The following is a 144179-nucleotide window of genomic DNA, read 5'->3' as shown; positions in this document are numbered from 1 at the left end:
AGGGTAGGTCCTAACAGGCCTTACATTGTAAATCTCTTAACCAGGTAGCTCAACATCTGAGTGTTGAATCCTCTTGTGAGGTTGATCCTAATAGGTCAAAGCTCCTAACAAGGCTCATCATGTAATTCCCTTAACCAGGTGACTCCTAACAGGGTCTGCTCCTAATCAGGCTAGGCTTCTAACAAGGCGCATTCCGAAAGAGTGCACAATTTTTGTGGGTACCAATTCCCACCATGGTTTTTCCCTATTTGGGTTTCCATGTGAAAAAAATGGTGTTTAGGTGGTGAATGTTTTTATGTGATGTTATGTTTTATTTTCAGTTAATGCATGGTTTATGAACACTTAGTGTGCAGACTTGATAAATCAGATTAGCAGATGATTATCAGCAGATACTGGTACTGGTAAATGGTTTTGTTGTTAGATATTGTTTGATTTGGTGACATTTTTATAAGGTTGAGTTTCAAATTTGAATTTGTTGTCAATACTAATTCACCCCCCCCCTCTCAGTATTAACCGGATCCTCTAAGATTAACAATTGGTATCAAAGCATTGGTCCTTAGTGTGAAGAAAGCTTAACAGCTTGAGGGAAAGATCCTAAAGAAAGATGATGAAGAAGGAGGGTCCCAAGTTTACCAAGGACAACTACCGGATATGGAAAGTGTTAGGGTTTCAAGAAGATCTGAAGCAAATATGAACTAACAATTATATGCAGATGTAAATACAAAAGATAAAGAAATAAAATAGGACACAGATAACACAAAGATTTAACGTGGTTCACCCATAATGGGTTACGTCCACCATACACAGTTGTCCAATCTTTCTTATTTTCTAGCAAAAACAGTACATCAACCTTACAATGCCTTAAGCATCCTAGCCACTTATAACATGCGTTTTTAAGGCAAAAACAAAGTTGGCCTTTTTAGGGTTTTATTACAATGTCGGTTTTCATCAAAAAAATGCCAAAAAAAAAATTTCTCGGGGGCTCCTGCACCCGAACCCTCGCTTTTCTCAGGGGCTGCCGCCCCCGAACCCCGACAAGGATACGTGCTGAGTGTACAGTACTTTGTTGATCAGTCGCCACATTTCAACAGAAAGACTGGATGAAGATATATATCAATGGATTGGGTTCTCAGTATTGGAATCATGTGGTAAACAAGTATGTTGCTCCTACTACCAGCCCCTTGACATTGGATGAGCTTAAAGAACAACAAGAAAACATTCAATCCTTGGAAGCAATTATAAGTACTTTATTTGATTCTGAGTATATATATGTTCATGTATTAGAAACTGCATTTGAGGTATGCGAGAAATTAGACTTGATTTATGGAGGAGATGAACATGTACAAAGATAAAAAGAAGAAAGTTTAAGAGGCAAATTTGATGACATGAAAAATGGTTGATTGTGAGAACATTGCACAATATGGTCAAAGGATTAAAGAAGTTGTAGCTGGTATTAAGAGTGTTGGAGGTAAGATTGATGATGATGTTGTTGTTAGTAAAATGCTTAGAACTCTCCTACCACAATATGCTATTAGAGTTTCTGCAATTCAAGAACTGAGATCTATTTCTAAAGATAAAGTCACTGTTGATTCTCTTATTGGAAAGTTTGATTGCATTTGAGTTAAACAACTTTGATAATAGTGTTTCAAAACTGTCTGAATCTACTTTTAAAGCTTTTGTAATTGGTACATCTATGAAGAAAGGAAATGATATTTGTCATAATCATGACTGTAGGTCTAGTCATGGCGATAGCAAAGGTGAGGAAGATAATGAAGACCATCTGATCGAACTTGAGGCACTATTGGCTAAAATATTTCCAAGAGGCACTAGTAAGTATAAAGGTAAATTACCCTTTAAGTTTTTTTCCTGCAATAAGATTGGGCACATTGCTGCAAATTGTCCTAACGGTGATAAAAAGATAAAGTTCAATAAATTTAAAGGAAAAATACAGAAACATTGCTATGTTGCATTTGATGAAGGAGTAACTGATGAAGAATCAGAAGAAGATGACAATGAGGAGATAGTGTTTGTTGTTGTGAAGGAAGATCTGACTGATGTAAAGGCATCGGTGTCTCACATGGATAGTAGTGATGACTGGATAATAGATAGTGATTGCTCACACCACATGACTGTTGATAGAAACAAGTTCTTATCTCTTGAAGAATTTGATGGCAGTGTGGTAAGGTTTGGTTACAACTCACCCTACATGGTTAAAGGTAAAGGAACTATTTCATTGAATGGAAAAAGTAATGCAGATGATGTCTTTTGGGTTGATGGATTAAAACATAACCTTTTGAGTGTTGGTCAATTAAATGATAAGGGATATATTCTAGAATTTAAAAGTGGAGTGTGCAGGATTCTTGGAAGTAATAGAGAATTGATTGCTACTCGAAAGTAGACAAGAGGTAATATTTTTCATTTGAATAGTAATGTGAATAGTTGTTTGGTGGCAAAGATTTAAGACAACTAGTTATGGCACAAGAGGTTTTTTCATGTGAATTTTGACAATTTGATAAAGGTTAATAAACTAAGTATTGTGAGAGGTTTGCCCCAACTTGCTAAACTGGATAATGTGTTATGTAAGGACTGTCAGATGGGTAAGATGAATTTTGTATCTTGTAAGAGTAAGTCTTTCTCTTTAGAAAATATTCTAGATTTGGTTCATATTGATCTTTGTGGTCCTATGCTGACTGAGAGCTATTATAGTGATAGATATTTCATGATTTTCACTGACGATTTTTCCAACACTAGTACATTCGGGGATAATTTCTGATGGCCCTTCGTCGGAAGTCCGACTACAACACGTTGGTTTTCTAACAAATGTAACCGTTGAAAACTCATTGTCGGGCTTCCCAACGATGCCATTGAGCGTCAGAATTTCAATGACACCATAAACTCTTCCAACGGCTGCTATGTTTTCTCTTCCGGCCAAAAATGTCGTCGGATTATGATCAGAATTTTGACGCTCCCCCACTACCATGCATCAATGACCGTCCGACAAGGAAGTGACATCAGACATACAACATCCTTGTTGGATGTTTCTTTAGTTGTCGTCGGAATTCCGATGGGATTAGATGTTATGGGTCCAATGGCTTGGCCGTCGATGCATGAAAGCATTGAACAAGTTCTACTTTTAAAAATTACATAAAATATTTTTAATTTATTTGATTGAGTCTTATTTGAAAAAAATATTATCAATGATGTTTCCTTTCTCTAAGAATTGGATCTAGGATCTTTTTGTCAGATAATATGTAACATCCAATGACTAAATCTTTTCTTTACAGATGCTTATTTTATTTAATCATCTAAGTTTGAATTATAATTTATATCTACGTGGAAGCAAAAGATATAAGCTGAAGAGTTGTGTGCAAGTAAATTTCGTAAAAGAAAGCAAGCAGACATTATCTTGAATGACATGGAAACAAGCTCATCAGCTGCCCATAAGAGAGCAATTGGAGAAAAGCAAAGGAAAGTGTTAAAGGGTGATAAATACATAGAGAGTATGCAATACAAACAAACAATGTCTGGAGTGTGTGATGTGACATCTCTAATTTATGTCCAGAGGGGCTAACTAGTTTTGGAGTTCTTGGGAAACCTATTGGGACACGCTTAGAGGAAATCAATGTGTTCATGCAAGGGCCACCTTTTTTCTATTATGAGAATGATGTTTTTGCACCAAAGGATATTTGAAAGACAATATCTAAAAAATTTTTATAGTGATGGAACCAGAGTTGGTGGACTCGAAGTACTTTTCAGCTTCCAGAAGACCAAGAGGTTATGTACACAATCTCCCAATAGAAGGGTGATTTCAAGCATTACCTCTCCCCCCCCGTGACTATTCAGAAAGAACTTCCTCAGACAAAGGACTATTGGCCTCCGTGGGATCAAAGAAAAAAATTGAATTGCATAGACTCTAGACGATGTGGCAGTGTCCTTCGTGAAGAACTTTGTACTATAATTGAAAATTCACAAGGGAAGAATGAAACTTGGTTTGAGTGGGGCCAGGTCAGGTGGCTCCTCTAGAGGTTGACGAGATAGAAATTATATTAAGATTTAAAAAAGATCACACTCATGGAACTTCTTGTGTGACTGATCGATTGCACTGTTTGGGTAATGCATTCCAAACAGATACAGTTGCATACCATGTATTTGTCTTGAAAGCATTTTATCCTAATGGCATTAAATTTATTTCTCTATTTTCTGGTATTGGTGGAGCAGAGGTTGCTTTGCATCGACCTGGGAGACATTTAAGCTGTCTTGTATCTGCAGAAATATGTGAAAAGAACATGCTTGTCCTTAATAGTTGGTGGACAAAAACCTAATAGACAGGTAGGTTGATTCAAAGGGAAGATGTCCAAGATTTGAATACAAAAGTATTGGAGTTTTTCATTAGAGTTTTTGAAGTCATCTTGAACTAGAGTTGCCATTGTTGCATTTGAACTCTTTTAACACTTCAAACTTTTCCTTATGTGATTTACCTACTTACTCTATTGTAGAGGATGCCAATCTCAATCCCTTAATGTCATTATCTTCTCTTCAGTGTTGCTGACTAGAAGACTGCCACGGACTGAATGAGAGAAAGAGGACAATTTTTCTTTACTAGATTTTTAATGCATGTCAAATTCCTTCCTTCCTAAGGAAAATGGTTTACCAAAGCTTAGGTTTGGAATCTGGTTTGGGGTTCTTACCTAAATGCCTTTGATCTGATTTTTTTTAATCTAATGTACGGTTATGACCCTTTTTCCTATCAATTTGATGCTCCAATCAAAAGCATCTCTTTCAAAAAAGGGTATTCTCTTTTTTAGTTTTGGTTTTCTCACTGCTTGTGAGATCCTCTTTTTACTTAGTTGGTTGTTATATAAGGGTTTGGACCCTGTCCCAAATACCTAGTCTTTAGACTAATTCAAAACATTCTAGTGTGACCTTTTTGAATTGGAACTAGTTAAGTCACATTATCGATATGTTACAATGATGAATTATTTTATATATTTTTTTAAAAACTATCATAAAGTGTGATAGAAAATAAAATTTTACTTGATCATAAATCCTTTATTAGTTTCTTCGTATAGTGATGGGTTTGAAGAGAAGGGCCTTCTAATTAGAACGTTTATTCAAGATCTCTAACTAATTTACTTGTTATTTCCTATCATTAATGTATCCTACATTGCATGATAGAATATTATTTCTTAATTCTCCCTAATTGGTCTTTTATCTCAATTTTTTTAATTAAAAAGAAGGGTGATGATTAGATTTCCTTCTTTAGTGTTATCTTTCTCTAGATTAATTAATTACAGATTCTATTAGGAACATTTCCCATGAAATGAATATAATATAAATATTACATCCATAATAGAACAAATCACCATAATAGGCTATTATAAAGTATCTATACAAAAATATGAAAGCACATTAAATTACCATTACAAACCCATAAACCATAAAATAGTGAAAATAGATATAAATTTGTAAATGTCTCCCTACAAACACCACAACCATAACCAAAAAAATCATAAATAGCAAGGGATAAATAAAAACTCAATAATTCCAAAATCTTGAATTCACTATACCACATTACAATCCACTAGGTATTCAACCTCTATTGCATTGGGGTTCTACATTAAATTTGTCAAGACACTACCAACTATGGGATCAAGTAATGGAACCTATTTCATGAAATAAATCCTTCCTATGCCAAGCTCTATGCCACTATGGATCTTATATCTAAAAAATAATAGAATTGTGGAGATGCTAGAGACATCCACTTACCACTTATTATGAATCACCATGAAAATAGTCAACACCTACCATACAATTACATTAAAATTATGAAGAAATAGCAACTTACAATGCACTAGTTTCAATTATTCATTGTTTATAGTTAAAAATCCTAAAGGATTTGAATGGCTCTTAACATCAGACGTCAATAATAATTTTCTTCCATATTTATCACCACTTCTTCCTTAAACTTCAATATATTCATATCTTTAAATGTGTAGGATATAGAAAACATATAATCTCTACACTCTAAGCTACAATGGGGATAAATACTGCCAATCAATATGAAAGCCTCCCATATGCAAGCCTTCTAATGTAGGGGACATGATTAACAAAATTACTATCACCCAAAACTAACTTAAGGAACCTTGAGGCAACTATTTCATTAGAAGTGAAGGTTTAAATCAATCTTGTATCCGTGAGTAGATTTGTTCTTAAGAGATCCCTTCTAATAATGATGCTTGATTTTCATGGTAATTATTACACTATATACCACCCAAAGAATGAAAATATAAATTGCACCTAAATACCACATCACTGATTATTACCAATAATAAGGTAGAATAGTTAAAAACCACCACATTATGTGAATTCAACAATGTTCCATGCATACTTCATAAATGTAGAAAGATGCTTTAATATGTAATAGATTATTACAATACTATTTTACCAGACCAAGATTAATTAACTATTTCTAATACCTTAACTAAAAAATATTTTGAGTTTTCTTTGCAACCCATGTGAAAGTACCGTCTTCAAATACGATGGCATTAGGATTCTTGAAAGTTGCTCTCTTATTCATTTTTGGAGCATAAAGATGAAAGCTTCCTTGATTTCATATATATGGAGGGAAAATCCTATTTCTCTTCCATTATTGGTAGATAACAAGAGTTAGAAGTTGGATTTTTGCGCTTAAGAGCATCAAGAGGCAATAAAGAGGGTTTCATTTGCTCCTTTTTTAATTTGTTTATTAATTTTTTATTGGTTCTTTGCCATTTATTATTTTGATTTAATTATTAAATTCAATATCTATGTCCATAAGAAACACATATTTAATACAATATAATTAAAGCTACAAGCATAGTATCCATTCTTTTCTTAAGCTAATCAAACTAATTCATTAGTGTATTGAAGGTTTGGATGTGGTATGAGAAACATGGGAAGAATAGAGGATGTCTAAAGAGGGTGAGAAGTAAGAGGGAATAGAATGGAATGGTAGTGGAAGGAAAAATCACACTAAAAAGGAAGAGTTGTCTTATGATGACAAGAGAAATGATATAAGAAATCATTATAAACATACTTAAATGAATAAAAATTGTCTAACTTTAGAATGATAACTTTAGCTTGAACATAGATGATTACAATTTAATAACATGACAAATGTCACACATAATAAACATTGACAAAATAAAAATTTCATCAATTTCAACCTAAGCATTTCATCATTTATGATAAACCTTCTTAATCTCAGATATTCTTCAATAGTTGGCACATTGAATTTTAACTACAATTATCTATGATATAAAACATCTTTAAAATATGTACCCTGGTAATTGCAGCTACAACATGTGACAAAATTCCTCTATTATTTATCCTATGATAGATGTTCATACCGTGTTCCAAAACTTCCAATTTAGCACAAGCTGGGAGGATACTAGCAAAGCTTTATACCTGACAATCACATTTAATTGAAAGTCTCTAAAGCCTTTCCCACAAACCCATTTTGTTCATATCCTGTAATCAGGTGTTCTGTGGGAGCAATTTCTCTGAGGCATTCTGTCAAACAGTCGATGTGCCTTATCTCATCTCACATATTTTGCATACATGACTGCCAGGGCAATTGCAGCTACACCAACTAATACAATTCCTCTACTGTTTATCTTTTGATGGACATCCACACCCTATTCGAAAGCTCCCATTTTCACACAAGCTGGGGTATGTTGATAGAGCTTTACACCTGCTAATTTCACACCCTATTCCATGAGCCGACATTACTCCCATTTTTGCAAACCCTATTCCATGAGCCGACATTGCTTGGAGGCATTAATCGGTCAAACGATTCACGTGCCTCATCGATGGTTCCTACCATTGCTCCTCCAACTGTGGCCCCATAGAATTGTAGGGCTTTGTTCGCCAATAGAAAATAAAATGGATGGAATTACCCGGTTGAGGGCAAGAAATAAATAAAATGAAAGAGGCTCCAATCGACGTTTACTTACAGTTGAACCCGGACAAGATAGCTATTATTTCCATTCACACATTATTTATTAGAGCATTTCCAAATGCAACATAAAATTTCCCAAAGCAGCTTTGACGGTAATAAGCCCTTCTGATATGGTTTGATGGATGTCTACCTGTCCAAAAGCTCCCATATTGGCACATGCAGGGAGTACGCTATAAATGTATGTTTAAGCCAAACCCGCCCATTATTACGCTGCTGGGGGCGACAAAGTGAGAATGGGAAGAGGCAAGAATAATGTTTGAAATGTCTTGGTCTTTTCTTTTTTTTTTAAGTAATGCCCGCGGTCGTCAAAATTTCGACGAACGCAAACACTTTTTGTTAAAAAACACAAATTTCATTGCCAATTCCTTGTCTGTCGAAACTAGATGCTGAATTATCGTCGGAATTCCGACGAATGCAGGCAAATTTTTTTTAAAAAAATTAAATTTGGTCACAATATACCTTCTCCGTCGGAAACCTCTGTCAGAATTTTAGGCCAAATATATTAGTCCAAGATGATGTGGGTAACTTTTCTAAGAGAAAAGTCTGAGGCATTTAGTAAATTCAAAACATTCAAAGCTTTAGTTGAGAAAGAAACCAGGAAGAATTTGAAATGTTTGAGATCTGACCAGGGAGGAGAATTTACTTCTGATGAGTTTGTGAAGTTTTGTGATGAACGGGGAATAAAGAGGCAGATGTCAGCTCCTAGAACTCCACAACAGAATGGGATAGGAGAGAGAATGAATAGAATAATTGTTGAAGCTGCTAGAACCATGTTGATTCAAGGTGAAGTACCAAAAATGTTTTGGAGAGAAGCAGTTAGCACTATTGTGTACACTTTGAACCGGGTACTTGTCAAGAGAGGTAACAATAAAACACTTTATGAATTATGGCATGGCAAGACTCCTAATGTAAGTTACTTAAAAAATTTGGGAGTAAATGTTTCATTAAATGTGATGATTTCACTTGAAAGTTTGATGCAAAGTGTGATGAAGGTATTTTTCTTGGTTACTCTACAAAGAGGAAGGCTTTCAAATGTTATAACAAGAGAACAAAAAGGATCATTGAGAGTGCAAATGTGAAGGTATATGAAGTCTTTGAGAAATGTGATGAGACCAGCAGATCTGAACCTGAGAAAGATGAAGAAAAACTTGTGTTTATTGAACTGGAAGTACAAAAGAATGATGGGCAAGAAGATGCAGAAATAGGTGCTCAACCGATAAATGATGAAAGCGATGAAGAACATGAAGCAGAAGGCACAACACCAGAACCGGTAATACCAAGATATGTCAAACTGAATCATTCAAAAGACCAAATTATTGGAGATAAAAATGTTGGTGTACAAACAAGAAGGAAAATCAAAGAAAACTCTTGTCTGATTTCTACTATTAAGCCTAAAATAGTAAGAGAGGCATTGAAGGATGATGATTGGATTAATGCTATGAATGAGGAATTGGATCAGATAGAGAAGAACAAGACATGGACACTTGTTGTTAGACCGGAAGACAAGAATGTGATTGGCACTAAATGGGTCTTTAGAAACAAGTTGAATGAAGAAGGCACGGTTGTGAGGAATAAAGCAAGGTTGGTATGCAAAGGCTATGCACAAGAAGAAGGAGAATATTATGGAGAAACCTTTACACCAGTGGCAATATTGGAAGGAGTAAGAATGTTACTTGTTTATGCTGCATTTAAGGCTTTAAGGTCTACCAGATGGATGTTAAATATGCTTTTCTTAATGGCATCCTTCAGGAAGAAGTGTACATAAAACAACTGGACGGATTTGTTTTGTTTGAGGATAAAGATATGGTTTGCATGTTACATAAGGCACTGTATGGATTAAAGCAGGCACCGAGAGCATGGTATGAAAGATTGCATGCACACCTAATCAAGATAGGATTCCAACATATGAGTGAGGACAATAACATATATCTTAAGACTGATGGAGATAGAGTGTTGATAGCTAAAGTATTTGTAGATGATATAATTTTTGGAGGTGATAATGATTTATGTATGCCTTTTGTTGAGGAGATGAAGAAAGAATTTGAGATGTCTCTTATTGGTGAGATTAAGTTTTTCATTGGATTGCAGGTCTAACAATTAGATATTGGAATATTTATCTGTCAGAGTAAGTATGTAAAGGAAGTGTTGAAAATATTTGGCATGGAGGATTGTAAATTTGTTGGTACTCTGATGGTGACAAGTTGTAAATTGTCTAAATAGGATGATTCACCCTTTGTTGATGAAAAAGAATACAGGTCCATGATTGGTAAGTTACGTTATGTTGTTCACAGTAGGCCTGATATTGCACATGTTGTTGGTTTGGTTGCTAGATTTCAGAAGGATCCCAAGGAGACTCACTTGGTAGCGGTGAAAAGGATTTTTAGATATCTGAAAGGCACAATGGATTATGGTATCCTTATAAAAATGATTTTTCTTTGGAAGTGTTTACTGATGCAGATTGGGCAGGCAACGTTGATGATCGGAAAAACACTATCGATGGAGCTTTTCTTCTTAGAGGTAGATTGGTTGCTTGGACAAGTAAGAAGAAAAAATGTGTATCACAGTCAATAGCTGAAGTAGAATATGTTGCAACATCGATGAATTGCACGCAGGCAATCTAGATGAGACATGTTGGAAGGTTTTAAGCAAGATATGTCTGAACTGGTAACTATTTATTGTGATGATACAAGTGCAATTAATATTTCAAAAAATATTGTATTACATGCAAGAACTAAACACATAGAATTGAAATATCACTTTCTGAGGGAGAGAGTACAGGAAAAGAAAGTCAGAATGGAGTATGTGACAAGAAAAGAGCAACTAGCAGACATTTTCACAAAACCATTTCTGAAGACTACCTTTGAGTACCTCAGAGGTAGATTAGGGGTCAGACCCCTATACAAGAAAAACTAGGATGCAGGAGATGCATCAATCCAATATGCTTATTGAACACTTTTCACTATGGATTGACGAAATGATGGCTACTCCACAGGGGGGGCATCTTAGATGAGATTTGCAAAGATGTTGAAGACAATAGTAGAAGATTTGATGACCAACGATGCATATGCACCTTTGGCATTGTTGTCAAAGGGGGAAAATAAGAAATATGATTGGGGACAAGAAATGAAGATTTAGTTCCAGGTGGAGAAGAGAAGAACTGACAGAAGGGTGAAGTGCAACAGAGAAGTTCCAGAACTGAGCAACATGATTTTAGTTGAATATGTTGGTGTTTATGTTGGTGTTGCCATCAATGCCAAAGGGGGAGAATGTTGGCATGATTGGCATGACTGATGCAGATGAAGAAAGATGACTGAACTGGTAAAGGACTGTTTGTGATGACATTGTGATGAAGAGATTGAGATTGCATGATTGGATGACTTTGATCAGTTATTTGTGTTGTCATTGATGGCAACTGATGTTTACTATGTTGTATTTTGTCATCCTAGTCTTTTTTGGTCTACTCGAAAGAGCTTACCGGGTAAAGAAACAAGAAACTGGGAATTAGGACCTTAACTGGTAATGAGGAAATATTTTGATTAGGTCCGACGATTGGTGATGATTGAAGTGTTGTTGTTTGGAATGTGAGTTTGTATCATTGTAATATGTATATGATCGGAACCACATCATGTTTTGGTTACTAGAAGTCATGTTTATGATTTTTGTTATATTTTCTGTAGGGTTTAAGAAGCGTTTAAGGACCAGTAAAGAATTCTCTTAAGTGGTAATGATTTTTGGTTTGGCGGTGATCTACATCAAGTTCAAATGTTGGAGGTGACGTGGCATAACCTGCATAGATGGATGAATTGTTGTTTTGGTGCGTTTGAAGGTGGAGTTTCTTGGGAAACATTGAAGCACTTAGAAGAGTGTTCTAAGGGTTTGCCTTTGTATCAGATCGAGTTACTATGATGAGTTACAATCACTCAACGATTGATATTATCTTGTAAAATGTTGTAATTATATGTATGATGATCTGATATGATCTAAGATGATTTGTATTATAAATTATTGATGTATCTAGGGTTTAGTAGCCAACCTAGTTGTAAAGGTTATTCATGTTAGTTTAGTTGATGTTTTTTGTGTCGATGGTTTTGAGAAGAGTGTGAAGTCGAACCAGAGTGTGAGAGATCTGCCAGAGTGTAGCAGAATTGGATCTGATCAAGCAAGCCGTTAAGTGTTATACCTAGATCATTCACTGTTGTTCCCTCATAGTTGCAACAGGCAAAATCCCTTAACCAGGTAGGTCCTAACAAGCCTTACATTGTAAATCCCTTAACCAGGTAGCTCAACATATGAGTGTTAAATTCTCTTGCGAGGTTGATCCTAATAGGTCAAAGCTTCTAACAAGGCTCATCATCTAAATCCCTTAACTGGGTGACTCCTAATAGGGTCTGCTCCTAACAAGGCATCTTTGTAAGCTCCTAACCAGGCTAGGCTCCTAACAAGGCACATTTCAAAAGAGTGCATAATTTTTGTGGGTACCAATTCCCACCATGGTTTTTCCCTATTTGGGTTTCCATGTGAAAACCGTGGTGTTCATGTGGTGAATGTTTTTATGTGTTGTTATATTTTATTTTTTAGTTAATGCATGGTTTATGAACACTTAATGTGCAGACTTGATAAATCAGATTAGCAAACGATTATCAGCAGATACTAGTACTGGTAAATGGTTTTGTTGTTGGATATTGTTTGATTTGGTTAAAGTTTTATAAGGTTGAGTTTCAGATTTGAATTTGTTGTTAATACTGATTCACCCCCCCTCTCAATATTAACTAGATCCTCTAAGATTAGCATACTTTTACAACCTTACTCCCATGATCTCCTGTGTCTGTGGTCAAACTATCTCTTTGCTGCTTATGAAATATCCTTCACTCCTTGTTTAATGATTTTCCTCTATCAATATTGTAGGTGAGAAAATCTAATCTGAAATCTTATGAGAAAATATTCAAATAGATCAATCACCCAACAATGAAGTACCCGTAGGAAAATAATACATGCAAAGCAAAACAAACAATGTGCACACACATGCATTTAACATGAGTTTGTCTCCATTGCACTCCTATCTATCAATGTCTTGTGTTTGAAATGGATGCTCTCAGAAGAACTACACAAGATGCTATGATTGAATGGAGTTTTGAAGAATGATTTGAAGCTATAAAAGATGAATGCAAGATAAGCAAAGATGCAAGAATGATTAAGAAAAGCAAGAATGTGAGAAAGAGAGATGAAAAATATAGGATTCGATATGCAAAATGTTGATTAGTTTTCTAGGCTTACAAATGAGGAGGAACAAGGTATTTATAGATGTCCCTAGGGGTGGATCCAATATCAAAGTGAATGTGGGATAAAATATTAGCTTGGAGGTGTTTATCCCACATGCATTAAGTGAATGTAATTGATAAAGGCAAAATAAGATAAATAGGGGATGAAATAGATATGAGAGAGATTTAGGAAATTGATAAAAAAAAAATGGATTTAATAAGGAATAATGTTATTAATGGATTATATAATTAAATGGAATTAATGGAATAATGAAAATATTATTGATTTAATGGAATAATGATATGGACATGAATATTAATATAATGAATAGTATAATGGAGAATAATGAAATAATGAGAAATAAATATTAATTAATGGATCCATTTGATGATGTTGGAAAAATTAAAATTAATTAAGAAAACATTTTAATGAATTTTTTTTATGTGTCTACAACTATTAAGCATCTTATGTATGGTGTGACTATCATACCTTTCTTTTGCTTTGTGGATGATCTATTTCTATGACTGCCCTCTACTTTCACATGCTGCAATAGATTCTTTAATAAGAACTTGTTCTCAGTCACATGGTTGTCTTCATGACTTGAGTTGTTCTCTAATCACTTGAATTCATTATTGTCCCTAGTCATTGACAAAGAGACCAAAGAGACCAAAGAGACCTTTGGGTTTGCATTCTCAGTTTTAAGCCTTGGCTGTCTTTTATGGCTATCAATACAACCCTCTTTATGACTGGCAACACTGTCTCTTTGTCCACCCATTGCTAGAGGTAGCCATACCCTCTCTTTCATATTGATATATGGTGCATGGTGTCTTTGCCTTTGCAATATTATAGCTGTTTGTAATATAACAGTCTATGCTATGTTTTTCATTGATTTGTAGACCTTAAGCTCGTATATCTTCATGATGATTTATATGCCAACAATAGTCAAGTTGACTGCTCTCTTATGCACTATCTTGATAGATCATTTGACTTATAAGAATCCCTGCTCCTTGTAGGACTACCACTTGCCTCTATCAAAACCTTACTTGGAGGCCAAAAATGGCTTCTCAATGTCACTGCAACTTGCATTTCATTTATGTTTTCTGAAGATTAATGCCTAAGATGATATGGCCATGAGAAGATTATCCACGAATTAAGTGCATCATCATAATATGGTCTCAATTATAGATACAAATTTGACAAGTTACTCCAATTATATGATCTAGAAATCTGATGGAATGAGATCCACCATGATATGGATCAAGGCATGTATATTTGCCACTATTAGATAAGGAGAATTCAATAACATTAACAACAATGAATCATTGTAATATAACCATTGCTTATTCTCCACCAACATATCAGATATTTTGATGTAGCATAAATATTCCTTCTTATTAGATTGATAAGGGACATCTACTATAAATACAAATATCGGATCCATTATATTAGAACAATAGTTGCAGATTCTTATTATTTGAAGTATCAATTTGTATAGTAGATCATATCTAGCATATCATTATAAGCAACATCTTCTATCATCTTTCTTGGTTTCAAGTCATTTGCTTAGAAAGAAGACTATTAATTAAAGTATTAGTTGATTGTTCCAAGTTCACAAGTTGTCCTAAAATGAGACATTACAGTGGGAACTTGCATTGTTGTTGTTGTCATATAAAAGAGGTCAGATCGCATATTTTGGGAAATAGGTGGTTCTTTCTCTGCACTATATGTATGTTCATTTATATGTCTTCAAATATCTTTGTTATATCAATTGCATTAAACAAGCAAAACTACCATATATGCAAATCTGGAACATACTGAACAACAATATTAATTGTGTGAAAATTTGGTGTATTGGGAAAGGGGATGTTCCCTTTTTTTTTTCCATCAAAAGGGGACGACCTGGGAATGCCTGAAAAAATCCTAGGGACGCATCCCCAAGCAACCTTGGTTAAAATAGATTTTACAAAATGTGAGAGCTTTCTGAGTATCTTCATCTTTCTTGTTAAAGTTCTCAATTTCCTTCCTTGATTCCCATGCTCCATCTTTTCTTCTTTTATCCATATCACCTCTCAAATGAACTCTTCTTCCTTTTATATCTCATGTTTGAGAGAGTCACAACTCTTCATTTCATGCCTTTGCCCTTTCATTAAACTTAATTAAATTTATTATTTTATTTTTTAATTTTATTATTATTATTTATTATTCAATCATATTTCAAAAAGGGGACATTACAGATGTTATGCACTTTTTGGTAATTAAAGTCATTAATCTTCTCAGGAATAGTTTGAATGTTTGTACGTTATTTATTGTCACTCATTGGCCCGTTGCTTCCCCAACCTGAACTTCTTAGATTGAAATTTTTGAAGATCGTAAATTGATTTTCATTTTCACAAATTTCTTTATAGATTTCATATGTTCCATGGGTTTTGTCACTGGCTATATTAATTGTTAATTTCCTCAAAAAATTCATGTATGCTTTTCTAATATTGGCATTATTTCTTCTCGTAAGCTTGCACAAATATCATCTTGACATGGTTGTTGTAATGCCCCGCCAGGAACCTTAAAGGATAGCAACACAACAAGGCAACAAAAAGGCGCAATTTTTTTTTTTTTTTAAAGATTAAAGGAAAAAATCATAACTTTGCTCAATAATTAACATAAGCGGAAGACTAACATTACATCCTAAAGGGTTACCAACGAAGATTACTTCTAAATAAAACCACATCACAATATTAATCCAATCATCCATCTAAAATTAGAGAAAGCCAATAACGATTAAATAGCTCATATTCATAAGTTGATCTCCAAAAGATAGGCTTAAAGAATTACAACATCTATACTTCCAATGATTCATTTACACATAATAGGAAAGATAATTGAAACAATATATATCCCACGAACTTAAATTACAATATTCCATAAATTACATGACTTCCATAGAACAATAAAATACAAAGGTTACAAGCTGTTGATACAATGACCACACGGGCCTCAAGGTACAAAATCAAGAACATGAGTGCTACACGAAGCATGAACCAAGATGCACCGGCGAAGCCAATCCTCGCGTGAAGGTAGGAACAAGATATCCGATGGGAAGTGGCACTACCACCCGACCATGTGATCCCATAATGGAACCACCCCACCATGCTAGGAGATAGCAGAAGACCCTCAAGCAAGCAAGAAAAGTACAACAGTACACATGACTCCGCAGTACACAAGTGACTCGACTCACAAAACACTAGCGACCCTAGAGAGAGAGTGTCATCACATGGCTTAAGATGGTTACCCTAGGTAGGTCTCCATAGGTCTCGGCCCCCATCTTGGGTTATCCTGGTAACCTCTCCCAAACCCCCGGCTCCATCTAAGCATCATGCGGACCCTACCAACCTTTCGTGAGGACAAGGTGATAGGTTTGCCATTCCAGGCCTTCCCAAACACCTTGAGCCTATACAAGCACTCAACCGTGTACGAGGTACATTATCTTAATTAAATTAATAACTACCCACCCCCTAAACAAATTATTAGGTTATCACTTAATAGCTGACTTTCGAGGGGTTATCCTGCCATCCACTTCGGGTGCGGTCCCCGCTCGAAAGCCACTCTCTCTACTAGGTCACTAACAGGATAAGACTATCTATGAGAACTCTATGGTGGACTAACAACCATAAATTATCCAAACATAACACAGGTGGAGGACTCACAGTCACAAACCCAGGGTTGACCATTAGGGACATAACACATAATAGCCCACTTCCTCAAGGTTTGAACATCGACACCTGACCAAGGGTAAACATCGACAACATAATGACAATTTTAAACATAATGCGACGACATTAAAACAACTAGTCTACAATTATTAAAAACACCAGATCCTACACAAGCAATCTTTCTTTAAGCAGTCAACATTTAAATCAATTTAAACAAATGTATATCTCAGCTAATATAAAATAATTCCAAATAACAACTATTTGTCGAATACAATCATCATACGATTATTTTTCAATACTTGGATAACAACACTAATATCAAATTTAACCTAAACTTTCCTTAATTCCAACATTAATACTAACCTCTAAATCATTTTATTTAATTTTCACAATACCAAGCAATTAATCCTCATCACTAAATCGAAAAATTACTAATTAATCTTAACATCATTATAAACTACAATTAACACATTATTATTATTTAATATTAAATAATAACATATTGTTATTATTGTATAAATAACAATATATTATCACTTAATATTAAACATGCAAATAACACTATTGAATTCATTTAAAACATTTAACAAAATTATAATATTATTACCTTGTTTTAAAAATAAAAAAAAATATTAAAAAAAAACAACTTTTAAACCCCAACGTGGGGCCCCCAAACACCCACGGCAGCTTGCTGCTATTCCCAGACTGGGGAATGCAGCGCTTGCTGCATCCTCAGTCATGGGGAAAGCAGCGAGGCTGCAGGGAGAGGGGGGTGCGTGGCTGGGTCGAGCCCAGCTCCCCGCCACCGCCCCCAATGAATTTGCTTTCAAACTTAATTAATTTTTTTTGTGTAAATAAACAATTTTAAAACTCGTTTTTAAATAAAAACGACTGAGACCATAAAAAAACAAAAAACTAAAAACAGAGACAGAGGTGAAAACCTCTGTTAACACAAAGTAAAAATTAATTTCCCAGCCACATCATTTTTATCAAACATACAAACAAAAAGATAAATGAAGAAGTCACTGGTAATGCCAAATTTTACCAGCAAACAAACAAAATCTTCTGAGACAAAACAGGGGCAATAAAATTTCATTCAAATCAGCCCAGTTCACTCTAAAATTCAAATTAAATGGGAATAGAATTAATCTCTAACCTCCAATTGAATTTCTTGGCTCCCAACAAGCATGGACAAGAGAAAAATTAACTCATAACCACCATTTTAAACTGGAAATTACCAGGGAGAGGTATTTTATGAATGCTTGGCAAAATTTTGCCAGCATAACACTACTAAAACCCAACAAAATTTCCAATTACAAACAACATAATAAACCAAGAAATTTCTTGCACAAACAAAGATGAAACAACACAAATTAAGTTAAGAAACTACATGGAGAAAGTTTGAGTTTGGAATTTTGATAACAAATTGATAGAATCCTTCTTCCACAAACCCATGACAAACAAACACTCAACACCCAAAATTCACAATTCAAGCTTTTAAACAAATAACAGAAAATGGGAAGAAAGCAAGGATTTTTTTGTTGAAATAAACAAGGATTCAACCAACCTCTATGATTTCCAAGCAGGAATGGTATGCTTCAGCAGGAATCCCAGCTAGTTCAGACCCAAATCCACCCTTCAAGCAATTTTTCCAGAATTTCTTTCTCCTCCTCCAAAATAAGCATAACCCCCAAAATCTCCTCCAAGGTAATTTAGTAAGACAATCTCTTTAACCTAATTTTCTAGGTTGCAATATTTCTATTTTAAAAAAAAAACATTAAAATTTCACAATTGACTTTCTTTTCTTTTCTTTTTTCTTTTTCATATTCCTCAAAACAAATAAATGAAAATTCCCTCTTTTTGAAAATTACATTTTTCATAAATAGCAATTAAATCAACTTTTCTACTAAATAGGAAAACAATGAGTTAGCTTTATTTGCATAAATTAAAAGCAATTAACTAATTTATTCTACTTCTTCCGTTGGATCTAAACACGATTACTTTGCCAAAATAAGCAACTAAAAGTTAAAATCTAATAAACTAATCAATTAAGCTTGATTCAAGACATAAGGCATAATAAGGAATAAATCGCTCAAGCCAACAAATAATGACAACTTAAACTTTAAATAAATAACCGAACCACTATGGCACGCAAATCGAGGAAAAGTAAAAAGACTCCAAATTCGAACAAAAGGGATGAACGACCGACTGACAGCACTCACAAAATAAAAACTGAGGTAAGGACTAGGGTCAAAATCTATCTCCTCCACTCCCATCGGACATATAAGGCACGCTCAGACCTGTGAAGCCAGGTGGAGACGATACCCCGTACCTACCCGGTACTTGTACCTGCAATATTCTGCATCATCGAAGCACACATACATGCATATAAATATAGAATACACAGAACGCACACCGATGAAGGAGAATCGTGACGTTCCCTGTCTCATCGAAACAAGTGAAGGAAAATCGTCCCCTTGCATCCAATACAATAGCAAACACACAACATATATATGACACATCGCCTAGATAAAGTAAGATGTCAGTACAAGCAATAATCCATGAAATACTAGAAATCACCAATATTGAAATACTGAAAATAACTCATGCATCCAATATCCAGATAAACATGAAATAATATCAAATACGTCTGCAAAAATGACGAGCAATAAAGTGTCACTGAATAGTAAACTGCAACACAAAATCAGTCTAATAAGTCCGATCGAGAAGGGGTACTACAGTTGTACATTGTTGTAAAAAACAACATGTGATGATGTGTTTTCACTTTGAAACAGGGATTGTTGATTACTCTTCAGAGTCCACTCATAGGAGAACAAGGGTAAATGTTGTTTTATGTTTGCTTGATTTTTTCTCAAACTATGTTATAACATGGTTTGATTCCAATGAAAAGAAGGAAATGTACTTGTGGTATGAATGAATTTATGCAATTCATTTATACCTTAGTGTTTATCAGATAATAATACATATGAAAGTAACAATATTTATATTATTTTTTCTTTGAATGTTGTGAAATTGACAGTGGTAATCATTATGTTTGAACTTTCCTCCTTATTTTTTCTAAGTAATATAAAATTGGTATACAAGGTTCAAGACAACTAATTTCTATTGTGATATTCAATTTATAAATTTGAGGACTTGCTTCAAAATGAGTTCAATATTTATGGTCTCTTTAGGAATAATAAGAAGTAATTATTATAAAATAGTAACTGTTCACTTATGAAACTCATTTGTTGCAATATGTGGTTTTCCTACAAGGAATACAAGCTATCGAGTGTGCCTTGAAACATTACTCTTTCAAGGGGATCCAACTTATTAATGCTTGATACAATAGTAGAGACTGAAAACATATTGTTTACCTAGTAGCATGCAAATAAAATTTGTTTATTTTTTACAGGCTAGGGGATAAGGTTTCAACACAACTCTTTGTTGTTTGACTCTATACTTTCATCTGTGAAGAGTGTAAGTGAATTCCTGTAAACTAAACCTTGCAAGTATTTTGACTTTACATTTCTCAATAATTGCATTAAGGATTACTTTATTTAGGCACAACATCAACTTTCTTGCTATAAACTAGAATAATAAATGGAGAAGTAAAAGTGACCTTACAATAATGGCTTACAGATCCAAGTACTAAAAATGGAAAAGTGAACAAATGGTATAACATGTTTTAAACTTGGGACACCATTATAAAATAAAAGTTTGATAATTTTCAAGTGGATAGAATACGTATTTAAAGAGAAATTAGAAAAGAGATCATGCGTGATCATAACCTAAAATTGATAGATTGTAGATATGTCAGTATAGAGCATAGTTGTGAGTCGATTCAGCATGTGTTGAGGAGCAATCACGAAGTCATTCTCCAAATCAAGCTTAGCGTGTCAAAAAAAAGCATAGACAATTTGAAAACCCTATTGAATGTAGTTTAATATACACAATATTTTAAAAAATTGCTAAGATTTTCCCAAGCTTTTTCACTAAGTCCATGTTCCAGTCTGAAAAATTGTCAAGTGGTCACTAAGTTCAAGTCATAATTATGGTATAGACAAATCCATATAATACATTTTACAAATAACTGTGGAAATGAGAGGTTTCTATATGAAAGGAACTTACAATAAAGGAAAGATATGTGGGGCTATGGAGACTAAGACTCCTTCCTAATAACAAAAGAACATAAATAAAGAAAGAAATTATATTATATCTCACAGAGTTTTCATTGACAATTTTCAGGAATGATTTGTGAGGGAGCATCCATACACCTCACGAAGTTATTTTACTGAGAAATGTAAAAGAAGATAAGAAGCATCTAAAATCTAGGCTTGATTGATAATAGACAAACCTTAGACACGCCATAGAATCAACAGTGCATATTGAGGCATGGAGTATAAGGTCTATCCATTGCTGATTTGCGACTGGATTTGTCCACAATTCATGGAATTAATAATAATAGATATCAGGTAAGTGTTCCCTTCTAGGAATTACGAGTGGAAACTCATTCTGCATGGTCTATAAGGGGAAGGAGATTTGAGAAAGGAGTGTCTACAGCTATGTGAGGATAAAAACATAATGTTTAGAATCCTACTATTGGCATCACCACCTAGTATTGATAAAAACACTTTGTGGTAGTCCTTGACAATGTAGACTTTTATATGTTAGGTCTTGAGTAGAATAATGTGCATTGAAATGAAAGAAGTTCTTGCTCTTCATCTTATGTACTTGGCAAGCATGCTTCTTATATTGTTTAGTACTTGCTTCCTGCTATTCACTTTTCATATAACTAATGTCTGTATTTGAGATTTTTACTCTAAAAATATGCGTTGTGATCTAAAAATGGTACCTCAAGAGTTTCCTACCCAATATCTATTACTGAGTAGTTAAATTAGTTTTGTAATTTGTTATTCACTTTGCAAAATTTACATGGTGCCTGAAACATTGCAGAACATCGTACAATGGTTAAGGACTTATCCAAAACATATCTTTGGTGGGTGGTTTGTGAAGGGTATTAAAAAATAAATCTCTAATAGGTTTTTGAATTCCTATTTGACAGCTCTTCTATGATTTCATCCTTGGACTATAATTTATTTGCAAGACAAATATGATTTCATGAGTAGGATGATTTATTTTGTTTGGTAAATTATTTAATTCCTTTTCAGGAAGGATGCATTGGGTGTAAGGGCAGAAATATCTCATGATATTGCTTCAACAGTAGAGGTTAGATCACTTCAAAAATCCATAAATTTACACCCTCTAGTGTTTTTGCATTGAATGTACCTTATTATATCATACAGGGGATTTCAATCAGGTATATAGATATCAAGACTCTCTCTCACACACACACACATGCCTGCGCACATACCATGCACATGTGCACACACATACACAAATCCTAACGTAAAGTTGACTAGGAAATTTTACATTCATGCACATTGCGTCATAAATATCACAACCTAAATATAATGCAATATCATATGAATGAAATTTAATGAGAGCAACAAAATTCTGGTTGAAAAAGTGGGTGCTAGAAGTTTCTTGAAGTTTGTGCAATATCTCCATGAAGCATGTAGAATTCTTGGTTCTAAAGCAACATAATCCACTATCTCTTCCAGCTATGATTGCTCCAAAGCTTTTTACTAAGGTTCTTTTGGCTGCAAATTAGTAGCATTTCATGTGAGATGCTATTAAGAACTAACATATTGTGATGTCATGATCACTACCAAATGGATATGACTACAAAGAAAGAGAAGGTCTCTTGAGTGTTGTCTAATTTGTGTCTTGTGATGGCCTTCATGGTTTACCCCTATTCACCTTGAATGTTAGATTCCTGAGGCTACAAACAATCTATGTTTCTACCTTTAAGCTCTGGCTTTTCCTTTTTTTGGATTGTAGCTATCCTCTATAGGTCTGTTCCTTGTTTTACTCTTGTTTAATGTACAAAACATTATGTCTTTTCACAAAGAACCTTCTTTATAGTTTTTTGTTCACTGTTATGACAAACCTTGCCATCTTTCCCTTGCATTTATGAAATTATGGCATTCTTTATCTCGACCTCCATTGTATGGTTGCAAACCATTTATGCATGTGATGGTCTTCTTCCCACTATTAGGATAGTCTAGAGATGGGACAAGTGATCAGTGATTGTATTATTTACTTTCAATGGTAAGTTTTTAACAATGTCTTTTCATTCACTACCTTTCCTTGACTTAAGTTTTGTTCTTTGCTTTGCACATGGACTTGTCTTCATCATTGATCTTTGTTGTCCTTTAAGTCTCATATTCATGCTTTTCTCTAACATTGTGATGGTCTACTATGATTGGTTTAGGTTTGATTCACACTATTGATTGCTCTTGGTAGATATTAGACATTTCTATTAATGCTTTGTGGATTGTATTTTTTTTATGACAATCCTCTCTCTTGACTTTATTTTGGTTGCTGACTCTTTTGATCATACTATTATCTTCATATGGACTTCTCTATCCTTGACGATGGCCCTATTTCTACTCACCTTTGCTATTATATAATGACCCTTTGTTTGAACCTCCGCCACTAATCAATTCTTGAATGTAATCTTTTGTCGAATAGCTTTTGTAGACCTTTGAAGATTCTATTTCAATCTTGTTCTCTAGCCTGTTTGAGTGTAACCTCATTGTTCTTGGGTGCTCATAATCTTTATGTATTAACAATGGTCTCATGATGAAGTTTGATGCTATCATGGCACATGTATTTGCTATCTCAGTCTGTTTTGATTATTTTAATCAATGACTTTAAATTTGCCCTCTTGCTATCCTTAATTCATAGGAAATCTTGTTTATTACTATAAATTTCCATAGCATAAATAATTATTTTGTTGAAAACCCTTGATTAGGAGTATGTGCATGATATTCATAGTAGTAGCGTTGCTGAACTTGAAGTGAGTGCTATGAAACTTTACTTTTCCTTGATTCTAAAACGCTTCATGTATTAATGACTGTTATATCCCAAACAATGAACAAGCTCATAAAATAGTGAATAGACAACTAAAACATTGAATGTAACCCGTAGAACAATCAACAATGTGTTTTAATGTTGTTATTCTACCATTTGTTGCTGCTGCTATAATGACCTCCTCTAAACTGTAGTAACCAATGGGAGTTAGTTTGCATAGGTCATTTTAATAGCTTCATAGCCTCATGGACTGTCAATACAAGTATCTTCTTTAAGTCTCTTCAATGTCTTATTTTCTCTTTTTTTATATGGTTGTCAGATGTTACCATTTGTTGTCCAAGTATTTTGTCTTGATCTATTTGTCTATAAAGTTGCTCCATACTTAGTCACAATTTACTATTGGTTGTCACTATGACCTCTACTTGTTGTCATGAATGTTAAGGACAACCATTTCTCATAGCTGAAAACTTATTTGTTGCATCTCATAATATTTTATGTACTGACACTTTCTATTGAGGTTACTGCTGTTGTTAACTTCATTAAAAATTTGAAAAGTATTTTTTATGATGACATTATGTAGTTGAACCTTATCACTATCAAGTCTTAGCTTTCTATTTCACTATCCATTATGTTAGGCATGCTCTTTCATTTCACTATTGACAATCAAATATTGCATGAAGTTTTTGCAACATTTCTCGATAGCTTTTGTGTAAATGCTTCAACATCTTTCTATAACACTCATGGAGTTGTTGCAATGTCTTTTGTTTCAGCTATATAATCATTGCAATTATTTTTGAAAACTTCCTTTTGCAATTATTTTAACACACACATGCAAGTACTATTTAAGCAATGGTTGTTTTGTTATGCAAACAAGGGTAATCATTACCTATGTAATATAACGTGTTATTTTTTTTCCTTTTATAGAAATGTATTGATAAACTCAAAGAAAAGTTAGAGTGTTGGATCCGTTTGATGGTGTTGTGGGCATTGGGTGGATTCACTCCCTATCTATTGTACATGGAATCAACTTGAGAGGAACATGAGATGCAAATGTAAATATTTTAAAGGTCACAAGTAACATACCCCTTTCTTATGAAGACAAAATAGTTGGAGCTATCCATCTGAAAGAGAAAGAGGGAACCTTCACACGGTGGCCACTAAAATATTTGCAAAAAATTACACAATTGATCATGTTTATCATGTACTAGTTGTTAGACATATTGGCTCACTACTTTATGCAGTATTTTGAATGTGTTGTTCATGGGTCTTAATTATCATGGTGTATATGAAAGAGTTGGAAACTCTTAGACAACTTTGACATTTTTTATTATATTTACATATATACTCTTAGACAACTTTGACATTTTATTTGCATATATTTACATTATATTTTTTTTAATTGCAGATTACCTTTATTTATCATGATGTTGAAGCAATCTTTTAATTCTAGCATGTTGTGGCTTGGTCACATATGTAATTTTTTTATTTGCTTTTATGTTCTAGTTCAAGTTTAATATTATGTTATATTTGCATTATAAAATTTATGGTATTTAATAAATTATTCATATCATGACTATATTTACTACCAATTAGTGGAAACCAATAAATAAAAATGACTAAATATACTACCAATGGATGAAAATCAGTGAATAAAAATGACTAAATTGATGACTAAATATGACTAAAGTAATGACTAAATATATAACTAAATAAATGACTACCATGACTAAATAAATGATTGGTTAACAACAATCAATGACTAAATTAATGACTAAATATATGACTAGATATATGACTAAATATATGACTAAATAAATCATTGCCATGACTAAAAAAATGACTAGTTAACAACAATCAATCACTAAATTAATGACTAAATCAATGACTAAATTCACAACTAAATCAATGACTAAATCAATGACCAAATTGATCAATCAAAACAACCAATAAATGACTAAAATAGTTTAGTTATAAATTACCCGCAATAAACTACTAATGGCAACACGACCAAGATTAGTCATTTATATGCAATTTTTAGTAGTTTTTTTAGTCATGTATATTGTTTATTTTGTACTAGTGATCACATTAAATGTAATAAATGACAAAATACCAAAAGACACCTTTTGCCTCTTCCAAGCCCCCACTTAGGGAAGCCCTAAGGTCACTCATTTGTCCACTTTTAAGTAATTAATTATCTTATTTTAGGCATCCACATGTGGGGAAAGCAATATTAAATAATTGTGTTCACAACTCACCTTCACCGCTACTAGTGGATGTCATCTCCTCTTATGAAGTGTATTACAAACATTAGTGAGAATGAATATTATAAAATATTTTTCCAATACACTATAAGTGCCTTAAGATGCTTTCCAAGGATGTCCACATGTGGGGAAATCAATATTAAATAATTATATTCACAACCCACCATTACTGCTACTAGTGGATCCCATCACCTCTTATGAAATGTATTACAAACATTAGTGAGAATAAATATTAAAAAATATTTTTCCGATACACTATAAGTGCCTTAAGACACTTTCCAAGGATGTTGGAACCATGTCATAGGATTTACAAGGTAGATGCCACCTTAATCCTAACAAATGCAATAAGTCAATCCTAATCCTAGCACTTGAGACATCAAGCCTAACTAATTATTTCTAATCTTAGACATTTTTTCATCTCAAGCTTAACAGTTAAGAGGTAAGTGACCTTACATGGTTATATGTGGAAGAGTGTTGCATGAGAAATTAGGGAAGTTTGAACTTACATGCATTAAGGATTTCTAGTAGTCACGTTTTGATGGGTTTAGTGCTCAATTATTGAGTCCCCTTCTTAATTAATTTTTTGTTGACTATTTAAAAGCACCACTTAATGATACATATTCACAAAAATTACCATTCTACATCTCTATTGGCCTAGTGGTGGAGAACTTGTGCTCTTGAAATATAGGTCACACGTACAAATCCCACAGGGGGTAAGCTATGTACGCCTCTTTTGTAGTGTAGTTAGGTGCCTCCAACAAGGAGTACAGGGTAGTCCCATATTAGATATGTATACCTCTTTTGTAGCGTAGTTAGGTGCCTTCGACAAGGAGTATGAGGTAGTCCCACATTATATATGTATGTCTCTTTTGTAGCGTAGTTAGGTGCCTCCAACAAGGAGTACGGGGTAGTCCCATATCACATATGTATGCCTCTTTTGTAGCGTAGTTAGGTGCCTTTGGCAAGGAGTATGGTGCATAAAAAGGAGGAAACCCACAAACAATCACAATTCAAACACCTTTGAATGATTCTTTCACCTTTATGGCTCTGACTCAGTATCTTTTCATAATTCTTCAATCTTTGCCTTGTAGCCCTCCATAACTGATTTTATAATCATAATTAACTGTATGGGTGGAATCTGACCAAAGTAAAGACATTTTAGGATACCCATTTGGCTCTTCTACTACATATATGGAAATGTGTATGGGTTACTTTGGAACATATGGATAGAAAATTGACTGGTACTAATGCTGCTACAAGGGCTTAAACTCAAAATTTTCACTATGAAATGAAACCAAATTTCATTCATAACTTTCACACCACACAACTTGAGGTCAATCACTCTAGTGATATTGTAGATAACCTAGGTACAAAACTTTTCCCAAATTTATATAAAGATCCAATAGTTAAAAATTAAGTTATGGTGTTTTCCCTAAAACTGGGAACTCTTATAGACAGGGTTCAGACCTGCACTCAGAAAAAATGCAATACCTCCCTTAATACTTAATGGATTGACCTCAAACCATCGCCAAATTAAAGCTAACTCACTCCTCTATCCAAAAATATGGGCTTCAGATCAGGGATCATCCACACAAAATCATACAAGATGCTGCTACGAGAATGTTACAGAGAAATCTGGAAAGTTGTAGTCAACAAAACAATCATAACTCTCAAAATACTTAATGAAAATGCATGAGACCAATGCCAAATTGAAGTATATTCATAACACTACTCATCCCAATTGATCACACATCATTACACAACAATTAAAAGGCCATACATGTCCTTAGAGAAGCAAAAATACAGTAAAAACATAAAAAACCATTGAGTTTTTCATTCATTTTTTCTCTCCATCCTTCTAACCCCCAATAGGTTGATGCAATATAAGTATTTAAAGGAGTTTTTAACTGCCAAACACCTATAACCAACCCATAAACTTCCTTACTCAAAATGACTCTTCATCTCCCTAATTGCAACTTTACAACTTTGACAACTTTGTAATGACAACTTTTTACATTTTTGACAATTTGTGCAATATTTGCAATGTAACCCCTAAATGACCTTACACACCTTCTAAATGGTTCATAACAACCTTATTACACACCAAATGACTCAAACCACCTAAATTCTACCACTAGACCTCCATATTTACTTTATCCATCTAACAGGACCTAAAGGCAATATCATGCCTTCTTTGATACAATATTGGCAATCAATACAACGTTCCTTCATTTTACAAATGAGGACTTTTAGATGACTTCCAATGGCTTCATAGAGCCTCAAAGCATATAAGAACATGACTTGAACATTGACCATAATCAAAAGATCCTGATTGTTTGTTGAGGCTAGGTGCTCCTGCACCAGAGTATAAGGTAGTCCCATATTACTGTAAGTCATCTATAGACCTATAAACATATTGCTAGCATTGTGGACTATAAAAGATCCTTTCCTTTCATCAATAACCAAAATTCAAATAATAAATCTAAATAATTTAAATCACCAACAAAATCAGAATAAAATTTTAAAGATAATTCTATTTACCACTTTTAAGTTCAAAATGTGAAATAAACCATTAACCTAATACCTCTCGCTATTAGTTGTGGCCTTCTATCCCATTGAACTTAGGAGGCAAAATTACCACTCTCCACTTAAATGACTTAAAAAAAACAGCAGGGTCGTGTTCGCTATGAACTGCATTTTGGTCACATGGTTACGTAGTTGCACTGACGGCTCACACGACCGTCAGCGATTTTGAAAGAGACACAAAGGATAAACAAGAACACAAAAGAGAATCATAGATTAATTTCTTCCCTACTGGTTCGTTGTCTTCTGCTTTTTTTCAACAGAAATAAAATACAACGGTAATGGCAACGGCCCATTTCCTTCGGTCCAATATTTTCGTATCATCTATAACATATTCTCATTCACAAATCAGCACACCGCGACTTGGTCATGTCGCCCTCAAATTTAATGCGTGCCCAACTGGAATATCAACAACAAAGGAAAAAAAGCCTCTAGCTACAAGGCACACATCGGCAGTTCAAGGAAAAAGCAATTCGTTTCAATGTTATGCTAGTTATGCCAGCAATGGAGGTAAGTTCCAAATATTGATTCTAAATTTTCGCAATTTTGATTTTGTGGGCTCTTTCAGTTTCTCTATATTTTGTGATGGGTATGCAACATATTCTTTTTTACAAGATTTGCACTACTGTTTCGCAAATAAATTTTTTTTCATGCATGGTAGGATTTGGTGTTTAGGTATGCAGATATTTTTCTCTATATTTTTAGGTTGCTTTAAGTACAGTTTATTATATAACCTGGACAGAGAATTTAATGTGGTTAACCTGGAGCCCTGGATTAAGTAGGAATTACAAACGTTTTCCCTTGTTTATATTAGAACATAGCAACAGAAAAACTACTTGTCTTTTATCTTTTATTGCCATTGTTCATAATCTAGAGAACAGTTTTGCTGATTCACTGCAATATTCACATAAAACATATCGAATAGAATGATATATTTTTAATTTTTTGATCGGTAATTGGCTGAAGCCTGAATAGCTTTTGACTGGAGCTATGAACCAGTGGGGACACAGTAGGGGGCCCCATCCCCATTACATATCTTTGAATTATTATTATTATTATTATTATGTTTGATTAGATTGACCCCAAGACCTTACCCATCCTATGGAAGGCCAAGAGTCACAACTTAGAATTCCACTTCAGATGTCCCTATTGGGAGTTGAACTTGGGTCTCCACAGTGAGAACCCAATGTTTTAACTAGTTAAGCTCAACCCCTTGGACGAATAGAATGATATTTTTAGTTTTAGTATGGTTACCTTTTACTTTTTCCTTTATTTTATCTTTAGTTATTTTTAATTATTTTTAATTTTGAGTTGGTGAGGCTTAGGTCTCAAACCCAGCTCAGCTGGTGGATTTCTCCAACATGGGATACACATCGGTTGCCATTGTAGGTTATACCGGCAAGCCTGAGGCTGCAACTCATCGCGGTATGATTCTCTTCATAACTGTAAACAGTGAAATTCCAATGGTCTAATATGCACCTAATCTGCTTTCTCCCAAGAGGATTTACCTTACTCAAGACTTTGTTGATCTTGAAGTCGCAAAGCACTATGCACAACCACTAACTTTTCCAATCATTGAGAGGTAAGCCTATTCCTCTTGATTGATTATATAGTTGTAAGTGGGGTCAAGGGGCAGGGCCTCTCATCGGGCGCATCCCCAATGAGGTCAAGGGGAACATCCCTCATGGGGGTCTAGAGGTAGTGGCATTCTTTCACCTTCTTTTCACTGCCATTCTCTCCTTACAAATGTTCTCTTGCTTTGTCTTTTTCACAATATGAAAAATGGAAAATTGAGTTTGATGCTCTTTTGCCTCCTTCTCATTGCCATTCATTTCTTTTCTCACAACTTTTCTCCTTTTCGTTTTCTTATTCACAATATGGGAAATGGTAAAATGAGTTTGTTTTTGGTTTTTTAGTGTCACTTTTTTTAGGTTTAGGGTTGGTATGAAGGGGTGTGGGGGTACTTGTGGCTCTCCATCCCTTTTCTTAAGTTTTTTTTTTTCAAATTGCATTTATGTTGACTGGTCTATAGTCGTCCCCAATACAATGAGGGGATGTCTAGGTTGTCCTCAGGATTGATAGCTATCCCTTGTCATTCCTTGGCTTTTCTTGTCGAACAATTGTGGTCCTTGAAATGTTTTTGATTTTTTTAAATTGGGTATGGGGTGGGGATGTTTCCCACAAATCCTTGCATCCCTGAAATGCCCCCTATGGGGGATGTGGTCAAATTTTCGAAGGGACTCATCCCTTGGTAACCTAGTCTAGTCTCCTCCTTGGTGCACACTGATGTATACCATTGCAGACTTAATGTATTATTGAAAATGTGTTTCTAATTCTGACAATATGGTGCAATCTTGTTAATGGGCCTATGTATGCTGATCGGAACCTTTACCTTTTTGAAAACATGTTTAACTTCATATAGATCTGCCTGCAAATCTTTAACTTAAGACAAAAAATGGCTCCCTCTCTATATGGCGCGTGCCAATGTATAGGACTTCACTGACCTTCAACAGAAACTTGTCCTTCCCTTATGTAGTGTGTGCCATTACCATACTTGGCATATTTTTCAAATACTTTTAGTCTGCCCTCTATCTTATGTGGCATATTCTGATGTATTGCCTCTGCAGATTTCAGAAAGCTTAAACTTGTTGCAGTTCATAATGGTGCGCTCCACTTCATTGAGAAACACATTTTCATCCCTTGACAAATCTTTGCAATGTTTTCCTTGTTCAAACTCCATATTTTGCCTTGGCAAATGCATTTGAAAGTTATTTTTATTGACCTCACAAAGACATGGACTAGAGATGACAAAAATAACATGGACAACCATGACTAAGCTTTGAAAGAAGACTCTTGATTGAACAAACAACAAGATTTTAGCTTTAAATGCGACTCAATGTGAAAAATTTCTTATGAGAAGAACAAAATTCAAGAACAAAGATTTTTCAAGGGTGATGATTTATGAGGTTGATTCCATAATATTTTCTGGATGATTATAAATACCAGCTAACTCTCTCTGCTTATTCTATAGAGTTATCGTTGAAATCTAGACTAAAGCGAAGATTTCATTCCCAAGGTAATATCCAAAGAGAGCAATCATTTTGTTTGGGAGGAAAGAGGCTATAATGTCCTCACTTTGAAATATAATATAGTAATAAATAATAATAGCAAAATTAAAATACAAAAGAATAAAAATAAAAACTAAATTAAATGATAAAAAAATATAATTAAAATTGATTAAAGTTAATGAATGGTCAAAAGGCATGAAATGATAAGTTGCGACTCCCCCAAATATGAGGTATAAAAGGGAGAAGAGAACTCATTTGAAGGGGGGGATAACTTGAGAATGAGAAGTGCAGATCTGATTTAAATAAGAAGTGCAGATCTGATTGTGAAAGGTTGTGTCCCTTTCAAAGGGCAGAAATAATGAAGAGTTGCACTCTTTCAAAGGATGCTAATGGTGAAAGGGTGTGTCTCTTGCCAAAGGGCATACATGATGAAGAGGTGTGACCTCTCCCTCACATTGAGAGATATAAAGGAAAGGAATGAAAAGCATCCAGGGAGATAACTATCGATCAGATAAGATAGAAGAGCACTTAATAAGAATTGGCTCTCAAGCATCGATCAAGTTTAAATTGCAATCTGCCATCAGACCATAGCCTGGTATGCTGAATCTTTTTTATAATTAGAACAATTAATTATTATAATTTCATAAAGTTAATAATTAAAGATGAAAGGCCAATCTATGACACACAATATGAGCAAAATGATGTATATCTTTTGTTGAGACATGGAACAGCTAGGACTTTGTTGGTGTTTGTTTTATCATCTACCAAACATTAGATTAAGATACCCGAAGGTATTCTATCCTCTCCTGAAAAATCACTACTGATTTCAAGGTCTATATGTGTGAACAAGCAACTTTAGTGAAATAGCTTCTTGGGTAGTGTATGCTGAAAATCTCAAGGGGGACTTACGTTAACAATTGTCTTTGAAGCTGCTGGACTTAGACGGATTTAGCAATTCTAGGCTCTCTTCTTTTTTAGATTTTCCGGGATTTAGACTTTCAAAAAGGAGAAACGAGATAGGGTTTAGGAAAGTTGATCTAATCCTACGAACTCCGGAGATGGTATCAATTGGGTGCTCTCGGGACACCAAACTTTGCTTCGCCACACTAAGGACAACTACACAAAGCCGGTGTAATCTTCAATGGGTTGTGCTTATGATCGAGATCTTGGGATGCACAGAGGATAGGCTTAGACTAACTTTGCACAGTGAGATGGAAATCATCCATTCACCAAAAGTATGAGCGGAGATACACTGTCAATTAACACTTATCAAATCCTTCATTCAACGCTAATAACATGAAAACAAATCTAAATTAATTTTAACTAAGTGTTGAGGAAATTGAAACCATGCTAATCATTCAAACAATAGAGATTACAAAGCCTTAAGAGAAAGTACACATGCAATATATTATTCGAAAATGACCTTCATGCAACAATATGTCAAAAACCTCACACTCTCCAAATGAGAGGAGGTAGCCTTATATAGTTTTTCAAAAATAAATGAACGACCGAGATCAAACAGTGATCAAGGAATTAATCTAGGAGAAAATTAGATGATATACGAGGTACCGGACCGTTTGAAGTGCTCTGCTAGTGTTTGGTCGCTCGTGCGACTGTAAGATTGTGGGCAAGTTGTGCCCCTGCGGCATGAAGTCGTCTGCAGGGGATCCGGGGGGAGGATCTTCCCGTCCTGACAAAGTTCCAGTGCCCTCCACCTGTCCTCCCTCGACGGATCCGACTGTGGACGAGGTGATGGAGGAAACAAATGGAAATGAATGCGAGAAGGTAGGTAAAACTACTGGCGGCTCCTCAAATGACCCCAAGCCTAGGTCATTTGCGGATGCTGTGAGTCAATCTGCAGGTTGCAACCCACAAGCCAGGTTTGATGCTGTTAACCCTAGGCCGAATGAGGAGATCGCAGGATATGGTAAGAACTCTTCGGCTCCCCTTGCATCCTTTTCTGTTGCTCCAAATCTTGAGATGCTGAATGAAATTGTTAATGAGAAGGCTAGATTGTGTGATACAGCTATTTTCTTTTCTGCTACGGAGGTGGAAAAGTGCCCTCCGAGAAAGTTTATGGATGACTGGTTTCAGAAATTTTGGAATCATAAGTTAGGGTTTCGCATTTCTTTCTGTAGACAATTGCAGAGAGGGTTATTTGTGGTTTTCTTTGCTAGCCCAGAAGCCCAAAAGGAAGTGGTTAAGAGGCAATATTGGCTCGTGGGTTCTACCTCCTTCAGGGCGTTAGCCTGGTCTCCGGAGGTTACTCATGAGGAGGTGCTTGCTCTTGCAGCGCCTAGATGGATTTTAGTCAAAAATGTGCCCCCCTTCCTGTGGAAATTTTTGCCCCAACTATTGGAGCCCCTCGGCAGGACCATAAGAATGGACGATTCGGTGAAGTTAGTCCCGCACATGGATGCTCGCATGCTTGTTTCATTTCTTCCTGGTTGTGAGGTGCCTGATTGTATCTCTGTTGATTTGGTTGAAGAAACTGTTGTTTGCCCCCTAGAGGTTCTGGGTGGGCTCAATGCTTGTTTCCTGTGTCGTAAGGAAGGGCATCGCAGGAAGGACTGCCCTATTATCAAAAAAAATCCTCTAAATAAGCAGAAAGTTGTTAATGAAGCCTCGGCTCCCAAACCCTCGCAGCCGCAAAATGGTGTCTCCTCGTCGGTCTCTGCTACACCCACTAACCCTAAGGATGTTGTCGAGAACCCTAATCTCCCGAACCCTCCTGCTATGCCTAGGGTTTCGTCAAAAGTTGCTAGTGAGAAAATTAATAGTGACGATTCCACCATTATAGGTCAGCTCATTTCTCATGATTCTAGTGCTGCTTTTGACCCTATTTCGGGTGATGGTTTTGTTGTAGTCCACTCCAAGAAGAAACGCAAAGGTATGCACCTCTCTCAGCAAGATAAGACTCCACAAGCCCGTGTTTCACCTTCTAAGCCCTCTTCTCCCCCAGTGCTTAATTCTATTAGTCTCAATCATGATAAATCGAGAGGTAATGTTGATTCAAGTTCGTCCTCGCGTGCTGGTTATGACTGTGTTCGGCCGGCCCACAATGGTGTTGGTAAGATAAGATCGCAGAAGGTCTTCAAGGAAATTGAGGACGACTGTGTTCTTGAGGTCATCCCTGCCGAGGGGCTCCAACAGTGCTTGCCTTCCTTCTCAGTGTTTGAAAATGATCCTGTCGAGGGGCTCCAACAGTTGGGGCACTGCAAGGAAGTTGATGCGTTTGCTATTTCAGCTAAGGTTTCTCAATGATTTGTTTATCTTGGAATGTGAGGGGGCTTGAATCTCCCGACAGGAAATTCGTGGTTAAAAGACTTTTGTCTTCTGTTCAGCATGTTGATTTTTTGATGCTTCAAGAAGTTAAGGCCACTGATTTCATGTTAGACACTAGTCTTAATTTTATTTGGAAAGATGCTGTGAAGTTTACCTCGAACCATGTCAGAGGTAAAGGGGGAGTTGCTCTCCTTATTGATCAAAAGTGGAAAAAGTTTATTGTCAGTCATGGATGCTCTCCTTGTCAGAGAGCTGTGTGGTGCACTGTTGAATGTGATAACTGCTCTTTTGGCATTTGTACTATATATGCCCCTAATGACTCCCGTGATAGAAGTAATTTGTGGAGTTGGCTGAACTCTCTTCCGGACATCCCCTGGCTTTTTGGGGGGGATTTCAACATGATTGAGACTCAGGAGGATAAAATTGGAGGTCACCCTATGAAATGGAATGAGAATGAGTATGTTTTATGGAATAGGTTAGTTTATAACAAGAACCTGTTTGACCCGTTAGCTGGGAATAAAGCTGTCCACCGTGGTCTCTGGCATACTTGGTGTAATTTTCAACAGGGGCATGCTAGAATCTACTCCAGGTTGGACCGTTTCTATGCCAATAAGCATTTCTTTTCCTTCATTCCCTTTGGTGAAGATAACATTATTAGAACCATTGCTACCTCCCTTTCTGATCATCATCCTATTGTGGCCAATGTCAACTATATCTCTGCTCCTAGGCATACCAGGAATAGAAATTATAAGTTTATTTTGAATTCTAGCTTGCTCTCTGATGAAGATGTGCTTAATGCCCTCCTTATTATTAGGGGCATTAATAAACTTAGTATGCAGCATTTATCTCATTTGGATAGATGGCTGCGTAACATGTCTACCTGGAAGAAATTTCTTCAAACTATTGACCAGAAAAAAGCTAAAGATTACCGTTATGTTGAGAAGTTGTTATGTTCCAATCTTCAGGAGGCTGAGAATAATATTCAAAACAATAGGTCTGACCCTGATCGGCTAACCCAACTTATGGCTGCTAAAGACGCTCTCAGTTCTCATCAGCAGTTTAGGATCAAGGGCGTGAGACTTCGTGCCAGAGCTAATTGGCTTCATGCTGGTGATAGAGGAACTAAATTTTTCTTCAATCTGCTTAGAAATAAACATTGTAAAGAGTCGGTTGATAAACTTATGGTTGACAATCAGGATATTTCTGACCCAATCAACATTGCCAAGGCCTTTGCTGAGTTTTACAGAGCTCTGTTCTCTTCCGAAGACTCTCAGGAAGCTGAAGCTGCTAGGAATAAGTGTAAACCACTTATTCCTAGGAAGCTTGATCCTAGTGACATTCTTAAACTTTCTAAGTCTATTACTATTGAAGAAATTGAGAATGCAATTAAAAATCTCTGCAATGAAAAGGCTCCGGGCCCTGATGGTTTCCCGGTTGAATTTTACAAGGCTAACTCTAGTTGGATTTGCAAGGATCTTCTTGACCTGTTCAATGAAGCCATAGAGAACGGATCTTTAGGTCTGGAGATTAATAAAGGCATTATCAGACTTCTTCCTAAGGAAGGGAACAAGGCTCTCATTAAGAACTGGAGGCCTATCACTCTGCTCAATGTCTCCTACAAAATATTAGCGAAGGTCTTGGCCCTGAGACTGGTGGATATCCTCCCTAAGTTTATTTGTCCGACTCAAACTGGCTTTATTAAGGGGAGGTATATTTTGGAGAATTTGATCACTAGTTGGGAGGCTATGGAGTGGGCTAAGTGCTCCAATCAGAATTCGGCCATGCTGCTTCTTGACTTTGAAAAGGCTTATGATAGGATTGAATGGAAGTTTATTCTTATGATGTTGGAGGCTTTTGGTTTTCCTTCATTTTTTTGTAGTGCTGTTCAGACCTTGCTCAAGGATGCCTCGGCTCAAGTTGAAATAAATGGTATTCTTTCGCCCTCATTTCCGCTCAGTAGGTCTATAAGGCAGGGTTGTCCGCTTGCCCCTGCTCTCTTTGTTATTTCTTCTGAGGCTCTGTTTTACATTCTCCGGGATGCCTCTCTTTCTCCTGTGGTCAAAGGTATTAGTCTCCCCAACAATGATATGCTTATTAACTGTCAGTTCGCCGATGATACTGCTCTGTTTTTTGAGCTCTCCGAAGAGAATTTTAGTGTCCTTAAAGGGAAACTTGATCTTTTTTGTTCTGCCTCTGGTGCTCGCATATCCCCTGCCAAGTCGATCTGTTTGGGTTGGGAAGATCAACCTCCTGAGTGGTTTTCTTGTTCTGGTCTTCAGTGGGGTGGTCCTAAGAAAATTGTTAAATATCTCGGTATTCCTTTTTTTGTAGATCCTGGTCTTAGAAGCATGTGGCTGTGGGTTAGAGATAAAATTCTTAACAAGCTTAATAAATGGCATAATAGAACTTTGTCTCTGGCCGGTCGTATTCAAGTGTGTCAGAAAATTTTGTCCTCTTATAGTATCTACTATTCTTCAGCTTGGTTATTCAGTAACTACCAGATCCAAGACATTCAGAGCGCCATCAGATCTTTCCTCTAGTCCGATGGTAAAGGTAATAAGAAGTGTCATGCTGTCAGGTGGGCTTGGTGTCATGTGGACAAGTCCTTTGGTGGTTTAGGGCTTAAGGACCTGAAACTCCAAGGGATTGCCCTCTCCGCCAAGTGGATATTTCTCTCTTTGAATGGTGACTGCCCGTGGAAAGTGCTTGTTAGGCACAACATAGAGAGAGGTTATCCCAAGAAAGCTAAGTCTTGGAAGAATCTCCCTTTTGGTGATCTTCTGTTGGGGGAATTCCCGGTTGCGGTTCAAGGTTCTATGGTTTTTAAGGCCATTTGGAAGGCCTGGGAACAGGTCAGGGACCACATTATGAATAAGAGTTGGTACCACCAAGGCTCTCTCCACGGTGAGAGATCCATTTGGTGGAATCTTGTCATTAATGGGAAACCCCTTGCCTTAATGCAGGGCTGCTCTGCTAGATCTTGGGCTAAAAAAGGTATCAAGCAGTTTGTAGACCTGTTCGAGGGTGATCTTCTCCCGTCTTTGGACGCTATCAAATCTAAATTTGATATTCCTGACTCTCAGAGAAGAACGTACAATATGGTGAGACAAGCCTCCAGACACCTCCCCTCTGTTTGCAACGTGGACTCCCTTAGACATCTTCATTGCTTGTGGCCCGGAGGTGTGGCTATGGACTGCCTTAAAGCCAAACACATTCATTCTGTTATTAATCAGAATAAAGACATTTTCAGTCATGTGAACTCTACGTGGCATCTATCCCTTGATGACAAGATGTGGAGTAAAGTTTTTCAGCGGCTCTGGAAAAGTCCTGTTGAGCCGAAAATCAATTGTTTTAGATGGCTTGTTTTACTTGACAGACTTCCTATCAAGAGGTTTAGTAGTGATTCTGATTCTCATTTTGATCTGTGCAATCTGTGTAAGGTTCCAGAAACTGGTAAACATATCCTTTTTGATTGTCTCTTTGCTAAGGAAATTTGGAATAGATTTGGCATTATTTATCCGTTCAATATGAGCATTCTTAATATCATTTCTGGTTATGTGCCTGGCTTGCATAAGGATTCGAATTTATTTTGGAATATGCTGTCTTCTAACATTCTTTGGCAGATCTGGAAATGCAGGAACGAAGAAAAGTTTCAAGGTAAGCCGAGAGTTCTTACTGAGTTTTTCAGGAAACTCACACATTTCAAAATTTTTCTGCAGGTTCATGTTACGATGATGGTGGAAAGGAAGAAGTTAAAGAGGTTCATTCAATGCGGTGCATCCTTTTATTTTCACGAGTTGAAGAATGGCCCCCTTTGGCGGAGAACCCTGGATGACCTACATGCGTTCGAGGTTGCCTGCGAGAAAATTAAAGATGAAATCAGGAAGAATGGGAACCCCAGATTAGATGAGCTTTCCTTGCTGGCTCAGGTGCAAGCTCACAAAGACTTGGTCTGGATGGATGGTCCTCTTGGCTGGGTGGCTTGGGTTGATCGCTCATTGGACATTCTATCTTAGTCATGTTGCAGATCTTGGTTGTAATTATATTTTTTGATCAGTGTCGTCCTCTGTAAACTGTATATGTTTTTGATCGAGTGAGGCTAGGCCTCTGGTTGATGTAATCTTGAACTCTTATGTAATTTTGAACTCATTATCTTTAATAAAAAAAAAAACAGTGATCAAGGGCCCAGATTGAAAGCTACAAACCCTAATTAGGGTTTCCCAAAACTCTATTTGTTCGAAAGAATAAGAAAGTGACATGTGGCACAACTGCTATTGTCACTGAGGTGAGTGTCTAGTTTCCCCTTTTGCAGTTTCGATGTATCTGGACACAATGAGTCTGACCTCCATAGTGACACTTGGCAAGTTGCCAATTTGGAAGTCGATGATGTCCACATCATCAGTACATGTGGCGAGGATGCCTTCCCACTCAACTGCTTGGGCAAGAAAGTTCTCATTAATGAAGAGAAAATTTGCAATCCTTGTAAGATTGCCCTTGTCAATCATCCCCGAGTCCTTGAAGAAGCTCGACTGAATCCTGACTCTCAGGTTCTCTGCCTGCAAGTGCTTCTCCCTTATACTCTCTTTCTTCCAAATCTCTGATGCTACACGGAACACCTTGCTCAAAATTTCTCTAACACTTTCCTCTGTCTCAAAGCACTTAGTCTTGGATTTCTTCAAAACTTCAATCCTGGTGACTAGAGCATAATACTAGGTGTTAAAGTCATACCTATCCCCAGCCTGTATGACACCTGCATCCACCAAACTTCTCTTTGACAAGCCTCGGATAACCTTCAGAACTTCAATCCTGGTGACTAGAGCATAATACCAGGTGTTAAAGTTATACCTATCCCTAGCCTGTATGACACTGCATCCACCAAACTTCTCTTCGACAAGCCTCGGATAACTTTCAGATGCGAAAGTATTTCATCTTGAATTTCTTCCACATCTTCCCAATTTACAGTTAGGTCTTGGATACGACTGACCAATGAAGAAGCCGACTCATGTGCTGATACTAAATTTTCCACAAGTATATCAGCACGTGCTGCAGCATCTGAAATCCACTCCTTGGCCTGTGTGAATGTGCCCTTCATATCTTCGTAATCCTTCATCGACTCTTGTTGAAGAGGCTGTGGAGGGGTGACCGGTATTTCATGGTTGAGTGGCCTGGTAAGATGGAGAACATATTTTCTCCATTGCTGGTTTTCTTCCTCAACCTTCTTTCTCTTCTCTCTCTCCTGAGCTAAACTCGCCTTGAGGTCGTTACAAGAGTCGTCAAAGTACTGGACTTCTTGGTCCTGGGTAGGCTTACCCAACTCTATAGTGGTGATCTTATAATCCTCTGGGGCAATATTGTCTCGAGTTTTCCCTTCCTTTGGCACAACTATTTGAATTGTCCTGAATCCTGCACTATCCCTCTGAATCAAGGAGAACTTTCTGGCTAGCTTGGGTGGTTTGGCTATGACTGGCTCATTCACCTTCTCCAGAAATGTTGCTGTGTTCTCTTCAGAATGGGCTTCCTTGGGGACCTTAGCCCTTATCCTTTCCCTCGGCCAATTAGGGATGGTTGATTGCTCTATAGTATTCTGATCAAACCCATCATCTGTCCCTCCTGGTCTAGTACCTATACCATCCAAGAAGACTACTGGGGATGCAGACGTTTCGACTTCTGTAGCTGCATTTAAAACTTGCTCTTTGTTCGGACTTTGGACAACTGCTTTCATTATTTCCTCGATTGAAGGAGAAGGCACTCTCACTTCATTATTTACCATATATATGTCCGTCTCCTGCTCTTCAACTGCATTCTGATCAGGCACGACAGATGTGGCACTCAGGGTGGAATGACCTTCGTTGGACTCCCGTCTCTCCCCTACAACCTTCTTTCCTCTGGCCTTTCCAGAGCTTCCAACTAACTCCTTCCTCTTCCGGGACCCAACACTCTTTGGATTTCGAGCATTGCCTGCAAAGATACAGGGGTTGGAGGACAAAGAGTCATCTACTCACATTAAGTCATAGGTCAGGGCCACACCTTTATACTTCAATTGTTTCGCCCTTTCAGATGTCAACCACTTAGAATATTAGACCATCAACCTCATGAGGTCTGCCAGATCTGATTTCTCTTCCTCTGACCAATCTATCAAGGCTAGTGGCTCATTCTTCATCTTTTCAAAGCCTGGCTGCTGAAGCTCAAGGCTGTCTTCTACTTGATCAACAACTCTAAACACCTCCGTTGCTCTTACCATGCTCAAGGGAATCCTCGACCAAAATCTCTTCCTGATCTCGAAACTATCAGCTGCGTTAGCCCAATAATCTTCTAAATCAGCTCTATGCTCAAATGTCATGCCTTCGACCCTTTATATTTTGTGGAACGGATCAAAATTGTTTCTCCCCTTGTATTGATAAAAAGGGTACCAAGCCAACTCCTTCTCAGCAGTGGCAGCGGCTTGTGATGACGGACACGTTTCCAGTCCATTCCCAATCGTGAGACTTTGCTTATCTCTTTGAATTGCCATATATCCCTCCAATTGCCTCACAACCTCGAGTAGCACGACTCGGTTGGTAGGGTAAGCTGGAAGCTTATAGGGAGATCCGGTAAACCCTTGAATTCTAATGTAAGTGAACTTCGGGTATTGGATATACCAATATCCGAATCTACCGATAAAGTCCATAGACTCTTGAGAGAGTCTTTGATGTAGTCCACCCTGCAACGTCCGTGTGATGTACATGAGAAATGTGTCATTCACCCTTTTGAAATGGAACTTTTCTTCCATATGAAGCTGGGGAAAACAGTCATAGACTAGAAACTGATTTTCTTTGTTTCCCACTTCTCCTCTGCAGGTGAGGCCTCTGTACCCGTAAGTTCTAGCCAAAGAATAGAACAAGTACAAGCTCATGAAGAAGGTCCTATTTGCTTCCAGATTCTTCAGTTGGCTGTCCAAGTTATCACTTATCATTCGAGCCCAGTCTATCATCTTAACTCCATTCATTATTTCATTTATAAAATAATACATCTAAGGCTCAAATGGAGCACCTTGAGGATTCCCCATTATTCTGTTCAACAGGACGATCATATTTCCAATATCTTCCTTGAAGTATGCTCTCACCAAGCTCTTCCTCTGTAGTTTGGAGGCACCTTTCCTTGGCTTGTCCAGCCAGGAATGATTGATGATGGCGTCTTACTCCTCCAAGTGGTCCTGATACATGCGATCAACTTCATCCTTGGTCACGTACACAACATTATGATACTCTGGAATTCTGAAGGCTTCCTTGATGGCCTCATCGCTGATGTTTGCCAATACTCTCCCATCTGGTGCGACAATATCTCTACTAGCGGGGTTGTAATGCCTAGCACATTCAGCTACTAACTCAGTGCGCTGCATGGTAGGGATGAAACCGGCATCATGCACGATGCCACTCTTCATCATCTTTCGCGGTGATGGTAGGCATGAGGTTGTCCAAACCAAACATCCGCTTCTTGAACTCCCTCAGATTGATATGTCCGAGGTTAGTGTCGCTAACATTCTTCCACTTCGAGGTCATCCTTGACTCGGGAGGAGCATCCTTGTCCACTTGAAATTTCATCGTGCTTAAAATCTGCAAGTAAACATGAAGCTTAAGTTAGCAATTGGTTCGCGAATTGAAGAAAATCGAGGTTGTGAATGGCTAAGTGTTTGGAGATTTTATTTCATTTTCATACTTAGCCACAAAAATGGATTTTCACATGTAAACTCTTTAATCCTAAGGATAATTATGATTGCAATCCGACACCAAGTGTTATAACTTCAAAACTTTCCTTCTACTTGGTCAATAAAATGATTTTTCTTCGTTAAAACTTTGAATAGATCTACCAAAAACCACTTTCAATGACTCTGAAAAACTCAGAAAATGCAATAAATCTGCATTTTAAATTCAACTTCACCTTCGAATGAATGAGAATAAGGCTAGGAGTTTTTAAGAAAACTCAGAAAAATTAACAATTCTGCCTTCTACTAGTTGATTCCACTCCAAAATCTGCGGATTCTTTAACAAGAAGCTCACCCAACTGCAAGCAATATCAAGATTTTTCTCCAAATGAACTTCAATCTGCAAAAATACTTCTCAACGTTTTCCTCAGCTTGCTAAGGAAATTCAAACTTCTTGGTGTAAGAATGAAGAAACAAACGATGCATTTGTCATGAAGTTGATTTCATAATTAGGAACACGTAAAAACCATCCAACTCATGTTTCTAAATTCAACTTAAATCTTGGGAAAGTTTCTCATCCAATTTCGAGTTGTGTTGTCATCTCTTTTAGTTCTATAATCTTCTACTTGTGCAAGTTTCTAAATTGAATTTAGTCCATAAATTCGAACTAGGCTTATAAATTAGCATCTTCCAAAAGGTTTCTAATTTGGAACTCAGTCTGAAAATCACCTCAATCTGCAAATATCTTCTTTCTAATTTCAATTTCAAGTTTCCATTTTGATTTCCCAGCTCGTTGATATTTGAAAATCTCTTTTTTCAAGTTTCTAAATTGATTAGAAGTTCAAATTTTCTTAAGATTTGATGACATCACTTAGCTTCTTGTTGACTTTGTTTGACTTCCAAGAGTAGGGTGGAGTTTTAAGCCTTCAACTTTATGCTTGCTTCCTTCACTTTTTTTTTTGTTATCCCATTCATGGGGCGGAGTTTTAAGTGACCTCAACACATGGCGGAATTTTGAGACTTTCTCCATGGGCGGACTTCCTTCCTCTTACCATGCATGGCGGACTTTTGATGACCTCACCATCTTTACCATCAAGTTTGGGCGGACTTTTGGCTACCCTCTAGGCAGGGCGGAGTTTTGGAAGGTCTCCTCAAGGTGGACTTTGGAGAGGCCTTAAGAGGCTTACACACCATCAGGAGCGGACTTTTGATATCCCTCTATATGGTGGACTTTAGGCACTTTCTATCATGGGGCAGAATTTGAAGTCTTCACCAAGGCGGACTTTGGAGAGCTCTCAAGGCATGGCGGAGTTTTATGACATCTCCACACATGGTGGAGTTTGAAGGCATCACCTTGAGGGCGAACTTCTAGGTGACCTCAACCAATGCGGACTTTGGACACCTTTCAACACATGGCGGAGTTTGAAGAGGCTTTAACTTGGGTGAACTTTGATGCATCTCCTAGGGTGGACTTTGGAGCTCTCTCCTTGATCATGCTTGGGCGGACTTTCTCCACTTCACAATTCATGGCGGACTTAAGGAGCTCTCTCCTTGATCATGCCTGGGCGGACTTTCTCCATTTCACAATGCATGGTGGACTTAAGGAGCTCTCTCCTTGATATGCTTGGGCGGACTTTCTCCACTTCACAATGCATGGCGGACTTAAGGAGAGCGGAGTTTTATGCTCCCTCTTCAAGGCGGACTTTAGACACCTTTCAAGGCATGGCGGAGTTTTGATGACCTCTCCACCAAGCATGGCGGACTTTGGAAGGCCTTCATCCTATCCTCTTCAAGGCGGACTTTTGATGCACCCCATGGCGGACTTTTGAATGACCTCCAACATGGCGGACTTTTGATCATCCCCATCATAAGGCGGAGTTTGAAACCTTTAACTTCAAGCATGGCGGACTTTGAAGGCACCTCCATTGCTAACATCTTGGGCGAAGTTTCTATCACCTGCCATAACACACAACATCATCCATTAGCCAGATTTAGGAAATTTTTTGGAAAATTTCAAAATTTCACAATTTAACCAATTTTAACCAGATTGACTTGAAATTTGAAATCCACACTCAGGCAAACCATCTGAAGCATCATGACCCCTAAAATGTAGGAAACTAGCTTTTTAGGTCAAAACTTGGAAATTTTGGGTTGCGATGGAAGCAGGTCAGTGGTATCAGTGCAAACCCTAGGTCCCACTCTGAAAAAGCAAAAACCAGACACCCCTAAAAAATAGGGAAAACTTCCTAAAAATAGCCATACCGGGGATTGGGCTAAAAATGCCAAAAACTAAACTTCCTAAAAAATAGGAAAAAGCAAAAAAGCAAACTTTCTAAAAATAGAAGGTTGTTCAAATTCGTTCAAATCAATTGCGATCTTCGTCCTTTGGCCTTTCTAGGCACTTTGATGGTATCCTGGCTCTTGTATCACTCGGCTTGCAAAAACTAGCTTTCAATCTCTAGGACTCGAACTGTTCAAAATTGAGCAAGACTTGGCAAAACTGAAGCGGAAGGCCACAAGACACTAACAAAAAACCTAGAAAGTAGGAAAAGAGAGGGTCCCCATTTGCAATGGGGCGATGTGTGAAAAAGGTCACAATAGACTCGAACCTAGGACCTTCCATATGCTGCTGGAGTGCTCTACCACTGAGCTACTGGCCCCTCTTGGACCAGTCCATTGTCGGTTCGGGTGTGGCTTATTTCCAACACCAACACCCCCCCTTAAGCCACACCTCTTGTGTGCTTGGGGCTCCTAGCCTGGACTTGGCTCTGATACCATGTTGAGACATGGACCAGCTAGGACTCGAACCTAGGACTTTCCATATGCTCCTTGAGTGCTCTACCATTGAGCTACTGGCCCCTCTTGGACCAGTCCATCGTCGGTCCGAGTGTGGCTTATTTCCAACACCAACATCTTTTATATTCATATGTTATAATCAGTAATAATGAGAATAATATAGCAAACTGCATTCATTAATGAATTCATTCTAAATAGAAGAATGAATATATATATATATATATATAATGGATATATGCAAATGGACTAAGATAGTAAATTCATATAAATAAATGATTAGAATATGTTCATAACATTTACATTCTTAATACGTTAAGAATTGTTATATGGTAGCCTAATCTTTAATCTTTCCTATTGCCCCTAAGAAGGATTGAATATGCGAATGTTAGGGAGAGGCAGTATTAATACCTTGCAAGATAGGTAAGTCTTGCGGTGGAATGGACCATGCTACATCATACAAGGGCAATAGAGAAGACCTACAGTGGAATGGGCATGTGTTAGTTACATCATACAAAGGCACTATTTGTGAAGGATAATTTCTAGCACCCTAACATGGTTATCCCCCATCCTTCGTAGGGTTGAGGATTAGGTTAGAGGTAGGTATTGGGGCTTGAATATAATAGTTATCAAATGTGTTATGAAAGCTAAATGTTCATTAGTTGCAATAATTGAATCTAAGCATAATAGTTATGTTGAAATATGTTGGTTTTCCTAGTAAGACGTATCGTAAACCTTAGTAGTTAAGAGTAACCCTAACACTAAATTGATATAATTATAATTCTAGGACAAAAATTGGAAGGGGGCATTACAGAGGCCAACATCTCTAGGTGTTTGTCTGTTGGAACTATGTTTGAGGTGCCTCCTATATAAATCTCTGTTGAAAATTAAGACAAGTTAGGAATTGAACTTAGGGTCAAGCCTTGATTGATAAGTAGATTGATAGTGAGCTACTTGCCCCATGTTACAATGGGATTTTGAGTTCTCTCTAAGAACATGGAGTGCCATTACCAACACTCCCGAAACCACTTGTTTCTTTAGGTGCAACCTTTTTTGTTGTTGATCGAGTTGGAGTCTCCAAAAACAATTCTATCAATATTGACTCATGTTTCATGGTTTGTGGTATTTTTAACTCTCTTTTGAGGTTCATGGTATCTCCAATATCATAAACTCATCTCCACTAGATTCTGCAGACACATTCCTAGTGTTGCAAGGCAATTTGGGTAGATCCAATGTGAAACCATCCAAAATGCATTCTAAATTGCATGTGTTCTTCATTGTTTCTTTCTTGAGGGTTATAAGCACCTACAAACCAAACTACTAAGGTCCACTTACAACATGGAGTACCTCTACTAATTAAGAATCTATTGACGTGTTTTTTAAGACAACGTCTAACACAGAATAAAGTTCCCAACGGTCACTTCACTCTCTCTTGATCAAAGTTAAACTGTATGCTAAGATTGCAACAAGATCAAACAGCTAACTCCAAGGTTCCTTAATGCACAAACGTGACCCAGTCGGTTGATGTGTTCTATTGGTAATCCAAGGGGCCTTACGTATACTCAAAGAAGATTCTGACAAATTTGTAATTTCAAGGAATTCAAGTTGCGAATGATTTATCAATGAAAGCTCTTTTTTTTGATTTTTGGGTTAAGATATGCAAAAAGTAAATGGGAAAGGGGTTTAGAAAGCTACGTTAAATCTGATCTAATTCTATGAATAATGAGATAGGGATTGCTTTGGTGAAACCCAAACTACACTTTGCTTTGCCAGCATGGCACAACTACACAGAGGCAGTGCAATCTTCAAAGGTTGTGCGAAATATTTTCAAAACACCAATAAACACCATCAACGAACAATGTTTACCAGATGCCCAAAGTTAAGTATCCACGCATAAGAGGCTCAGACTAACCTTGCAAAGTTAGTAACAATCAGCTACTAACAAAAGGTATTAGCGGGGTTTTACACCACAAACAATCTCATCAATCCCATTCAACTAAAAACTAGAAAGCAAATCTAATCTAAATGAAGAGAGTGAGACCATGCAAGTTTTAAACTAACACAAGAATACACCAACAATTTGAACAATGTATTAAGTGGACTGCTTCAAAACTTATAGCAACAATCTCTTAAATCAATCTCTCCTTTTACAAATGAGGGGGGTCACCCCTTTATATAGGCCTCAAACCATGAGGACATGCAAACACTAATTAGGGTTTCACCCAAAAAGATACCCCACACATGATGCAACAAGGTGGGAATCCATAATTAATGACCTTGAAACCCATATACAATTAATTCAAACATGCCCAAAACGGCATCCATATGTGCATTAAATGCACCACTTACATCAAGTCTGCCCAACATACAATGAATATTTAATGCAGAAATCGCCCATCATGCCATAAATGCCCATCATTCCTCCATGCGACAACAACATGCAGAGGGAATCTGTCATAAAATCATAAATATGGTGGCTACATGCAAAAGATTCTTCATGCATTCAACATGCATTGACCGGGCCATCATTTAATCAAAATATTCCAGCAATAAGTGTGCCGCCACTACTCGGTCAAAAGATTCTCGTCCAGGAATGGACAACCATTGTCTCGCTCATTGAGTCTTTTAAAGTCAAAGACTCCATGCTAAACCTTTCAAAGATATTCTTTCTGGAGCAAACTGCTCAGAACCATTGCGGAAAATCATAAATTTCATTCTCCTGAATTACTTTCCCATCGATTAGCGTTTGCTTTGGAACTTTCATCAGAGCTCTGAGTCGCGGAATGGTCAAATCCTGATAGATGTGAACATCCTTCCATAGACCTTCCGCTACCTCCAATCTGTTCAGAAGGGCAACAAATCTGGGATGAAAATGAGCCAAGTCTTCAATGAATTTTCCAAGTGCAGCAAAGATGTCCTCCACCCATTCCCCGGAACACTGGGCCATTTCTCTTATTGTCTCTGTGTCATCAACGACTTCCTTAGGGAGAGAGGAAGGAGGAACAAAGGATGGATCTGGCTCCCTAAGCGGCCGCTTGAGACTTCTTATATATTCACATAAGGCCTTGTTTTCTTTTTTCAACCTTTTGCATTTTGCCTTCGTTTTTTGCATCTTTTCTCTCATTGCTAGGGAAGATCCCTCAAAGTCTTCTATCACTTGTCCTGTGGAATCATGCCCTAGATCAACTTGTTTGATTACATAATCTTTTGGCGCGATTTCATTCCTGTCTTTATCTGTTGTAGGCTCATCTATATGCAAAGTTTGGGATCTAGACTCATCATCTCTCACGACCTTGGAGAACTTCCGGGGAGCCTTCTTCTCTGGTGGTTTATCCATCCTCTTCAGGAGTTCTTCCAACTCCCGTGCTGGATCAATCTCTTTTTCTAGTTCCTTCCTCAATCTATCTTTTAGCCAATTAGGAGCGGAAATTGGTTGATCTTGAATCTCCATCTGCTCATGCTCCTGTGAAACTTCTTCCATCTCCCCAAGGATGGCTTCCACAAAACTATCTTGGCGTGGCTCTTTTGGATGGAGAGGAAGTTGTTGACTTTGAACTCTCAGTTGATTGGGTTTGTGTGAAGCGCTGACACTGAGAACATCTTGTGCTGGAGCACTGCCAGGATTGTTGCCTTGAGGTGGATTTGTTGGATCTTCCTATGTAAACATTTCTACCTCCCGCACACTGGAAGAGCTAGTCGGCGACTGCATCCTTTCCGCCCTTGCTCTTTTCTACGGTGGTTCATCCTGTTGAACATCCTGTTGAACATCCTGTTGGACTTCCTTCTTCCTTGTTGTTCTCGACCTTTTTGGAGCACTCTTTCCTTTATCAAGCTCAACTCCTTTCTGTCAAACTTCTTCCTCTTCAACCTGGGTTTGTGAAGATCCTTTAGTGGCTTCACTATGGGAAGGGAATCCAGATTTCCCATTAACTGATAGCTTAGGCGGACGTTTTCTTCTTTCAGCTTCCTGATACGCTGATCAACCCAATGTCTAGTGAATTTCAAAACAGGTTTGGCCAAAATGTCCAGATCATCAATTTCAAGCTCCGACCAATCTGGAGGTTGAATGGGTTGATCTTTCACCTTTTCAAATTCTGGTTGCGTTAAGTCCGAATCTTCTTTTGCCTGATCTGACACTTGGATTATTTCACCTATCTTGATGGTGTCAAGGGGCAGCCTGAAAAACATTTTCTTCGTGACCTCAAGGTCATCCTTGGCACCTGCCCAATAATCTTCTAGGTGAAACTTGTGCAAAAACTTCACTCCAACAGCCTGAAAAACATTTTCTTCTTGACCTCAAGGTCATCCTTGGCACCTCCCCAATAATCTTCTAGGTGAAACTTGTGTAAAAATTTCACTCCGACAACCTTCTTGATTTTACAATAGGGATCGTAATGAGCTTTGGATTTGTAAAATGCCAAGTGATAGAATGCCAACTCCTTTGCCACCTTCTCAGCTGCTGCTAGGTTCGGGCACACTTCCTCATAATCACAGAGAACGACAGGGAATTTGATGGACAACTTCTTTTTCTTTTTCTGCATTTGATCATAGGCCGTCAACTGTCTCATGAGTTCCAGCAGCACTAGTTTGTCGGATGGATACCTTGGCAATTTATATGACTGGTACGAGAATCCCTGCGTCCTGATATAGGTGAACTTTGGAAACTGCAGGAATGTGGCCCCAAATTTCTGAACTTAAGCCCTGGCTTGCGGTGACACTCTTGTGTGGAGCTCATTTTGCATAAGTCTAGTCAGGTATATGGTAAAAGTGTCATTCGCCAGCTTGAAAGAATTAGCGTTGTAGAGGTGCAGTTGAGGATAATTCTCATGAACTTTCAGCTGTACCGGTCTGCAGCCCATAACTCCTTTTCCTGACAAACCATCGAAACCACCAATCCTTGCAAGCATATAAATTACATAGGAGCTCATATAGAAGGAGTGGCTGATCAGTCTGGCCCAGTCCACCAATCCATTGGCATTCATAACTTCGCCAATGTAGAAAAACATCCATGATTTGAAATTTATGGCATTTGGACACCCCATTATCTTGCTCAACATCATTATTGGGTCCACATACTCCTGCTTAAATTCGAAAATGGTGAGCATCTTAGGCATTTTGGAGATGTGCGGTCTAGGTTTTTGGAGCCAATTCTTGTTAATCATACTTGCACATCTTTCAGTACCCGCCTCATACACTACCTTAGCTCCGTTCATAGTTTTGTAGGTCATGGAATGATGAGAGGGAATTCCAAAGGCTTCCCTGATTGCTTCTGGAGTCAAAGTGACCAAAAGCTTCCCACTTGATGCTGAAATTGTCCTCTTCGGATTGTAGTGTTTTGCACATTCCAGGATAAAGTCTGGACATTGGATTGAAGGGGGAAAGCCAGCTGCCGCAACAATTCCACTTTTGACAATCTTGGCAGCGATAGGAGATGGACTATGCTCTGCCCTCCCAAACATCTTGATTTTGAAGGCAGCGATGTTGAATGTTCTTAAATTTGTATCACTGATCTCCTTCCACCTGGACATCATTTGGGATTCCGGAGGAATCCCTTCATTTCAGCTTTTATCTGTGCCTGCCTGGTAACAGTTGCCGCCTTGCTTGATTCCGCCATTTCGGGAATAAATCAGCACTTCCTGCGAACAAAGCCTCTTGAAAAGAGTAAAATATTTTCTAAGTTTGACTTTTTTCTCTTTCTCTCCAACTCTTCTTTCTCCAAATTCGCACGTGAAGGATGAATTGTGCTTGTGCATTTATATAGAATTCCTCTCAACATGCTGCTAAGTTGGCAAAGGTCAATCTAGGTAGTTGTTTTAATTATTTGTCATACATTCCTTTCCAACACGCCATGCAAATGGGACCTACTCTCGTAGTTGAGTCCAAATGGAATTTTCTCTCAATGCCTTGAGTTGTGCATAATGATTTGGAATATTCTCTTGCCAACTTGCCAACCTTCCTTTTTTTGAATTTTGGAGGGATTTTGGAAGATTCACTTGAGATTCACCTTATCCATCCACTTGGCGGAAAACTTCGAGAGAGAATCCTTGACTCGGGAAGACTTTTCTTGAAGTTTTTTCGGCTTTTCACACCTTGGAGGAGATTTTCAAGGTTTTTCCACCATCTCCTATTTTTTAGGAACTTTCCTAAAATTTAGGTCTCAGGTCCAGGAGATGGAAATTCTCCTACGAATCCAAATCTGCAAAATTTTTGAAATTCTAATGAGATTTGGTGTCTAAATATGGATTGTTTAAATTTTTTTCCGAGGGCATTTTCTGCTTTTTCATTCCATCCTTAACCCTCAATTTGCTCTTTGCCTTGGAAAATCTCATCTTCCTTGACTTTGGGCGTGGAATCCAGTTTGTGAAGGAATTCTCATTTTTCCTTGATAATTTCATTTTGAGCCCACACCATTCTCATGTTTTAACCTTTTCCTTGGCAACCTTGATTTGGCGCCTTATTCCAGATATGTGCGCCATTTCACATGGTGGAGGAATTCCTTCATCACTTGGATTTTCCTTGCTCAACTCACTTTGGCACCTTTCTCCAAGCATGGGCGCTAAATTTACTCTGTGGAGAAAATTTGTGATTTTCAACTTTTCCCAGAAGACCTCTATTTGGTGCCCACCTTACTGACTTGGGCGCCAAAATCACTTGATGGTGGAATTTTCACTTTTCCACGTTTTTCTTGAACACCTTAATTTGGCGCCCAACTTCATGTTTAGGCGCTATTTCCCTCTAGGCAAGGAATTTTACAACATTTGATTTTTTTCATGACTTGCTTGATTTGGCACCCTAGCTCATTCATGGGTGCTGTTTTGTTTGAGAGAGGGAATTTCACACTTTTTCATTTTCCATGGAGGCCTTGATTTAGCGCCCCACTCTATCCTTGGGGGTTGATTCCACTTGAAGGAGGATTTTTCATCTTTTGCATTTTTCACTTTTCCTTGATGACCCCCATTTGGCGCCTACTTGACTGTCTAGGGCGCCAATACCATTTGAGCAAGGAATTTCAAGTTTTTTGAATTCTCCATGAAGACTTGGGTTTGGCGCCCTGCTTGGGACATGGGCACCATTTCCCTCTGATGATGGATTTTGACAATTTCCCCTTTGATGAAGGAATTTCCTTGACCTTTTCCAGACTTAGCCAATTTGGATGCTTCCAGATTCAGGATGCCATTTCAAGAATAGAGGTGGATTTTCCAGACTTAGAAGATTTCTAGATGTTTTCCATTCTTGGAATGATTCCCACACTTAGCCATTTTGACCCATGTAGCCTGCTTTTTGACTTTCCCGGATTTAGAAATGATCGTGAAAGCTCAGTCATCAGTGTCTGCCTGCAAGGAACCTACCACGAATAGACTTTCCAAAAGTAGAAAGTGTTTCAAATGTTAGAGTTAGATCCAAAGCAAGACGTAGAGACACTTACTATAAATAGAAACTTACTAAAAATATTAAGTTTGATTTTTGGTGAAATGAAGACATTCCGGGCGGCAGTGAAATCCCTAAAAAGTAGGAACTTTCTAAAAATAGAAAGTTGTTCAAAATTCGCTCAAATTTCATGTGCCGGTTCCTTAGAGGGTCCTAAATCCATTGCAACTTTCAGTTTTCGAAAACCCTAAAAGGAAACCCCTAAAATCTAGGAGTGAAGAAAAAAGTTAAAAACCCTAAACTAACAAAATGAGCCCTAGATTTAACCAAAATTGTTCAAACGAGTTGCAAGCTTGATCTAATTGACCCACTCACTTGCAAATTCAGGGAGACCGACGAGACTGCCGCAAAAAGACCCAAAAACCAAAACCAAAAGACCAAGATGGCTTAAAAATTAGGGGGGTCCCCATTTGGAATGGGGTGATGTGTGATTAGGTCACAACAGAATCTACCATTACATTCAATGTCATTCATCTAATGATGTTAGAAGGTGAAGAGCAGTGTGGAAGCATAACTGTTTTAACTTCCATAACATATTTGTAGCTATTGTTGCTTTATAACTTTATGCATACATATATGTACCTCCAAATGATATATGATAGAGATCAAAGATCATAAGATAGAGGTGGGTAGTGGAAGATAACCATACATCTCCCTCTTGAGTATGCCATATACAAAGTTCATAGATTAATTAGTGTTCCTTGGAGAATTTTGTTGCACTAGGAATGGGAATGGTGGGATAGAGATGAAATATCTACCTAATACCTCTTGAAGCATTGCTTGCAAAGGGGGTTATTCTCGGAACAACTGTAATGTCCCCTACTAGATATAGGCCTGTTTAATAATAATTAATCTTATATTGGATGAGTGTAGTCTTGGAAGGACAACCTGCAACTAAAAGGAAAGACAAGCACCTACATACATGTTCAATTATAATTAGACTTAATTCATTCTAATGGAAAATTAGATAGAAATTGGTATATGAGACATGAGAGGGGTTGCACGGGTCCATTGTCTACCAAGCCCAAGGAATGGTTGCTTCTAACCTCCTTGCTAGACTTGGCAGCCCATGTTGTTTGCTCTTCAAGCCCATTACCCATACACACGACATCTTTAGAGTTCGGCATGGGGAGTGCAATTTGGTTCCTTGACTCCAAGAGTCCTTATGATCACTTGTGAGCCCCTTGTCACCAGTGGATTACACCTCAAACCTCTTCCCACAAGATGTAGGAAACATATTGAACCATGTTTCAAGTGCATACATCTCATATGGAATAAATATAAATAAATAATGCTACTGTATTTACAAACATATCCAGTTTTGAATCGATTGTAACGAATATTTACTTATAGATATGTATCATACACTTTATCATATAAGGCTGCTGCGTACCTCAATCCCTGCTTCTGCAGACTTAACTAATATGATTGATGTTGATGCTATGTTGCTGGTATAAGTGATGCCACATATCTGGCCGTATGTTGTTTGCAACTATAAATTAATTTCACTGAATGTTTGAGAGCCAGACTTATTGCTGCCCTTTCTTCTAGTTGGAACAATTGTCTTATATACTATTCAATGGCAATGAAAGTCATGTTGCAAAAGACATGACTCTTGGCTGTTCATAACTGCCACTCTCCTTGCACCCTTTCACATCTATTAGCCACCAATTATTTTCTTATTTAATGCACTGTCACATGATAATAAACTGTGCATTCCAGGTATCGGTTAGATTACAATTTAATCAAATTATCATTAACATTATTTACAGTTTGGTGTTTGTCTTAGACAGCAATTTCGATCTCTATATATATTTATTTTATGCTCCCTTGGGTCTGCTAATGCATATTCTCATTTCACAATAAATTATTATATTATCATAGAATTCAGACTATTGTACAAATGATTGTAACCTTGCTTGTATTATTCTTCTTCTTGCTGATTGATATTATTCTAAACGTAATACCATATCCTTCCCCTCCGTGTCCTTCTACCAAGAACAAGGATGTTGCTGCCTGTAACTTAATAACAATTCTGATCTGATCTGATCAATGGTGAAGTCCCTGGATGCTTTTGATTCTTTTCCTTTATATCTCTCAATGTGAGGGAGAGGTCACACCTCTTCATCATATATGCCCTTTGGCAAGAGACACACCCTTTCACCATTAGCACCCTTTGGAAGAGTGCAACTCTTCATTATATCTGCCTTTTGAAAGGGACACAACCTTTCACGATCAGATCTACACTTCTTATTTAAATCAGATCTGCACTTCTGATTCCACAATTATCTCCTTCTCAAATGAGGTTCTTTTCTACCTTTTATATCCCATGTTTGAGGGAGTCACAACTTTTCCTTCCATGTCTTTTGATCATTCATTAACCTAATTAAATTTTAATTATATTTAGATATATTATTTTATATTTTAATTTTAATTTTATTTTTATTCTTTTGTATTTTAATATTATTATTATTATTATTATTATTATTATTTATTATTAAATTCTATTCCAAATTGGGGACATTACAACAGCCTTGTAGTGTAGGGTTGTTCCCCCTAGAGAGAGCATCTGGGAACTCCTTGTCATCTTCAAGACAGCTAGGAGACGTCCACATGTCCCTCAATTATCTTGGTGATGGTGGGGTGTCCCCACACCATTTAAAAAAGAACTCATTTTAAAAATTATAGTTAATCTTTCCATAAATATTTGTGGGTTTTGGACTTCCTCATTAATATTTCTTGGGAAGTAGTGAAATGAAACAAAGGATAAAATAAATAAAAATAATCAGATTTCTTCAATTGCATAACCCTCAGCTTCGCCCCCTATGCGATCTATTTCACAATCACTCCTTTGTAACCTTTACACTATCCTCTTGATATAATCCTTATTTTACAAAAAAAATCAAAAGATCTCTTAACTTTAATATCTGTTGATTTATTTTTTATTTTTATTGTTGTAAACCTTGAATTTCAACTAGATATAAGAATCAATCATTTCAAGTTTGTTTTTTCTACCAATGCTGGTTTCTTGTCTTCAAATTGGATAAATTATAAATTTCTACTTTTACCATTTATACTTGGTACATTTAATAATACGTTGTTGTATTTGTTATCTCTTATCAAAGGCTAGCTTAAAACAGGCAATGGAATGGTTTGCCTTGGGAATTTAGGAATAAAAAGGGGATCTGGTAATTTTAGTGATGAGGAGTATGCCACAACATTTGCATTAGAGAATCAGTTGAGCAAACTGGGGATGACCCTGAAAAAATAGGGAATTAAAAAAACACACAAAAGTCTAAAAAACCTTACCAAAACTAATGAAGCTTGAAAGTGCATTTTTTTGAAGAATTTGGAACTTGGTTAAAAGTGGCTTCATGTACCATGAAGGTCTTTGTGGCTTTAAAGCCTTTAATTTTAATTGGTGGTAGGGGACCTATTGTGATGTATTCACACATCGCCCCATTGTAAATGGGGACCCCTGCTTTTTTTTGCTTTCTGGGGTTTGCTTTCTAGGTGTTTAGGGTTTGTCTGTTAGCCTTTGCCTTTCGAGTGTCACCAGGGGGATCACCTGGATAGCAGGCTTTGCTTGAGCTAGGTCAAGTTGGTGAGTGATGAAGTCTGGAATGTCCTGATCCTGAAATTTGGCTGTCTGGAATGTCCTGATCCTGAAATTTGACTAAGTCTGGAAAACTGAAGAATCCTCCAAAAACTAGATTTTGCAATATAACTCCTGGAGGTCCGAAACCACTCTCAAACATCCTGAAAGTATATATGGAATATTGTTTCTTATACTTAAATGTTATATTCCATAAAATGATCCTGATGGAGAGTCCAAAATGTCAAATTTCGCTCTTGACCCTTCCAAAGGGTCCAAAGTGAATTTCGCTCTTGACCCTTCCAAAGGGTCCAGAGCGAAATTCTCCATAAGACATTCTACTTTGACCAAAACCTAGAACTAATGCATTCCTAGGCTTGAATGAAGGCAAAAGCACTTGTTTGAATGAAGAAATGCGAAAAAATGAAGTCAGGATCATGGCCTAAGGTGAATTTCGCTCCTGACCCTTCCAAAGGGTCCAGAGCGAAATTCATATTTCCTCTATTTTTCTCCTTAGCTTGACCAAGTTTGTAGACTTTTGAGGCATAATTGAGAAGGTTTGATGCAACTTTGCCTTGGAGAAGAGATTTTAGACCTTGGGATGATGGATTCTAGCTTGGGAGAGGAATTTCCCTCCTGACCCTTCCAAAGGGTCTAGTGTGAAAATCCTTATAACCCTCATTTTCCTTCCTTGTTTTGGATGGGCGTTGGTTTATTAGGCATTGTGTGTGAGTCTTGATGTGTTCTTGCCTTGAGAAGTGTTTTGAAAAGTGAGGATCTTGTCCAAAAATAGGAATTTCGCTCCTGACCCTTCCAAAGGGTCCAGAGCGAAATTCTTCATAAGCCTCATTTGCTCCCTTGTTTTGGATACCAACCTTGTTCCATGGGCGAATTTGGGAAGGAAATAACATGTCTCTGCCTTTTGAGGTGATGGAACGTAGAAATGTGAAGGATTTTGGCCAAGATTAGGAATTTCGCTCCTGACCCTTCCAAAGGGTCCAGAGCGAAATTCACTATAATCCTCATTTGCTACCTTGAATGGGCTTAAAACCTGGTTCCTCAAGTGGAAACAATCTATATTTGCCTCCAGGAGAAGATTGAAGTTTGAAAAATGAGCAATTAAAGCCTAAATCAAGATTTTCGCTCCTGACCCTTTCAAAGGGTCCAGAGCAAAAATCAACCTAAGACTCATTTCTTGCCTTATTTGACCAAATTTTGATTTGCAAGGCATTTTGAAGGGAAGAGTAGACATGTTTGGACGTTGGAAATGTTTGAAAGCTTTGAAAAAATGAAGGATTCTAGCCAAGAAGGTGAATTTCGCTCCTGACCCTTCCAAAGGGTCCAGAGCGAAATTCCTTGCAAGCCTATTCTTTTGACCTTGTTTTGGCTTAAGACCTTATCCCTTGGGTGAAGGATGATGTTTAGTTACCTCTTGAGGTGATTTTGAGTTGGAAAAAGGAAGAATCAAGCCCAAATCATGATTTTCGCTCCTGACCCTTCCAAAGGGTCCAGAGCGAAAATCCTCCTAGACCTCATTTCCTTCCCTATTTGACCAAATTGTGATGTCCAAAGCATGTTGAAAGGGGAAATGGACATGATCTTGCCTTTGAGAGTGTTTGGAAGTTGTGAAAATGAAGGATTTTAGCCAGGAAAGGAAATTTTGCTCCTGACCCTTCCAAAGGGTCCAGAGCAAAATTCCTTACAAGCCTACTTTTTGACCTTTCTTGGACATGAAACCTTGTTCCTAGGGCAATGAAGGATGAGATTCTACCTTGCAAAGAAGTTTCAAGTTGAAAGAATGATGATTTTGGGTCAAGAATGAGATTTTCGCTCCTGACCCTTCCAAAGGGTCCAGAGCGAATTTTCTCAAAACCTCTCTTTGCTATCAATTTTTTGCTAGATCAAGTGTGGGCTAAGGTAAAATCAAGGAGAAGTTGCCCCTGAGAGTGACTTTAAGTTGCTAGAAACCATGAAAGATGAAGAAATTGAGCCTAAAAAAGAAATTCGCTTCTGACCCTTCCAAAGGGTCCAGAGCAAAAATCCTAAAAACCATCTTTTCTTCCAAAATTTGAGCAAAGTCAAACCTGGACAAGGGTGAGAGAAGTCATTTGGATTGCCTTAGAGTGAATTTTGGTCGCCAAGAATGCAAATTTTGAAGCCAAATGAGAATTTCGCTCCTGACCCTTTCAAAGGGTCCAGAGCAAAATTCTTAAGATCACCCTTTTTCCTTGCAAATCAAGTCAAGATTTTGGTTTTTATGACCTGGAGAGGAGTGAGGCAAGGAGTTGATTTGAAGTTGAAAGGATGGTGAAATAGCCCTAAAACAAGATTTTCGCTCCTGACCCTTCCAAAGGGTCCAGAGCGAAAATCCTAAAATCTACCTATTCCTTTCAAATTTATGCTAAGCTATGCCTAGACCAAGGTAAAAGATGCCCTTGTGATTGCCCTTAAGTCGATGGTTGTCTCCAGAAGTGATGATTTTAGGCCAGAAGAGGAAATTCACTCCTGACCCTTCTAAAGGGTCCAGAGCGAAAATCCTAAAATCTACCTATTCCTTTCAAATTTATGCTAAGCTATGCCTAGACCAAGGTAAAAGATGCCCTTGTGATTGCCTTTAAGTCGATGGTTGTCTCCAGAAGTGATGATTTTAGGCCAGAAGAGGAAATTCGCTCTTGACCCTTCCAAAGGGTCCAGGGCGAAAATCCTTCAATCACCTATTTTGCCTTGCAAAATCAAGATAAACTTGGGTTGGATGAGAGAAGAAAAGTGTTTCCTTGCCTTGTGAGGTGGATTGAAGTTGAAATGATGAAAAAAAATGAGCTACAAGCAAAGAAATTCGCTCCTGACCCTTCCAAAGGGTCCAAAGCGAAAAACACTAAAGATACCTTTTCCTTCAAGATTTGAGTAAAAATAGGCCTGGATTACAGTGAAAGAAGCTATTTAGAATGCCTTGGAGAGATTTGGACCTTCAAAAAATGTGAATTTTGAGCTCAAGAGAGAATTTCGCTCCTGACCCTTCCAAAGGGTCCAGAGCGAAATTCTGGATAGGTCCTGTCCCTGGCTAGGTTGTTGAGCAAAATTGAACTTTTTCACCTTGTGAAGATCAAACCAATGCTAGTAAGTTGAGAAGTGGGTTCAAACTGATCGAATTTTGATGAATTGAAGTGAAGGAGATTGGAAAATTGGCCTGAGAGGTGAATTTCGCTCCTGACCCTTCCAAAGGGTCCAGAGCGAAATTCTTAAAGCCTCCATTTTTGCCCCAAATTTACATCAAGTTTGGTGTTGGTTGAGAATGAGGACGTCCTTGGGCATGTATCTAAGCAAGTATGATCACAAGGTGAGAAGAATTTGAGCCAGGAATGCTAAATTCGCTCTTGACCCTTTCAAAGGGTCCAGGGCGAAATTCTTATGGAGCCTGTCCTTGGAAAGAATTTTAAGCAAACTTCATTTTGATATCTTCTTGTTGATGATTTAAGGTGTGAAATATTATGTTGAAATGAATTTATTATGTCCTTAATCATCTTTTGATTTGTTTTTGCAGATGAAAGAAGATCAAGCCAAGACAAGGATGACCTTCTCTAGTCCAGCATAGACAAGGATGACCTTCTCCAGTCCAGCATCAACAAGGACGACCTTCTCCAGTCCAGCATCAACAAGGACGACCTTCTCCAATCTAGCATCATCAGGGACGACATCTTCCAGTCCAGCATTCCAAGGAAAGGTACATCATCCATCCTACACGTCAAAGACAAAGGAGGTTAAAGCAAGGGTTCGTTGAAGAAGCAGACAGTTCCGGAAGAGTTAATTAAAGTTAGCTTCTCAGCATCATCAAATTGAGCATCTACCAAGTTACAAGTGTTAGACAAGTTGGCATCCCAGTCATCACTCCTCCAGTCGGATTGGTCCACCTCAGCATGTCCAGATTCAATGTATCTGACTCATCAAAGATGACACTAACTTCGATGTACCTACCCCGACTATCCATTGGTCGGATATTCCAGAGAAGACATGTGTCCAAATAATGCAATTATTTCATTGGTCAGAATTAAGTTTGTTGTAACTAACCCTAATTAGGGTTTTCATTGTAAAATCTCGGCCATTGATCTCAAATTGATCTGAGCCATTGAATTGTATTGAGGGCGCTATATAAGCCCTGGCTTCTCATTTGTAAAGGATAATAGTTAGTCAATAGTTGATAGTAGGTGAATAGTTAGCTAATAGTGAATAGTCAGTTGATAGAATAGCAATTAGAGTAGAATAGCAAGAGAAGGCAAAGATTGTTGCCAAGATGTTGTAAAAGACTTGTAAAACTTCATTGAAGAAATGGTGAAATCTATGGGTCGATTCAACAATTTGCATGGTCTTTATACTTCTTAGATTTGATTTCATGTTATTAGATGAGTGGAAGAAATGTGTTTGATTGATGGTGAAATTCGTATATCCATACTACTAGCAGTTTGTTGATTGCAGATTTGCCTTGTGTAGTCAACTGGAATCATTCAGTTTAAGCTTAAGTTCAATTGTCGCTTCTTCATTGATATGCATCAGCCTGATGGTGTCTATGCTTGTAGCGATGATCTGAACATCATAAAGTTTTCCTCCGAAGATCGCACTAACCTTGTGGAGATGATCCTGGGATGTCAAAACAAGACTTACTTAGAATTTCATCAAAGATTATTCATTGCTCCTACATTCTTAGTGTCCGAATTAAATCCTTTCCTCGCCCTCATCCTTTTCCTTTTTTTTTCAAAATCTAGACTAGTGAAATCCTGTGTTCCAACAATATTCAAAGCAAATCAGACGTTCAATCATCAAGTGTAAGTCCCCTTGTGATTCCAGCAAAATCACATCGTACCACAGAGAGCTTATCCACGAGTAGAGAACCTACATACAAGAACCTTGGAGTTGCCTCGACTGATCCTTCGGCGAGATCTTCAGTAGTCGGGAAACTTTGCTCAAGAGAGGATAAGGTACCTTTAGGTATTTTATTCTGTGTTTGGTCGTGTACAAAATACACATCAACAAGACCTTGCAAGGATTGCTGCACCTCGACCTCATTGGGGGTTGGCATCCCTAGATCCCTGATCTGGATTTTTAAAAGAAAAAAAAATGTTTTGGGCTATGCTGCATGGAAAGCAACCATTTTTTTGAAGAATTTGGAGCTTGGTTTAAAGTGGCTTCATGTACCATGAAGGTCTTTGTGGTTTTAGAGGTCTTAATTTCACTTGGTGGCAGGGGACCTTGCAAGGATTGCTGCCCCTCAACCTCATTGGCGGTTGGCATCCCTAGATCCCTGATCTGGATTTTTAGAAGAAAAAAACTTGTTTGGGGTATTCTGGATGGGAAAGCAACCATTTTTTCTTGATTTTTTTTGGCGTAATTCTTGAGTTATTAAATTCCATTTATACTCTTGGTTTGCTAAGTCAATCATGATATTGAGTGATGTTCACTATGATATAAGATTTAAATCATTTTGATTTATTTAAGTACTTTGAATTTTGGTTCACTTGATTGTCAGATTGTTTACATAAAGGATAAATTGCAATTTCTTCTCCTATTTTTTATAATTAATTTTTCAAATATTATTTTAGCATTCAATCCCCCGTTGTCTCTGCATCCCCTTGTTTCAAGACTATATGGAATACTGAGATTAATAAAATTTTCTGATTCAGTTCTAATATCCTCCCTGTGTGTCTTTCTCTGGTTAATATTTATCATCTCTCATTTATTGTTAATATTGGTTCTTGTCATGCCCCTGCCATGAAAGAAGGTGTCAATGCTTAGAAAATCGTCTTATTTATTAAGACTGTAAATGATGTTCAATTCTCAATTCAATATGCAAGTTATATTCTAGTTTATCTTTACTTGATCTGTGTATTATCTATTTTATATAATAAATCTGACTATCTTCTTTTCTATGGCAGGTAAGAGGAGCATTTATTGATTTCGATGCCCTTCTCACAAATGCCGATTGATATGTATATGCAAGCAGGGAGGATCAAGCAATGCCTTGACCGGTCATGTCTTTTAGACATGACCGATCAAGACATTACTTGATCGTACCTCTTGGCTTATCGCAGTAATTACAATCGGTGTATGTTAAACCGATACCAATCGGTGTATACTTAACTTAACAGCCCGATACTAATCGGTGCGTATTTACCTTCCCACCTGATACCAATCGGTGCATACTTAACCCGATATCAATCGGTGCATGCTTACATTGCCACCCGATACCAATCGGTGTTAGTTAATCCGATAATCATTATTGTTCACTTTTAAATATATTAACCGATATAAATCGGAATACATTGGTTACCCCAATTAATAATCGGTGAACACAGTTAATAATATAACCGATATTAATCGGGATTCTATGCTATAGGATGATTATCGATAGTTTAAGCATTTGATCGAACTAAGTAGATTGATCATATACAAATGAAGAATGGTTATCAAATGAAGGATTAATAGCTTGAAGTTTTCCATCATAATTTATCGATAGGATAAATGATTGAATGAGAGACTTCATTTACCTCTCATTCAATCATTTATCTTACCGAAGCTACCATGCAGTAACAAAGACTTCATGATTTTCTGTAGGAGTCAACATGTTAAGCCAGTAATTATCTTCATAAGCAAAGATGAGAAGGCAGTGATGATATCTAAATCTGTGTCGATGCATTAGTATATACATCGATCCATATACAAGTTAACATGGCAGTGAATAGATTAAGGATATGTTAAGAATTATGTTTACATTATATGTGTTATTAATAACCTTTGATGAGGTGCGCTGACAGCAGAGTTATTAATTGAAAGAAAAAGGATAATTTATTAAGAGAGGCCACTTTTGCAAGGATGGTGTCCGTGGGAAAAGACAACCTTCCATCCAAATGAAAGGATATATAAATAGCATATTAACCACTTAAAAGGGGTGTCAAATCAGGAGAAAGAAGATCAGATAATAACATCTAATCTGCACTCAGCGTTCTTAAAGAAATCTGTAATAACTTGTATCATACAAGTGTTTTGGTATGCAATATAATGATGCTATTGCTATGTAATCTTTCAATATTTTGAAAATAGTTAATCTATATAATTATTTATTGATTCAATTGAATTTCCTATAAGCTATCATGTAAGGATTAGATAGGAACCTCAATAGGGAGAGCAGTTACAAGGATCCTCTTCTGAGTAGCCCACCTCATGTTGGATGGCCTAGAGTTCTTGCTACTTGGGGCCAAGGGGTTGAGTATTTGGATGGATACTCTGCGCTCTTGGGCTTAGATGTGGTGAACACTCCGGGTGCCTTATTGTGGAGCCACGATTGGGAGAGCAGATAAAAATTCCCCTCCGAAGTAGCCCACCTCATGTTGATGGACAAGAGCTCCTACCACTTGGGGCCAAGGGATCAAGTTATCCAGGTTGGATGCTCCGTGACCTTGGGCTTAGTTGTGGTGAATTCCGGGCGCCTTAATGTGCTTCTTCTCCAACCCCTATTATGGTTGATTATGGGAAACAAAACTATGTATGCTTTAGGTTTCTTAAGTTGAAAAAGTATTGCATGATTTATCTAAATAGATTAAGATGATTATTGATATATATGCACTTATATGTTGTTGGATCCCTGACCCTAATATAAATAATTGTATTTATGAATTATATTTCAAATATTATCTATCATGTTTGCAGAACCTAAACTAGGATTTATCTTGCTAAAGACGTTTTATTGGTAAAGATATAATTCTAACTATATTACATCTCTTATTTTTAATTAAACTTGTGATTTTAGGACAAGATTAAGGATCATCCTGTTATCACAAAAGCTTGCACCCTTGCTGAGCTATCAACTCAGCAACCTTGTGAAACATGGAAACAACCCCGAAGTGTGGGACCTTGCGCAAGGGGGTTGAATCTCCGGAGAAGGCTGACTTCCTTCTCAGTCCAGGTGTAGGTGTTGAACCAACTCAACACTTCAAAACTAACTCCTAAGCCTATCCTACAAATTGTAGAGGTAAAGGGAAGAGAGAAATGCTTGAAATAAAAGGAGGTGATGCACCAAGAAGAGATTGTTCTTCTCCCTACTCGAAATGACACAAAAAATCAACTGAAACACCCAAGAGATGCACAAACTTCATTTGCATGAGTGACTCCAATGCATGTATGGAGGTTAAAATTCGCTAATTGTCAAGAGGGGAGAAGGATTCCCACAAGTCACACTCAGAAAACAAGTTAACACAACATATATGGAGAGAAAAGCCACAAGACATACACCTATAATGAAGGTAAGAAACATATACAACATACATAGGTTGAAAGAAGGCAAGAATGGTGATTTTCAATTAATTATAAGGCCAATGGCCAAATTTACAGTTGCATAAATGCAAGATAAATACAAGAGAAGTGGGAGAGCATGGAATAGTTCAAGCCAGCAGGGAGAGAACCCTTTACCATGAGGCTTAACAACCTTTATATAGAAAAATAGTCACAAGGGTGATCATGACCCCTACATGTCAGTCTGGAAGTGTAGGGAAGTGCATGCACTTGACTTGTACATGCAAGCAACCTAGCCATACCCACAAGGGGCAATTCTGAGAAGGTGGATTGACTAACCTTCCAAAGTCAGACATGACATAAGTCACCAAGCATGGCCTCGTACCTCCTTGATGAAAATCCTGCCAAAACATTTAATGCACCCTTGTGGCTCCACAAAAGAAAGTGCACAAGTCACCAAAACTGTCAGAGCATTTAAAGCCTTGAGTGTCGATCACGCCATCCGGAAGTGTCGCCAGTCGTAAGGAAGTCCGGAGACTTCGGAAGCTTGGACTCCCGAAGTGAGGAAGACAAGGGAAGGAGCAAAGAACTTCGGAACCTCGGGGTTTCGGAGTTCCGGAGAATTTCAAAAGGCTAAGGAAAGAACTTCAGAACCTCGGGGTTCCAGAGTTCCGGGATAGAGAGAGGAAGAGAAGAAAAGGAACTTCGGAACGTCGGGGTTCCGGAGGAACTAGAGAGAGAAAGCAAAAGGGGAAGGAACCTCGGAACCTCGGGGTTCCGGTGAGAAGAAGGGGAAGCAAGGAAGAGGACTTCCTGCCAAAACATTCCAGAGTTTCGAAGAAAAGAAGGAAGAAGGGCTAAGAAGGAACTTCGGAACCTCGGGCTTCCGAAGAGAAGGAGAGAAGGGAACTTCAAAACCTCGGGGTTTTGGAGTTCCGAAGAAGGGAAGGGGGAGGGAGAAGAACTTCGGAACCTCGAGGTTTCGGAGTTCCGGAGAAGCTGGAGAAAAGCTAAGGGAAGGAAGGGAACTTCAGAACTTCGGGGTTCCGGAGCAGGAAAGAAAACGGCTAAGGCAAAGAACTTCGGAACCTCGAGGTTCCGGAGTTCCGAGGGAGGGGAAGAGAAAAAGAGGGCCTAGGAACTTCCGAGAAGGCAACACTTCAAACCATGATTGCTTTTCTCCTTGATCAACTGGGGCAGCGCTGGTCCATGGAACATATCTCTGATCGGTTCTCACTGATGGACCAAGGGTGTCATAAAATGACAACACATCCCAAAAGGGGACATTACAGTTTTGCACATAATACATCTAGGTTCTCATAGTTTAGAGTGCTGTGCCCTAGATATCTCCTTTGGTCCACACCAGTTTTCTAATATCAGTCCGGAGTTAGCTTTGGAGGGCTAGGACTTCAACATAAGTTTGCCTTAAGGATGAGTGTTAGAAGTGGCAAAGCACACATCTAGAGACAACAATAAGAAGGCATCATTTGTTGGGTCAAGTTGCTTAGTGATAGAGTATCAGTAGTGAGCTTGCTGGGGGTAATACCTAGGTTCAAATACTACCCTGCCCAAATATTATGATAATTATCATGAAAATGTAAAAAAGTTAGCATGTTAGCAAAGTGTCATGGTTACATTTGTTTTCTTTTGAATCTTTGTTTGCTACAATTTTGTAGCGAATTTGTGCATGATATGGAATCATTATAAAAAACAGAGTGTGCTGAATTGATTGTTATTTTTTAGTTGCAGACTTGATATTTTAGAAGTTGGATTATGTTTTTTTAACATATTCTTCAATTCATCATTAAGGCAATTGTATAATTTATGTGTTAGGCATTCTTGATTATTAAGCAATAACTTGCATTCCTCACTAGTAGGCTTTATGTTCTTTTAGTAGCTTATGGGAATCACAAAGTGTAGCTAGAAGCCTAAAACCTCAACTTGGCCTTTTGTAGGTTCCCCAAAAAGATTAAATTCATATCCTCAAACACATTTGCTTACAAATTTACAAGAAATTTTGAATCATACCATATAACTTAAACATTGAGGGATGGGATTACAAGGAACAAAGCATACATCTAAAACCTGAGTTGAAGTGTAGGTATTAAATTTGCAAATACATTAAATGATTAATGAAGTTTTTTTATTTTATCGGTGAACACTTTTGACTGGAGCTATGAACTAGTGAGGTCACATTTTTGAGGGACCTCATCCTTAGTTGCTAGGATTAATCCCAGGTCAATTGTATCAATTTTTGATATCATCCTCATCTCTCCTCTTCTTATCTCTCTGCACCTTATCACTCCTCTCCTTATCGCCCCTCTCCTTATCTCTCTGCCTTATCTCTTCACACCTTATCACTCCTCTCCTTATCTCTCTGCACCTTATCGCTCTGCATCACTCCTTACATCCTTCGTTGTGCTTTCTTCCACCGTAACACTACCGCTTGGCCTTTTTACCTCCTTCGCAACGTATGAGCACAGATTCTAGCATGGGGTCCTACCTTTGATTCCTCCATAGCCACCTTAGCACGACATTTATGCACTGCACAATCATTATTACTTCGTGGTCTCTATCAACTGCCTCAAACACCTTCGCCTTCTTGTCAAGGTCTTCAACCATGTCAGACCGCCTGTCGTTTGCGTTGGCATTCGTAAACCCTTCATCTCCTTCGGCTATGCATCTATCGCTGTACCTCTTCCGGTTTACTTCCTTTGTTGCTGCCTCCATCTGGGCTCGAGCGTGTTGGGTGGGATTTGAACCCGTGTCTATAGTATCAGCACTGCTTGCAACAAATCGTTGCACTGCGGGGTCATCCCCGAATAATGAAGTCTTAATAGAACTTCTTCACTCATAGTTCAAAAACTTGGCATATTAAAAAATGCATAATTTGTAAAATCAACTTAAGTAATACACAAAATATTGAATTGAGTGAAGTCATAGGTTATTTTTATGTTTTAGGCCAAAATGAATCCAATGTACATCATAGTATTATATATGATATGATGATTGATCAGCTATCATCATCATAAAAAATTACAAATCCATATAAATCTTTACCAATTTCTCTTTTGACTAAAGGTGCTTTGTGGCAAAATCTCCTCAAGCATATTATAATCATCATCTAATGAAGCCCCTCTTGACACTTCTTTGCCTCTTGACACTTATCCGCTTATGCTTGCACTTTTATATTTGCTGCCCATTCTGTTGCTTCCCTTTCAAAATCAATGATCTCCATGGAAATCATGGGCTGCACATCATCAGAAGTACAATCTAAATATGGGTCGATGTCATCCGAGTCAATTGTATCACTAGTCCCCTTACTCTTCATCTTTTATGATGTGAAAACAAAGATTATACTACACAAAAATGCTGCTATTGGGGTGCTTTTATTCTAACATCTTGTGCTTCTAAATGTGAATGTCCTCAAACATGCTTCAGTTGTGCTTACACTTGGAAGTGCTACGGGCTGGAATAAAATGTAGATCTCAAGGCTTTCCACAAATTTGCATGGCCAACATTTATATCTTTGTAAGTAAAGGTACAATTGTACTTATTAAACAAGTTTACATTCTAAGAGATTATGATTCAACTTTTGAAGAACTTGTTTTTTTTTCTAACTTGACCATTTTTTTCCTAACTCGAGCATTTGTTTATTCTTCTTTGAGTACATAGTGGTGAAGAAAACAACCTCCCCCCCTCACCCATTTGAATTTGCAACTCGTCAAGAATTGCCTCAAATGGTTTTATTAGGTGTCCTACTCTCTTTTCATGTGTTGAGGCCATCCATATCCTCTTCCTTGGCCCTAAAGGAACCAAAGAAGAAAAACTTGAGTTTCAAGTAATAGGCCACTCTAATCAATGATGTGTCAAATGAGTTCATATTTTCTTTTGTTAGACTTATCATAATGCTAGATGACCTCTTTGGCCTTATTCATGTTCTCATATGGATATACTCTTGGTTTTCTTGACCAATGCTCCATCACTTAAAGTGTTATGGATTATTAAAATAAAAATTAATAAAAACTGAGTGATAATAACAAATAAAAAAATGAAAGTGTAGATTTACCTTTACAATCTTTTTCATGCTTTTGGCAAATATATCATCCAAAATAGTTTCACAATCCTTTCCCCTTCAACTTTTTTGACCATGAAGACTCCAACCACCTAGTGCTCACAAAAATCCTTGCTTAAAAGATGTTAAAGAGGCTGGAATGGTTTGCAATGTGATGAAGTTGGTGGGAAATTCTGTTGCTCCCAATCACACAAGCCCCTTTCCTTTGAGTGTGTTCACCCATCAGATTAAACACCCAAGGTTGCTTGTCAACATATTTAGTGATGTTTCTTGATTCTTCAATCACTATTTTCACCTACCCAAGTTTGCACATATTTTCAAGTAGAAGATCAATGTGGTGCAAGGGTTCCAAAAATTGGTAGGGTCCTTTTGCTTAAAAATCTCCTTGCTCCTACATATGCTATTTTATTATCGATCGTAACTTGATTGACATTCTCTACACTTACTTCTGTGACCCTCTCATCTAACATATTGCATAGTGTCTTAGAAATTTTCTCTTTACTAGAGGTGTCAATTGACTTCATGAACAATAATTGTCTACTTGAAGCCACAAGGAAGTTGATAAATTTGCAATTACTTCCATTTGTGCACCTATCAAATAAAATAGTGCAACCCTTTTTATTAAATTCTTTTTGATTGTCTTTTATGACCTAAGTAATTTTTAGAACTTTGTCCAATAAGGGCCCACTCAATTGACTTCATGAACACTAATAGTCTACTTGAAGCCACAAGGAAGTTGATCAACTTGCAATTACTTCCATTTGTACACCTATCAAATAAAATAGTGCAACCCTTTTTGTATTAAATTCTCTTTTGACCATCTATTATGGCCTGAGTATTTTTTTGAACTTTGTCCAACAAGGGCCTACTCAAATTGTATGGACTAGGTGCCTTGATTCCTTTTAATAATAGTCATATATGGGCTTCTCGCAACATGGAACGGTATGGCGTTATAATACCACAAAGTAAGTGCATCCCATCCTTGCCTTAGGATGTGTCTCTTGGTTTCCATGCAATACCTTGTCATGCCCTGCCATGAAGGAGATATCCACACCTTAGGAAAAATCGTCTTGCCTAAAGACTTAACGATTTTTCCTGAAGAACAGTCAGCAAACATTACTAATGAACATCAGCTGGGCTGATATTAAACAACGATGACACTGAGGATGAACAAAGATTAGAACATAGCATAAAGAGATCTTAACTAGGCAGTGATCTTAAGGAAAGCATTAAGTATTTAGTTAAAGACATGCGATCCATCAAGAGATGCAATTGCAAACTAATTATGATAACTTATGATTGACTGTGGGACACCAATGAGTTGACCCGACCCTCATGAATGGATAACCATTCCAAAAGTCGCACCACTTTAGGGGAATGATAGGATATTAAACCACGATGGGAAGAGGACAGGAAGGCAGGGAATAAGAGAAAATAAGACATTCAATGAAGCAATGGATTTGCAGTTTCACAATTAACTAAACTAGACAGCAGACGTATATCCTGTTCCAGCATTTGGTATGATGCATAATACGTGGCATTGTGATCTGGCTGAATTGTTATCCACTTGATAAGAAGTAGGAATGTTATGCAGATAAAGTATTGCTACTGATATATATATTTATATGTTGCTATTTTTGCCCTTATGATTTCTATGCATAATAGAGTATAGTAGAGCAACCTTGAGTGGGGCTGGGAGGCTGAATGGCGGGTGTCATTCCGTGCTCCTGGGCTTGATGGATAGGCTCGAGGTGCCTTGTATGATCTCCCAAAGGGCTCCACAATGTGGATGGGTTGTTAGGGAAAGTATTATTGAATCCCACATGCCCTCAGTCATAAGAGAATGGAAAAAGGAAATGTGGATAGGGGGTATAGATACAAGCGTTCCACTAGGTAGACCACTCAATGCTAGATGTCCAGTGCCCCTACCTTTTGGAGCCAAGAGGGTGAGTGTCCACTCTTGGGCTTAGTGTGAAGATTGCTTCAGGCCGATCCTATCATGCTCCTTCATTCAAACTCTCCTGTGATTAGATCTACCTAGTGGATTATATGCATTGGTACTCATTTGTGTGATTGCGAACCTTAATGGAAATAATTGAGATTATGACTTATGTATACATATCTTCATATTATTTAATATGTTTGTAGGACTTAAATTAGGGTTTATCCTTTGTGTGTGCTATTAATTATTCCAAATCCACAATGATCCATCTTCACTAAAATGCCCTTGAATTGTCTTCAAATCTGCCCAAATCAGGGTTTTTTATCCACTAACTCAGCAAAATAAATTAGAGGGATTTCGTCCATGAATTAGACCTTAAGGGGTTTCATCCTTAGGTTGTTTTACCACAGTCCATGCTCCACAAGGAGTAATAATCAGATATAAATTTTATTCTCAATGATGCCTTCTTCACCTTGTTTAATCTCTCTCAAATAGAGTCTTCCTCCAACAGTCATCACTCTATCAATGCCCCCTTGAAAAATAAACTTTAATTATAATTCCATTAATTAATACAAGTGCTAGCTTTTACTTTTGTGATTTCTTTTCATATGGTATCTTTTGGTCTTTTAGTGTTTAAGATAAAGGTCTATGATCAACTTATCTTTTGTTTTTATTGCTAATATGGTTTGACTTATTTAGCATCTGTTATGTTTGTCTTATTCAACATCTTTAATTGCTTTGGCAGCTACTGAAATTAGTGGCACTTTAAAAAAGTCTGTCTCTCTTGTCCTATAGCGGTTGCTCACAATTGGATCCTATCTTAAATGCCTAATAAATGATTAAGATTTCCAAATATTTTAATTTGGTTTTTATTTTTGAACTGGGGATGTTACACTCTGCCCTTCCCAAGATTGTTTGTCCTCAAGCAAGCGCAAATTAGGATGCTGAAGAATTTTCACACCTTCCCATGTAGCATCCTCTTTAGGAAGATCTTTCCATTGGATCAAATATTTTGTCATTGTTTTGTTCCAAGCTTTCTTTGAAATTTATAATAGCTTTAGGAATTAGAATCAATTCCTTCATCATCCAATGGGGGTAGCTGTATTGAAGGAATAATTTGATTTCCTAGAGCTCTTTTAAACAAGAGACATGAAATACATTATGAATCTAACTATTTTCTAGCAATTACAATTCATATTCCACATCCCCAATTCTTCATTTGATTCTATAAGGGACATAGAACCTTGGTTTTAAGTTCTTTGCTCCACTATTTTTCAAAGAAGAGTGTTTGTAAGGTTATAGCCTTAAGGAGACCATAATTCCTTTGAATGTTCTTTCAGTTTGATGTTGACCAGCTAATGACTTTTGCTGATTTTGTGCTTTTCATAGGGTATTCTCAAGAGACTCCAAAATTTCTTGACTTTGTTTGATTAGATTTTTTGCCCTCAGTATGTTACTGTATGTGATGAACAAATCCACAAAGGATAGAGCATCATAACCGTATACGGTGAAATTTGGAATGAGAAAACTATTGTAAAACCACAAAAGATCCAACCACAACAAACCCTAGTTCTACAAGTAAGAATCCACCATACACCAATAAAGAACCTAAAACTTGCAAAACATCAGAAACATGAAAATTATACCATTCACATGCTTGGTAGGGTTTGATGTCCATTGTTTCCTATCTCCGTTGATCTTGTTTGATATATTTGCTCTTAGATTTTGTATTGTGCACAAGAGCTCAACAAAGAATGGATTGTGGTTGTGTAGACACTTGATTGCTTGAAAGTTGATTGATCGCATTAGTTAGGGTTGTGAAAGGATGGACTCTGGAGTCCCCTTATATAGAAGACACCTTATAAAATGGAAGGATAGGATTAAGAGGTGAAAACATAAATGGTCGGCTAGGATTAAAGGGTAGGTAGGGAAAAGGATAAAATATTAGAAAGGTGGTTGGGATAAAATCAAGAGATAAATGGCAAGTGTCATGGAGGAAAAAAACTAATGAATTAATTAAATAAATAAAAATTCATTTAATTAATAGAGGAAGTGGGACCAATTAAATAAATAAAATATTTATTTAATTTAGGGAAAGGATAAGTTAAATAAATAAAAATATTTATTTAAATGAGAGGCTAGAAGAGGATAAATGAATTAATTAAATAAATAAAAATCTATTTAATTAATAAAAGACTTAGGATAAAATAATTAAATAAATAAAAATATTTATTTAATTAGGACAGGACAATTTTAGGTGTCTACAATAACCATATAAGGCTTATGTAGTATTGGAATGGTGTTCTCCCAAATAAAGCCATTTCATCCAAGTTGCTTGATGCTTGACTATGTGATTTCACATATACTTTTCAATCCATTTGTTGACTATTTCAATTTTGTTCAAGTAGTAGTTTTGGATGATAACTTCTACTTGGAGATAATTTAGTTCGTGTTAGGTGAAAGAGTTCTTACTGAAAGAAGTTGAGGAATCAACTCTATCAATTACTATGCTTTATGGCAATCCATGTAATTTGAAAACCTCTTTGAAAAAAAATTAGGCTACTTGAGGAGCCTTAAACTCGATAGATATGGCGAATAAATGACCATTTTTATTATGTCTATCAATCACAACAAATATACTATCTTTACCTTGTGACTTAGGGTGTGCTGTAGTAAAATCTATTGATATAGTTTCCCATTTATGGTTTGGAATTGGTAATGGTAATAATCCTACAAGGAAAACATGCTCTATTTCATTTTGTTGGCAAACAAGGCACTTTCTTAATTACTTAAGAATGTCTTCTTTGATACCCTTCCACAAAAATCTATCCTTAGTTTGTTGATAGTTCCTAAAGTAATCTCGATGTCCTACCAATGGTGTTATGTGCAGCCTTCAGAACCTTATCTTTTAGCTTTAGTCGTGGGATAAGATAAATTATGTTTTTGTATAGAATAAGGTCATCTACTACCTTATAACTTTCATCATGAATTTTCCCTTACAAAATGTTAGTGGCGAATGTGTCTTTCCCATATTCTATTATTATGTTAGTCTTCCAATCCTAGCTGCATGCGCACCCTACAAAAATCCACAAGTAGTTTGTGTCGCATGATTTTTTATTCACAAAAATAGGCATCATTGAAAATCCTAGCTGCATGCACGACCTGCAAAAATAGTATTGTGTGATTTTTCCTTACAAAGTTTGCCTACGATTTTCAAAAAGTTGGTTGCGATTTTCATTGGAAAGCAGATGCGATTTTTCTTGGTAAACAACATGAATTTTCATAAGAATAGAACTTGCAAAATTTTCTTATTAACCGACACATTTTTAAGTAGAAAATAATGGCTTGATTCAATAGAAAAAGCAATGATTTTTCAATAAAAAAATATGATGTGATTTTCTAGAAAAACAACACGATTTTCTTACTCTAGACTTGGCTGTCGATTCTCATAGAGAAAATGGCACAACACTTTAGAAACCCTCATGATTTTCTAAAAAAAATAGGTTGTGAATTATACTAGGAACAACTTGCAATTTTCACTTTTTGCTACAACTAGTAAAGTTGTGTGACCCCTTACTTTGATACCTATTGACGTGTATTTTGTACACTGCCTAACACAGAATAAAATACCCAAGGGTACCTTATCCTCTCTTGAATAAAGCCTCTGATTGCTGAAGATGTCGCGAAGAAGGATCAATCAGGATGACTCCAAGGTTCTGTAATGTAGGGTCTCTACGTGTGGATAAGCACCAGTGGTCGTTGTGAATGCTGTTTCATCAAGGGGCCTTACGTTTCCGTTCAGGAACAGATTTTCCTAAAACTAACAAGTTCTCAAAAAGATCAAAAGGTAGGGTTTGCAAGAGATGAACCCTAATCTAATCCTAAGAATGACTCAATGTAGGCTAGACTTGGTAAGATCCGACCAATTTCAGTATTGCCAAGGAATTACAACTCTACTGAGATTGATGCGATCTTCTAAGGTGATTATTGATTTTCAAATCATCAAGAATCATAGACACTACCATGAAGGTACATATCAATAGTTCAATGATGATTGAAGGTTTAAGTAATCCAAATATCTCCAGTTGACCACACAAGGCGTCCTTACAATCAGTAAGAAGCTAGTGGTTTGGAATGTGAATCTCACCAAAGATCAAGCTCAACACTTAGTCCTTCAAATTTAAACACTACTTCGACTGAGAATGATTCAAGAAAGTAAACAACCATGAAGATAACCACGAGAATTGCAATAAAACACCATAACTTCAATATTTTATTGATCTCAAAGTCAACATAGACAACAATTGCTTGAAATTCTTTCTTCAATGCTCAATCTTGCTACAAAATAACTTTCTTCTCTCCAAAAGCTCTAATTCTAATTCTAATGTCTCATTTCTAATTCTAATTTCTAATTCTAATTTCTAATGACAAAATGAAAATGAATGAGGGTATATATAGCATCCTCAATTACAATGAACGGCTAGATCAAAAGAAGATCAACGGTTGAGATTCTGACACCTAAACCCTAATTAGGGTTTATTACAAAAAGTTTCCCTTTTATTGAACAATATTAAATGCATAGCCAAATATTTAATTGGCACAAAAATCTAGGAAACATAGACCAATGATAATTAAGGTGCTACATCATCTATAACAACCTTTCTTCCAGAACCTTGTTCCCTTTCCAATGCTCTTTCTTAGCAAATGCAGTGAATCTAGATACAATTCCTTCAATCTCTGCAATAGGAATCTCTGGAAGATTCCTCATTTGTTCCTCCAAGTGGATGACCTGATCAAAAGCCTTGAGAAGAGCTACGTCCCATCCAGGCTCGAGTTCTTTGATTTTCTCAATCAGGAGCATAGTGGTGAACATTTGATCTCTTTGCTCATCTGTGATAACATTCTCATCTTTGCAAAAGATGACCTTGACCTTCTCCTCCAACTCTTGAAGATTCACATCTGTCTCATCTTCAATCCTTCTGCCAAGAATAGAACATAACACCTCAAACACCCTGTCCTGAATTGGATGGATGACCTCCTCAACTTGATTGCATTTGGTACTAATGTCTTCGAAAAGAACTTCCTTCATCTGAAGTAGAGTTGACCACTGGAGCAAATTATGAGCTCCTCCATCCATTATCTTTTCTTGTGCTAAGATCTTCCTTGGTGTTTGCCTGATTACTTGCAGAACAGGAATGATAACATCTCTAGTGTGGGCAAAGGCGGCTACCGTTATCATTAGGTTGTGAATGATTTCAAGGACCTGGATAGCTTGATGGGTAGTTTGCATCATTCTTGTTGCGAACTCAATGGCAACAGTATGAGATTTGTCAATCCAAGAGCTCATAAGCTGAACCAAGCTCTTAACTCTTTCTGCCTCACCAACTGATTCAAGGGGAAGTGCTTGCACAGGAGATACTGCTTGATCCTGACGTCCCAAAGGTTGATTGAGATGGCTAAAGTAGCCTCTCCAAGCACCAACCTCTCGCTCAAGCTTTCTATTCTTTTCCATTTCTTCTCTAAGCTTGTCAAAAAGTGCCTCAAATGAATCAGTTGCCGCATCCAGTGTCTGCTCGGCTGTGAGTGGACCAAGTTCAAAGGTCTCTACATCATACTCCTCTGCCAGGATCTCACCTTCATATTTGTCCACTGCTGGTGTAGCTATCTGCAATTTTGTGGACCCTGTCTCATCTCTGATCATCTTGGACATCTTGGTAGCCTTCCTTCTCTCTGTCACTTCCTGAGAATTTCCAACAAGGCTTTCTAAATCAATTACATTATCTTCATCTTCGATCACAATCACCCTCGTTAGCCTCTCCTTTAACCAGTCTGGAATGGCGGACCTTGTCTCTCTAACTTGTATTTCTTTAGGCACTGATCCCTCTTCTCGGAGAGGAGATGTCACTTCATCATCATTCTTGTCTTCATGTAGCTCATTGACTTGGGGAGATTGACTTGATGAACGTTGAGGTGCTTGCCTTTCTTCATGTTTATCATTCTGAACCATTGATTCCATAGATTCCTCAACTTCAAGTACCCTCTTCTCTTGTCCTTGACTTGTCCTTTTTTCATGTCGAGAAGATGTGCTAGATGAGTGACCTCGATGGGCCTCTTGCTTCTTCTTGGAGGGTTCCCTTTTCTTAGGTCTTTCTTTCCTCTTCGCACTCCTAGGATGAGGATTGCCTTCACTTACGCATCTAGGGTGAGGATTGTCTTCATTTGTGCTCCTAGGATGAGGATTGCCTTCGCTTGTGCTTGCTCCTCCTTCCCCTGGCCTTTCCTCCAAAGTAAAAGTCATCGATGTGTTCTGTTCTCTCAACTTTTGATGTTGTATATCCACCCATCTGCGAGTACAAGACAAAACCGGAGCCATCAAAGTCCTCAAGTCTGTAATCTCAGGCTCGTTCCAATCTATCTTCACTGTTTTGTCTTCTCGGTCATAAGATGATTGGAGATGTCTGCCACTGTCCTGGGCTTGATCGGCCACTCTGTAAACTTTGCATTTCCTGATGAGATCTAAAGGTATCCTGGAATGCATCTTTCTTTTCACTTCTAAATCATCTGAGAGATTCATCAAAAAGTCCTCTATCTGAAATTCGTGCTTGTACTTTCTACCAACTGTTTCTTCTATATATCCATAAGGATCAAAGTTTTCTCTCAAGGCAAAGAATGAAAATGAATATAAGGCCAACTCTTTCTCTGCATCATCCAAGGCCAAAGCATTGGGACATACCTCAATTGAATTCCCTAGTATGATAGGCACAGGAATTCCATTTCCATGCCTGTGTCTGAATGCCTTTGCATAAGCTGCCAACTGCCTAGTCAAGTAACACTATTCTGTCTGTCGGATATCTTGGCAACATATATTGCGGTGAAGGACACCCATGAACTCTAATATATGTAAACTTTTGGAATTGGATAAACCAAGCACCATACCTCTTTACAAGTTCTTGTGCATCTTGAGATATCCGATTGTGAATCCCACCTTGCAATGTCCTGGTGATGTTCATCGTGAAGGTATCATTAACTAACTTGTAGTTACTTCCAGGTGGGTGATGCAAATGAACATAAGATTCACAAACTCTGACTTCCCCGGGCCCTCTTCCGATCACTCCTCTGTGAGGTAGTCCTGCATATTCAAAACTCCTGATCAAGGCATATATGATGTATGAGCTCATGTGGAATGACTTGGTAGCCTTCAGTCTTCTCAACTGCACGTCCAAGCAATGGCTAATAATTCTAGCCCAATGAATTGTTCCTTTCCCTTGAACTATCACTTGGATGAAGTAGAACATCCACTTCTCAAAATAGAAGGCTTGAGGAGCCCTTGTAACTCGATTGAGTAAGGTTATCAAATCTCTGTATTCCTCTTGGAAGTTGATCCTATGTGGTGTGTTTGGAATCTTGCTCAGGCGAGGACGACTTTTGAGTAACCAATTCTTATTGATGATGCTTAAGCAGGTGTCTGGATCATCTTCGTACATGGATCTAGCTCCTTCCAAGCTTTTGTAAATCGTATCTTTATATTCTGGCAGATGGAGAGCTTCACTGATAGCCTCCTCTGAAAGGTAAGCCAAAGTGTTTCCTTCCTTGGACACGATTGATCTTGATTGCGGGTCATAATGGCGGGCACACTCGATCATCAGCTCAGGACACTGGACTGCTGGAGGGAAGCCAGCCGCCTTGATAATGCCACTTTCAATTATTCTCCTTGCGACAGGTGATGGCTTTCCAATGTAAGGGACCTCTCGAAACTTCTTCACACTGAAGTTTCCCAAGTTGTTATCTCCAATGTTGCTCCATTTTGACACGATTTTGGTCTCCAATTCTTCATTCCTTTGATCTTCCTTCATGAAAGCTGGACGACTAGTGGATGCTCCTGTCTTCGGGGTCGCCATCTTGATACCTACACAACATTTCATAATGAGCAATATACTTTGCAACGTAGAAATATAGACTGGATTTAAGTTTTAAATTTTAGGAAACTTCATGATAAATCTTTGAATTATCATTTCCTAAATATGACTATGCAATTTTGGGATTCAAAATTCAAAATTCCAACATTAAACTAGGAAGATCTCGCCATACCTCCACTTGAGGACTAATTCTAAGAAAAATGATGCAAAAAATAGGCAAGTTTGCTAGGCAAAATGAAGATCGAAGTCTTCTAGCAAAATGCGCCTCCTTTATCAACTTCACCACCTTTAGCCTTCAATGCCTTGAGGAAAATTCGCTCCACTTCTAGCCTCCAACAAAGTTCGCACTCCTTCTTAGACCAGATTTCGCACTCCTCCTTGCTTCTCCAAATCGCATTTGAACAAATGATTGAATGATGGATTAAAAATACCTCTCTTATATAGGCGTTCACCATTGCAATTTCCCATAGACCGACTTGGAAAATAGGCCAAAAATGAATAAAAATTAATAGAAGGAGAAGGCCGACTTAGCAAAAACATTAAAATAATTCCTTAAGCGCTCCATTTTTTATTTTAAATTAATAATAATTAATTTCAAATGCCTTTATAATTAAAAATTTTGATTTTTTAAAGGCTTAAATTAATTATTAAATGCCCATGTGCTCTTATTAAATGCCAATTTAATTAAGATATTTCAAGGTTTTAGTGAATTTGGCATTTAATGCAATTTGAAGGATATTGGCGCCTAAGTATGGGAAGAATAAGGGATATCAACAACATCGCTCTGGTCCCTTGGAGAGGGACAGGAGCGCCCATGCATTTTTGGCCTTGTATTTCTTGCTTTTCACGTTCAAAGTCTTATCTTGGACGTCCAAAATGGCATTCTTGCTTGGAACCTTGAATTTAATTCATTCCTTCTTTGGAAGGAGTTTGCATTAAAACATTTTCGCCCTGGTCCCTTGGTGAGGGACAGGAGCGATCTTACCTTTTGTCCTTGGTCCTTGTCTTCCAAATCGCCAATTCATGTTGGGGGTAAACAAATAATCTTCATTCGTCCTTTCAATGCATGTTTCACTCGCTTTCTCAAGGCAAAATTGACCCTCTTAAGGTTTTCGCCCTGGTCCTCCAGTGAAGGACAGGAGCGATTTTTGCATTTGTGCTTAAGATAGTTGATTTTTGGGGTTGATTCCTTGTTCATCGTCCTTTGAAAGGCATTTTTGACTTTGCACAACCTTGCTTTGGCGTGGTCTTGGAAGACAATGGTTGATTCTATAGAAATCGCCTTGGTCCTCCAGTGAAGGACAGGAGCGATTTTTAGCTTATTGCACACATTCATGATCATATCAACCTCGAATTACATTCAAGGCGTAAAACGTCATTCCTTATTCCATCTTGAGTGTTGGAAACGAAAGTGGTATTCTAAAATTAGGCATACTTGAAGATTTCGCTCTGGTCCCTTGGTGAGGGACAGGAGCGCCCTAGCCATTTTCATCAAGTCTTGTGGTCTTTGCAACTTCGTCCTTCCTTGAAGCATTTTAAATATCATCGCCATCTTGTGCCCTGACCTGGATTCATCCAAATTTGGAGGGAAAGACTTGATGATGTGTTTTTCACCCTGGTCCTTGGGTGAGGGACAGGAGCGCCTTGGCCATCATGAGTTCACTTATGTTTTGCCAACTTTCAAAATTATCTTCAATGGAGCGATTACGCCTTCCTTCATTCATCTCAAACGTAAAACTTGCTTTTCTTTTGCCAAAAATTTGTCTCTTGAGAAAATCGCTCTGGTCCCTTGGAGAGGGACAGGAGCTTCCTTTGAAAAATCGCCCTGGTCCCTTGGAGAGGGACAGGAGCGAACTTGTTACTTAGGTTGATTTTCTTCATTGTGACCCTTTCAAGTTATATTCAACGGACAAAACACATTCTTCTTGACCTCTTCAAATCGTAAAGTCACTTAAATCTTGCAAGGATAATGCAAATTTGGAATTCAAGCTCCGGTCCTTCAGTGAGGGACAGGAGCGCCTTTTGTCCTCAAGGCCAAATTATTACAATTTTCATCTCAAATTTCCTTTGCTGGGGGGATATCATCGTTTTGCAAGCCATGAACGAGAGCCTAAGTCCAAAAAGGGTCCAAGAAGATGCATACAAAGGAAATCGCTTTGGTCCCTTGGTGAGGGACAGGAGCGCCTTTATCTTTCTAAGCCAAAAGTTCAACCTTTTATTGCTAACGACTAAGTCTGGATATTCAATTACGCTCACTTCATCCTTCCTTGCATCCTTGATGCTTCAGTTCGATCAACCAAGGCCAAAAATGATCTAAGTAAACCATTTCGCCTTGGTCCTTTAGTGAAGGACAGGAGCGAATTCACCTTAAACCTTAAAAACTTGTCATTTTTGAGTCTTCAAAATCCTCAAAATCTTCAATTCACGTCCGATCATATCCCCTGGCGACCCTACACAAAACAATTAAAACAAGTCAATAACCAAGATGCACCAAATATCATTTTCGCCTTGGTCCCTGGGAGAGGGACAGGAGCGATTTTACCTCTATAAGCCAAAATATTCAAAATTTAGGTCTTCAGTCACTTCACAAGGCATAATTAGGTCATTTCCAAGGCCAGGAATCGGTTATCAAGCCATCAAAAATTTGGTCAAAAAATACCCAGACAAAAAAATGCACAATTCCATCATTAAAATGCTAACACTTAGACAAAATTTGAATTTGCCCTCAAAAACCCTGACTGGACCTATCCTGAGACATACCTGACCTTCCTGACAGGCTCATCCTATTTCAAAATTTGCAACCCTCGGGAGGATGCTTAATAACCTTCAAAAACTTCACTAGACTCGGCCTGAAAATATCCAATAGAAACCCCTAAGGCTTAACCCTAGTCCAGACAACTCACTCACTTAATCAAAACCCTAAAAGCAGAGAGAAGAACAGGCAGAACAAAAGCAAAAAAGAGGGGGTCCCCATTTGCATGGGGCGATGTGTGAAATGGTCACAACAATACCATATTATAAAAATTAATAGAACACGATATTTTAATATTCTATGAAATATCAAGATACTGACTACAAAGAGGCTCATCTCCTTCTATAGAGATTGGAGGATGAAACCAAATAAACACGCAAAAGGATAACACGACATGAATTGCCCTAAATGCAAAAATACCGAACTTAAAAAATAGAAAAAAATACTTGTCACGTAGGTGACTTTTTTACAACTGTAAGCCTTATCTTCTAATTATTATTTAATATTATTCTAATAATTTTCGAATTGTGATATTACATAATTTGTGGTTACACTAAATTACGTAGTTCCACATCTCAACCAAGGATTTGTGTAAGATAATATTTGAGGTGATTGATGCCTCCTTCCATCCTCAAGACACTATAATTGCACACCACCATTCTTGTCAATGTACTTATTATGCAGGAAAAAAAGGAAAAATGAAACAAGGAATATTGTAAACTATAGCTATAAACAAGAAAAAATGTAAACTATAGCTATGAAAGGAGGACAAAAAGGAAAAAATGAAACAAAGCATAAATGATTAAAACCCTAGATGTGCTATAACACAACAAAAATGAAAGCAAAAACAACAAAAAAGTGCTACATTTTTAAAAATCCAATCAATAAATCAAGTAAAATGGTTAAAGGTGACACAAAATGAGTTAAAATCAATTGAAACTTGATGTGATGAAGGCAAGGAGTCAAGGGCACAAGAATAAGTATCATAAATGTAAATTTTTTTTTAGAGATTTTGTTGTTTTAAGACTATGGCCTCTTTTTTTATACGACAAAGTGAGTTTTCCTTTGGGAGTAGTGAGTAATAGTGAGTCTTAACTCCCAAGTTTTGGATGAGTAACTTGACCGGCTTGTGAGTTCTCAGTCTACAGGGTTTTGGAATTGTGGTTTGACCTATAATCAACATTTCATATGTTGAGCCTAAGGTGGTTTGGTATGGAATAAGTGAAAGTGCATGGAAAATAAGGAAAGACAAAAAGTAAAGAGGGGATACATATGAAATAGAAAGACGCATATCTTTGGGGAGACAAGAAATCATCATACAAAGTTGCAACCTAATAGAGCATTTCGAATGTTCTCTCTATCACCCTTTTTTCCATTATTATTTGGAATGTTTGATTTGCCATTTTGGATTAGCTCTAAAATTTCATTTTTCTGGATAGCTCTTATTATATTATATTGTTATACCAATATAAGTAATAGTAGCTTCAATGGGTACAATGTAAAACAACAAATACAAGAAGGATAATAATATGATATTATTTAATTTTAGAGAATAGCAAGCAATTTAAATGCTTACAATTTTCTTATTTTCTTATAATTTTTTTTTGATTTTTTTCCTTTACCTTAGCATAGAGATGGTTGTGGGAACAAGCCTCTAAAAAATGAAAATATCTTTGGAAAGCAAATAATAAAATGCTCATATTGGGAATTTTGGCCTTGATTACTCAATCAAATTTGATGGAAGTGTTAGAACTGAAATAAACAATGTTAAATATAATGCAAAATAAAAGAGGCAAAATTAACAATTCACAATTACACAAATTTAACATGGTTCACCCAATGCAATCTACATCCACAGAGAAACAACCATCCACTTTCTTTTATTATCCAACGAAGAGCAAATTATAATCTGATGATATTTCGCATTCAATAACCACTTATTTATCAATCCCTTTTTGGTGGTTTACAAAGGTAGTTTTACATACCAAAATAACAATTAACTCCTTTATTAAATAATGGGCAATTTTGCTTAGGGGTGCTGCTGCCAGCAGCCCTTGCCGAGCACGTTGCCAATAGACCCCTATTGTGGGGTTTGCTCTTTGGCCTTCTTTGGGGGGATCACTCCCAAGCCTTGTGGGGGGGCTCTACCCTCCCTACACTCCCCTGTAAATTGATTTTGGGGGGAAAATGTGACTGTCAAAGTCACCAAAATTTAAGCCTGATAGCATGATTAGTCATCACATACTAACAATCTTCGACTTGGAGATTGATTAGGCTCCACACCAAACAATCTCCCACTTGGAGATTGATCTTGGAGTAACACAGTTGCACCTATAGCTCTCATGGAATTTATGCACTTGGACTTGCCTTGTTTCTCATTTCCCCTATTATCATGCTTGAAGGCCAACATAAACTGAGCAAGAAATCGGTTTCTCTCAACTTACAACCTTCGTCAACATGTGTAGGATTATGGCTAATGTTTATCTTTTCTAGCTTCAACTGTCCATCCTTTAAAATTGATTGTATGAAGTGGTATCTGAGCTATAATATGTTTAGTATTAGAATGAAGGCTTGAGATGAATGGCACTTTGACTATCACTGTACAACTTGCTATTCTTCTACAACTTTCCCAATTCCTTCATAAATTTTTGTAACCAAATCATCTCTTTACTAGCCTTTGTAGCAACAACATACTCTGCTTCTATGGTTGAAAGTGCAACAACCTTTTGCAACTAGCATACCTTGTGGTGCTCCTCCTATTGTCAGTATCACCTGCCAAATTTGAATCAACATACCCCTATAGAGTAGAGTTGGAATCTCCAAAACATAATGCCCAAGTAATAGCACCTCTCAAATGCCTGAGATTCCATTTTACTACATTCCAATGCTCTTTTCCAGGATTGTTCATATACTTGCTCACAACTCCCATTGCATGTGCAATCTCTGGCCTTGTACACACAATAGCATACATCAAGCTACCAACTGTTGAAGAGTATAGAACTTTGGACATGTAGTTCGTCTCCTCTTGTGTCATAGGACACATCTCCTTAGTCAATTTAAAATGTTTGGGTAAGGTGTACTCACTGATTTCATATCTTGCATTTGAAATCTTTTCAACACCTTTTGTATTTACTCACTTTGAGACAATGTTAATGTGTGATTTTTCTTGTCTCTTGTTATTCTCATACCAAGGATTTCTTTTGTTGCACCCAAATCTTTTTAATAGCAAATTACTTTGCTAATTTTTGCTTAAGCTCATTTATATGCTGCATATTAGACCCGACAAACATGTCATCAATATATAATAATAGGATAATATAGCTACCATTATCCTACCTCTTAATAACTCAGTGATTAGAATGACATTGGCTATAATATTGTTCAACCATAAAACTATCGAATTTCAGTACCATTGTCGGGGTGCTTGTTTCAGGCCATACAAGCTCTTCTTTGACCTACACACTAAGTCCTCCTTACCTTTGATCTCATATCCCTGTGGTTGTTGCATATAAATCTCTTCCTCCAAATTTTCATGGAGAAAAGCTGTCTTCTATAGCCACAAGACTTAGAATAGTTTTGATTGAAATCGTTTAATGTCAGGAGAAAATATTTCATCAAAATTTATTCCTTTCTTTTGTGCAAAACCTTTTACCACAAGTCTGGCCTTATACCTTTTCTTGCCTCCATGTTTTTCCTTCATCCTGTAAACCCATTTGTTTAATGCTCTTTTACCTCAGGCTATTGAACTATGTCCCAAGTCTGGTTTTGTATCAAAGAGTCCATCTCCTCTTTCAATCCTTGCTCCCACTTCTTTCTAGTTTCTATGTGCATTATTTAATAACTTCATGGTTCACCAAAATCAGTCAATAATATATATTATATGGAGAGTATCACATAGGGGGTCTACTTCTCTTGGTTGATCTTCTTGCAGGAGTTTGAGGTACTTGTTCTAGTTGTTGAATATATTGATTTTCTGGTACCGTTGGAACTACATTTTCTGCAATTTCATCAAGTACCATATATTTAATGTTTACCTATTTCTATTTCTTTCCTTGCAACCGATCTTTGTACATGACCTTCTCATTGAATATGACATCTCTACTCCTAATGATTTTGTGATTTTCATATTCCCATAAATGATAACCAAAATCATTAACTCCATATCCAATAAAAGTACACTTCTTGGATTTTGCCTCAAGCTTTGTTCTATTTTCTATGTCAATATGGACGAATGCTTCACAACCAAAAGAAAAATGAGTAGTTTACATTTTTATCTGTCCATGCCTCCTTTGGAATACCACCATCTAAGGAATTTGAAGGTCCTCTATTCATGAAGTAAACAATAGTATCTACAACATCTATCCAAAATTGTAATGGCAATCCTGCATTTAATCTCATGCTCGTTGCACACTCCATGATTGTTCTATTCATCATTTCAAACACACCATTTTCTTGTGGTGTTCCTGAAACTATCTTTTGTCTACGAATCCCATGGTATATATAGTAACTATCAAACTCTTTGCTGCAGTATTCACCTCCATTGTTTGATCTAAGACACTTCAATTTATTTTCTATCTCATTCTCAACCAAAGCTTTTCATTTCTTAAAGATATCAAGTTCATTAGATTTTCTAGGAATGAAATAAACCCAAGTTTTTCCAATTGCATCATCAATAAAAGTGACATAATAATAAGAGCCACCTAGAGATGATACTTGAGCTGGTCTCCATACATCTGTATGCACAAGATCTAAACTTTCACTCATCTTTTCTTTCCCAACTCTGGAAATCTAACTCTCTAATGTTTTCTATAATCACAGTTTTCACAAAAATACAAACCAACTTGCTTCAAACCTGGCAATAGATTTCTGGAATGGAGAATCCTCAGCCCCTTCTCACTCATGAGCCCAAGCCTATTGTGCCATAATCCTGTATCTGTTCTTGTGAAAGCTAAGGAAATAGAAAAATCAGAGTTACCAGTACATAAATACAATGTACCTACTTGTTATCCTTTTGCTATTATCAATGATCCTTTAGTGAACTTCCACGAATTGTTTGTCAATGTAACTGTGTAACCTTCACTTCCTAGTTGTCTTGCTGAAATTAGATTTCTTCTCAAGTCAGGAACATGCCTCACCTCTTTTAGCAATCACGGGTTTTTTCGTATGGTAATTTTATATATATCTTACCCTTTCCATCAATTTTGTATGGTTCATCATCACTCGAATAAACTCGTCCAAAATCACCTTGAACACAGTCTATAAAATATCTCCTATGGGGTGTGGCATGGAATGGAGCCTCCGAGTCTAACATTCAAGAATTAGTAATATTATCTAAAGAAAGGATTAAAGCATCTTACAACACATCACCTACTACATATGCTTCCTTTTTATTTTCTAATTGTTCATCTTCTTGTTTTCCTTTTTCTTGTTCTTTTCTGTCATATTTCCTTGCTAAGGATAACACCAACAACATCATCAAACTTTAAAGTGTTTGAACTAGAGACAAAATTACTTACAGGCATGATCAAGCTATTCCAACTTTCTGGCAATGAGCACAAAATCAAGAGAGCCCTAACCTCATAATCAAAGGTTACTTTCATAGAACTTAATTGACTAGTGACCGTGTTAAACTCATTTAGATTGATCAACAACATACCTACCTTTTGACATCTTCATATTAAATAAACGTTCAATAAGAAATACCTTATTGGAAGCTGAAAGCTGAGGGTTTTTCATATACTTTGTCTAATGCCAACATCAGGTCCTCTGTTGTTTCTTTTGATATATTGAAAGCCATCGACATTACCAAGCACAACCGTATTACTCCTAGTGCCTTTCTATCAAGAACCTCCCATTTTTGGATCTAGTATATTTGCTAGTTTCTTTGCTTTTCCACCCAACAATAAGAAAAGACCCTTTTGATATAGACAGTCTTCCATTTCAATCTTCCATAGATGATAGTTTTGGCTGTTGAACTTTTCAACTTTAAAGTTGCCTTCTTCTGCCATTGCTCCCACTCAAATCTAAATCTCTTGCCAAATGACCGAAATACACGGCTTTGATATCAATTGTTAGGGTTTAGGTAGATTAGAGCAATAAACAATGTTAAATATAATGTGGAATAAAAGAGGCAAAAATAACAATTCATACTAACATATAGATTTAATGTGGTTCACCCAATGCAGGCTACATCCCCAGAGAAACAATTGTCTATTTTCTTTTATTATCTAGTGAAGAGCAAATTATAATCTAACGATATTCCACATTCTATAACCACTTATTGATCAAGTCCTTTTTGGCGATTAACAAAGGTCGGTTTACATACCAAAATAACAGTTGACTCCTTTATTAAATAATGGGCAATTTTTGCTGCAAGGGCGATGCCCCCAACAATCTTTGTTGGGCATATTGCCTCTAAACCCCTACCGTGGGCTTCATTCCCAAGTCCCTACTAGGGGGATAACCCCTTAGGCCTCACTGGAGGGGCTCTCCCCTGCTTGCACTCCCTCGTTTCATTTGAGGGAAAAATGCAGCTGACAAAATCACCAAAACTTAAGCCCGACGACATGATCGATCACCGCATACCAACAAGAACACCTAGAATGATTTCAATTTCAAAAGAGCATTGCAAATATTACTTGTGACTGCTTATTTTAAAGAGTTGAAAATTTAATGGAAGATGATTAGTGGCTGAAAACATCAAGAAAGCCTGCAAACAATTGAGATGTTTTCCTTTCCTAAACTCTTTATCTAGCTTGGTTTGTAAATTCTGACACTTTGTAGCCATTATCATGGAATGGACATCTAAACTAATGTACATATGTCCCCAAGGAAGTTTAGTTTCGTTATACATGGAATGCAGATATAAATTAATGTACATAGCTCTCCAAGTCATTCTAGTTTCTAAGGGCATGGTTGATGAGTACATTTTATTTAACTCTTGTGATATATTCCTGTTTTTTTTGCATTTACAAGCCATATGAATACCAAGCCCAGTCCTAACCATAACAATATCTTGGCACAAGGGTTAATCGAGGTCTTGTTTTGGAACTAATAAGATGATGCAATCAAGTCATCTACATAGCAGTAGGGCACCTTCCCTTAAGATGGTCACTTTGCCAAGTTCACAATTTTTTTACGAGTGCTTAGAACTCAAAATTGTAAGATGTAAAGCTTAGTATTCTGTTTTTGTCATTCCTCTTTGCTTTGGGACATCATATTTTCCAAAATTATCTTGATTTCTGCCTTATTCTACTAGTTTATATTTTTTCGTTAGCTTGTGCTCCTCCAACTTGTTGATCGAATCATTATTATCTCTATTGTAGGATTCTCCTTTCATTAGCGTGCTATTGGATTCTAACTTGCTTCTTCTTCAGATCTCCCTCTTATAGCTTTCTTCTACATATTATTAGTAATAATACTGTTGATCTAAAGGGCACTTGCTTGATGCTTTTGTCTGGTGACATTATACTCTTGTGAGTTTGTCAGAAATAGCATACATTTATAGATATTGTCAAATATGGTGTTGACAAGAATGTATGAATATAAATTGTCTAGAATTTCCTCCCTAATGTAGTTTGATTTTCAGCATGCATTCTTTTAAAAGAACCAGCAGAAGCAAAAATATGGGCATTTCAACTACCATGCTTACAACTAAGCCGCTACTGTTACTGGATTTCCAAAAGGAGTTGATGTTTAGACATTATGCACACAAATACTGAATTTTGTATGTGCGAAATATGCATTCCATTTATTTAGTTCACTTATGTTCATGGTGATTCATCTTCAATATTTGCTAGCAAGGTGTAATTTTCTGTCAATGATTGATGGAATAATTTGGTTATATGTTAAATTTATGCTTGTTGATGCAGCATTGACACCTGAGTTGAAGGCAAGTCTGGAAAAATTCATTACATCAGACAAAGTGGTTCTTTTCATGAAGGGAACAAAAGATTTTCCCCAATGTGGTTTTTCAAATACCGTTGTGCAGATATTGAAATCCTTAAATGTGCCATTTGAAACATTCAATATTCTTGAAAATGAAATATTACGCCAGGGATTAAAGGAATACTCCAGCTGGCCTACATTTCCTCAACTGTATATTGATGGTGAATTCTTTGGTGGGTGTGACATTACTATGGGTAAGTAATGCTACACACTTCCTCTATTTTTTTTTCGTTTTAGATTTGGAGGAGATGTCTCCTTTTGGTTGCTCATATTGACTGACTGTTACAATGTTATACAGCTGTCCGATTGTCCCACTCCGTTTGTTTGTGAAAAGTAACATAATTATAATTCTAATTTTCAGTTTCAGGGACTGTAGATATGTTCACAAAATATTGTTTCAGACAATGGTTCGCTTCTTGTTAAGGTTTAATATTGTTTCTGACAATGGATCGCTTCTTGTTAAGGTTTCATCAAACTTTGTTTAGATGGTTTTAATGCATACTATTCATTGGATGCCAATCAACACATTGCTTAGCAAACAAGCAATATGGTTTTTTTTCACGATCTTAAATCATTTTTTGTCGAGTCTTAATAGTGATAAGAATAATTAGTAATAAAATATTGCTGTGGACCTAGGGATATGATATTGTAATGTATATAGGTGGATATAGATTCCAACACGTGGCACATCTCTTGACTTATAGTGGGTCATGAGTTATATAATGTAATTAGGAGGCCTACATGGGTTTAGTGGTTTACTCCTCCATTATGCTATTAGGAGGAGGTTTTTATAAAGGAGGTGAATATCATTGTATAGATACGTGAAGAGTATGTTATCTGTTTGGGATATCATGGAGATATGACAAGGAGTGGCTTCTTCCATAAGGAGTATTATATGGTGTTACAATACCCTAAGGGTTTTTCCGCACAATTTGGGCGGGTTTTTCTCTGCTGGACGTGTTTTTATTTTTTTCGTTTCCATACAATTTTTTACAAAATTGTGGGTTTGCTCTTGCATGTTTGCTGTGCGACTAGGGTTTCCAGACATGCATCAGAATTCAACTAAGTTTTTTGATGATTTTTTCAAAAAATCATGGATTATCTTTTGCGGCTAGAGTTTGATGATTTTTCCACAAAATCATGGTGCTGTTTTGCAGTGGCTTTTTGACATTTTTTTCTACAAAATTGTAGCTTTCCATCTTGGACAAAATTTTTTTGACGATTTTTTATAAAATCATGGTTTCTAGCTATTCATTTTGCAAATTCTCTAATTTTTAATCAGACCTGGGTTTGTTTCAACAAGTATTTTTGCATGAGTTTTTCATCAAAATCATGGGTATCAGTTTTTTACAATGTTTTGGGGTCGATGACGTTTCTGCAAAAGTACTGAGTTTTTGCACGATTTTTTTTCAAAATTGTGGGTGTTACTTTTTTTCTCCAAAGTAGTGGAGGTTTTTTGACCTGGTTTATTTTGACGATTTTTTGGCAAAATTGTGGAATTTTCAGAACTGGGAAGGTTTAGAGTGATTTTCCAAAAAATCAGGTGTGTTCAGAATTTTTGCACAATTTAAAAAAAGACAAATTGTGGGTTTCAGTTTTTATTTTTTTCAATTTTTTATCAACAAAAATCGAAGGTATTTGAGAAGATTTTATTTTTAAGCTTGTTTTCCACGTCTTTGGTTAGTGGGAGGGTGTCACTATTGTGGTAAATTTGGTCATCTGAAGAAGTTTTGCAGAAAGCGGTTGGCTTATAAAAAATCCAATCAAGGAGGGTCCCAACAGTTGGCTCCTGTCACAGAGCATTCAAAGGAGTCAGCTTTCTATACATTCATGGCCAAAAGATGAGAAGATGATGCCAAGTCTTATATGGTAGTTAGTAGAATGACCATTAAGGGAGTGTATTACAGTAATATTGTAATATTTATCTTATAATGGTCATTTAAGTCGTTTAGTTAGTTTTAAGTAACTTTCTATTCTGTGAGCTAGTTAGTATTTAGAATCTTTCAATTCTTTCTTTAATTCTCGATTGTTTCCGTTATGGAAAGATCTTTTGTAATTGCTTATATAAGGAGTATTCCTCTCCTTTGTTAATAGAACAATCAATTATTATTTTAATATCTTGCCCAAAGGATTTGAGGAAGAGGTACAACTATACTTTTAATTATTGAGATTTCTTACTGTGGAGTAGTTATATCTACACAAAAAAGCATGACACTGTTCCATACTTGTACATGGAATAGAGGCACATGCTTACTTGCTATCTAGAGTTGGTGGGATGTCCCCAAAACACTGACCCTGCAACTTCTCCAATGTGGACTTGAGGTAGGATAGTTTTGGCTGTGTATAGGATGGCCAGAAACTGAGAGGTGGGCCCCCATAAGCCACACATTCTTCACTGTTTGCAGTCATGCTAAGGACATTGGAAAGGAATGTGATTATTTCTGACATAAATTTAAATAGTGAACATAAGATCACATGTTTACAAAACTTAGATAAGTTATGCATCAGTCATCATAATGTCTCTAGGTTAAATAGATCCAGCATCTGATGATTAGTACAATACAACAGGAGGGTTATGTGGTCTTCATACGATCCTTTGAGAGTTTTATAATCAAGTTGCAAACAAAAGTTTATGTCTAAATCAGCACTCAGTCTGTTGGACATTCACGAAGTACAAAGTCAATGGATAATAGTACTATATCAGCTATCTTGGATCCCCTTAAGATAAGGCTTAAACTGTTTTATTGACCATATACAATATTCTTACTTCTGGCAAGAACATACAACTGAGAGAACTCGGTTAATCACATTATTCAGTCTCTTAATAGGATCATATGTAATCCATTTCACGCTGCATGCCTTTGGGCCTCTAAAAGTAGAAATTAGAACTCAGTTTACTGGTATGACAGAAAACTAGTACCAGCCCAATAGAACATTGACAGTCAATAATGAGAAATTCTCATGTCAAACAGTAGAATGTTGATGAAATTAAGTTGATGAAGCTAGGAGACACTGATGAAGTTGAATTGTTGATGTTGCTAAAGTTGAACAATTGCTGTTGAGGCCATTTCAGTTGCCGACAAAGATGATACCGTTTTTGAAAATGACAAGAGTTGCTAACAAAGATAAAAGGAGTTGCTGCTGAAGAGGTTTAATTTGTAGGAATTTTGGCTATAACTAATAATAGGAAGTTCTATTTGAGGTGTGACTTTTCCAGCCATTTCAGATTAGTTCCAGGAAACAAAATTAATTTTTTTTTCTTAATTTGTAAATTAGTTGCTGTTTTTGGAGTAGGACTTTGTGGAGTTTTCTTGGAGCTAATATTAGTGGGCACAATCTGCTGATTGATTTACCCAGTTTTTTAGTCATATTTTTTATATTCCATCACCCAGTTGAAAAATTGCATGTAGGCGACTTTATTATGCCGAGAGGCATCTACAATGATATCAAAATGTCCGTAAACAAAAATCCATTTTTGAAACAATTTGACATGCAAATGACAGGTAAATGCATCTACAATGACATCAAAATGTCCATAAACAAAAATCCATTTTTGAAACAATTTGACATGCAAATGACAGGTAAATGCATGAAATATGCCATGTTTCAGCTTTTGTGGAGGTGTTATTTTATTACTCCAAATAAAATAGAACCCTCACCGCTTGTCTCCAGTTAGATTCACAACTTTTTGCATGTAGGACTTTAATGGATTTGTATTCTTGGTGTTTAGTATTTTAGAAGAACATTTATTTTACAGATGATTCTCTTCTATTACTATTATAAGATATCTCTTGGCATATTTTACATATATTTTTTAAACATAAGTATACTAGTTTAGGAGTGTTCTTAGTTCCATGTCAAACTCTATTGTTTTCACTTTGTAAATAGGTAGAGGAAGAAGTTTTGTAATAAATTTGGAAAGAAAAATTCAGATTGTATTCAAACTCAAGGAAGTCAATTTCAGAAAAAAAGAAGAGTTTTTTGGTACGTTACTTTTTGAGCAGGCTCCAAAGAAACAGGACTCGGACTCGGCAAGGCCGACCCGGACTCGGAGTCGGGACTCGGAGTCAAACTCGGCTTCAGACTCGGCTGGACTCGGGAAAGTGAAAAACTCAAGAAATTTAGAGATTTTTAAAGATTTAAAATTTGTTTCATGCACCCTTTATTGAATACACCTTAAAGACACAATAACATCATCAAACTCGGCTCATTTGATTACATACACAAGTATACATCAATCACATAAGCATAAACACAAATTGTAGGTGAAGGAAATAACAAACATAGATTTATAAATATTGTCAAATGTATACAATATTACAAAACTCATGGAATAAAAAATCCATGTTATCATATGATCATCATCAAATGTTCCATACAAATACCAAAGGTAAATACAACTACAAGCCTATGGCTCAGAGGAGCCTGCACCCTCCGGCCTTGACCCCCTGCGAAGGCATCTAAGGTAGGTCCTGGATGATTCGACAGCCATAGCCGCTCCTTGTGACACCATGCCATGCTCACCAACATCAGGAACATATGTGTCACTATCTACCTTTGAATCTCTTGTCTCTGCTCGTGCTCTCCACTCCTCCTCTGCCATGGCTACGATCTCAGCCTCTATATTTACTTGGTCGATCAAATCAGTGTCAGACTCGGAGGTTAAATTTTCCCTACTTCTATCGACGCAGTTTCCCCCCATATTTTTCAACGGGGGTTTGGGGGTAGCACCCCCGTTGCCCCTTGACCCCGCATCAGGTATAATTATTTAGTAAAGGTATCAGGTGTTATTTCTCTATTGGCTGACATGTTGTAACCCTAATTTTTCTCATTCTTAGGCGGAGGTTGTAGTGAACAAAGATGAGATTATTCATTTTAAAAAAACTTTAAAAAATGCATTTTTTTTGGCCTTTTTTGGGCCTTGCCGCCGACCGAGTCCCAGGCACAGGACTTGCCGAGTTTGGTGAGTTTATGCCAAACTCGCCAACTCGTCGAATTTGGCGAGTTCGCCCCCTGAACTCGGACGAGTCCGAGCTCGTTAGACTCGGGGGGCATGAATCGTACTTGGACTCGTCGAGTTTGGCGAGTCCTTGGTGATTTTCCGATCTTTGTTCCACACCTCATACAGAGCAACCCCCGTTCCATACAAAATTTACAAACAACTTGCTTATATCATTGACAGTAATGACCCCACTTAGTAGTGTTGGCATTGTGTTGTCATTGATGTCAACCGGTATGGGAGATGTATGTGCAGTGTTGTCATTGATGCATATACTACATGTGTTGACATCAATGCCAAAGGGGGAGATTGTTGGCATTGTGTTGTCATTGATGTCAACTGGTATAAGATGGCAACCGGTATGGGAGATGTATGTGTAGTGTTGTTATTGATGCATACCAGTAATGGTGTCATTGATGTCAACTAGTATAGTAGGTTACCAGTAAGGAAGAGAATGTCTTCAAGCATAATGATCTTTGGAGTCACCGGTACACAAGTTAGTGTTGACTTGTGTTGAAGACATGGACATGAGACCGGTATGGTATAAAACCGGTAAGTGATATATTGGCAAGTGTATTGTTGCCAACCGGCAAGCATATGACCACTGAGCCAACAGGGTGAGCTAGTGAAGAAGTGCAACACCGATATGCTAGTGTGATGTTTGGATGTGGAATTGTAGGACTCCCACTGGATTATGATGCAGTCACCAAATGAAGAAGATATCATAGGGTGAAGTGAAGACTAACAGTGAGTGTGCTCAACCGGATCACATGTGCTTGATTGAAGGTGTATTTGCTAAATGTTAGCTAAGGCATATCAGTGCAATGCCGAAAGCAGAATGAGATGACAAGGATCCACTCCCACCGGTAAGTGGAGCTTATCCCCTAACATGCATGGAATGCATTACATCTCTCTGGGATAGGTTGCCAAGAGTTAAACGCAGGTGATTGAAGGCTCACACCGGATCAACCGGTGAAACACGAAGTTGCCTTAGGTGCATGAAATCAGAGATGTGCACCGGATCAGCAAGGGCAGACATGATGAGTTGCCGGTACAGAGAAGGAAGGATAGGTTTGTCTCTTTGACAAACCAGTTGATAAGAGAACCGGTCTATTGATGTAGAAGGCAAGGTTGAGCAGCTACAGACAGAAAGAGCAACCGGAATACAGATGCAGAACAATTGAAGATTGATGACAAGGTGTCATCAAGGTTATTACCGGTATGTAGGTCAAGCGATGAGCGAGCAAAAGAGAAAAAGTGAAAGGCTCTTGTCTGATAAAGATGTGCATGCTATGTTTTGGCATGCGAAGTGACCGGTAAAGGTGTTCCATCGGCAGGGCAGCAAAGTGCAAGTTTGAAGACAAACCGGTTAGGGTATAACCGGTAGGGTAAGAGAATTGGTTGATGAACCCGGTTGTGTGGTTGGTCGGTGATCTTGTCTGGATCGACACAACAGTCTAAGCTGAGGTGGATACCGCAAAGGTGCCATGTGGAGTCGAGGTGGCGGACATGCATGCTGCGGTAGATGGAGTGTGCACTGATGAGTTAGTTACAGGGTCAGTCGACATTAAATGCAAACCCCATAAATCATGGGATGTGTTGCAGAGATGTGCAGCTCGAGGAAGGTTGAACAGAGGTGATCGATGGGATGCATCGATCGATGCAGAATGTCCAGGTGCAGAACGAGGATGGTGATGCAATCTGCTGAACCATTTATGGTGATTGACCAAGTGCCATGCCGACAGACCGTCTGTGTTTACTAAGTATAGCAAACGTGCCTTGGAAGAATGAAGATATGGTATGTGATGCTTGAGTGCTTGCAGGTTGATCTTCGTGCAGAATGAGATCTGATTGGATCTGATACTCCTCGTGATCAGTGGAAGAAACCCTATTGCGCCAATAGTTTGAAGTTGCATTTTGGCAGGAAAGCTTAGCTATATGAATGCAGGTAGAAGACTGGATCGAGAGATGCCGATTGGCGGAGAAGAGTGATCTTGAGCAAAGTAGAGAGCAGATAAGACTGAGAAGAGTCAAGGAACACAACATCTGGAGTAGAGAGCCAACAAGGAAGATAAAATCGGTATCAGGGGTTAACTAGGGTTCAATCGATAAAGCTTGAGTAACCGGATAGCTGCTAGAGTGAATCAATCAAGTGAACCTGGAGTGAGAACCGGCAGTAGAGAGTGAGGTGATCCTGCTGACCAGGTATAGAGAAGGAGAAGATGCAGAGAGAACAGACAACCGGTAATAAGTTGCAGAGTTGTTTAACCGGTGGGGTCAAAACCGGTATGTTAATAGCAGGGACAAAAGGAGGCATCAGAGAATGAAACAGGGTGTGAACTAGCAGAGAGGAGGCAAAGTGCAAGACATAGGATACTACCGGTGTGTCAGCAACAACAAGTGAAGGTGTGCAGAGAGAAAGAGAGAGATAGAAGGAAGAGTAGGAGTTAACCGGTAAGGCAGAGGAGGAGTAAAACTGACAGGGTGGAGTGTATGTAGAGGTTACAAGATTCACTTGTATCTAGGGTTACTACTGTTGTATTAATTTGTTATATATTGTAATCACTGAGTTGGAGCTCGGTGTAGGGGTTGGTGCTCCTTGGATTGGTGCCCTAAAAATTGTAACCATTGTTCTTATTATGAGGCTGGATTGGAGCAATAGACTCCAACAACATTTCTCACCGAGGTTTTTCGCATCTTGGGTTTTCCTCATATATACCAGTGTCATGTGATGTGCCTTTGTGTGATTGCTTTGTGATGTCTTGCTTTATCTCACCGGTAGGTTTATTTAGTGTTTGCATTGCTAACCGCTACTCACTCTTAGGATTAAAAGGTTAAGAGTTTAGGAAACCACTGATTCACCCCCCTCTCAGTGGTACATTGTGCTCAACAAGTAGAATATCAGAAACAATCATGCTCAGTTTAATGTGATGAGATTTCCCTAATTAGCAGAGCAGGTCCAACCCTTCCAATAGTATGCTGAAATGAAGTTTGTTTTTGTGTTATTGCAATATCTTCAGATCATGTTCTATCCGAGGTACTAAATGATTGTTAATATTAAAAACCACAAGGACTAAATGTTAAATGGTTATTTCGGCAAGTCCAAGATACTAATGACTATTACATATCAGAGAAGCATTGGTTGTTACTACTGAAGATTGATAGCTATTGCGTGTAACAAGATCAATGGATGTTTTTTAAAGGATTGAGTAGCTGAAGCATTTCTCAGAAATAACATGACTGATTCAAGAGACCAAAAAGAGTCTTACGAAAAGGCCAAAAGGTTTGGTGTTGCAAGAAGAATCAACTACTTGCCACAAAATGTAACAATTGTTACCAAACTCAGGGATTGTAGCAAGAGACCATATGGCTGTTACTAGTGTTTAATTAGTGTTGCAAAAGATCAATTTAGTGTTATAAAAGCTCAAAGAATGTTACAAAAAATCAACATTGTATGCTCTGAGTTGTTTCAGCACCCAAAAGGTTCAAATTATTTTAATATATGTACCATCCAAAGGCTTAATATTATCCCATTAGAAATCTTACAAGCCAAATATTTTAAACACAACTTTAGTTTCAGACATCATTCTTTGGTGGAGCTAGTGTTAAGGAATTAGGATTATGATTATGTATATGATTCATCACTAACCCAAATGGATGTGGCTGGAGCTTACATGTCCACAGTGGCTAGGTGGTGGTACTATCCTATCTACAAAGCACATTTTGTGGATGGAAAAGATTTATACTATCCCTTTGTCCTCAACTTCAATCCATAACAGTAATTGATATGCTCAGGAAGAAAGAAAGAAACAATCATTTAAATTACGCCGAAGGCGTTCCCTTATTTGAAAGGGACAACCTGATTTCAGCCATCAACGTCGTGTAATGAACGAAAATAGATGCAAGACGATTGAAATGTTGGTGGTCGTTAGATTTTCTGTGATTTTTTTGCTGATTTCATGTTTCCGTCATCATTGATTTCACGTATAGGTGTCTTTTTCTTTTTGCTTATAGCATACCGCTGTGGTTTTAATCGTTTTACCGCTTCACAGTTTATTGTACCATCACCGCTTTTCGTGCAAAATAAAATCCGCACAAATATTTGAAGTAAGTTTTTCACGTGTTACGATGAGCATAGATAAGGTGCATTTAATTCAATTGGACTTTTAATAGTTTTAATAAATGTAAAGTATGATCGCTAACTTCTAGAAATCACTTGCTTACTAAACTTTCTCCTCATGACCTATTCCCTTATGCCCACATAGTTTACAATAAAGATAAGATTTAGTCATTCATATAATAAAAAACCTAACTTATAGTATCAATTAACCTAACCTATCAATTAACCTAACCTCTTCCTAAATAAAGTGAATTAAGTAAAACCATCTTACCTAAGTTATTTGCATGCCTATAGTACTATTGTTTGACTTTTAATAGTTTAAATTTAAAAAAAATGTAAAGTTGTTTATATATAATTTTTTTTAACTATTTTTTGATTTTTAAAAATAATATATTTTAATCAATAATATATAATTCCTTTCTAGGAAGACAAGTTGCATTTATTTAGATTTGATTGTTAATATTTTCGATTGTGGTTATAAAATCAAAGCTAATGGACTTTAGGATGACTTGACCTTATAATGTGTGGTCATAAGGTTGTATGTAAAACTAAAGCAAGGCAAGTATGGATATAAGGAAAATAATGACATAATGTAATTTAAGACTCCCAAATGTGAGAAATAAGTACAAACAAGAGAAGCTCAAAGTATACAATTTCTAAGTAGTTTCTTCCCTTGACACTCTCTTTACAAAATTCCTTAGATGTATTATGTCTTGAGAAGCATAAGTGGATAAGGGCACTAAAGGATACTAGTTCATACGTGACAAAAAACGCAAAATGAGGTTATACATGTCAATTATAAATAATTCAATATTATGTTAAAACTATTACCATTAGTTCAAAGATTTAAAACAATGCGAGACACGCAATGGATTTCAAAGAATTGATTGAATTAACAGAATGAGCAAGACGCTCATAAATAATACAAGAATATTTACAAGAATAGCAAGTTTCTAATAAGAAACTGTTGAGAAGATCGAAGACGATCTAACCAAAATAGAATATACACTATTGAGCATTAATACTAAAATTAACATTATTTTAATATTCTATTACCCTCCATTAATGCTCAATCTATTAACTACACCTATAGACCCCCTGAATTTTACAAATTTATTAGGACCAAGGGGCTTGGTGAAGATGTCTGCTGGCTGCTCCGAGGTAGGAACATACAGCAACTGAATGGATCCGTCTTCAACTAGCTGTCGAATATAGTGACAATGAGTTTCCACATGCTTGGTTCTTTCATGGAAGATTGGATTCTTGGCGAGTTTGAGCACTCCCTGATTATCACAGAACAAGGGAGTAGGACCTGCCTGGGAGACATGCATATCCGCAAGCATTCGTCGAAGCCAAACCGCCTCACAAGATGCCTTAACTGCTCCCCGATACTCTGCTTCTGTCGAGGAGAGAGCCACTGCCTGCTGCTTCTTACTAGTCCATGTGACAGCACCAGATCCCAAACTAAACACATACCCTGCTGTAGACTTACGGTCATCAACCGAACCTGCCCAGTCAGAATCTGTGTAGCCACTGAGTATAGGATCAGAACTTCGAGTGTACAGAAGTCCATAATCAGGAGTGCCACTCACATAACGCAGCACACGCTTCGCTGCTAACCAATGATCAGCCTTGGGAGCTGTCATGAAGCGTGAAATGTAGCTCACTGCAAAACTGATGTTAGGTCTAGTGGCAGTAAGATAGATGAGGCTGCCCACTAGTTGCCTGAATAGAGATTCATCCACAACTAGTGAGGATGACTGAGCTGAAAGTTTGAGCCCGGATTCCATAGGAGTAGAGGCAGGTTTGCAATCCTGCATTCTGAACCTGTCCACAAGACTTCTGGCATACTTGGACTGAGAGAGAAAGATACTGTGCTTAGTCTGCCAGACTTCAACTCCTAAGCAGTAATGTAGAAGTCCCAAATCTGTCATATCAAAGGTACGGCACAAATCCTGTTTGATCCCAGTGATCAAATGTGCTGAACTGCCAGTAATGATTAAGTCATCCACATAGACAACTACAAACAGAATATCATTACTAGAATGCTTGATATACAAGTTTGCATCAGATGGACTCCGCTGAAAACCATGATCTGTCAGGTACTTATCAATTTTCATGTATCAAGCCCGAGGAGCTTGTTTCAGACCATAGAGTGCTTTGACTAGTCTACAGACCTTCTGTTCTTGACCAGCAACCTTGAATCCTGGGGGTTGCGTCATGTAGACTTCTTCCTGTAAGTCACCATTCAAAAAGGCACTCTTGACGTCCATCTGATGGACTTTCCAACTGAACTGGGCTGCCAAGGCAAGAACGAGCCGTATGGTACTCATTTTGGCTGTAGGAGCAAAAGTCTCCTCATAGTCAATGCCTTCTTTCTGTGAGAACCCACGAGCAACAAGGCGAGCCTTATACTTGTCTAAGGTTCCATCAGCTTTGTATTTGACTTTGTACACCCATTTGCAGCTAATGGGCTTCTTCCCTGAAGGAAGATCAGAAAGGGCCCAAGTGTGATTCTTCTGAAGACTCTGGAACTCAGCTTCCATAGCCTGTTCTCACTCAGGTATACCTTTAGCCTCTGAGTATGTCTGAGGCTCAAAAACACTGTGTATGTTAGCCATGAGAGCAAAATTGACTGTATGCTGTTGTTTGCTCTTATTACGGGAGGTTCTACCCTCAATGAGCTCAGTATCCCTGAGATCACCAATGGTCTTGGCCCACCATTTAGGCCGGAGAGTAGAAGTGCGAACATCTGGAGGAGCTGGAAGAGGCTCAGGATCAGGAACAGGAGCAGCAAGAGGAGGATTATTCTCCGGAGGGAACTCAGGTAGTGCGTCATCGAAAATAGATTCTGCATCATCCCTCCCATCAGGCGAACCTAATGGAATAAGAACACTGTGAGGCTGATCCTCAGAACTCTGCTCAGAAGAAGGTGACTGAAAGAATCCTCTGTCTTCATCAAATACAACATCACGACTGAAGATAAGACGTTCAGTGTCTATATCTATCAGTCTGTAGGCCTTATGGTGATCACTGTATCCTGTCATCATGAGTTTCTGACTTTTGGAATCCAACTTGGAGCGCTTAGCATCTGGAATCCAAACATAGGCAACAGAGCCAAAAACCTTCAGGTGGCTGTTCTGAGGCTTCCGACCAGACCAAACCTCTTCTGGAGTCTTCCCCTTAACAGCCTGAGTAGGAGAGCGGTTAAGAAGGTAGACAGCAGTAAATACTGCTTCAGCCCAATACTTATTCGGAACACTCCTGTGTTGTAACATAGAGCGAGCCATCTTAACAATCGTACGATTGCGACGCTCGACAACACTGTTTTGCTGAGGAGTGTAGGGTGTAGTCAACTGGCGTTTGATGCCATGGGTATCACAGAAGTTGGAGAATGCAGAAGAACAAAATTCCCCCCCGTTATCTGTCCTAAGAGTAATGATACTATGTCCAGACTCTTTTTCAACAAAGGACTTAAACTTCTGAAAGATACTAAATACATCTGATTTATGCTTAAGAAAGTACAGCCACATCTTTCTACTAAAATCATCTACAATAAGCAAAAAATATTTGCAACCAGTAACAGAAGATGTATTCATAGGACCACAAATATCAGCATGAAGTAATTGAAGTACCTTAGATGCGCGCCAAGACTTTCCATGTGGGAATGAAGTCCGATGCTGTTTGCCAGCTTGACAGGCGCCACATACTCCAAGATGCTGAGTCTGAATATCAAGTAACCCTGAAACAAGTCCCTCCCGAGATAGCTGAGAGAGATACTGAATATTGAGATGTCCATATCTCTGATGCCACAAAGTGCTGAGAGGAGACACACGAGCTGCCAGAGCCACTTCAGGAGAATCACCAGTGTCAAGAAGCCTATATAGGCCATGATCCTCTAGACCAACAGCAACAGTAAGACGAGTCTCTCGATCAATGATGGAACACTTGTGAGCACTGAACACCACATCTAGTTGAGGAGAATTCCTCATAATCTGGCTGACAGAGAGCAGATTAAGTTCCATTCCAGGAACATAGTACACATTCAGAAAAATGAGAGTCCTGCCACCAGACTGTATCTGAACAGTGCCTTTGCCAACAACTGTATACTCCTCACCTCCGCCAAAGACAACGGAATCACGGAAAGGTGAGAAGTCTGTAAACCAATCACGCCGATGAGAAAAATGACGTGATGCACCAAAGTCGATGTACCAAGCAGAAGACCTGGCATGATCTGAAGACCTCTTAGCCATAAAGGCATAAAAGGCAGACTCCTTCTGCTCGGAATGTTCAGCAACATGCGCTTTCTGGTGTGACCCTCCCTGCTTCTTTTGTTCAGAAGCGAGCCTCTGACGGCAATCTTTCTTCATATGGCCGTACTTGTGACAGTAATTGCACTGCACATTCTTCTTCTTAGCTCCATCCTGTGTCTGAGAAGAGCCTTTCTGCTGAGAAGACTGAGAGGACTGAAATTTGCCTTTATCCTTCTGAAAGGATTGAGTTGTGAAGGCATTTTCCGAGGAGGCTGATGTAGTACCACTACCAAACTGTTGTTTCCAGCGATCCTGCTGTAGAAGTTTGGTGCACAATTCTGAAAACTTCAGATCAACATTAGTGGAAGTAATATTGAGGGTCTCAATGAAGTGTTCATACGATTTCGGAAGACTTTTCAGAGTGATTACTACCATGTCTTCTTCCTCCATAGTTCGACCAATAGCTTCGAGCTGATCTCGAATGTCCTTAATCCTCGTGAGGTGTTCCTGTAAGGACATACGTTCGTCCATCATAATGGAGAACAGCTGATTCTTTAGAAAGAATGCTCGGCTCTTGTCGGATGTCTCATGCAATTCCTTCAGATGCTTCCAAATGTCAGAAGCTGTCTTGCTGGAAGGAATCTGCGGTAACTGATCATCAGTCACTGAGAGTTTGAGAAGCATAACTGCCTCCTGATTGCGTTCATCAAACTTATCTTGATCTGCACCAGGTGTACCAGGACTGAGCTCTTTTCCCAAAACAAGCTGGTCAAGACGCCTATATTCAAAAATGGTCAACATACGCTGTTTCTAGATGTTGTAATTGTGGCCATTAAAGCGTTGACTGCCTTCTAACATCAGGTTGGTGAGAGAAGCCATTTGCACGTTTCCCAAAAAAATTCCCGGCTGACCCAAAAAATCCAAGGACAACCCAGAAATGCGTGCAAAAAACCCAGAAGGATTCTCCTGTCAGAATCTAAATCCACGAGCTTGAAAATCGAGGCACGAAAATCGAGGCACCCAAAAAAAACGGACAACTACCCAGATTAGGTTTCGAAAAACCCACCAAGAATCTGCAAGAAAAAATTATTTTCGATAAAAAAATGAAGGTAAACACCTTAATCGAAAATTGCAGAGGTTGTGGGCGCCATGGTTTTCACAGAAAATGTCATTGGCGTTGCAGAGAGTGGCGAGTTGCAGGTGGCGACGCTGGAGGTGGTGACGCCGAAACCTGCAGACGTGCACAGAGCTGAAGTCTGTTGCAGGTCACCGAACAACGCCGTGACCAGGTTGCAGGTGCCGAACGACGCCGGGAACAGGTCGCGACGCCGGAGGTCGCGAACAGGCGAAGCGGAGGTTGCAGACGACCCTGCAGGCACGCGAACACAAATCGCGAAAAAACGCGACGACCCTGCAAACACAAGTTGCGAAAAAACGACGATCCTGCAGGTCGAGGACACAGGTCGCGACAACACGCGACGATCCTGCAGGTCGAAAACTGACGATACCACCCTAGAAGCTAAAAAACTTTGATGAATTTTTTCAGAAAATAATTTTCGAAAATTTCCACTAATTGGAGATTAGGATTAAAAAATTTTCGAAAAATTTTCTCCTATAGCTCTGATACCATAAAACAATGCGAGACACGCAATGGATTTCAAAGAATTGATTGAATTAACAGAATGAGCAAGACGCTCATAAATAATACAAGAATATTTACAAGAATAGCAAGTTTCTAATAAGAAACTGCTGAGAAGATCGAAGACGATCTAACCAAAATAGAATATACACTATTGAGCATTAATACTAAAATTAACATTATTTTAATATTCTATTAAGATTTACCAAAGGTATAACCACCATACTAGGTGTCAACCTATGTCAACATCTTCATTAATGAGTATGAGTTACAAATTGGCCCACACATATCCAGATCTCTCCCTTCGTATATTTTTCCTTTGTATATTTTTATCTCTTCTTTTCTATCTCCTAATCTTTATCTGTATTTCTCCTTCTGCTTCTACATCTATGTCTCTCTTTATTTGTCTCCCTCTTCCTCTCTCACTTTATCTAGACTTGTCTCACTCTCTTTACCCATCTATTTCTTTCCCCCCTCTCTCTCTTCATTTCCATCTCTCTTCCTCACTTCCTCTCTCCCCCTATCTCTAGACATGTCTCGCTCTCTTTATCTATTCATCTCTCCCCTCTCACCATTGCAAACATGACATGAGCCTATTGGTAATGGAGTCCAATTATCTTCTTGATTGAAAGGTTTTCTTTCACTTATGTTTGGTTTTGTATTACTGAATGCACAATTGATTCAAAGTGATCACTTTTTCATTGAGACCATTGTTGCATAAACATCATTGTTTTCTAAATGGCCTAGCAATTAACCTCATGTACTACACAAATGTATGCAAAAAAAAAGAAGAACTACTTTGGCGTACTCATTGCACACAAGGGTGCAATTGCTAGTATAAACCATTTCAATGGATGAAAAGTTCACATGCTTGAGGAAAAGAAGTCAAAGGAAAGTGATGGTGCTTGAGATCCCTAGCCCCCGTGTGTCTTTAGCAGTCTTCCAAGCTTGGCCTTCACGGTCATCAGTCCTCCCTTACAGTCACTACCTAATCACCCTATGAAACACTAAAATTTCCTCCCAATAAACTTACTGTAACTTATTTTCTTCAAAAAAAATTAAAAAATTCTTTTCATTCCCGTTTGAGCTTTCAACTTCAATGCTAAACCTCCTTTTTTCCATCAATATTGCAGTTGATTATGCCATATTGACATTGTGAAGAGATGGTGATTGGGGTCTTGAATTTTATTGGGATTGTGGTAGGGTAATTCAGCTACCACCACTTTTGGCATTATAGTGTAGCCACAATCACTACCATTTTTGAGCTCCATGACTGCCAACCATTGCTCCAAACCTAGGACATGAGGAACAATCCCAAAAGGAATCCAAAATGAAAACAACACTCAAATGTTATCTGGTTCTATGTTAATTCAAAACCGTAATCATTAGCAATGAGAAGGTTCGGTGGTTGACCTTGGAATCACCACCTTATTTCTTTTCAATTTAAATATTTAATACTTTAAATACAATGATGGTCCCTTCACACCAAGTAATAATTAGCACAACTTATAATATTTCATTCCAAGAAGGATATAGGCCTAGGAGTGGGTTAATGACGACACCTAATCATAAACAAATAACCAATTAAGACTATTACTTAGTAACTAATAGTGCTAGAGTACAATGTGTTGACCACCTACTAATTGACTCAATCATGATGCGACATGGAAACTTAAAACTCACCCAACGATACCTAGATTTGGTTGACTTTAAAAGCACTAGGATCTTAACCGTTTTGCCCACATATTGCAAATCCATGGTGCCCCCCTCTTTCATGGTACACTCCTAATTAGGGACAACAGCCTCGCAAAGATCAACAAATGACAAGTTAGTCATCATTAGAATAACCAATAATATATAATGTCAAACATCTAACTATAACACAATAATAACCATTAATACATTAATTTAAAATGTGCAAAATTAAAAAATCCAGCTAATCACTATTACATTGCCATTTTAAATATAAAGCACATAATTAACCTCATCAGACATTAAATCATTTTAATAATAAATATTGAAGTTTTGTTGGGGTATTATATTATTTTATTGAACAAAATTACACATCCATAAAAATCATGTCACATTTTTAAGGAAAATATAATAAGATATGGGTGTGAACAAATTAATTTGACACTTATATTTGATTCATGGTTCCATGGAGTCTCAGGATGAGGGGATTGTGGGACCAAGGGCCTAGATTTGGGAACGAGGGGGATGCTGGTGCAAATATATGTAGTACTTGAAAAATTAGTTGTAAAAAAATGTAAAGGAATAACAAATAAAACTTTGAAATCTGAAACATGTTGCAATGAACAATGAGCTGAATATCTATATATTTATATGATATTCAAAACAACGATTACATGCAAAGTTCAAACACAATTGGCCAATCGCTTAACGCCTCTAATCATCATCAAAGTGTTGCCAAACTCCTCATCCTTCAAATTGTTGGACTCCTTGAGGTCAAGCTTCTATAAACCAATACTGATCAACCCTGTTTGTGTCGCACCCTCAACTTGTGTTGGGCTTTTTGTCTCTACATCCTATCAGGTTGCAAGACTCTCCTTGCATGCAAGCATGTTGTGGTCATTGAGACATAAGGCAAAATGTATAGGTACAAGCTTCTCCACCATCTTAGAGGTAAGCTTGTTCCTCTTAATAGAGTGGATCACGTTATAAGTATGACCATTTCCTTTTAGTAGAAAAATAACTAGAAACCTAGGGCAATAGATGAATGGGTAGCATGGTTGTCAAAGATGTAGGCCCATGCATAGTCCACCACAAAATTGGGTGCTCTTGTGTCATAGTTTGCCTACCTAGCTTGGCCTCTTTTGGATATCCCCTAAGGATGGAAATCTTTGACCACTTAGAATGAATGGTAGCAGTATTGTAGAATCATTCATCTTAATAGCCTTCATGAAGCTTGTCTTGACCTCAACATCTTGTATAGAGGTAACTCTGCTAGGCCTTTGCACTTAGCAATTTAGGTTCAATGCATAGGCAAGCATGTGCAAGGGAGTGTTGAGCCTCTCCCATCTTTTTTGAATGATTAGCTAAATATGTTCATTATTGAATTGCAATGTGGGGTCTTTTTGTTGTGCAATGGCCTTGATTTGGCCAAACACACTATCAATATACTCATACACTTCTCCAAGCTTAGGTGCATTAGCATTCCCATATCTAATAAGAATTGTAGTAATGATGGAGACAACGTAGTTGGAATCGACCGGAAAAGTCACTCTTTACCACCTCCTTCACCCACTTCCCCTACTTTGACTTGGAATCAGGCCACCGATCCCACTTTGTTGTCATGATCATTAGTTGCAATGCCTTTTGCAACTCAAGTATCTACTGCAAGAATGAAGTAGATGTATATCTAATTTCTGTAGGCTTCAATTTTTTTTTCCTAGAGGTCTTGAAGAGTGCATATGAATTGTGGTGGTTGCTGTAAATATAAAATTTTCAATCCAACCCATTTTTCTTGTATCTTTGAGTCCATTATTCATCGTATGCTCACAAGGAGTCCACCAATATGTTTGTAGGCTACCTTAATCAACTTCCTCACAACTTTGTATGCATAGGTTGTACTTTTTGCTACTTGCATCACATTCTTTGGCTCAATGTCAATGACATTTCTAAGGATTTGGAATTGAAAATCAACATCCTTGTACCGTGAGGAAGGACCCTTTGTACATGGGAGGTCGACTATGATGTTGGTGAGTTAACGATGCTTAATATCCATCTACCTATCCATGACTATGATGTATTCACTAGTGACCTAGGTAGCCGTCATTTCCTCCATTAAAATATTAATCTTGGAATATTTCTTATCCAAGATTGTTGTCCTCAATTTTGTATCTCTTGGTGGCAGATATGATGGCTTTACTTTTATTATCTTTGACACAACCTCTTTTGAATAAGGAGAGTGAGCCACATGGAACAACATGCAATTGGCATAGAAGAATTTGCTAATGACATCATCAGCCTCATCCTTATGTTGCACATTGAGTAACTCTACAACCATGTTTGTAAGATCAACAATACTAGTCATTCTACATTTCCTCTAGGTTTTGCTATCCCTAAACTAGATGGAAAAGCAGAAATTCGTGCATCTTGGGAAGTTCTAGTTGTAGTAGTAGGGCCACTCAGTGGTAGAGTACTAGCTATAACTATTTTAATCTTAACCACAACCCTACAATCTATTTATTTCAACCCTTTGTCTGAACAACTTGTCACATATATCCACACATTTGCCTTCGACATTGAGGTTTGCATTAACTCTTGTTAATATTGCCTTGAAACTCAAGTTGATATAAATGACATTTTACTAGCCTAGTCCCCCACATTACACCAAGTTTTTCTTGAAGTTTGGTTGCAAATTGTTTTCAAAGGGACTTGTTATTGGAAATACCCTTGGCAAATTCTTTTAATAAATTGGAGGACAATTAAAAATCACATTCCCAATAGAACTAATTGCATACTTGGAGTCTCACATTCAACCCCCATAAACTCTTGCTAACCCTCTTCATCACTCATGCTTCAAGAACTCATAGTGACTATGCAAGAAATGTATTTTATGGTTTAAATTTTTAACCATACATATGTGATTGTTCATGGGCTCATGCCAAGGATTATCTTTTTGTTTTTCTTACTTCAAAGTGCACAAAGTGTAGATGCAAGGGATACACTAAAAATATGAATCCTTCAAAGATATTAAATTTCCATAGTTCATGATGAATATTATGATAAGCTTGTGGATTCAACTGCGTGTATTTTGTTTGCATCAACGTTTCAGATCAAACTCCATGATCCATCATATGAATCCTTGTTAAACCCTTGTCAGACAATGATTTCACTTTTGTTATTCTTGCTTTAGGTTGCATGAAGCACAAGAATAGAAACACGAGACAAAATCCTAATTTGACCAGTATTAAATTTTAATCAGCTATTTATATAAATTTGCAAATAAATAGTTAAAAATAATTAGTAAATAAATTTAAAAAGCTGAAGTAGTGCTCTTATAAATGTAAAGTTAATACTTAAACCCCTAAATGCTGTTTCTAGGTTGTCTAACTCCAATTTCATAGAACTAAGAACCCATATGAATCTGGATGCACGCACTAAATTACTCATGTATGTGTAATATGTCAATAGAATTTAAAGCAAATATTTTTCCATATTTCTCTTTCCTTATTTAAACTTCAGTCTCTCTCACCTTGTCATGACCCCACTCAGGTCATAATGAATATAATAACAGTAGCTGTCATATCAGAAATAGAAATGGATTCAGAAAATTGTTTTAATTAATAAGACTTCACAATTTTACCTGTAAAATCGAATCTAGACAATCAGCAAAGGTAAGGTGATTGATCTGCCCCCCACCCTAGTACACAGTTCAGTGAACATACAGCAGGCTATATTCGGATGATAACATTAATGATTAAGAAGTAAGTGAGTCAAGGCAACAATCTCACGTTATTACCAATACACTGTGATCTGCAACCTGCATTCACCTAATCAAGTCAGACAATCATTTCAAAAGGAAACCAATTCAATTAGCATCGAAGAACAAGAGATTTCTGATCAAGGAAAGCAATTGAATTTGTATCCGGGGACCCTTTTGGATTTCCTAATTGGGTTTAATTGGGCTGAGCAGTAACTGGGCACCCTTTTGGATTTCCTCTCTAAACCCTAAATATGATTAATTATGGGAATGTAACTATGGATGATTCATCGAAATAGAATAAGATAATTATTGTTATGTAAGTGCTTATAATTGTTGATTAGCATCCTATGAATTATATCTCAAATATTATCTAACATGGTTGCAGGATCTAAATCAGGGTTTATGTTGATAACTATAGTACATTCCTTATTTCAATTAAATTTGTGATTCTAGGGCAAAATCCAGGGTCCTCCCAAAAGGGGACATTACACACCTCACCCCGCATGGATTGATGGGTATATAAGGAAAGGAAGGCAAGGGAAAAAAAAGCAATAGCAAACACAACTTCCACAAAATGTAGAAGAATTAATGACAAAATAGAAATTTACCCTTGAATGAAATTGGTTGTTTGAAAGGATTAATGAGGTGGAGGACAGGGTGGAGACACTCCCAAATTGTTGCCAACCAATGGGCTAGGTAAGAGCCTTTTCTTCTCACCAAATATTCTCACTGTACTGTGTTGAACCCTGCAACTGCCACCTCTTCAAATTGGCAATTTATGAACTCTTTCCTTCTCAACTTCTGCCGTGCACAAACTGAATGAATGAATAATGAGAAAATGTGTGTTTTTTTCTCTACCTTCTCCTTTTTCTTGAGCAGTTGCAAAGTTCTACCTTCATAAATCATTGTATGGGTTGCAATGCCCACCTCCATGCCTGCACATGTATTTTTTTGGGGAAATGCATTAAATATGTTACAAGTTTATAGAGTTCTTTCATTTAATGGGTGTTGCTTTTTTTCTTCACGACTTTTTCCTTTTTTCCTTTGCACCTATATGTCTTTCTTTCCTTCATTTTAATGTTAGATCTTCATTAAAGAGCTTTATTTGTTGCAATGAAAGATTGATCTCTGATACCATGTTGAATTTTGCAACACAAGCCTTGAAGATCAAACAGCAAACTAGAACACCTTCCACAAACGAAGAGTAGCAAGAAAAATATGCCATATTCCTAAAAAACAGAGATTGCAGAATCAATTACAATACATGATGATGTGCTTTTATATAGAGCACAAAGATGTCCTAAACTAAATTTAGGATAACTAAAGTAAAGCACGAATGAGCTAAATTAAGCTCAATTAAAGCTAAACTAAAGTATCACTAAGTGAACTTGTTGACGGGTGTTTTATGACCACACCAACACAGAATAAAGTTTCCAACGGTTACTCTATCCTCTCTTGAGAAAATCCCATGTATGCTAAGACTGTGAAAGATCATACAAGCGATTCCAAGGTTCTTACTACAAACATGTGACTTTGTGATGGATATGACCTCATTGGCTTAATGTATGTTGGTAATCCAAGGGGGATTTTGAGTAAAGTGGAACAATCCTTTAAGGAGACTTGAACAAATTTGTGTTTTAGGGAAGTTTTGCGAATGATTTAGCAATGATAATTGCTTTTTGGAATGTTTTCTCAATGAAATATGTGGAAAGTAAATGAGTGAAGGGATTGAGAGGTTCTAATCTAAATCTAAAGAACTTGAAAGACAACAACTGCTCAGGTGAAATCAACCAAACTTTGTTTCGCCAACTTAGACAACTACACAAAGGAGGTGCAACCTTCAAGGGTTGTGCTAGGGATTTTCATACCATCAATAAACACAATCAAATAACAATGCTCTTTCGATGATCGAAGTTAAACATACACATTAAGAGGCTCAGTCCAACCTTACACTGCAAATAGAAATCAGATATTTGCAAAAGGTATGAGCAAATGATTTCACCGTTGAACAATGTTATCTATCTCATTCATCTAATTGCTTGAAAACAAATCTAATTGAGGAAGAGAAACCATGCAAACTTTTAAAATAACACAAGTAATCACCAAAACCAATGAGGTACTTCTTATTATCCTGATAGCTTATATCAACAATCTCATACAAATTCTGCCTCTTTTACAAATGAGGGGTGCACCCCTTTTATAGGCCTCAAGAATGAAAATGGATGGCCAAGATTACACTGAAATCAAGGGCTAAGATCTATCCATGCAATACTCTAATTAGGGTTTGACCAAAAATACCCTAGGTAGTGCCAAGTAGTGGGCATGACAATAAATAAGGCATCACACCCACTATGCATTAAATAACCCATCACTCCAAATAAGGCACCCACTATGCATTAAGTACCCCATGTCTCCATTATGCATTTAATAAGTCACCGCCCAAAATAGGGTCTCCATTATCTGTCTTTGACGACAATTGCTACGAATTTGGTCATGATGGCCTCAAGCTCTCCTACGGAGACACTTGGCATAGTTTCAAACTTGTACTCCAAAATTGCTATGTCCTTTTCACACTAGGAGAAAATCTTCTCCCATCCCGACATTGTCTCCCGAGTCCTGCACATTGTGCTTGAGAATAGGGAAACATTTTCCAGATGATCCCTTGAGAAGGAATCCACAAATAAGAATTCATGCAGCCTGCTCCTCGAATTATCCACTGTCAGCTCCTCGTCAGTTAATCTCTTTGTAAACAATGTCTCAATAGTATTGAGGATTTCTTCTTGAATATTCTTGACTGCTATCCTCAATCAAGCTGACTCCTAATTTGATCTTTCGAAGAATTCCTTCCTGGCATTAACTGCATACTACCACCAAGGGAAGTCATATGCTTCATTTTTTTTGATGATTTCTCCATCTCTCAACACTTAGGGACTTCCATCAATGCTTCTAGGCGTGGAATAGTCATATCCCGATAGATGTGCATTTCCTCTCGTGATTGGTCCCCATTCTCTAGTCTGCTATAAGGATAGCTAGGATTCTGTAGTACAACTTAGCCAAGTCCTCAACAAACTTTCTTGCTATAGTGAAAATGTCCTCCACCCATTTCTTAGTGCCTTGGGCTATTTTTCTTATTTCTTCAAGTTTATCAACTGGCTCCTTCGAAAGAGTTGTGGGAGGAACATAGTGTGATGTCCCCATCTAGACAGTAAAAATGGAAAAAAAATAAAAAATGATAATGATACTTGCTTTTAAATAGAATTCAATAATATATAATAATACAATTAAAATATAATATATATATATATATATATATATATATATATTTATATATAATCAAATAAATAGAATGAACTAAATAAAAACTTAATAATAATAAAGATTTAATATATAATTTATATTTATATCAATCTTAATTTGATATAAGTAATATCAATAAATAATTAATAATAAATATAATTCTTGAAGACAACTAAAATTCCTAAAAAAGAAGATTATCAAAATAGCACAGAGAAAATAGCTTCATCTTAGAATAGTGATCAAAATAAACCAGATTATATGACCTTCCGCCGATGTGTATTTCGTTCCGAGTATATACGCAAACGGAGGCTTTGGTCTTCTTTGGTAGTATTCAATATTACCGCGGCTAATATAGGTATTATCCAAACAATAACAATCTGGCTGTTGAGAGGCACATAAAGATATCGGGAATTATTATTAGGCGAATTGGAATATGAGATCATAGGAGTTACCGACTACATCCGCAAGTAACCATGTGATATTAGTAGAAGAGATATGCGCCTCATCCCCTTAGTCGTCACGTTCACCCCCAGCGCTGTAGACAATGTTTGAGCACAAAGACACGATTGCGTTAAGTCACTGTGACTATAATCTTAGCATGACACCTACGGTTGGGTGTGATTGTGGGCAAGCAAGGATTTAATTGACAATGAAGCTACAATATATATAAGATCATTATGAAGACAGCAAGTAATGTTATTAATTGAATCTAGGAAGACATCGATGATATCAGCACTGGACATAATCAAGCATCTTAATCTATGGAAAGATTAATTAATATTATACAACATTAAGTTGTTAATGATCAGCAAGCATAAACTAATATTATGAAGAGTCATCGTGGTAACCCATTATCAGCAATTACTAGTTTGGAGATTAACCGGAATGAAGGCTGCGATGATTATTGTATATGCAGCAATTAGTAGTAGTTATGGAATGGTTCGATTAAACATAAGGCAGAAGGGTGGTTATAAAGAGAGATGAATCATGTCTCTACAATGTGACTTATCACCCCTCCTGATATAAGAAGGCAATCAATATCATTTCAAAGGGGCATAGGATTTGGCATCCGATTTATACCTTGTATCCATTTGGATCTGCCCCATTGAGCATTGTCATTGGCATTCTCGGTTGTATGCATACATATCTATATCTGAGACAGCACCATTATTCATTGTTGCAGGTATAAATCTCCAGATCAGGAACAGCAACATTTTATCATCAGTGATATAGCATATTCAGCATTGCATAGTTTATCAACATATCATCTATAGCCAGTATTATTACCAGTAATAAGGAGAAATTAATTGTGCGAATTAAAAACTAAATCAGGCACAGTACTTGATATCAGCATTGCTAACATCAGTGGAGGAGGCCCATTGCATAATTCCTTTTGATATATCCGATTTTGAAGGAAAGAAGTCTCTTGCAATTGATCTTTGCAAGATAAATGTTCATATTTCATAAGATATAAAATAAGGGACATTAAACACAGGTCTGGTCTTCCTGCTTGAATGGATGCATTAAGCGTTGCACATACCCACATAGAGCTTTGTTCTCACTTTTCACTTTCTTATATTTCTCTTCCATCTCCTTCATTTGTTCCTTCAGTTCTTGAGAGGAATCATCAAAATCCTCTATCACTTGTGCCTTGGTGGCACGTCCCAAATCAACTGTTGTATCTTTTGGGGTGATTTCACTTCTGGCCTTGTCAACCCTTGGCACTGCCACATGTAGTCCTTGGTCCTGATTCATTTCTGGTTACCTTAGAGAATTTCTTTGCCACCTTGTCCATTGGCTTGTTTATCCGGCTTAGAAATTCTTCAATTTCAAGTGTAGGATCAACTTCTTCCTCTGGCTCTTTCCTTGTTCTTTCTTTTAGCCAATCTGGAGTAGCTTACTGTTGATCATTGTCTCTAGCTGCTCTTTTTCCTGCGTTACTTCCTCAAGGAGCCCCAAGTCTTCAACTGCTGTTTTTCTGAAGCAATCCTGGATATGCTGTTCAGTTCCGGTGGAAGTTCTTTTTCCTCATTTCTTTTCTGAGTATGCCTTCGTGAAGCATTGGTACTAAGTATATCCTATGCCTGTGAAGTGTCTTAGCCTTCTTCCCGTGACTAATTTCTCGTGTTGAGCAATGTTGCTTACTCTGTGAAGATGACAATTTCTTGCACACTTGATGAGTTACCAAATTATTGCACCTCTTCTAATCTTTGTTTCATCCGTTGTGGCTCTTCTCTTTGGACTTCCTGCCTTCTCTTTGGTTATGAATCTCAGGCAATGCTTTTCTCTTTTCCACGTTTTGCCCTTCCTTGTGGAATTGTCTCTTCTCTGGCTTGAGCTCTTGATGACCCCTCAGTGGCTTCATCTTGTGATTCAAAGTCTCCCATCGAAGTATAAGTCAAGTGGGAGTTCTTTACTTTCAACTTGTTGATGTGATGCTCAACCCAAAGTCTTGTTAATTTTGTTATTGGCCGACTTAAGATATCTAGATCAACAATTTGGCTTTGACCAATTAGGTGCTTGGATTGGTTTATCTTTCTCCTTCTCATAATCAGGGTGAACATTGTTCACATCCTCTTCTACTTGATTTGGCACTTGGATTATTTCGCATATCCTTATCAACTTGAGAGGCAACTTGTAAAACATTCTTTTCCTGACCTTGTAATCATCCTTGGCGTTAGCCCAATAATCTTCCAGTCGTATCTTATGCTTGTGACTTACGCCAACCACTCTTGTCATACGGATCAAAATCTGATCTTGCAATGTGGGCTATGAGGTGGTAGAATTGCAGTTCCTCTACTGAATTCTTCGTTGCTACTAATGATGGGCACAATTCATCATAATCTCCCATGATGATTGGGAACTCGAGTACACCTTTCTTCTTCTTTTTCTGAATCTTATCATAGGCAATCAACTGTCTTGTGATCTCAAGTAGTACCATCTTATTCGTTGGATATCTTGGGAGCTTGTAGGGATAGGAAGAGAATCCCTGGACCTGGATGTAGGTGAATCTTGTAAATAGGATGAATCATGCTCCGAACTTTTTGTCTAGTTTCCTTGCCTCCTATGATAGCCTCCTTGTAAGGAACAGACAATTTGCATGGTGAAGGTGTCACTTGCTTTCTTGAAATAAGTAGTGTTGTATAGGTGCAATTGAGGATAACACTCGTGGACTTTGAGCTGTCGTGGATCGCATCCCATGGGTCCTTTGCTTGACAATCCACTGAACTTGACCATTCTTGCCAACATGTGAACAATGTAGGAGCTCATGTAGAAGGACTGGGAATGCATTAGATTATTCAGTTGATTGTCCAAGTTGTTGCTAATTAACCTTGCCCAATCCACCGTCTTGATTGCATCCATCACTTCGTCAATGAAGTAAAACACCCATGGCTTGAAGATGAATGCCTGTGGACATCCCATGATCCGACTCATCATCAACACAAGATCGTTGTACTATTGCTTGAAGTCCATGTTGGTGAGCTCCTTGGGCATCTTTGAATGGTGAGGCTTTGGCTATTGCATCCACTGTCTGTTGATGATTCTTGCACATCCATCCACTCCGGAGTCATAGAGCATGGCCGCCCTTTCCTTTGACTTGTATACCATGGCTTGGTACGTGGGGATTCCAAAGGCCTCATCAATAGCCTGAGTTGTGAGGTTTGCCAAGAGTTTGCCATCTGGAGTCACAATTGTTAATGCATGATAGCCTCGGTAAGATAAATGATTGAATGAGAGATAAATGAAGTCTCTCATTCAATCATCTATCCTATCGATAAACTATGATGAAAAAAAACTTCAAGCTATTGTTCCTTCATTTGATGATCATTCTTCAATTTGTATCATACTTGTAATGTTCGATCAATGCTTAACTATCGATAATAATCGATTGTAAATCTCATAGCATAGGATACCGATTGGTATCAATTTACATTATAACGTATGCACTCCGATTAATATCAGTTATCATATTAACTGTGAACACCGATTATTATTGGGCTTAACCAATGCATACCGATTAATATCGGTTGATATATTAAACGGTGAACATTGATGGTTATTGGGCTTAACTAATACATACCGATTAATATCGGTTGTCTTGCATATGATAGACATGCCGATTGAGAATTAGGTGGTTTGTTAAGTATACACCGATTGGTAAATGCTACGATAAGTCAAAGGGTGCGATCAAGTAATGCCTTGACCGGTCATGTGTCTTGCATATGATAGACATGCCGATTGAGAATTAGGTGGTTTGTTAAGTATACACCGATTGGTAAATGCTACGATAAGTCAAAGGGTGCGATCAAGTAATGTCTTGATCGATCATGTCTAATAGACATGACCGGTCAAGGCATTGCTTGATCCTCCCTGCTTACATATATATATATATATCAATCGGCATTTGTGAGGAGGACATCGAAATCAATAAATGCTCCTCTCACCTGCAATATACAAGAATATAATCAGATTTATCATATTAAAGATATAATACATAGGTAAAGGAAAAGATAACCTTATTCGATGGTCAATTCCGGGCATTGGATGGCAAGAGTGAAATTGGCTACAGCCACACTTCCACTCTTCTTGGCTACGGTTGATGGAGGATGTCCATCATGACCAAGTATCTTTGACTCGGGGAGGAATCCTTTTTGTTCATTTTTGATCTGCACCTGCTTGGAAGTGCTCGCCACCTTAACTCTTATCATTTAATTTTCTGCAAAATAAAATAACTAACATTAAATTTATGCTAAGGAAATTATAAAATCCATCATGGGAAGAATTCAACGCTGCATGTTCTAGACTTGTAATAAATAAAACCTCCGAAGATTAGAATTCTTGAGTGAAGAAAAACCACGCCTTAGTCACTTTTCATGTCTTGCTCTTGCTTAAATTCTCCAAAATGTGTCGTGAAGAATGAACTCTCATGCCTTGTTTAAATAGGAAATTTGCCCACCAAGTTGCCAAGTTGGCACTGGAATAAATTTAGCAACTGCATTAATTCTTTCCTAAACACATTTCGTGTTTCCATTGTCGAGGGGAGATGACTTGTCAGTCCAGTGGACCCCGCTTGTCATACTTGACTTCAGAAATATAAATTTCCATTATGTCTTGAGTTACGCTCCATTCATGGAGAATATTCTTCTTTGGGCATTTAAACTTGCTCTTCCACATCACCTTTCTTGGGCACATACTAGATAGGAAAAAGGATTTTATTGAGTGTTGGCACCAATTCCATTTTTGGTGGAAGACTTCTTCTTGGTAGGGCGCATATGAGGTGACCTGAGGAATTTTCAATGCCTTAGCAAAATTCCATGATTTCCATGCGTCTAGAATACCCTAGTGCACTTGGAAAGGGGAGGAGGAATTCTGCCAATGCCTTAGTTAAATTCTTGAGTCTCCATATTTGAGGAATGTTTGGGCTCATATCAAGCCTGGAGGAGGATTTTCCTTACACAAGCCATTTTTTCATCATCTCCAAGACTTGGGTGCATTTGGGGTCCAGAGGAGGAAATTTCCAACACTTAGCTGTTTTTATGATCTCCAAAGTCTCCTGGCATGCTTGGGTGCATTTTGGACCCATATGAGGATTTTTGGAGAGGACAATTCCTCCTTGTCTTGGGATTTGTGCCCAACTAGAGGAGGATTTTTTAAATGAAGGAATAATCCTCTTCTTGGGATTTGCGCCCAAGAATATATTTCATCGCACTTAGTGCTTCCAAGGATGATTTCCGGACAATCAGAATTTGATCATCTGCTTGCTCATTTGCTTTTGTGGATTTAGAACTGGATGCTTAGGATCTTTCTGTAGTCAGTGGTTCGCATATTGCCAAGGATAGACCTTCTAAAAACAGACTTACTAAAAATAGTAAGTTCTTCCAAACACAAAATTAGGGCAAACGGGGACATAGTGAAACTAAAAATAGACTTACTAAAAATAGACATTGCTAAAAATAGTTTGTCCAATCTCAAAATCAGGCCAAGTGAAACTTACCAAAAATAGACTTGCTAAAAATAGTAAGTTCGCAAAAAACGCTCAAATTTCATTGGTAGGCTTGTTGTGACCTAATCACACATCACCCCATTCCAAATGGAGACCCCCTACTTTTTAAGCCCTCTTGGTCTTTTGGTTTTCGTTCTTCGGGTCTTTTCGTAGCAATCCCTTCGATCTCCTTGGTCTACAAGTGTTTCTGATGAATTCTGATCAAGTCTGCAAGTTGTTTGAGCGGATTTGGCTAAGTTTAGAACTTGTTTTGCTTATTTTAGGGTTTTGCCCTTCAGACTTAGGTTTGAGGTCTTTTCCTTAGGGTCTTGGAGAATTTGAACATTACAATGAAATCAGAGCCCTTCAAGGAAGCTACCAGTGAAATTTGAGCAAATTCTAAACACTTACTATTTTTAGTTTCACCGCATCTCAGATTGACTTTATTTGGCCAAAATTTAAACTTACTATTTTTAGTAGTTTCTATTTCTAGTAAGTGTCATCTTGCCCTGGGTTGCCCTAATTTTGATGTTTTGAAGTACTTACTATTTTTATTAAGTCTATTTTTTTGCAGGTTCATCATAGGCAAAGGTCCTGACACTAAAGAACACTTCAAAATCCGAAAATCTACTTCATCCTGAATTGGCATCCAAATTTGGAAAAAGAGAAGAAATGGAGGTAAACGCTTGAAAATTTCCTAAGGCATTGAATTCCTTACCATGGCAAAATGCACGCTCAAATCTGGAAGGAGGTGCCAAATGAAGGTCAAGGAGGAACTCCTTGGAAATCACAAAAATCCTCCACAAGGTGTGAATGGCGCTCTATTGCCCAAGTTAGAGGTTGGGCACCAAATAGGGGTTGTGGAGGAATTTTCCTCCCAAACCCAAATTCCTGCACAACATAGAATTAGTGCCCAAGCAAGGGGCCAAAGTGCTAGATTAGGGTGATGGAGGAATTCCATCCTCCAAGAAAAAATCTTGAAACATGTGGTTTTAGCATCCAAGATTGGGAGGGAGCGCTAGATAGGGGTCAAGGAGGAGTTCCTTGATGTGTTAGACATTCCTCCACAAGATGGAAAATCCGCCCAATTCAAGAGGAAGGGTGCCAAAATAGGACAAGGAAGGAATTTCCTTCCAGGTGATGAATTCCTCCACATGATCAAATTGGCGCCCAAGATTGGAAGAGGGGCGTTGAAGCAAGGGCAAGGAAGAAATTCAAATTTCCCTTCTCAAGAAGAATTTTGCCCAGGATGAAAATTCTATGGCACAAGAAAAATTTATCAAGAGAAAATTTTTCCCTCTCCTGAATTTTAGAGCTCAGGAAATTTTTTTTCCTAAAAAATAGGAAAAATGGTGAATTGTTCAAAAATCTCCTTCGGGACAAGATAAATTTAAAAACACAAAAAAATTCTTCCTGGGTAAAAAAATTCTCTCTCTAGGAATTTCTCTCCAAAAAATCCAAATGGACAAGATTTCTTTCCAAGTGGACAAAATCGACAAAATTCCTTCAGGAAACAAAAATCGTTCAAAATATCCTTTTGAATCCTAAATGGAAAGATTTTCACAATCACTGGGTTGCCGACATGCAAAGGGAATATTTTGCATTTATGACAACTTAAGAATTTATGGAAATTTCCATTTTGAACTCAACTTTGATCGTGGGACCCATTTGCATGGCAAGTTGTCAAGGGAAACATGACACATTCTAAATACAACTGCCAATTTTAACCTCTTGCCAACTTAGCAGTTTGGTAAGGAAATTCTAGTTAAATGATGGATTGGAACTCATTTCTCATGTAGGTTTTTGGAGAAATTTGAAGTTAGAGAGAGGTGGAGAAAAGTCAGAAGCAAAGAATTTATTTATTTCTTAGAAGTTCTTGTTTGCAGATTAATGGCGGAATCCAGCAAGGCTGCAGCTACTTCCTGGCAAGCACAGATTAAGAACTAGATGAAAGGATTCCTTCTAGAGTCCAAGAGTATTTCAAAGTGGAAGGAAATCGGCGACACCAACTTAAGAACTTTCCAGAACAAAATTTTGGAACAAGAGGATGCGCTCCGTCAGCCCTTTCCATCAAGTTCGTCAAGAGTGGAATTGTCTCAGTTGCCAGCTTCCCTCCAGCCATTCAATGCCCAGAGCTGATTTTGGAGTGCGCAAAGTATTATAATCTTGAAAGAAGAGCAATTTTGACATCAAATGGCAAGCTTCTGGCTAACCTGATGACTGAAGCTATTGGAGAGACATTTGGGATTCCTGCATTCCAATCCATGACTTACAAAACGAAGGATAGAGCTGCGGTGATATATGATGCGGGAGTGGAAAGATGTGTTGAAGTAATCAACAAAGTCTGGATGCAGAAGTCAAGGCCGCATATTTCCAAGATGCTCAAACAAATCACCAGTTTTGACTTTAGGTAGGAGTATGCTAACCTCGTGATGATGTTAAGTAGGATCATGGGATGCCCACATGCCTTCATATTCCAAACATGGATGTGCCTTCACAGATTGGGCAAGATTGATCAACCACTATGTGCATGAGCAGCCGAGGAATATGAAGGAGAAGCATACCCAATCTTTCGTGGACGAACCCTCAAAAACACCTTGTCACCCACTGAAAATTGTTGATCCACACGATGAGCATCTGCATACTTCTTCAGTCTATCCTGTGTTGCTAACAAATCCTCACGAATATGAGTCACTTGCTGTTCCATATCCTGCAACATTTTTGAACCAAGAAGCACTCTATCCTCCAAATGATCCCAACTCAAAGGCATATGACATGGTCGTCCATACAAGGCTTGAAAATGAGACATACCAATCAAACTATGATAGCCATTATTGTAGGCAAACTCCACCAAATAAAGATAATCCTCCCGATAAGACTTCAACAAGACTGCTGATCCATCACATACATCTGTAGCATATCCTCTAAAACCTGATTAACTCTCTCAGTCTGACCATCTGTCTCAGGATGATAAGTTGAAGTTCAACTGAGCTCCTAAATAATGTTGAAGAGCGGTCCACAATGCTGAAGTGAACACTAGATCACGATCTTATATAATCCGAGGAGGAATACCATGCAATCTCACTATATCCTCCATGAAAATATGAGCCATTGTCACCATTGTGTAGGAAGATCGGATTGGAGAAAAGTGTGCCACCTTGGTCAACCTATCTACGGTGACCATGATAGCATCGTGTCGATGAGAAGACATCAACAACCCAACAATAAAATCCATCGATATGATATCCCATTTCCAATTTGGAACCAGATTTGACTGCAACAAACCTGCGCGATGTTGATGCTCTACCTTCATTCTCTAACACTCCAAACAAGAAGACGCGAAATCTGCTATATCACGTCTCATTTGTGGCCCAATGGTACAACTGCCGTAGATCTGCATGCATCTTCTTGACACCTGGATGTGCCGAGTAAGGTGCACGATGTGCCTCTAACAAAATCAAAGCACAAGGTGCATCTGAAGGTGGAACATAGATACATCCCAAATGACGAAGAAGACCATCTGGCTCTAGTGAATAACCTGCAAATCTCCCCTCAAGAGCTCTACTTGAAGCAATCTCCACACTAACCTCCTGGTACCAAGCTTTTGAAGGAAGCACACTAAGAATCCGACTCCTCAAATCCATGCTGAGAGTCATCACTGATATCTCATGCCTCCTGCAACTCAATGCATTTGTTACCACATTCTCCTTGCCCTGAATATACTTCACCTCAAAATCATACTCACAAAGGAACTCCATCCATCGCCGCTGCCTAGCATTCAGGTTCGGCTGTGTGAAGATATACTTCAAACTGCGATGATCACAATGCAACTCAAACCGATGTCCAAGCAGAAAACACCTCCATCTCATCAAAGCATGAACCACTGTCGCTAACTCTAAATCGTGAGTGGGATAATTCAACTCATGATCTTTGAGTTTACGTGACTCATAAGCTATCACACAACCATCCTGCATAGGAACTTCTCCTAAACCCTCTTAAGAAGCATCTGTGCACACCATAAAATCTCCTAATGGATTTGGCACTGCTAGAATAGGTGCACTAGTCAAATGCTCCTTGACGATCTGGAAAGCTGCCTCACATTGATCTAACCAAATGAACTTCTTCCCTTTCCTCTGAAGAGAAGTAATAAGATGAGCAATCTTCGAAAATCCTTGAACAAACCGACGATAATAACCTGCAAAGCCCATAAAATTGCGAACTTTGCCGACATTAGTGGGCGCTGGCCAATCCACAATGCCTGAATCTTAGAAGGATCCACTGCGATACCCTCTCCTGAAATAACATGGCCAAGATACTTAACCTCGGTCTAAAAGAACTCACACTTAGCCATATTGGCATACAACTGATTCTCATGAAGACATTGCAACACCTGTCTCATATGCTCCTCATGCTCCTCCATCGATCTCGAATAAACCAATATATCATCAAGGAACACAAGCACAAATTTGTCAAGATAAGTCCTGAATATTCCATTCATCAAACTCATGAATACTAAGGGCACATTGGCAAGCCCAAAAGGTACCACTGTAAACTCATAATGACCATATCGAGTACGGAATGCTGTCCAATGAATATACGCATCATGAATCTTCAACTGGTGATACCTTGACTTAAGATCTATCTTAGAAAAGACCTTAGTGTCCTTAATCTGATCAAAGAGGTCATCGATCCTTAGCAAAGGATAACGATTCTTCATCGTCACCTTGTTTAGCTGTCGATTATCTATGTACAAACGAAGAGATCCATCCTTCTTAACAAACAACATAGGTGCTCCCCAAGGAGAGACACTAGGACGAATGAATCCTTTAGCCAACAAATCCTCCAATTGCAACCGCAACTCACTCAACTCTTGAGTAGTCATCCGATAAGGTGCCTTAGATATAGGCTCTTCTCCAAGGACTAAGTCTATCCAAAAATCAATGTCACGCTTAGGTGGCATACCCAAAATCTCACAAGGAAACATGTCCGAAAACTCCTGGAGAATAGGATGACGACGAAAGAGATCATCACGACTCTCTCCCTCATCCAAATCGTTCATCCTCACTGCAAACAATTGACAACCCTACCGCACACAATGCTTCAACTACACAACTGAAATCATGCGATGAGAAATAGGTCGCTGCACACCCACTATCTCCACAATCTTACCGCTATCATCAAGACACTGCACCCTCTTACCACGACAATCAATCTTAGCCTGATGAGTCTCAAGCCAATCCATTCCTAACACAACTCCATAGGACCCCAAAGAAAGAACATGAAGGTTCATTGAGGTGGAACATACTCCCAAATCTAATACACAACCATGCACAAGGGAATCCACTACCACCTTAGACCTCGTAGCTAGCTCAACCTGTCACCCGTCGTCTTGCTTTGCCACAACAATCCTGCATCGCTCTACTAAAGACGGAGATATGAATGAATCTGAAGCACCGAAGTCAAATAATACTGAGCAAGAAATACCACCTATCTCACTTGAAGTCTCCACGACTGTACCTTGATGCTCAGCCTGACGGTTATCAACCGCTGCAAATACATGATGAGATCTCCCTGCATCTCCTACTGTAGGCTTTGAAGCTGTTGGCCTTTGAACAAACATCTGAGTAGATCTCTGAGGACAATTTACTGCAATATGACCCTGCTGGCCAGAAGTTAAAAAACCTCCTCTGCTAAAGCCACGACTAACTGATGGTGCATTGGACTGCTGAAAACTGCCTCTATTAGAGTTCTTGGCTGAGTAGCCTGAAAGCGGCTAGCATGCTGCCTGTTATGCTCTCTATTTGACCGTGATCTACATCCGCGAGCATGTCTCTGACTATGAGAACTCCTTTTCTACTGAAAATTTCCACCCTTGAACGATGGAGGGTGACTCCTAGAAAAACTTGATGCCTGTGATTGCGCACCTCTCACCACAGATCCTGAAGTTGGAGCACTAACAGTCTGCACACCAGGCGTACCTCGCAAAGCCAAAGTCAGGTTCTCCTCAACCAAGCGCTCCTTCTCCACAGCTACCTCCATAGTCTTGGGTTTAAGAACCCGAACTCCTCCACTAATACGGCCATTAAGACCTCTAACAAAATGTTGCACCGACATAGCCTCGTCATTTGCGATTCCTGCATACTGCTTAATCTCAAAGAACTTATGCTCGTACTGTTCAACTGCCTTCTTTTCTAAGTTTGTAGAACATAAACCCTAAAATAGACAATATTCTTGTTTCCAGACAGCCAAAATTCATCAAAACGCTTCCAAACGTAGCCAAAATTCATCAAAACGCTTCCAAACAGCCAAAATTTACCCAAACGCTTGAGGGACTTAGGAGATTGAGGAAATTGCTACTAGACTACTAAAAAACTCACAACCAAAAGACCAAGTGGACAAAAATGTAGGGGGTCCCCATTTGGAATTAGGTGATGTGTGAATAGGTCACAACAAAACTTAAGCTAGAAAATGCAGGACTCTAGATGGAAAAGTTATTTACTCCAATCATCAATAATATCTTGTCACTCTAGATGTAAAAGCAAAGCTCTAGCTAAAATGCTCTACCCCTTAATTGAAACTTAGGAAGATGTAAAAAACCTCAAAATGTATGAAATGCAAGAATAGGTCCCGACAACAAGGCTTGATGAGGTACCCTTGTACAAACCAATGCAATGCAATCTCTCACAAATAGAGAAAAGGAGAAAAACCCAGTGGGAGAAAACTCCTCTCCAAAAGAGAGAAAAAAGGAATGAAGGACTAAGAAGCTTCCAAGAAAATGTCCCAAAAGAATAGAAACATGAACATCTTTTGAAGCACAAAAAAGCTGTAGACAGTTGTTAAACAAAGAGATTGCTATAGTGTTGAAATGAACAACCTCCTCTATAACCAAGATGATGATCAGGATCAAGAAGACAACAATTTGCATGAGTGTTCCCAACGACACTACTCGAACAATCAGATGGTAAACAACGACAAAACATTTGGCAATCAAAGATACAGATGGCAAATTTGTCTGCAGGACTTACCCCAACGACAGTACTCAACCATGTAAGAGTAAACTGCTAGTTGAAAATACAGGTGCCAATAGTTTGAAAACCACTAATCAATTGAGGATAAATTGCCTCTATGAAATTGGAATGCAAGAGTGTCTATATGGTAAAAGCTATATCGCACTGAAATACAACCACTGTACTTGGCTAGTAGATAGGAACAAATATTGAATACATAGTTCACTCCAAAGAGAAACCAAGGAAGCATTAGCACCAACAGAAGAAACTACCCCATAATGTTGACAAGGGAGGGAGATGAGTGTTTCACTAAAATTGAGTGTCACCAAGTAGTGCATGGAGGAGAAATTGAATGTGCACAAGAAAGTATCTGCAAGTGAAAAAAGATATGCAACCAATGCACACACGCATGGGACACGAATCACTAGTATTTGATGTCGTTGTGGAGGAACACTCACTGGACAAAGGTGTGATGGCAAAACAAAAGGCAGTTTGCAAACCCCCATGGCATTTTATAATACATCGCATATACAAAATAAGGCACACCAGTTTAGTTGCACTTATCTCAGTGCGTCTACAAACAAAGAAGTCATTGAAAAGGATGCTCAAAATGCCCAAATAGGGCAAAGTGCTGGATATACATGTAGAACAGCTTGAGGGAAGTCATCCAATACAAACAAAAAATTTCTAGAAGCCAAAATGATTATGTAATCAGCCATAAAGTGAAAACACAAAAGACTGACTAAAATGTACTTGGGAAAAAAACTGGAAAAATAACAGCAGATTTGAATAAAGCAATGAGACACCTTTTCAACACATATTCGTTTGCGAAAATTGGAGTCTAGATGAGCAAGTTATGGCCCCAAAAGCACAAAAAGGTCTGACTTCAACATGATACATAAAAATGGAGAAACTAACAAAAACATTGGCACCACTAGATTGGTGTCAGAACCATCTTTTTGATGATATCTTGTTTGCACGATTTCGACTTTTTATGACCAAGTTATGACCAAAAAACCAACTATATTTGGTAGGCTTGAAGGGTTTCTAGAAATAGAAAATTTTTGAAATTAGAAAATAGAAACTTTCCAAAAATAGGAACTCTCTGAAAATAAAAAAAGTTTGAAAATGGAAATTCTAAAAACTTCCCAAAAATAGAAACTTTCCAAAAATGGAAGGTTCTTGAAAATAATAATTTTAAAAAATAGAAAATTTGCAAAATTTTTGATGTGCTTTTGCTCTGAAAGCTGATAATAATTGCCCACTTCCATATCCACACAAGAAAGCAAACCTAGTGACCTTGCAACACTTTGGAGAAAAGAAACTCTCAGTGCTTGAGAAGCGGTTTGTTGAATCCATGCTCGGATACCATGTTGAATTTTGCAACACAAGCATCTGCAAGGTCAAACAGCAAATGAAGAACACCTTCCACAAATGGGAGCGACAAAGATGAATGCTGTGTTCTTCAAAAGCAAATGTTACTGAATTAATTACAATGCATAATGATGTGCTTTTATAGAGAGCATAAAGATACCCTAAACTAAATTTAGGAGAACTAAAGTAAAAGCATGAGTGAGCTAATTAAAGCTCAACTAAAGCTAAAATAAAGTATTACTAAGTGAACTTAAGCTAGAAAAAGCACGACTCTAGATAGAAAAGCATAACTCTTGATGAAAAAGCAAATCTCTACCTAAAATGCTCTAACATTATCAATCAACTGCATTTCCCTGTCGTTCTCGCTTCATTTCCCTTTCAAAATTCATTTGCAGTTATTAGCCACTGACTGAAGTTTCAAACATTAATTAAAGATATGTTATTATTGAAAAATTCTATGTCACTATAGCTGTCCACTCACCATGCTGTCTGATCCATGGTGCCATCATTGTGTGTTGTGATGGTAGTCATCAAAAAAGCATTTTCCTTAAGAATTGGCCTAGAAAACACCTTTTAACGTCAATTTTATCTGAGCATAAGTACAGTGGGGCCGACTCTGCAGCACTTCAAGGCTTATTTGCATATTTTGCAAGTCACTAGGAAAAAAATTGGAAGTTTTGGTTTTGGATTTCACAATTCATTAACTCAAAATTTTCTATTTCCTTAGAAATTGGACTTTGCCCCTCACTTTGCAGCTCTTGCAAAATATGTTTGCAAACATGGAATTCACAGCTCACTTAACAGCTCCAGTTCATCCAGAATTTACACCTTATTTTGTATCTCATGCGAATGGTTTCTCTAATCATATTTCGCACCTCAACTTTACATTTTCTACAAAGTAAAATACAAACGAAACCACCAAACTATTGGGCTCCACAAGTAGATAATCGGGGGTTCCACGACACTTTTTACACTTCATCATCCACTTCCAACAGCTGTCTAGAAGGGTGATGATTGGTTGGACCATGAACAGTTTTTGTAATTGTTCATTCTTGTAATGATGCTATATTTCTTTCTTCATGGTAACATAGAGATGGTACACATAGATCCTTTTTATAACACAATATTAATCTCCCACACAATCTTTTTTAAGATTCATCCCACATGCATAACATAGTTTGGATTCTATGCTCATATTTAAAATATCTTCTCAAGAGGAATATACTTAATATATCATGGGAACTTCACATAAATCAGAGGGATTATCATGCCTGAAATATACTAATATATTATAAAATCTCAATATTCATATAATAAAATGAATAAATAAAATAATTACACATTATTAAATAATCAAAATTAGTTCAATTGATAAAATACCATATCAAATTAAATGTCTCATATCAAATATCCGAGATCCAAAGAAGTCTATGAAAATGCCTAAACCATAGCATATCCCTTGACAAGTTTGATAGTATGAAAATATTAGTCTATAAACTAGTTTTATCAAAGTACGTAAGACATACTATAGGCACAAGTAGACAAAATGAGAACAATATGGTCTAGGGATGCACTAGGTGTGTTCAAAGCATAGGTTCTAAATCCTGGGACACTACATTGACTTGTCTTAAAGAATATAGGGACTCAACAATATTCATCATCGTGAGAGAGGATTGAAGAGGGAACATGAAATCACATCCTCCCTTTGCGTGAACTCTCACATGCTCTTCAAAATTTGGGAAGTCATCTCCCAAGCATCCATTTGACTGGTTGCACCAACTGACAACCATCAAATGACCACTTCGTCCTGTAGGGAGATTTTTCCATCAACTGACCACTTTTTCCATGTCTAGGGAATTTTATCTTGTCCGGAGTCGTCAAGAGAGAAAATTCTCACAAAACCAATTTTCCTCGTGCTTTGAAATTCTTCACCTTGGGTGCATTTCTTCTCCGAGGAAGGAATTTTTTTCATTTTGAATTTTTCCTCCTTAGCCTTGAATTCAACGTTTTGTTTTGTCCATGGGCACGCTTTGAAGGATTTCTTTGGAATTGACATTTTCCTCCTAGACCATGTTTCTGCATTTTCTACTTGTCCTGGAGCGCATTTGCTAGGAAGTGGAGGACTTCTAGAAAATTAGAGTTTTCTTCCTTGATGTCATTTTGGTGCCCATTCCTTTCTTAGAGCACATTTTCTCCATGGTGAAGGAATTTTTGATTTGGAGGAAAATTCCTCCTTAACCTCATTTTGGCACCCAACCTTGACCTTGATTCTACTTTGCCCCAGAGGAAGGAATTTTATCATGCCTTAGCCAAATTTCACGTTTTCCAAGGCCTTGTGCATGACTGGGCGCATCTTGGTCCTACAGGAGAATTCTAGTTTTGAGGAAAAAATCCTCCTGAACCTCATTCTAGTGCTCCCCTCCTATCTTAGGCACATTTTGCATTTGTGGAAGGAAAGAATTTTCCTTAATCCCACTTTGGAGCCTTACCCTTTGCCTTGGTTGCAATTTCCAGCTGGAGAAGTGTTGACGTGTATTTTGTACACCATCATACACAGAATAAAATACCTAAGGGCATCTTATCCTCTCTTGAATAAAGCCTCTAACTGCTGAAGATTCGCGTAAAGGATCAGTTAGGTAGACTCCAAGGTTCTTTGATGTAGGGTCTCTACGTGTGGACAAGCTCCAGTGGTATGATGTGATTTGCTGGAATCACAAGGGGACTTACATTGAACTTCCGATCTGCTTTGCTGGACACAGGCTCTTACTAACTTAGATTAAAAAAATGGAAAAAGGATAAGGGCGAAGAGAGGATCTAATCCTAATACTAAGAATGTAGGAGCAATGATTGATTTTTGATGAAACTCTAACTAGGTCTTGTTTTGACATCAATGGAACATCTACACAAGGCTAGTGCGATCTTCTAAGGGAAGCTTTATGATGTTCAAATTATCACCGCAGGCATAGATACCATCCAAGTTGATGCATATCAATGAAGAGGCAACAAATTGAAATTGAGCTTAGGCTGAATGATTCCAGTTGACTACGCAAGGCAAGTCTGCAATCAACAAACTGCTAGTAGTATGGATGTACGAATTCCACCATCAATCAATCACATTTCCTCCATTCATCTAATCATCTACCATCTAAGATTGAAGACTCAACAAGAAACCATGCAAATTGCAAGAAAAACGACATATTTCACCATTACTTCAATGAAAATGGAGTTTGTTTACAATCAATGGCAACAATTTCTTGCCTTGTCCTCCTATTCTACTCTAATTGCTATTCTATCAACTATATTCTAACTCTTCCAACTATTTACAACTCTCTCTAATCATCCTTTACAAATGAAATGTTTGGGCTTATATAGTGCCCACAATACAATTTGATGGCTTAGATCAATTCAAGATCAATGGCCAAGATTTTACAATGAAAACCCTAATTAGGGTTTGTTACAACCATTACATAACATTTAATGTTTGACCAATGATAAAATTGTATTGCTTGGACACATGTCCCTTTTAGAAAAATTGACCAATGGATAGCCAGGGTAGGTACATCGGAGTTTGTGCCACCTTCCATGAGTTAGGTACATTGAATCTGGACATGCTGAGGTGGACCACACTGACTGGAGGAGTGATGACTGGGATGCCACCTCATTTGACACTTGGAACTTGGTAGATATTCAACTTGATGTTGTTGAGAAGCTTGCTTTAATTAATTCATCTGGAACTATTTAGCTTCTTCAACGAGCCCTTGTTCTAACTCCTTGCGTCCTTGATGTGCAGGAAGATGATGTACCTCGCCTTGGAACACTGGATTGAAAGAGTTCGCCCTTGTCCTGGCTTGATCGTCCTGGCGAAGAGATCTCCATTTGATGCCTACACAACATTTCAAAATTAGTAACATGATTTTGCAATACATAACATAAATTAGAGAGCAAATTTTAGGAAACTTAATGATAAGTCCTTTATTAATCATTTCCTAAAAACGATTGAGCTAAGGATTCAAAATTTCAAAATTCAAAATTAAGGAAATGACGATGAACAATTCAAAATCAAGACAATAAAACCAATATCGCCATACCTCAGGAGAGAGCTAACTCTAGAATGCAAATGAGAAAAATTGCCTAGGCAAAATTGACGTAAGATGGTCTTCAACGTGATCTCCTCTTCAAAATATCAATTTCGTCACCTTTAGTATATCCTTGACGTGATCTCCAATGCCTTGGACAAGTTCGCACTTCCTTGGATAGTACTAACGCCTTCCTTTGGATATAAATTCGCACCTCCTAGCTTGAAATGAAATTCGCACCACCTTGAACACAACTTCGCACTTCTCCCTTTGTCTTCCTTAAATCGCACTTGAGATGATAAAAATGATAATGTGAAAATAAAAATCTTTCACCTCCCTTATATAAGCGCCTCTCATCATCCACCCTAAGGCCGACTTTTGTGAAATAAAGCAATTTTTAAATGATTTTAATTAAATAATAAAGGCCGACCTCCCTATCTAAGCGCTCCTCTTGATTTTTATTAATTAATAAATAATTAATTAAATGCCTTTATCATTTAAATTGACAAATTCGATTTTTACAAGGCAAAATAATTAATTAACATTAAGCGCAATATTTAAATGCTATTTTTAATAAAATATCGATTTTGTTAGCATTTAAATAAATTTAAAAAATGTGTTTTAAGCGCCAAAATGAAAAAGTGAGAAGATACGTACCTCATCGCCCTGGTCCCTGACTGAGGGACAGGAGCGATCCATCAATTTGGTCATGATTCTTGCAATTTTTACGTCCAAGGTCTTCATCCTTACGTCCAAATCGCCATTTTAGCTGGGTCCTTTGAGTTAGATTGACTTGCATGTGTGAATGAGTGCCTTTGTATGTAATATCGCCCTGGTCCCTTCCTGAGGGACAGGAGCGATCCTAGTGTCCTGGCTCAAATTTGCAAACTTTTGATCTTTGTTCTTCATTCATTGTCTTCCAAAGGACGTCCTTGACCATGCCTATCTTTGCCTTGTCTTGGTTTTGACGGAACATGAGTGTTTTAGTAAAAATCGCTTTGGTCCTTGTCCAAAGGACAGGAGCGATATAGGCTCTTTGTGCAAATTGGTAGCATTTTAACGTTCAACACTTTGGTATATCACCTTCAAAAGACGCCTTAGACCTTTTACCATCTTGCAAAACCTTGGCTTGACGTAAATTTTGAGAGACTTGGCCAATATAATCAATATCGCTCTGGTCCCTTCCTGAGGGACAGGAGCGAACTTCAAGTTTTTGAGCTTGTCCTTGCGTTCTTCAACTTGCCATTACCTTCAATGCGTGAAATGACATCCCTTGATTCCTCTTGGTGGCTTGATACTTGTTAAACTTTCAAAATCTTGGTCTTTATGGAAATTTCGCTTTGGTCCCTTCCTGAGGGACAGGAGCGAATTAGGATATTTTAGAGCAAATCCCTCAATGTGGCGATCCTTGTAACTTTGTGCTTGATGGAGATGCTTCGAAACGTCCTTGGTACCTTGTTCTTCGCCTTGGAGTGTCCTGATCTTGGAGGGACGACAATATAATCATCATATCGCCCTGGTCCCTTGGAGAGGGACAGGAGCGAATTTGTACTTGTAGTCTCCATCACACTTCGCCAGCTTCCAAATTTATCTTCAACGGTTTCGTAATGTCCCCTTTCATTCGTCCATGCCTTGGAATTCATTGTAACTTGGCAAGAAATTCATCTTAGACAAAAATCGCTCTGGTCCCTCCCTGAGGGACAGGAGCGAACTTAAGCATTTTGGTCCCTTGTTGGCGTTTCATAATCTTCAATTTATCTTCAATGAGTTCATTTTACCTCTTTTCTTGCCTTTGAACGTAAAATTTGCTTGATCTTTGCCCAGATCGTACCTTATGAAGAATTTCGCTCTGGTCCTTCAGTGAGGGACAGGAGCGAATTTGACCCTCTAGGCAAAAACTTCATCATTTCATCGTTTTTGATCAAGTCTGGATGCTCTATCATGCTCATTTCGTCCTTCATCATGCCTTTGATGTCTCGATTCGTCCAAACAAGGTCAGGAATGGCTCAACTAAGCATTTTCGCTCTGGACCCTTGGTGAGGGACACGAGCGATTCGCCTTGGTCCCTTGGAGAGGGACAGGAGCGCTTTTTCGCTCTGGACCCTTGGAGAAGGACACGAGCGAAATTTGACTTTTCGCACTCTCGATCAGGACAATTTTAATGGAATATAACATTTAAGTATAAGTGTTTCTTCTTTCTTATACTTTAAGTTATATTCCATATATACTTTCAGGATGTTTGAGAGTGGTTTCAGACCTCCAGGAGTTATATTGCAAAATCTAGTTTTTGGAGGTTTTTTCAGTTTCCAGACTTAGTCAAATTCAGGATCAGGACATTCCAGACTTAGCCAAATTTCAGGATTAGGACCTTACTCAAGCCGGACATGTTATCCTGTTGATCTCCCCGACAGCGCTTCAAGTTATATTCATTTGATAAAATGTACCTCTTTGGACCTTTTCACATCGTCAAGACGTTAAAATCTTGCAAGGACAAAGCAAAATTGGATTTGTAGCTCCGGTCCTTCACTGAGGGACAGGAGCGATTTTTCCCCTGGAGGCATTTCTGTGCTCATGAAAATCTTCAATTTATATTCAATGGAAAGATCTCGCCTTTCTCCATCACTTCCAATTCGTAATTCATCTTGACCCTGCAGGAATAGTAAAATATTTGAAAACGAGCTCCCGTCCTTCACTGAGGGACAGGAGCGATTTTGCTCCTACAGGCCAAAATAACATGATTTTACACATTTTAACACTTCACAAGGCGAAAACAAATCATTTGAGATGCCTAGGATCAAAAATCAAAAATGTCAAAATTTGGTCAAAAATATCCAATTGGACAAAAATTCACATAAATTTAAGCTCTGCATCAACATTCCAATTGAAAATTAGACCATTCTGGCGAATTCATTGTATTCAAAATTTGCATCCTAGAAAAGGAAGCTCAAAAAGCTCTCAAAACGACTGGATTCTGGCCTGAAAAGACAAAAGTTAAAACCCTAGGGGTTGACCCTAAATCCAGACGACTAACTGACTAACAAAACCCTAAAAAAGCAAAGCGAAAACGAACAAAACGAGCAAAAAAAACATGGGTCCCCATTTGCAATGGGGCGATGTGTGAAAACGTCACAACAAGAAGGAATTCTGACTATGTTTGAAAAATCCTCCCTTGCTTCACTTTGGCGCCCTCTACCTTCCTAGAATGCTCCTTGACTAGGGAACATGAATTTTGAATTTGGGAGGAAATTCCTCCTGTACCCCTTTCTAGCGCCCATCTATCTTGAGCACCATTTCTAAGTGATGGAGGAATTTTGGAATTAGTGAACTTTCCTCCTCTACCTCATTCTAGCAAACAAATTCTTCCTAGAGCGCTCCTTGGGCATTGCAAAGGAATTTTTGAAGTTTTGCCTTAGATTTTGTGCTCATCTCTTGAATTTGGATGCCATTCTTGGATTGAAGAGAATTTATCATGAGAGGGAAAACTTCCATGCCTTATTAGAGTGATTTTTCATGCCCATTTCCACTTCAGGAAATAATTCCAGATAGCGCCATTTTTTTGATCATCTGCTTGCTTTTTCAATTTTCCAGATTTGGACTTGGATTTTCAAGAATGCTGTGCTATTGGTGTCTTGACCACTGCCTGAAATAGAGCTGCCAAAATAGGCTTACTAAAAATAGTGAGTACTTCCAAACATCAAATTAGGGCTTTGGCTTCATTGCAATGTTCAAACTTCAAACAAGCTCCTGACTTAGCCAAATTCGTTCAAAACACTTGCAGATTTGATCAGATTTTACCAAAATATTTGCAGACCTTGGGAGACAGAAGAGACTACTGTGAAAATACCCAAAGAACCACAATCAAAAGACCAAGAGGACCAAATAAGTAGGGGGTCTCCATTTAGAATGGGGTGATGTGTGATTAGGTCACAACAGTAGGATTAGACAAATATCATCTATATAAACTTGGGTTATAGACCTCATTTCACATTCAATTCATAGTACAGATTATTCTTTCATTTGCGGGTGTTATGTTGTGCTCTTTTTAGCTTGAAACCTGTTCATTTCATTAATTGATTCTATGCTGTTTAAAAAATCTTTGCTGACTTAATTAAATAAACTTCTGAAAAATGATTGTGCCTATGATAGCATTGAAAATGAAAACTAAATTCCGATACTTAAATTTATCATGAAAGCATGATTCAAAGTAGATGAAACGTATCAATCTAAAAGAGACAATGGTGCAATATAATCAAAAGTTTTATTGCAAATGAGAGTTCAAAGAGTTATTCACAAAAAGGGTAGCAATCTGGAAAAATTAAAATATGATTCAAACCCACACACTACCTTTCTACATTCAGATACTACTTTATAATTTTGCATGGAAGAAATGAGGAGACCAAAGATAGAATGCGATTTGACTCTCCCGAGGATGTAAAGAGCTTTCTGACAAGTTTTCCTGGGAAGAACACAAAACTCTGATTACCAGAAGTATTGAAATTTCTTGAACTTATTACTTTCGGAAATTTGGAGCCATGTTTTTTTGAATATTTTGTCGGGGTCATTTTAACTGGAAAATCCCTGATTTTGTACCTACAGGACTTAAGAGATGGCCCTAAGCTTTTTGACATCTATCATACACAATCAAATCCAGAAATAACAAGTGAATACTCACATGAATCCTTCTTTGGTCCTAACCTTACCTTTAGCCGGTTTGGGCCTCACCTTGCCTAGCCTGGTCCTAACCTCCACTTTGCCTAGCTGCTTTGGGTTTGATCTTCTAGCTAGCTCTTTGAGGAATAGGGGTTTCAAATATCTCATTCATAGCTCTTTCCTCATTGCACTCACTCCCAGCACACAGATATGAACGGGAGAAACCATACCATATCAGGGCACGGGATAAACCATACCCCATACCCAGGGCCATGCCAGGAGTTGCATTACAATACCAGACAGGCAAGAGTTGCAGGACCATTCCAGAAATAACAAGTGAATACTCACATGAATTGTGCAAATCTGATAGCATTATTTTTTTGACATCTGTTATGGTTTTAATTTCTGAAGAAACATGACGCCCTAATAAAGTGACCTGCTAGTTTTTTCAGTTTTTTTTTCCCCAAAATTGTTCTTACCTGCCACCTCGATCACATCATCTTCATCTAGATTGAGTTGGTAAAGGAAAGAAATACATCAAAATAAATTATCCAAGCTTGCGATATAGTTTTGTCTTTAATTTTTGAGTATTTGCAATGGAAATAATTCAGACGGCATTCCGGATTTGGCCATATATGGTCATATATGGCCAGATCCATTCTTTCAGCTATATTCCATGTGTCATTAAATTAAACGAATTGTTAAGTTTTTATTTGCTGTCCTTGTATATTCTGATAACATTTTCTCATTTTCATTTCAACAGAAGCATACCAGAGTGGAGAATTGCAGGAATTGCTGGAAAAGGCAATGTGCTCTTAATATGCAGCATACTAGATGCTGTTGTACAACTGCACATAATGTTGAATTTGTTCTCTCAATAGCAACAACGTTTGAGTAAGATGTCACACTATGATATAATTTAATGATTCATTTTAGCGGTGATTAATCATAAATTTGTATTTCTCTATCTTATTAAAAAAAATATAATTGTAATATGCTATTTATTGTTTGAAATTAAAAAAAAGATCTATGGAACTATAGTATCCAAAGTCTTTTGATTTCGTCCTACTGGGAAATTATCACGATTTGTTTACGCAGGTCTGGTGGCTGTCTAGAAAGGTGAAACATTTGAGATTGACAATAAATTTGAAACTGTGCAATTGATCTCACTGAGATGTGATCCAAATCGTTTTGAGTTTATTGTTCACCTTTCAGAGCAGAATAATTTTTCGGTGAGAAATAATCTGGTAGTTTTCAATCTTAAAAAAGTGTACGACCTTGACAAAAAATTGCATTTAAAAAGTCAGATTAGTCCTTTCATTTGGCTAAACTGTTCTGAAACTATGAATTAGAATGATAAGGCTGGCTGCCATGTGCTAAGAATGCTTCAGTTGGACTTGCCATGCAGATTTAAACCTTAGATGCAGTATTTTAATGGTGAGATGAAATAATTATTAAATGTGAAAATGCTGTTAGCTATTTTCTGTGCAAGAAGAAAAACAATTACAATGTATTAAAAATGAAGCAGTCATATATTCGATACAAAGTATATAGGTTTGATACAAGGGAGTTGGAAATGATGTCATAAGGTGGCTAAACATTTCTAAGAAGCCATTGGTTCATCATTCATCTCCTCCTGACTTGAAGTTGTCAAGCTTAGGGAAGCATTTATACCTAATAAAAGAAGCCAAAAGAAAAATCTTTCTTTTTTATGAAAGGGGTAAAATGCTTTTGATCCGGAGCTATGAACCAGTGAAATTACAAATGGAGGACTTCATCCCCAACATAATAGACAACAATAGCATTCCAATAGGATTTGAACTTTGAACCTTGGTGGTAAGAACAACAACCAAATATATTAATGTTTCATTCTCAGGTTTCCAAGGTTTGAATGGTTAGTGAACCCTTGAGGGAACATTCATTTTAGTGGGTCACCATTTCTCTGTTTGATTGCCTTTGAATCCATTTTGAAAATGCAGAGGAACATCTAGAATGTCCATTTTCGAGGACATCGATACACCTGTCTGTAATCAGGTTGTTTTCAGGGTGATACCGGCTGCTTTGATGGAGTTCGCAAGGTTTGTTTTCTATCATTTTTTTGCATATAAATAGGTAATTGACTTTTTTTTTTTACTCTTATTTATTTTTTGTATGGACATATCCATTTTATCTTAATGGTGGCACTTGGAAACCAATAATTTTCATTTTTGTTAAATAACCGTTTCTGATTCCTTGAGTTTACCTTTTTATGTATTAAGCGAGAAGACTTCATAATAAGTCTGTGCATGAATACCTTTATAGCTAGAGAGACCTTCGAGATTTATTGGAAGTATTTTGAAGTATGCACCTATAAACGTTTCTTACTGCTCTATGTTAGAGCTTCAAGAAGTTCATTTGTATTCTTAATATCTTTCGGAGATGATCATGTATATTCAATTTTTGTGTGTTATAAGGACAAAATATAATATAAGTAGTGTGTAGATGATAATACAAATTCAACTTTCTTATATTATAAGGGCAAAATACAATACAAATAATGTGTAAAATTAGAGTATAATATCTAATTAGTTTGATGCTCCCCTCATGGATGAGGAAATTCTTGCCTCTCAATGAATAGTCGCATGCAATCATGGAATGCGTGGCGATCTACAATCTCATCTCATTAATATCATGTTAAACAATCTATCATAAAAAACTATACATGTCTAAATGCTTCAAGAAGTGTAATTCACAACCATCTTGATGCTTCACTTGTTATTTCTAGAAAGAGGCCCACTTTTTACACACTAACCACCTTGAGGGTTGTGGGTGGGGGGGTATGTTGGGTCTTGCACCATGGCTTGCTAAGTCAATTGTTTCTTTTAGAATTGGCCCTAACAATTATTGTGTTTGAATTACCAACCTTGTCCAAGGCAAATTTCTTAGCTTCTACTCCATTTATGGGCCCAACTTTTCACTCGAGAGAGCCACTTTTTGTGTGGGAATGATTATGTACTCATTTACCTATTATTTATCGGATTCTGGGGGAGATTTCAACATGGTAGAACATCCTTCTAATTGTAGTTGGGACAACCACTCTTGGTTGCCACAAATTGAGTTTGAAGATTGAACCCTTGCTTGAAATTTCTTAGGTATGCATGATCCTATCATGGGTAAAATGGACTCTCATAGACCACATTTGTCTATATGGAGCTCTTGTTGTGAAGGTTCTTTTGTGGAAGATGTGTCACTTGGATAGGGTTTATATTTCTCCCAACTTTCTTGTCCTCCCTTCATTGGGACACTTCATCCATCTTGATTTAGCTACCACTCTTTTAGACCCCTTCACATGTTTATCCCCTACTGGAGTCATTGCCCTTCTTAATGGTCTCTTGTACAAATTAGACATCTTCCATCTTCAAAGCTAGGAATGCATTGATGACCTAGCTATTAGGAAAGTTGAGCGTAAACTTTAAGATGATAGATGGATTTGTTGGTGGGAAAGAACAATTGTGTGCAATAGTCTTTTCCTTCAATATTCTGGAAGGGCAGTGGCAACTAAGCATCAAAGAATTAAGAAATTGAGTAATTTGTTTAACACAGTAAACACCTAGACAATAATTTGCATATCCCTCTACAACAAATAGTTGTTTGCATTAAAAAATCGCTTCATAAATTGTTTGCTTATAAGGGCAAGGGTGCTCAATTGAGGGTTCATTTGCAATGGTTGAAAGAGGGTGATAAGAGCACCAAGTTTTCTTCCAATTCTTTCATCATAAACATAAAAAGGGAACTTGCTTTTATTATTAAATTTGTTGATGGCTAACTATAGGCCAGCCAAAATAAGATCATGAAAATCTTCTATGAGCATTATAAATGGCTATTTATTGTTGATTCAAATAATGACATCTAATTCTTATTTTGGAAGGCAACTTAGTATTGTATTCTATGCAATATTTAGCAAGACTAGCTATTTTCTTGATCACTATCCTCCTCAGATGAGATTGAGGAGGCTATGTGCAATTTGGCATTGGAGAAGAGCTTATGTTTGGGTGACCTTCTATTTGAATACTTTTGCACACTTTGGCCTCATATCAAGGAGGATTTCTACAATGTTTACCTTGAGGGCATTGAAACGAGGTCTCTAGGAAGGTTATCCCCAAAGGGAAACAACGAGATTATGTGAATGAATGATGCCCCATTACATTGATCAACACATCATATAAGATCAACTAAAGCCTTGGCGAAAATAATCAATACCCATCACACTAGAAATTGTTAGACTTGAGCAAACTAGCTTCCTAGTGGGCAACTATATTTTAGACAACTAGGTTCTATCTTGGAAATCATTTGAATGAGCACAAAAAACACCTCAAGATGTCTTGATACTCAAACTTGATTATTGATAAGGCTTATGACTGCATGAGATGGCCATTCATCCTTAAAATGCTTCATTGCTTGGGATTTGGTCCCAACTTTTGTGCCCATGTTGGAATGTTGTTCACGGATGTTAATGGAATATTGTCTATTAAATGAGCCCTCTTTGTGTAATTCCTCCAAAAATCCATTTGTGAGGGTTGCCCTCTAGCTTTGTTCCTTTATGGTCGCTTTAAAATATCTCTTCATCATGCCCAATCAAAATATCTTATTCATGACATCTCTCCTTGGTAACATGACAACTCTTAATTCTCACTTTGTTAATGATATCATGATTTTCATTTAAAATATAGTTGAAGATGTTAGTAATTTGCTTGATATCCTTGATTATTATTGTGTTGTCTTGAGCTCCAAGCTAGCCATTTACAAAACTATATTCTGAATGACACATTCCAATCCTCATCTACCATATATTCCTAAAGAGTTGATAGAGATCAAACATTGTTTCATTACTAGATAACTTGACATTCCTTTTGGAATAGAAGAATCCTTGAAAGATATGTGGAGGTTGTTTTTAAACAAATTTGAATCCAAATTGTTGGCCTAGACAAACCATTTTTTGTCTATGGTTGGGTGTTTATAGGTGGCTGAAAAATTCTCTTGGCTAGTCATGTCTACATTTCCTTTTGTTCGTATACCTCTAAAGCCTCCTATAATCAACTAACCCAACTCACCCATAATTTTATTTGGTCCAATGGGGAAATAAAAAAGGGCATGCGTACCACCTCTTGGTCTCGTTGTATCCTCCCTAAGAAGGGTGGCTTGGGTATCATTGATCATTACATGCAAGGAATTTGTCTTTCAACCAAATAGATTGATAGAGCTTTGGAAGGGAATGCTCCTTGGAAACACTTGCTTAGTTGTCATATACAAACAATTATTGGAGGTAAAGCATGGAGCATGGTTCAATGGAATGAAAAGATTCTTTTAGCTTCATACTTTAAGATCCATGGATCAACCCCTCACAATTGCATATGGAAAGCTTCACAACTAGTTTCACATAAGTTTTCTTGGTTTGAGTAGCCATTTAATCATGGGCTTAAGTCAAACTTCATCAATATAGTGGAATCTTTTGATCCAAGAAACCAACAATCTTTTAGTGATGATTCTTGGTTCAAAGTTAAGAACCTATTTGAGAGAGGCATCCAAGTGGTTAAGGAACTATGAGATCTTTCAATCTTCATGTGGAAATCACAACATTAGTGTAAGCTTTGCTTTGATCTAAGTTACAAAGACAAGGTTATGATGGAAATAAAAAAATTGTGCCCCCTAACCTCACTATTCTTTTTCCTTTTTGTTGTCACTCTCAACTTTCTCAAGGATTGGAGGTGGCCTAAGGACAACAACATCAAAGCTCTTCCTCTCAAAGTTCTCTAGAAGCAAGTTGTGCCTAGGTTGCTTTTTCTTGTTGGCTTAATTCCATGTGGAGATGTAACCTTAGTTGAACTAGTTGGGATAAGCTCAACCTTTAAATTTGGAAATCCAAAGCCAACTCTCATTTCCAACTCATTGCTTGAATTTTTTTGCATGCCAAACTCCTAGTGGGATCTATGTTAAATTCCTTTGTCTGCCTCCCTCTTGTCCCTTATGTGGTAAGAGTGAATCTTTCAAACATTGTTTTTTGATTCTCCATCATGTAAAGTTGTTATGGGCTACCTTGTGGTTTCCATATCTGCTCCCCCCTAGTTTCCTTGGTTGTGGAAATTTTAACTTCTTAGGTTCTTTGTTGCACACGACATGACAACTAGCCCCTATCAACTTATCATAATAAAAAAAACATCTAGAAGTTTCATTGCCAGCCTACATTGTCTCAATCCTTTCCACTAGATATTGAAATTAAAACTATTTGTTCCAGCCTTCATACCGAATGGTGAGCATAGCTTCCTTTCTAAAAGAGTAGTGCATTACTAGTGAAGAAACTAACTTGTAAGTGAAATTTATTTTTTCTTAGCTTCAAGACAAGATCTTGCCCATTGTATCACACTTTAGCTTGGTGCTTAGACTCCATGCCTCTACAACTATAGAATGTTTTACCAGATAATGGCCAACTAGAGTGGGAAACCTATATTAGGTGATTGGTCCACATTGTTGCCCTTGTAGTTCACATTGTGACTTTGCGCTTGACTATTTTTGTTGGAATTTTATCTTGGATTTATAGGGTTTTTGTTTTATTGTCCATAATGCCTTCTCATGTAGTTTATTTTTTCATATCGAAGTGTTTTTAACATTTATTTTGGGTGTTCTTTATTTCTTGTATCTTAGAGCTCAAATTCCTGGTCAGTTGTTATGAGACTCATTACTATTTGCTCTGTTATAGTTTTGTTGCTATGGTTGTATTTGTTGCAGCAATTATATTTGCTAATTTATCATTGTTATTGTAATCTATTTATTGTTCCACTTCATTCAATAAAAAAAAAAAAATAGCATCCGGATTGAGTGAGAAACAAAGTGAGGAGCGGTGGATGGAGGGATAATTAGCAATCAAAGAAATATGGGAGAGCGAAATAGATAGAGAGAGTCTTATAGGAGTTATAAGAGCTACTACATTATGAATGACGCCTTGAAGCTCCTGATAAGGCTGCAAAGGTGCCTCCTATGTTGATTTCTTTTTCTTTCTCTTCTTCTACTTGGGTATCATGAGATCCCTCATCACCATCTAAATAAAAAACTTGAAACAACTTAAATAGTGTGCTTGTCCTTTACCCAAGCATCTATGTCCTGGAGTTCATGGTTCTTTGCAAGTAAAACAAAGTTTTTCTCTTCAAAGCTCATTGTTGGTCTCAATCATCCACCTTCTTATTTGATGCATTTAGCACATTCTTTGATGGTAGAGGTGGAAATCTCTTTTTCTGAAAAGTCTCCTTATATTCACAAAAAATAGGGGGATTTTGACTAGTCACCAATCTCTTAGGCATAGAAGTTTCAAGCTACAAACTTAACTTCTTTTGATAGCTTCCTGGAAGGTTGAAGGTGAAAAAGCGTTAATCAAACCCCTAATAGGTTCTTCAGGACCCTTAACAAAGAGATAAATAATCCTCTTTTCAGACATATCGGGTACCATAACAACTTTTTGAAAATCTTCTGCATATTCATTGAAAGATTTAGTTTGCCTCAACTTTGACAACTCCTTAAATATTCCTCCTCATCCTTGTGTTCAAAACTATCTATTCATCTTTGACTAAACTCATCAAAAGTGTTTACATGGTTATGGCCTTGTGTAGTCTTGTCATGATACCACTAGTCATAAGCTGCATGTTCAAGGCGTACAATTCCATATTGAACAACATCCATCTCCTTCATGGGGTTGAGAGTGAAGAAAGTTTGTAACTTTTATAGCCAAGCTCTCATTGAAATCTTGTTTGTCCCATCAAGGTAGTAGCTAAAACTTTACTCAACATATTCTTAAGCT

The 144179-nt window shown here is 37.6% G+C and overlaps 1 protein-coding gene across 1 annotated transcript; it reads left to right on the top strand.

Moving 5' to 3' along the window:
• Positions 1-28854: 28854 nt before the first annotated feature.
• On the top strand, positions 28855-137561 carry LOC131062898 (monothiol glutaredoxin-S7, chloroplastic). Its single transcript, XM_057996640.2, has 3 exons — positions 28855-29258; positions 89432-89701; positions 137118-137561. Exons 1-3 carry the CDS (start codon positions 29030-29032, stop codon positions 137171-137173), a joined length of 555 nt encoding a protein of 184 aa, XP_057852623.2. The 5' UTR covers positions 28855-29029; the 3' UTR covers positions 137174-137561.
• Positions 137562-144179: the final 6618 nt, after the last annotated feature.

The sequence above is a fragment of the Cryptomeria japonica genome, chromosome 9, assembly GCF_030272615.1.
Source record: "Cryptomeria japonica chromosome 9, Sugi_1.0, whole genome shotgun sequence".
Taxonomy (NCBI): domain Eukaryota; kingdom Viridiplantae; phylum Streptophyta; class Pinopsida; order Cupressales; family Cupressaceae; genus Cryptomeria; species Cryptomeria japonica.
This window is presented reverse-complemented; position numbering and strand designations above follow the sequence as displayed.

What these genes read in the sequence shown, in the direction of transcription:
- LOC131062898 (XM_057996640.2), top strand. Translation starts at nt 29,030, where the DNA reads ATGGCAACGGCCCATTTCCTTCGGTCCAATATTTTCGTATCATCTATA. An exon ending in TAGTTATGCCAGCAATGGAG is followed by an intron (nt 29,259 to 89,431) that starts GTAAGTTCCAAA and finishes TTGTTGATGCAG; the next exon opens with CATTGACACCTGAGTTGAAG. An exon ending in TGGGTGTGACATTACTATGG is followed by an intron (nt 89,702 to 137,117) that starts GTAAGTAATGCT and finishes TCATTTCAACAG; the next exon opens with AAGCATACCAGAGTGGAGAA.